Source organism: Denticeps clupeoides, chromosome 14, assembly GCF_900700375.1.
Source record: "Denticeps clupeoides chromosome 14, fDenClu1.1, whole genome shotgun sequence".
Lineage (NCBI taxonomy): Eukaryota > Metazoa > Chordata > Actinopteri > Clupeiformes > Denticipitidae > Denticeps > Denticeps clupeoides.
In genome coordinates this window covers 13,366,234-13,507,899 of record NC_041720.1, presented here as the reverse complement: position 1 = coordinate 13,507,899, position 141,666 = coordinate 13,366,234, and the positions used below count along the sequence as shown (strand labels likewise).

General features: G+C 44.2%; 9 protein-coding genes, 1 long non-coding RNA gene and 1 other non-coding gene across 21 annotated transcripts in view; 6 read left to right on the top strand and 5 right to left on the bottom strand.

Annotated features, from left to right (window-relative positions):
• Positions 1-6,316, bottom strand: part of pak5 (p21 protein (Cdc42/Rac)-activated kinase 5) — a 56,067-nt gene extending 49,751 nt beyond the window's left edge. Inside the window, exon 1 of the mRNA XM_029002367.1 lies at positions 5,774-6,316. The gene's annotated coding sequence lies outside the window, so the exon portion shown is untranslated. The remainder of the gene's footprint in view (positions 1-5,773) is intronic.
• Positions 6,317-12,780: 6,464 nt separating this feature from the next.
• On the top strand, positions 12,781-15,855 carry LOC114803355 (galectin-3). The gene is made up of 6 exons (XM_029002869.1): positions 12,781-12,836; positions 13,432-13,466; positions 13,702-14,382; positions 14,506-14,594; positions 14,917-15,088; positions 15,383-15,855. Exons 2-6 carry the CDS (start codon positions 13,461-13,463, stop codon positions 15,539-15,541), a joined length of 1,107 nt encoding a protein of 368 aa, XP_028858702.1. The 5' UTR covers positions 12,781-12,836; positions 13,432-13,460; the 3' UTR covers positions 15,542-15,855.
• Positions 15,845-29,406, bottom strand: LOC114803354 (mitogen-activated protein kinase-binding protein 1-like). Of its 2 annotated transcripts, none has more exons than XM_029002868.1 (29): positions 29,252-29,406; positions 28,574-28,665; positions 28,062-28,124; positions 27,842-27,899; positions 26,794-26,964; positions 26,365-26,502; positions 26,021-26,203; positions 25,134-25,294; positions 24,738-24,927; positions 24,528-24,662; positions 24,006-24,190; positions 23,575-23,666; positions 23,200-23,325; positions 22,608-22,678; positions 22,379-22,500; positions 22,217-22,292; positions 21,958-22,069; positions 21,735-21,798; positions 21,548-21,652; positions 21,281-21,450; positions 21,158-21,195; positions 20,843-21,052; positions 20,371-20,629; positions 19,785-19,934; positions 19,149-19,230; positions 18,669-18,952; positions 17,223-17,885; positions 16,702-16,787; positions 15,845-16,382 (listed from the first exon to the last, which is right to left on the bottom strand). In XM_029002868.1, the coding sequence occupies exons 1-29, from the start codon at positions 29,354-29,356 to the stop codon at positions 16,176-16,178; spliced, it is 4,398 nt and encodes a 1,465-aa protein (XP_028858701.1). In that variant the 5' UTR covers positions 29,357-29,406; the 3' UTR covers positions 15,845-16,175. The 2 variants fall into 2 exon arrangements, with proteins under 2 accessions (XP_028858701.1, XP_028858700.1); XM_029002867.1 differs by having other exon boundaries at positions 15,846-16,382; positions 17,064-17,885.
• Positions 29,407-30,526: 1,120 nt separating this feature from the next.
• mgab (MAX dimerization protein MGA b) lies at positions 30,527-45,555 on the bottom strand. Its single transcript, XM_028953560.1, has 24 exons — positions 45,452-45,555; positions 43,323-44,232; positions 42,589-43,165; positions 42,404-42,488; positions 41,495-41,602; positions 41,279-41,401; positions 41,060-41,173; positions 39,958-40,538; positions 39,238-39,505; positions 38,925-39,097; positions 38,490-38,624; positions 38,216-38,285; positions 37,227-37,615; positions 36,864-37,131; positions 35,592-35,873; positions 34,175-34,809; positions 33,996-34,093; positions 33,886-33,922; positions 33,442-33,558; positions 33,197-33,308; positions 32,307-32,537; positions 31,885-31,962; positions 31,648-31,776; positions 30,527-31,562 (listed from the first exon to the last, which is right to left on the bottom strand). Exons 2-24 carry the CDS (start codon positions 44,168-44,170, stop codon positions 31,087-31,089), a joined length of 5,934 nt encoding a protein of 1,977 aa, XP_028809393.1. The 5' UTR covers positions 44,171-44,232; positions 45,452-45,555; the 3' UTR covers positions 30,527-31,086.
• Positions 45,556-53,000: 7,445 nt separating this feature from the next.
• On the top strand, positions 53,001-56,385 carry ora6 (olfactory receptor class A related 6). The gene is made up of 2 exons (XM_028953459.1): positions 53,001-53,861; positions 56,368-56,385. The coding sequence occupies exons 1-2, from the start codon at positions 53,001-53,003 to the stop codon at positions 56,383-56,385; spliced, it is 879 nt and encodes a 292-aa protein (XP_028809292.1).
• Positions 56,386-61,288: 4,903 nt separating this feature from the next.
• LOC114763588 (bromo adjacent homology domain-containing 1 protein) lies at positions 61,289-76,271 on the top strand. Of its 3 annotated transcripts, none has more exons than XM_028953353.1 (7): positions 61,289-61,853; positions 66,149-67,729; positions 70,074-70,408; positions 70,496-70,655; positions 72,195-72,274; positions 72,354-72,445; positions 72,686-76,271. In XM_028953353.1, the coding sequence occupies exons 2-7, from the start codon at positions 66,169-66,171 to the stop codon at positions 72,870-72,872; spliced, it is 2,415 nt and encodes an 804-aa protein (XP_028809186.1). In that variant the 5' UTR covers positions 61,289-61,853; positions 66,149-66,168; the 3' UTR covers positions 72,873-76,271. The 3 variants fall into 3 exon arrangements, with proteins under 3 accessions (XP_028809186.1, XP_028809188.1, XP_028809187.1); XM_028953354.1 differs by lacking the exon at positions 61,289-61,853 and adding an exon at positions 64,491-64,574; XM_028953355.1 differs by lacking the exons at positions 72,195-72,274; positions 72,354-72,445; positions 72,686-76,271 and having other exon boundaries at positions 70,496-71,651.
• Positions 65,285-65,358, bottom strand: trnai-aau (transfer RNA isoleucine (anticodon AAU)). Its single transcript has one exon. It is a non-coding gene; the product is annotated as a tRNA-Ile (tRNA).
• Positions 69,756-72,456, bottom strand: LOC114763589 (uncharacterized). The gene is made up of 3 exons (XR_003742354.1): positions 72,329-72,456; positions 70,971-71,117; positions 69,756-70,883 (listed from the first exon to the last, which is right to left on the bottom strand). It is a non-coding gene; the product is annotated as an uncharacterized LOC114763589 (long non-coding RNA).
• Positions 76,272-77,351: 1,080 nt separating the features above from the next.
• LOC114803423 (A-agglutinin anchorage subunit) lies at positions 77,352-81,747 on the top strand. Its single transcript, XM_029002956.1, has 8 exons — positions 77,352-77,579; positions 77,649-78,220; positions 79,189-79,371; positions 79,592-79,724; positions 79,809-79,925; positions 80,066-80,097; positions 80,528-80,554; positions 80,800-81,747. Exons 2-8 carry the CDS (start codon positions 78,088-78,090, stop codon positions 81,078-81,080), a joined length of 906 nt encoding a protein of 301 aa, XP_028858789.1. The 5' UTR covers positions 77,352-77,579; positions 77,649-78,087; the 3' UTR covers positions 81,081-81,747.
• A 2,410-nt stretch (positions 81,748-84,157) lies between these two features.
• evlb (Enah/Vasp-like b) lies at positions 84,158-118,937 on the top strand. 6 transcript variants are annotated; one of them, XM_029002196.1, is made up of 14 exons: positions 88,925-88,940; positions 93,175-93,316; positions 106,170-106,298; positions 108,222-108,346; positions 112,711-112,774; positions 113,793-113,860; positions 114,362-114,633; positions 115,651-115,745; positions 116,189-116,228; positions 116,314-116,374; positions 116,482-116,542; positions 117,459-117,519; positions 117,626-117,683; positions 118,212-118,937. In XM_029002196.1, the coding sequence occupies exons 2-14, from the start codon at positions 93,231-93,233 to the stop codon at positions 118,247-118,249; spliced, it is 1,158 nt and encodes a 385-aa protein (XP_028858029.1). In that variant the 5' UTR covers positions 88,925-88,940; positions 93,175-93,230; the 3' UTR covers positions 118,250-118,937. The 6 variants fall into 6 exon arrangements, with proteins under 6 accessions (XP_028858028.1, XP_028858027.1, XP_028858029.1 ...); XM_029002193.1 differs by having other exon boundaries at positions 106,170-106,338; positions 108,169-108,346; XM_029002195.1 differs by lacking the exons at positions 88,925-88,940; positions 93,175-93,316 and adding an exon at positions 84,158-84,611 and having other exon boundaries at positions 106,170-106,338; positions 108,169-108,346.
• On the top strand, positions 100,625-133,787 carry yy1b (YY1 transcription factor b). 3 transcript variants are annotated; one of them, XM_029002200.1, is made up of 8 exons: positions 100,625-100,636; positions 102,924-102,928; positions 119,943-120,566; positions 121,634-121,796; positions 122,176-122,220; positions 122,976-123,036; positions 123,127-123,285; positions 132,580-133,787. In XM_029002200.1, exons 3-8 carry the CDS (start codon positions 120,041-120,043, stop codon positions 132,760-132,762), a joined length of 1,137 nt encoding a protein of 378 aa, XP_028858033.1. In that variant the 5' UTR covers positions 100,625-100,636; positions 102,924-102,928; positions 119,943-120,040; the 3' UTR covers positions 132,763-133,787. The 3 variants fall into 3 exon arrangements, with proteins under 3 accessions (XP_028858033.1, XP_028858032.1, XP_028858034.1); XM_029002199.1 differs by lacking the exons at positions 100,625-100,636; positions 102,924-102,928 and having other exon boundaries at positions 119,810-120,566; XM_029002201.1 differs by lacking the exons at positions 100,625-100,636; positions 102,924-102,928; positions 122,176-122,220 and having other exon boundaries at positions 119,811-120,566.
• The last annotated feature ends 7,879 nt before the right edge of the window (positions 133,788-141,666 follow it).

Below are 141,666 nucleotides of genomic sequence, written 5' to 3'. Positions count from 1 at the left end.
TTTTAAACATTGTCCATTTGGCCTGTTTAAAGGTTCTGGCTATTAACTGTTATTAATGTCCCACAAGCTCACTTGCCCTGCTCAGTTTTGTTAGCAAAGAATAAACGCAAAACCAAAATATTACATATAAAACAAAATCACATGATCCGCAGATTTTTTTTTATGTTTTATGCAATTTCATTTCATATGTACTACCAATGATCAATGAACCAATAATAGGTCATCTTCATTACTTCTCCTTCATTTATTATTATTAAATAGTTAAATAGTTAATAGCAATTATCAACAGCTAAAATGTCATGATTGACAGCTCTGCATATATTCCCCAAAGGTAAACAGTGCTGTCACATGTATCAAGTGATGCTACTCGTGTATAGCTACCTAATGCCTTGCTATATTTTGAGACTGAGGATGCAAAATGACCAAAAGCTATTGTGCTTCCACGCAAACATGCATGCAATATGAGTGCCGTAAATCTGGTAATTAAATCAATTAGTCGCAAAGGCCAAAGGCAAACAGCCGAGCGAAAGAAAATGACACTTATGAGCCATGACATCAATGGCCCCAGAGAACTACGAGCCCAAAATTCTCCCAACATTCACATTCTGCTGTTAAAACCTGCCTCCCAACCTGCCTCCATTATTTTGTTACGATACAGGGCACACAGAATTTGGCCCAAAGTGAACCCATTTCCAGGCCATGTCCAGGTTCAAGCTCTGGATGTGATGGTAAAACCAACAGGTATGGAGCTGCAGTCATTCTAAATGAACATGCTAGCGTCAAGCTAGCAAAACAGACTGCTTAGCCCCGTTCATTCTGCCAATGTCAACAAAAAAAAGAGAAAAAGAAAGAGACTGCACTGCTTTTGGCAAGCAACCGTGGTATAAGCTTCACGCCATGTGGTCTTTTGACTCTCCGCGTTGTGTCCCGTCCAAGACTACGTTTTCATCCATTTGAGAATATGCTGAGCGTGACACGTAGCACATTGAGCTAGGGCTAACATTACCACGTTTGTTCACTTAGCACGGAGGACAGCCAAGACGTGCACGATCTCTGTACGAACAAAGCCTTACCGGAGAAATAATTATGCTCTAGAAGGATCTGGCCTTTTCAATTAAGGGGTTAACCATGAGCTCTACGCTGCAGCGCTGAATAAAGGGAGCTTAATTACAGAATGAAAATTGCCGCGTACTTTTTCCTGCTGAGGTACCTGGTAGAGGGGTTTAGCACATGCCCATGGTCTTCCAGGGCAGAGGAATTGTACGTCACGTTCAGTTCAAAAATGCAATTATATCAGCTTGGCTGAGGGTGGAGCGTATAGCTCTTCACATTGTGATCAAATCAAAAAATTAGGTTTCAGGTTCTATAAATAGTGCCAGAGTGAGAGCCTGGCAGTGAAATCACTTTATTGGGCTGCTGAATATTTAAAGAACACTCATAATGAAAAGAAAAGAAATGACATATATTCACACAGGAATTTATTAAAATTCATAAAAAGCATGAGAGCTGGAACTCAGCCGCTGGGACAGAGGTGGCCTAGCGGGTAAGGAGGCGGCCCCGTAATCAGAAGGTTGCCGTTTCGAATCCCAAGCCGCCAAGGTGCCACTGAGGTGCCACTGAAAAGTACCGTCCCCACACACTGCTCCCCGGGCGCCTGCCATGGCTGCCCACTGCTCACCAAGGGTGATGGTTAAAAGCAGAGGACACGTTTCGTTGTGTGCTGTGCTGTTTCACAATGATAATAAATTCACTTTCACTTCACTTTAATATACCCTGCTTGTCTCACATGTAAATCAAATTAATTTATTGTACTTGTGGTGTAATGCCTACAGAAAGACAGAGCCAATGTAAATCAGCACAAAGTATCCATGTCAACTTAAACGTAATCTAATGCTTGCAATTTCCTTGAAAACCTTGTTAATTTTTTCACATCGCAATAATCTGACAACAGCAGACACTAACAATGCTACCAACCAGCTACCAACCCAAAATGCATTCATGTAAATAAATGTATTTGTATCTGTATATAATGTATCCGTATTTGCTTTGATTTTCAATAATAGCCAGGGTAAAACTGGAATAATGGAAGGATGTTGGGATCAGCATATATGATTCATTTATGTAACGAATCAGAATAAATAAATTACGGTATACGTAAAGTGAGGCTTCCAGATAAACCACAGAATCCAGATTAATTATCGTCCATATGTTAATGTTGACGTCACTACTGCAAAGTGATTGTGAGAGACCACAATCCTCTCCTTCCTGATAAGAGCCTTTTGGGATGATTATGAAAGTGATTTATCAGCAGAGTACAGCACACGATGCACACAGCAAAAAGTTTCCTCTGCATTTAACCCATCATTTAACCTTAGAGAGCAGTGGGCAGCCATGACAGCCAAATGATGTCCACCACCATAATTAAAACCCTAGAATCTAACACAATCACATGATCTGGTGTCAATTAACACAAAGACTGCACTTGAGCACGAGGTAAAAACACTAACGTCACGTTAAAAGTGCTGTCAATCAAACACAATTTACAAATCTTTACATGGTTTTTACATTGTTAACTATAGGGAAATCTGAGTGGAAGGATTCAAAACAGAGTCTCAGCACTGGCATGACCTACATTTGTGGCAGGGATGCTAAACTGCTGCTTCAATTTCATAGCAGGAGCTTAAATGAAAGGCCTAACTCAGGAGGTTTGATCTTTGCTCAGGATTGACCCCGGAGAACCAAAATGTGAGCACCATGCGGCTGCGGTGGTGACAATGAAAAGACAGAGAGGAGGACTGTCTCCAGGGTGACCCGTGAAAAAACCGAACATCACAACAGCGGTCCAGTGTGGAAGAGATGCCAGGAGACAAGGCCAACGTGACAGAGTCCACTCAGAGCGGCGAGGCTGCAGACATGGCCTGGTACCCCTGACATTTTATCACGTTTCACCGCGGCGGTCCACGGCATGCGCCGGCTATTTTAATCACAGAACAAACACGTTGCGAGCAATGCAGCGGCCGCGCCGAGATTCTCCTGCCTCTCTGCGCTCACACTGCCCTGAATTCGAGGCCTGTGAACATAAATACAGGTGTAATAATTAATAAAAAACAAAACAACAAAAATTCGAATGATCCGTCACTGCAGCACATTATTTACCCTCAACTGATTCATTTCTTAAACATAATCAATCATATCATAATGACGTTGTTTGGTGATTTTCTGGCGGTGGCATAAAAATTCCAGTTGCTGCCTGATCTGAGTACAGCGCCGCTTTGGGTGGGAATAACTCTCATCTCACTCGCGTGTTTGAAAACGTAACGTGAAGTAACGTAGAAAAATTGATGGGATGCATTGTGATATTGAATCAAATTGAATCGCTGACATGATAATCGCAATTGAATCGAATCATGAATCACAATCACCTGATCTGGTGTCTATTAACACAAAGAGTGCACTTGAGCACGAGGTGAAAACACTAACACTACATTAAAAGTTCTGTCAATCAAACACAATTTACAAATATGCATAGAATCTTGACATGGTTTTTACATTGTTAACTCTAGGGTGGAGTGGAAGGATTCAAAACTTCCATCAATGAACCTTTTTGACATGATGTGACGAGATGTAAATGCTGGTCATGTTACGAGAACTATAATGAAATATGTCATCGAATATTTTTGATGAATAAAAACGAGACTAAATGTCTCTTAATTTTTGTTGCTGAAAATGAGACATTAATTCCTCTCGTTTAATCGTGTTATTATATTTCTGTGTCTGTATCTTTTATCCGGTTGCACAGATGACGTCACTTCCGCAACACGCAATGACAGCAACATTAATTATATTTCTAGATACTTCTGATGGTCGAGTAGATGGCGGGGATGGCGGGGAATAATATAATAACAAGAAAATGGGTTTTGAAATGGGTTTTATTTAAAGATCTTGTTTTTGTCTGTTCTACTAGGTACTTGAACTATATTGACTTGGTTAAATAGAATTGCATTACTTAAAAGAGAGACTAAAATACAATTTTGAGTAAAATTAGACTAAAATGTCATCAGCTCTTGTTGACTAAAACTAGTCTAAAATATTCAGATTAATTCTGACTAAAATAAGTTCATTTAGACTAAAATAATTCTGGAAGACTAATGAAGACTAAAATGACAGCTGGACGCAAAGACTAGACTAAAACTAAAATTAATACAAATTAATACAACAAAAACAACTATAGTTCAAACCCCACTTACTGCCATTGTGTTCCTGACACATAAGTGTCTCCAGGGGGACTGTCCCTGTTACTACTGATTGTAAGTCACTCTGGATAAGGGCGTCTGATAAATGCCCTAAATGTAAATGTTGATGTGATTCAGCAGGGTCAAATAATTGACCTGCACCAAGCAGGAGGTCACTGAAGGCCTCAAATTTGGTTTAGAAGGGTAGTGGATTTTTATCATCTCAGTAGAATAAATGTGGTTAGAACGATAAGGCTGTAAGAAAGCCACTTGTAAGTGAGGCTTCAATTTTCTAAAAAGCACAAATGCTGGACTCAGGATCGATGGGTGAAGGTCATGTGGTCTGATGAGTCCAGGCTGACCCTTTTCCAGAGTGATGGGAGCCCATCATGCATATTCCATACTGTACGAGCCTGTGGAGGCAGTGTTATTATCTGGGGCTGCTTTGGTTGGTCACGTCTGGGTTCTTTTTTGTTCCATGGGAGCCGAGGTGACGTTTCAAGACAACAATGCCAGGATTCATCCGGCTCTTGTAAAAGAATGACACGTCATATTGGCCCACCACCAAGTCCTAAGGTAGGGAGGTAGTAGCCTAGTGGGTAACACACTCGTCTATGAACCAGAAGACCCAGGTTCAAACCCCACTTTCTACCAATGTGTCCCTGAGCAACCCTGAACGTGTCCAGGGGGGGACTGTCCCTGAAACTACTGGTTGTAAGTCGCTCTGATAAATGCATTAAATGTAATGTCCTGATGTTAAACCCAATGAGAATCTTGGGTTCCGCCCACCCATCTTCAACACAAAACCTCATTAATTAATTAACGCTATTTTCCTACGAAGCGTAAGCTTATTAAAACAGCGGGGTCGCTGTAATGAAATGTCTCACCAGAGGCCGCCAGAGTAACCAGCACCCTCGGGTACCCCGCACATCCGTGGGGTTTAAAAACTTCGCCCGGTCAAGGCCTCGCCGGGAAACCGCGCGCACGCGCACGCGGGCGCGCGCCTCGTTAAAATAAATCTCCGCGCCCGCGCAGCGCGTGACCTTTGCTTACCAGACGTAAATAATAGTAATAATAATTTAGAAAAAAACACACACACACAGCATGAAAAAAGGCCGGCTGTGCGCGTCGCAGCGGGAGCGCGGCGTGGGGAAACTACACAGCCATTTTCCCCCCGCTAATCTCGTCCGCGGCGAACTTGATAACTTGACGTCCGCCGCTCGGAACTGCAGACGAAGGCGTCGACGCGACGCGACGCGCAGCGCGGATCCGACTCGGGCATATTAATAATAATCATAATAATCATAATAATAATAATAGCGACGGTGACAGTAGTGAGAATAATAAAGGGAGAGGTGGCAGGAGGATGCGGAGGTGAGACCGGTCTTCAACACCAAGGACAGCGGTCGTCTCCCGAACGACATGTTTGTTTATGTCCCTCGCCGTCTTGGGAGGAAGAACCGACGGCGTTTACAAGATATATATATATATATATCTGAAAATATGACTAATGATAAATAATAATAACCACCAGCACCTACCTGCGCCCTCGGATCACGTCCTCACATGTCCCGTTGGCTAGACCTCCCGGGCCGCGGCGGTTTTTGGTGGTGGTGATGATGATGATGGTGGTGGTGGTGGGCACCGTTACGTGGTCGCCAGCGCCATGTTATCGGTCTCCAGTCGGCTTTATTATTTTTTTTAATACAATCCCGGTATCGACGAGAAGACAGCGCGCTACATCCGGGCTCGTGGCGGAGCGCGGCTCCACGGGAAAAAAAAACCCACGGGAGACACCTGAGCCGGGCGCGCGCCGCGTGGAGAGGGGCGCGCGGTGACGCGGTGACGCGCACCGGGAAATAAAGAAAGAAATAAACCAACACGCCAACACCGCGAATAAAACAGAGCGCAGAGTTATTCCACCGGAATTGCGGGAATAGTAGAACTCTCAAATTAAACGACGTGTCGGCTTCTTTAGAGAACCTGAAAAATTCTGCCTTTTGAACGTCTGTAATAAACGTTAATAATAAAACGAACCTCAACTGTGAACGTTTATACGCCGCACTACACACTGCAATGCTCGCCATGCGACGTGGGTGCTAGTAGCCGAGTGGGTAACACACTCGCCTAATGAACCACAAGACCCAGGTTCAAACCCCGCTTACTACAGTCGTGTCCCTGAGCAAGACACTTAACCCTGAGTGTCTCCAGGGGGGACTGTCCCTGTAACTACTGATGATAAGGGCGTCTGATAAATGCCGTAAAACGTAAATGTGGGTCTGTTTACAGACAATAACAAGACGTGGTAATTCGTGCATTTTAGGCATTTATTGCCAGATAGACCGATATGAGATCAAGTTCGACATCAGCTCAGTACATGTAGGCCTTTTAAGGTTTTGGGGGTCAGCAGGGGGAAGGGGTCACGACACCACGAGCCGGAGAAGGAGGCAGCGTGACAGAATGAGGTCCAAGCCCCGCAGGCCGTGAAGGCGAGTGGACGAGCTTGGTCACGTGGTCCGGGGAGGGGAGGGTGGGGTTGAAGGCTGGCTGCTGCCACCTCGTGGCGGGAATCCTTGATGTGCCACTTTCGCCCCCCAAGTCGCACTGTTCCACAAAATAGTTCGACGAATGCAGCGTGAGGTAGAATCGGGAAATAAATGTTTAGTTGACTAGTGCGGACATCCATCCAATCACTGGTAAAGGGAACTAATCCTGAATCAGAAATGTAAAAAGCCACAAGAGGATGTTCATAAATGTGATTTAAAACGATTATATACACACACACACACACACACACACATATATATATACATATGTGTGTGTGTGTGTGTGTATATATATATATATATATATAAAGCATTATGTGTAAGCATTATACATATGTGTGTGTGTGTGCGTGTGTGTGTGTGTGTGTGTATATATATATATATATATATATATATATTGCTTACACATAATGCTTTAGATAGCAGCCCATGGTGATATTGTGAGGATCCTGGTGAATAGGACGCAGCTTTGATTTTCATTACGATTGTTGCCACGATTGGTCATCGCATCGATGAAGGGAAGCAGACTGGGGAGCTTGTGCGACATAACTGCTTGTTGTGCTTGTAAATAAACAGCTTTTGTACCCAGCCACTGCAAAAGTTGTCCTGCAAACTTTGAGGATTAATTTAATTTAAAATTCATACAGTGTGTGAATATGTAAGGGGTCATCCAGTCATCCAGTCTCATGCTGCCAAGTCATATGGCTCTGTTTTGCTCAAGTCCGGGTCTTCAGTCGATCACAGTATTGCATCATCTAGAGTGTTTTACTGCAATAGCAGACTTTATTTCATATGTTGATAATCAAGATTAAATCGAGATTTATCTTCGGTCCCACATCTCATCCACCTGTTCCTAAGCAATGGGCAGTGGGCAGCAATGTGGAATCTGCCACAGGGTATGCCCCTATTCTACTTCTTTTTTTTTTTTTAAATTGACAGCCACTGAATTTGCAACTTGTCCCACTTAAAAAGATGAGAAAGGTCTATAATTGTCATCACAGAATGAGATAGAATGAAAAAAATCCAGGACATCACATTGTATGATTTTAAAAGAATTTATTTGTATAATGGTGCAGAAAATAAGTATTTGGTCAATAGCAAAAGTTACCCTCAATACTTTGTAATGTAACCATAGTTTGGCTGGCAATGACAGAGGTCAAACGTTTCCTGTAGGTCTTCACCAGGTTTACAGTGACTGTAGCTAATATTTTGGCCCATTCTTCCATGCAGATCTTCTCAAGAGCTTGAGACTGGCTAGGCCACTTCAGATCCTTGTAATGCCTTTTATGTAGCCACTCCTTTTTTGCCCAGGCAGAGATTTTGGGGTCATTGTCATGCTGGAAGATCCAGCCATGTTTTATTTTCAATACTCTCACTGATGGAAGCCCCATTCATCCTTTCCTTAATACATATTTCCTTAATAATGTTTCCACCCCATGCTTCATAGTGGGTATGGTGTTCTTGGGATGCAACTCAGCATCGTTCCCCCTCCAAAAACAAGTTCTATTTTGGTCTCCCCTGACCACATGACATTCACTCAGTCCTCCTCTGGATCATCCAGATGGTCTGTGGCAAACTTTAGACCGGCCTGGACATGTGCTGTTTTAAGCAGGGGGACCTTTCGAGCAATGCAGGACAGAGTGTGTGTTACTAATAGTAACCTTTGTAAAGGCTGTGGTCTCAGCTTTCTTCAGGTCATTGATCAGATCCACTCATGTAGTTCTGGGCTGTTTCTCACCATTCTCAAGATCATTTGTACCCCACAAGGTGAGATCCTGGAGCCCCGACCATGACACAAGGTGAGATCCTGCAGCCCCTACCATGACACAGCTTTGCTCTTCTGTAAGGCCAGTTACTTACATTTACATTTACGGCATTTATCAGACGGAGAGGAAACAACATTGAACCCTTCTGTCCATCCCGATATCTTGGATACACTCAAAAAATGTGAATTGTGAGTCCTGCTATATCTATGGCATGCAGACACTGCCAAGCAGGTCCAGGTCAAAGCAGGTTGTAAGGGCAGAAATCATGGCTGCCATGCCATGCTGTAGGCAAAACTGAAATATTGAAGAATTATTAAGCCGGAACCTCAGTGCAAAACAGTGACAGTTTCAGTGCTAAATGCATATTACTCACAAACACGGCGACCACATAGACAATACAGCATGGGTAAAGACCATAACAAAGACCATAAACAGTGGGGGGAATAATTATTTGATCCCCTGCTGATTTTGTAAAATAAATGACCAGTCTCTAAATTCAGTGGTAGGTTTATTTGAATGGTGAGGCATTTAGCAGACAACCTTATCGAGAGCGACTTACAATGTGCTTCCATCGATTAAGTGATCAATTCTGGTTCACTAGGACCCCCAACTATGAATACAATGTTTTTTACATTTACAGCATTTATCAGACGCCCTTATCCAGAGCGACTTACAATCAGCTCATTTGCGGTCAAGTGAACTCTGCAGGCCACTGCTGCCCCGCTGCTCTCTTCCTGTGGCGAGCCTTTGTGAACTCCCTGAACCACGAGGTCCAGGGAGTCACACGTCAGCCACAGTGAGGACGGGGGCTTTCACCTAAAACGCACAGTTAGCAAAGCGTTGTGCCGAGGAGTGAACAATGATCCGCGTTTCTGCTGCGGGATGGTTACTGCTGTTTTTACTGAACCAACAGGCCTTCTTCAAATACTGGGAGGAGCAACATATCATGTCACATTAAGCCCCAAGTTGAATACATACCAGTGGAGCAAGCTGAATTGAATATGATATATAAATGTAAATAAGTCTATGGCATAAATTATATAACATTATATAATGTATATAACATAACAATAGCTTTTGTTATACTGTAAATGGAAAACCTACATACATACATACACACAGCCCTTTATCAAAACTTACAGTAAGACTATATTATGCACAATGTGAGAGGTTCCTTTAATTTAGCCAAACAAGCAAAGGAACAAAAAAGGAACAAATGATGGGAAACATGTGAACAGGAGTGTGGTAAAAAGTTGACATGAAATGGGGAAGTGAATATCGAGAAAACCAGATTTATTTTAGTTTATTAGATGATTCTAGTTTTCTAGAATGTCTGGGAGAAAGAGTGCTCTATTCATTTTGCTCTGTTTGTTTCTAGGTTGTTACCATGGATACTCGGATACTCGAGCATCATGGCCAGGACTGAGAGACTCAGGAGGACTTTCTATCCTCAGGAATGCTGAACCAGGACATGCCACCACACTTCACACCTCACCCCTCACACCCCGACCATCCGAATATTCACTATTTCAGTTCATTATGCTGTAATCTGCTGCACAATCAATGCACAATGCACTTTAACTCACTATTGTACTTTATCTGATTTTGCCCAACCTAACATCCTGATTCATACTGTGACAGTGCAGTATCCATAGCCACTGGCCAGTATTATGTTCTCCTTGAACATGAATGTTCATGTTCTTCAAACTACCATTGTCGGTCAACTGTAAAGAGCTGGTGGTAGACTTCCGCAGGCACAAACATCCTCCACTGCAACCACTGGACATCCAGGGTATGGCCATTGAGGCAGTGGAGAGCTACAAGTACCTTGGTGTTCACCTGAACAATAAACTGGACTGGACTCATAACACTAATGCACTTTATAAAAAAGGGCAGAGCAGGCTGTACCTGCTGCGGAGGCTCCGGTCTTTTGGAGTACAGGTGCCACTCCTAAAGACTTTTTATGACTCTGTAGTGGCATCAGCCATCTTTCACGGTGTGGTCTGCTGGGGTAGCAGCATCTCCGCTGGGGACAGGAAGAGGCTGAACAGGCTGATCCGGTGGGCCAGCTCTGTTCTAGGATGCCCTCTGGACCCAGTGGAGGTGGTGAGTGACAGGAGAATGGTGGCTAAGCTGTCATCCCTGTTGGACAACATCTCCCACCCCATGCAAGAAACTCTGACAGCACTGAGCAGCTCCTTCAGTGGCAGGCTACTGCACCCAAGATGTGGGAAGGAGAGGTTCAGAAGGTTCAGAAGATTTAATTGCATCTCTTTAGAATTATAAACTAAATTAAAACTTGAATTTCACAAATTGAACTTTCATGGAAACATGTTACTTTATACAAAGTTTTCACATTTGAAATTATGTATTTGAGGCATATTTTGCAAAAGTGCTGAGCTTATCACTATTTCCACATTTACAGGCCACATAATGACAGAGTAGATAGAGAACGAATTACTTTTATTGTTGCAGAACAAAAATGTAATCCAGAAATATTTCTTTAGTGCAACATCCATCATAGAAACCAAGCTGACGATCCAGAGAAGCTCATCAAAGACAAAGGTGGAAAAATCCCAGTGAAAAGAATTCACGACCATCAACAGCTAGCTGTGACATCGACTCCTCTGATTGGCTGCCCCCTGCTGGGCCTTGCCTCACTGTGAATCCCACAGTCCCTTGCACCAGTCGGCAGTGTGGTTCCCCTTAGAACGAATGAGTATGCTGAACCGCTAATCTGAGTCAGAGAACGTAGTCCCTGTTTGTCAGTGATTTGCATTTAGTGTGAAGAGCTGCTTTGTGACGCCGTCTGATCTAATTTGGTTTTTAGCACACAGCACATAGCAACAGCTCATCTGTAAATGGCTGCTGGCTGGGACGCCATGCTGTAGCATTTTGAACAGAGGGCTCCACAGAAGACCGGGATGTCGGTGTAATTGCATTAGATGCCCTCAGAGATGCCAGGCCAATTTGTGTTTGCGTGAGCTGTAGGTCTCATGATCACCAAACTCACGAGTGGAGATGCTGCTTGTCTCTGTAACTTGATATGTAACTAGTACCAGTTCTACCAAGACTGCGATACCTTATGATTCCCTAGCTAGCAAACACACACACAATTACTCAGCACACACACAAATGGCTTCAGACCAGGGGAACAAATGCTAAAAGTGGATCCTGATTTCTCGCCAAAAATACACTGGACCTAATTGTGCCTTGGACAATTCAGAACATGCTTACAGTTTATCTCCCACCAACCCCCCCACACACAGTTCTGTTTATCCTGATTCGTTTTGTGCTTGTTTGTCCAGAAACAGACCATCTTTGTGTGACCCTTGACAAAGCAGTGTGTTCCTGAGAATACCAAACTTTCTGGCTGCTATGGCAACCCCCATCTGCTGATGTCTGCAGCAGCTGGTCAGTTTGGGCTCCTGGAGACGAGTGGACCGATGAACAACACAGAGACATTCTAGCCACACCCTGTCAGACATTTATAGGGATTTTTTTTTTAAATGTTGTAAAGTTATTCATTATATTGGTAGTAAACAGAGTTGTGTGTGAAGCAGAGAAATGTATGAATTTCTTATATTATGACACTTTTGGCTCTTTTCAAAAATTTGAGATGGATATACTGTGATCAGTGTGGAAATCTATTTTTACTCTGATTATAAATGGAGATCTATGCATGCTCAAAAAAAGATTATGTATATTAGAATATGTGAAAATAAATATGCAAATAAATAGAATAAAACCAACACCAACTGTACAGTAGAAAAGTACATACAATCTGGACATCTAAATAGGGAATGTATATGTTTATGTAAATGTAGCTCAATGTATGTATGTACACAGATGCATGTTTAAATGCACGGAGTGGATATATACACATAATGCACATAAAAACCTAGTCTGTAAGAAGTGTGTAAGAAGTCTGTAAGGCTGCAAGAAGAAAAAATGCATAATGAGAAGTTGTCACAGTTGTAACAGCTCTCCAAAACATGACAACAAAATGGCAATACAGAACCTCAAGAGTCCTTTGGTTATGTTAACACAAGAATCTACATAATATTTAGTTTGATTCATTCTGGTGACAAAATTATTTTCCGGAACTGATCACCACTGTCTACATTAACATATCTACTGTAAATCTATAAATTTATTACCACCGTAATAAACATTCTGCATAGAGGGCGTGGTCTTTATAGAGGGAGGGAGCAGATGAAGGAAGTCCATATAAGCTGTGCATCCCTGTGGACCCAAAAGATACCCTGGACATCTGAGTGTTCTGTGTACAGGTAGTGTCAGATTTTCTCTTCGGTTTGATGCTAATTTTGTTCATAATATTTTATTTGGATTAGATATCAAACAATAACCATGTATGTATGTTCATTTGGCTTTCAACAAAAAACTATTTTACCATAGGATAAACAGTGTTACTTGCAAGGAGGAAATGTCAGTTTGTGGATATTTTTTCTATATTACCTGGATTAGGCAAAGAAAAATGCAGTTTAATTGTTTAAGCCACTAGGGCATATTGAGCATTTTTATTATTAATGTTATTATATTATCAAAAGGCGCACATACAAGCACATGAACTATTGTCAACACATTAGGCAAGTAAATGCATAATTGTGCTGAGAAGAGGCAAACCTTTCATTCCTGTAATCTGAGGAGAGAACAGTTCTGTGCCTGTGTTAGTTTTTTTTAATGGCTAAGATGAAAAATCCAAGATCTTAGCACAGATAAACAATGTCACAAATGTCAAATGCATTATAAAATCCTTAAAAATTTCATGTATGTTTCTTACTTCTCATTTCTGAAAAGTTTGAAGGGTGTCCATGACAAAATGCTTAAGATTTCACTCCGTTGTATTTCGCTTGTATTTTACAGGCAGACCATTTTTTCACGTCACAGACAAAATGGATGTAAGTATTTTCTATGTAGTTTAAGGCATTTTTTTAATGCATGGATATTTTATTTTTCAGATAGAAGTAAATAGGTGTAAATAAACAGAAAATGGCTAACTGAGCAGTATTTAATATCATGTAACACCACTGGACACAAAATGAGGGCTCCAGGTTAATCAAGACCATTTAGGTCAGAAGGGGACACGTTTTGTTTTGTTTTACAATGACAATCACTTCACTTTCACTTTCCTAGTTGGCCCATACTGGCTGCTCATCTGCTGGTCAGCAGTGTAATAGCATCTGGCCTGGACAGGCAGGACAGCAATATCAGCCTTGTTATCCCTGTCCTCCAACCAGCACAACAAACTGGCCTGGAAACCAACCAGTTCCAGCTACACAACCAAGCTGGCCTTCAACTCAACTGCAGCCAAGTCAGTCGTTTCCACCAAACTGGCCCACAACTCAGCTGCAACCAGGTCAACTAATACCAGCAAACTGGCCTGCAACTCAACCTCAACCAGGTCAGCCAATACCACCAAACTGGCCCTTAACCCAGCCTCTGCAAGCTCAACCCACACAGCCAAGCTGGCCTGCACCTCAGCTTCAACCAGGTCAACCAACTCAGCCAAGCTGGCCGATGCAGCAACCTGGTCAACCAGCTGATCTACCCTGTCCTGGAACAAACCCCTGCCAACCAAACCAGCCTGGCGTTCCTGTTGTGCCCCCTAACCCAAACCAGCCTGGAGTACCTGTAATACCACCTAACCCCAACCAGCCTGGGGTACCTGTAATGCCCACTAACCCCACCCAGCCTGCAGTACCTGTTAAACCCCCTAACTCAGGCTGGCCTTTTAACCCTGGACAGTCGGGATGGCCAGGTCAAGCCGTTCCTCTACCAGGACAGTGGCCTGGGTCAACACCAGAAGGGCCTGTGGTGAGGATGTGTTCTACAAAAATTATAACTCTTAGCCTCATCATAATAATCTCTGGTCTGGAATTAAGTACGATTTATAACATGACTGACAATCTAATGTTAATTTTTATCTTTTTTTGTCAGGCTGTGCCATACAATCTGAATATCCCAAGAGGCATCTACGATAAAATGATGCTTATCATTGCGGGGCAGGCCAAGCCTTTAGCTAAAATGTAAACACAACAAACACACCTAGGGCACTATTTTCAAACCGGTCACTAAACATAGCACCATGTACTTGTAAAACATAGATATTTAATGATGTTTGTGCATGTGATGTATTAACATCATTAAATATCATCTAAAAAAAGAACATTGTTTCCTGGGTGACATTTATGCACCCAAAAAAAAGTGTGGTCAATTTCTTCAAAACTACCATGTGCTTTTCTTACACTAGCAAACAATCCCCATGCCAATTTGAAAAAAGTGCCCCAAATCTTTATTAACCCATATACACACACATGACAAAATTTTACTATTGCAAACCCTCACCAGGTTTACCATCAACTTCCTGCGAGGAAACGACATTGCCTTTCACATCAACCCTCGCTTCAACGAGGGCGGGAAACAGGTGCTTGTGAGAAACCACAGAGAGGGAGAACGATGGGGTAAAGAAGAACGGACCATCCATGGACCATTCCCTTTTACTCCAGGCCAACCGTTTGAGGTGAGAAGGAAAATTAGCATTTGAGATTCTCAAAACATTCAAAAGAAAAAGGTGACCAGCTCACAATTACAGTATGTCCCACACTGCTCCACTAAAGACCTCTGGCACATAGTTTGATCTTGTTCCAGGATCCCTGGGCAGATCTTTCCCTAAACCTTTCACTGAGCATTAAATGAAATGAGGTGATGAGGAAATTATATGTTATGATGAAAGGTAAACATTGAAAGACATTAAAATGTACAGTATAATCGGATGTCTCACACAAGATACAACCATCTTCTCTTTTTATTTCAGATGAAGATCCTGTGCACGTATAATGAGTTTAAGGTCGCCGTCAATGGCGCCCAAGTGTTTGAGTTCAAGCATCGTATAAGAGAACTCAACCAGATCGACCGCATCAACATCCTCCAGGACGTCAACCTGTCCTCTGTGAAAGTAGAAAATGTGCAGTGAGACAACCGGGCATTAGGTCGATGTTGCAGGGTCGTTCAACACAATTACATGTGACAATACACCCAATGAGAGCAAGGGCCATTTTTAATGCCGCTCAATAGTTAAAACATACACATCTGAGTAATAAACCTTATTGAGGTTTTTCCGTACTATACATATATATTACAACATAGGTCACACATTTCTGCATATATTTTCTTGCGTTCTGTAATCATAAATACTAACACTGATTATTCTAGCTTTGGTGTTATATTGTAAAACAATAGAACAAAAGTTGTAAGTTTAAAAAAAAAAAAAAAAAAAAAAAAAAAAATTAGCAAATAGAAAGCAATCATATACACCAGAACAATATAGAAATAAAATATAGCTGAACTATTTTCTTATTGGATCAGTTCTATTTATTTCACAACATGCTGGACAACAGGAAATTAAAACCAACAAAATACAATTCTTTCAGTCATACATTTAAAACATTAAAAAGAGCAAAGACAAGTAAAAACAGAGACAACAATAGTCAACAATGCCTGGTATTAAAATGTACATTATAGTTAAAAAAAAAAAAAAAAAAAAATCTGAAGTGCATCTTAACACAATCCAAAGCTTTAATTTGCAGTAAAACTAGCATGAGTTTGGGTCAGACTTTGTGGTCCAGCCTCTGCTCCACCGATTTCAGTAGCATCTGGGAGTACTGCTCCAGCAGTGCCATGGTAAGTGGCCCGCCCTCGCCGTCAACGATCTTGGGCGAGGTTGTCGGCAACGAGTCCATCTCAGAGCGGGCCAGAGCCATAGCATCGGACAACACGCGCATCATTTCCTGCCGCTCAGCACTGCCGTTGTTCACCTGCGGAGTTTCCATTCGATTTTAAGTGTTCTGTTCATACATGTAAAATCTATTTCATAAAATAATGTTCATGTACATTAATACCATTTTGCAGAAGTCCTCAAATAGAATGGTTTACATAAGTCTCAATTAACTAAATCCAGGCTATATCTAGCAGTTGGCATGTAATAGAGTAAGAATGCATGCAGTTTTTTTTTGTTTTTTTTTATATATATAAAAACAAATACTGAATACGTTCAAGTAAATATAAATCAGACTGACACTAACAATAACACACAATTTCCTCTTAATGATGAAAGACCAACTCATCCTAACTCACCATTCTGTAGAGCTGCATGGTCTTCTGCACAGTGCTGTGGAGCTCTTTGGCCATCTCTCTGCAGGTCTCCATGGTAATGGGTGGCTCTGAGGGGATAAACATATGAAAGAACACTTATTGTTACTCATCTGTGATTATTTTAAGACATGCCATGTAGATGTTAAAATAAAATAGATTTCAGCACCACTACAAGGCAAATAATAATTAATCTATTACAAAACAGTAAATTAAATATTATCAGGCAAACACATCCGAAGCGTTTGGGCAAAGGCTGGTTTTCAGAGTATGTACTGTACACAGAGTACAGAGTATGTCTGTTCCCACCCCTCAAAGATACTAGAAGAAATTTCAATAGAACTCACCGTTTACACAGTGAGGATTTACACAGGAAGAGACAGAATGAGAAGGGACGAAGCAGAAAGGCCAGAAGAAGCCATTAGCACAGTGATGATGAGGAGGAAGAGGAAGCTGGAGCGGCAAAGAGGCCAGGATGATGGAGGAGGAACGGCGTTGACGCAAACCTGAAGCTGGTGAGGGGTTTTCAGAAACCACAGAGAAAGCCTGAACGGCCACCATGGGCACAGATGACCGCTCTGGGCTACTGGGGAACTTCTCGGTATCCATCCTCTCTGATGGTGGCCCAGGAAGGGTCATCATAACATCATCATTACAGATTCCTGGGAGGTCTGTGTGGGTAAGATCTTCTGTTGGGGAGCCGAAGAGTTCCCTCCTTGGGGCGATTCTGTGGCTGCCTGAGAATGTTTGTCTTTCATGCCAATCTGAACAAGAGGCAGTTCCTTCAAGAGAAAAGCAGGGTCTTAATGTGGTCTTTGAAGGAGGGCTGATAGGAGCAGAAAACCTCGGGAAGGCAGAGGATGTGGGCGGAGAGGACGATAAAGGTATAGGAGAAGCAGGCGTCCGGCCTGTGTCAGGGAAGCCCAGGTGAAGGTCGTCTCCAAGGGATGAAGAGTGACTCATCTTGGCCATGGAGCTGGTGGTGGGGCTCATATAGGACCGGGTTTTCAGGGACCGAGTGGCACTGGGGCTCTCCCAGGGCTGTAGGGAGGGGGCACAAGTTGTTGTGGGCGATGGCCGATTCCAATCTCCCCTGTCCTGGTTAAGGTTCTGGGACAGAGGAAGGGAGGGGTCCCTCCTCAGACGAGATGGTGTGTTGGGTCGCCGTGCTGAGAGGACAGTAAAGAACAGCTTTTGTGAACATCAGCAAAATTAAACAGCATAGCATTTATGCTTATTTTCGTACATTCAAGAGAAGAGAAAGTGGCGTGATTGTCACATGTGATACACAGCAGCACAGCACACAGTGAAATTTGTCCTCTGCATTTAACCAATCAGCCTGAGTGAGCAGTGGGCAGCCATGACCAGCGCCGGGGGGCAGTGTGTGGGGACAGTGCTTTGCTCAGTGGCACCTCAGTGGCACCTTGGTGGATCGGGATTCCAACCGGCAACCTTCTGATTACGAGGCCGTTTCCTTAACCACTAGGTCACCACTGCCCACAGTCTGACATTCAAAACTTTTAAACAATGTTCACCAGTGTAATTTACTATGCATTAGCATTAGCCTACTAGTCTGCATGTTTCTGGTGGATGAATATGTAATTCAGTTTTGAAGAATGATTCATTTTAAGTTTGATCTGGGATCTTGGTCGACAAGCTCAAACCAAAGGGAAATGTGATCTGTTTTTAAAATTCCCTTTTTAACAAGAAAGTTGAATAATTTCCTGCCATTTCTCATGTGTATGTTTTTAAAACACAATCAATGGATCAATGAGTGGCGAAATACTGTGGAATTATTGTGATCAGTCATGAACCATCATGAATCAGAGAGTTTGAACTTGGCTTCACAGAAGGTCAGTAAAAGTAATTAAATTGACTGGAACCATCCAATTCATGAATTATAAAATTCATTTTTTTAGTGTTTGGGCCAAGAAATCAACCAAGAGACTCACTGTCTGCATCAAAAATCTGTGAGGACAATGATTTCTGGAGGACGGGCGGAACTCTGGCACTGGGGCTGGCCACTCTAGCCGAACCGGCCCCAGGAAGCCTCTTCCTGACGGGTGTGGAACGCACTGCAGATCCTCTCTCTGGAGGTTGTGTGTTGAGCCTCTCCTCTGAGCCTCTCCTCTGGCATTCCCCAATCAGGGGTCGCACGGTAGAAACCAGGGGCTTCACTGCAACACTAGGGCTCTCCTCCCTCTGTCTGCCCACTTTAGAGAAAGGGGAGTGATTCCTACACAAGGGAAGTTTGCTTTAAAACAAAGACTCCCAGAGTGCATCACTATGTGGTGATAAAATTATGACCTCTGGTCCAGAAAGGCAAGTACTAGTTTTAAAAAAAAATTGTGAAGAATCAAGTAATTAAAACGGTCATCCAGTCATATGAGTGAACACATAATATGTAGAGGGCATTAAAAGTGTCTGTGTACCTCATTCGGTGTTCCTGGGCTAGGAAGCGAGCAGATATCGTGGACCTCGACACAGATTTGTCTGGAGTTCTGCTCAGGTTTCCTGGGTGTAAAAGAACATGAGTATAACCAAAAATGACAAACCAATATACATATCTAGTCAAATCTGCATCCCAAAAAAGTAAAGTGAAGTGATTGTCACATGTGATACACAGCAGCACAGCGCATGGTGCACACAGTGAAATTTGTCCTCTGCAATTAACCCATCACCCTGAGTGAGCAGTGGGCAGCCATGCCCGGGGAGCAGTGTGTGGGGACTGTGCTTTGCTCAGTGGCCACTCAGTGGCACCTTGGCAGATCGGGATTCGAAACGGCAACCTTCGGATTACGGGGCCGCTCATTAACCGCTAGGCCACCACTGGGTCATTGAATTAAGTGCATCTACTCTGTAAGGTTCTTGAAGGTCCAGGTACTGTTCATTTTCAGGCCTTCTTCTAACTGTCAATCAGAATCAGTGACTAAGATAGAATTCAAGGTCCAGAGCAGAAGGACCCTGGCGTAGGCTCTAGTTTCGGCCCAAAAAAACAGTGGTGGCCAGATTTCAAGTGTGGCAGTATGCAGTGGAGGATCAGTACCCAGCGATAAGTTGACACCCACCTATAATGCAGGAGTCTGAAAGGGTCTCAAAGTGTTTCTTAAGGAAGGCTTCTCCCATCTGCATCTTCTCTTTTGCCTCTTCATCCTCAGCATCTTCCTCCATATCAGAGTTGTCTGCATCTGTGCTAAGTCCTTCTGCACTTTCAGACTCTGTTTAAAAGAAAGATGCAAGACTATCTGTGGTCATAAATTAAATACTACCGCCTCCTACTGGTTAAAAGCATAAACATCATAAAGGAAAAGACCAGATGGTAAATATATCTGGTATTTGGGCAATTTGAGGTAAATCCCTTGAGACATTTGATGGTTGTTTTACATACAGCCACTAGCTAAATATAATGCATTCAACACAAAAAAATGGGTCTTGCTGCCAAATCCATGTCTTGTGTATTCAAACAGAAATTACATTTGAATCACAAAGTTGTTTACAGCTTTATATGCATATGTTATTATAATGACTGTTTTTAGCATTAAAAATGGAGGGCATATGTTTTCTACTAGAAGAAAAATAAAAGTTCATTATAGAAAGAAAAAAAGCAGCAGATGCATTTGTCTGTATGCAATTTAGCATGTTTTTCCCCCTCACCAGCCTGGCCTTGGTCTGGACTGGAGACGCCACTGCAGTAGCCCATGGAGCCGGTGCTGTCGGGGCTCTGGCTCTTCTTGCGCTGCTCGCCCATGCCAGCCTGGTGGGCCCTCACCTGGTAATCTGGGTCTTGTGAATGGGTACCGCCAGGGCAATGCTGTGGGTACAGCACCACACCATCAGGCTCTGGGGTTACAGCAGGGGCCAACCAGGCTGAGCGGGGGCGAGAACGGTGCTTCTTCACCCGATTCTCTAGTTCCTGAGGAACAAGGAATAGAGGTAAAGGAGGAGTATTCATTTTAATATTTTACTTGAATGATTCATTAACCAGATAACTGCCACTGAAATTCTGCTCAATTAGTCTAGAATAATATCGCATAATAAAAATACAAATCCCTAGCATTTCTGACAAAGACTCGTCTGGTCCAGGATCAGTTAGTCAGTGGTCTGTTGAGAGGAGTTCTGAATTCACCTTGGTGTCCTGCAGGCTGGAGGTGCTCCCTCTCTCCAGTGCGGTGACCAGAGTGGCAGAGCGCCTCGCAGGGGAGCTGCTCTTGCAGGCGTCCAGCTGCCTGAGGTCCAGCATAGACTTCACCACCAGCTCCAGGGAGCCAATCCTGTGGGACCAGCGCCTTCGAGGCCGAGCAGGGGGTTCCAGCAGTGAAGTCTCTTCTGCCTGGACCTGCACCAACAGCAAGGCATTCAAATGTTAACACCACACCTTTACTGCATTATTTGTCTTTTCTTTAATATATAACTGGAATATTGAAATTTTTGTGCCACCGACCTTAACCGCGTCCCATTCAGTGCTATCATCTGAAACGCCTGGTCAAGAAAAAGTGCACATCAGGTTGTCAGATCCAGATTTAGACTGGGCAATATTGTATATGAGTGCACCGGTGTTTGCTACCTATGTCCTCCCCAGTGCTGCTTTGTGAAGACGTGTGCTGATCACAATCAGTTGCTGGCTGCTTATCTTCAGTCCGACAAACGTTTGTGGCATCAACGTCGTCGTCATAATCTTTTTCACTCTCAGAGGACACGTGGGTAAACGATGAGGGGGCACAGTGCAACTCTTGCCTGTTTTCACAAATTAACAAGAAAAGCTAAAACGTCTCTTACTGTATTATAGGCAAAGGCAAAAGCAGTGTGGGAGCACAATAGAGCACAATTCTACCTTAAGTCTTTGCACCCTTGCACATGCTGGGCTTGTTTCAGTTTGAAAAGACGTTCCCTCATGTTTCTTGTTAGCTCTGCGGCCAAACGCCACACAAAGATGCAGCTAGAAGATGGAAAAAAAAAAAAAGTGATATATAAATCCACAGTTCAAAAATAAATAAATAAAATAAGGTCAAACACTGTACCTGTCTCCAGACACAGAGATTAGGTACTTGCAGTCATTGGTGAACTTGATTCCAGTGACTATCTCTATAACAGACGAGAGAGAAGCGGGAAGAATTGACATTTCTGACACTAAATAAAGACATCTATGCACTGGGTTGCATTTTGACCGCTGTTTGGCTTATGATATTTAAATGAAAATTCTACTCACAACCCAAATTTGCATTTGATAATAATGATTATTACCGGAGTGACCAAACATGGTAGCGACACACTCTCCAGAGTGGAAGTCGAACAGGCTGATGTTTTTGTCAGAACAGCTGGTGGCCACATAAAGCCCAGAGGGATCAGTCTGGACCTGTACAGAGGGCCGTTTTAAAAGACGTTTATTATTAGGCACACCTTAATGAGCAAGTTACATTTTATGGATTAAATACCTGCATTAAAATGTATGAGCAGTTAAAATATATATATATGAAATACAAGTAAAAATCTTTAAATGGACCTTGAGCAGGCAACCATCTTCGCCCTGAGAGCCTTTGTAGGACCTCTTCTGTTTGCCACTGCTAATATTAAAAATCCTAAAAGAAAACAGAGTAAACACCAGGTATGTTCAGCAGCTTGTTGTACAGGGAAGAATATAATCAGCACACAAACCCACACACACCTGACATTGCGGTCCTGGCAACCAACCACAGCATACTTGCAAGTGGGGTCTACATCCATATCATAAAGGGTGGTCTTCCTCACTATGTGGTGCGTGCGACTGAACTCTGTTCTTCTGAGTGTCTAAGAAGGTAAATAAGTGGATATCTCAGTCTTGTCAGCACCCAACACTCAAAAAGCTTTCAAAATCTTAGAAAATATTGTTTGATAGAAGCACTAATTAGCTGTACCCTGTGGGCGGTTCTGAAGTAGATGCTTTTGTCAGCTCCACAACTGATCATCTTCACCTTCCCATCGATAGCTGTATGGGGAAGGGAAGGATAGAAAAAAAGGGGGGGGGATAAGAAAAATAAAATTTATCAGGTCTTCACACACAATGTGATAATCACAAAGGCCCTTCCCTGCAAATAATCCCAACACAACTGATGTCATTGCAGCATGATCAGCATGAATGAATTTGAGGTTAATCCAGGGCGTCCCAGCAAGGGGGCGTCACCAAAGCGACTGCTTTCAAACATTAAAATTGTTGAATCACAGTTATACACTCATAGTATACTACATTTTATAGAGCATTTTTAAAATGAGCTGGATTATGTATAAAAACTGAGATGGTGTCGCCCTGTCTGGATATATATGGAGAGTATATTCCATTGGCATAATAGCGCATAACGACTGTACACGCATCTTGGTGTCCCTCTATCCCATCCGCTAATCCTCAAGCACTGATAATGCCCGGCAGCTGAGGTTCGGATGTATTTGTGTCGACGCGGTGGCGGCGCCAACCACGCTGCACTAATCCTGATGACCTAGAGAGCATCCTACCAGCAAAGCGGACAGCAGTGATGGAAGAGGAGTGCTCGTCCAGAGTCTGCAGCAGGGCATAGTCTTCCTCGACATCCAGAACATGGATGAGACGGTCACGGCTGGAAGTGGCCAAAAGCTGAAGACCTGGAAGAAATCATTTCATTATCATTAATCATTTTAACAATATTTTTCTTGCCACGATTAATGCACTTTCTATTCAGACTGGAACACTTCTAGGAATGTCTTCATTGTGGTGTTTAAACATACCCGTAGCAGGGTAGCAATCTACATGAACACGGGTCAATCTAGAAAGTGACTACTAGTGACAAGAAAAGTAACTTAGTAGTTACATGTAAGTGCACATGCATTTACACTCATTGCAACCTCACAGACCTGTCTCAGGTTTGGAGTACTCCAGGCATAAGATCTCAGAGTCATGAGCCTCCACCTTCAGAATTTCCTCCATACTTCTGAGATCATGGACCCTGGACAAAATGACAAACCGGCATCAAACTAAGCCTGATACTGTAAAACCACAGCCGACAGTTCTACACATTTACATAATTGTGTAGAACTGTCGGCTGGGCGTCTGATCATTTACATTTACAGCATTTATCAGACGCCCTTATCCAGAGCGACTTAAAATCAGTATTTAAAGGGACAGTCCCCCCCTGGAGCAACTTGCTCAGGGACACAATGGTAGTAAGTGGGATTTGAACCTGGGTCTTCTGGTTCATAGGCGAGTGTGTTACACACTACCACCCTCATAACACATTACAGGTCAGTGGAGAAGACCGTAGGTTTGGACCAGGGCTCATGTATACCTCAGGGTGCCGAGACGATCGCCCGAGGCCAGGTGCGTCCCATCAGGGCTCACGCAGATGGTGCGTACGCCACTCTTACTGTCTGCAGACTGCCCGTCAGCTTTATCTGTGCCGGCAGGTGTAGATCCTTCAGCGTCCAGCAGAGGGACTGTGTTGTCGTCCATGTAGATGATCTTTGTGAGGTCCTGAAACGTGTGTGAGAGACAGATCCTCGAAGTGAATTCCATACCTTATGGTGCTTATGGCAGAAAATTTAAATAAAGAAACAGTAAAGTAAAAGAAGAGCCAGCCAATCAAATTCATTCATTCAATAGTCTCAAATGTGAATGTGTTAGTCAATAAGGGATGAGTTGGCTTTGTGTTTGCCGATAATGTGGTCCCTTAGTGTTGATGTGAACTTACATTAACACAACTGTGTTAATGCTAACATTTTAGCATGCTAAATCATTTTAGCATTTTACATTGGAAGGGGGGAAAAGGCTTGTGCCTGATTAACTAAAGCAGAGTTGGTAACAGACTCACGTTGCTCAGGACATTCCCATTGGAGAAATCATGATGTCCACTGGAGCTCCACAAGCGAACTGTGTTGTCAGCAGAGCAAGTGAGGAACATGGAAGAACATGAAGAATCTAGCATCTCAGTGACCTCAGGGTACACCTAGAGAAAGTGATAGTTCATTAAATATGTGTATTAAAAATATAATATAAATATTCTGTCCTGGCCCCCACATACTTGCAGGTCCCACACACAGGAGGCGTGGTAGAGGGCAGAGTGCACCTTGCCCACTCTATGCAGGTCATGCACATCCCACACATACAAGCTGTGGTCGTTATACACACAGGACAGCCAGCAGTTCCCAGGGTCATAGGTCACAGCCACAGAGTCTGGGTAATGAACATCTGCCTTGCTGGAGAAGAGGTGGCTAATGGGAGTTTAAAAGGAGGATCAGCAAAATAAACAAAAAACAGACAATTTCTGAACATTAGAAATTTTGCACAGTTTCTTGGTTATTAACCTACTGCAAAGTGGGGAATTTTTAAATAAGTAAATAATTGACAAGCAGACTCCAGATAGAAGAGTTATATTAATACTAGAGTGAAAATACGGAGCATTGGGTCGTAGACCAACCTAGCCTGAGTTATGGTGGATACGTCAGTGCCGAGGTGATGGGGTCGTGGCAGTGTGCAGACATAGTGCAGGTCCACGGGGCTGAAGACTCGCACCATTCCATCCGCACAAGCGCAGAAGATTAGCTCCTCGGTCACCCACAGAGACTTTGCTGCAGGTGTCTGTAGGAGACAATAAGAAAGAAAAAGAAAAAACATTTTTTGTACATCTTTACTTTAACAGGTTTTTATAGTAAACACTCAATGGATGCTTCAGATTTATTATTACTAAAACAATTGTGCTTGTCATAAGCTGAAATAAGGTTATTATACAATTTTACTAGACACATAGAGCAACTATATGGTCTAGAAAAAAATATTACTGAAATATAGTAACTATACTCAAGTAATGGAGTTCAGCTTTGGCAGCTATGGCCACAAAAAGACATATAATCAAGAGTTATGATCAAGTCAAGGGACCGAACATAGATAGTTAGTGTTTAAATTTTTGATTTTACCTTTTTGATGTTTAAAAGCTATGTAATGCTTTAATTAGACAACAGGGCCTTTAAAAGGTTACAGACAGTTAATTGGGCAAATATGTTGGCACAGGATAAAATAAGGGCCTAAATTGTCCTGACTGTGACCCTAATCTCCTAATGACACCCATCTAGCTGCACTCCAACGGAACAGGTTCTGAGACACAGAACGTGGACTCAGGCCAGAGTCGGGACAATCTGATGGTTTTAAATACAGTAGATTTGTGCTGAGGACACAGCTGAGGACACTGCCGAGGACTGGCGGACATCATGGACATCTACTATCGCTCTCCACAGCTCTTTTTGAAATTCTGACAATTTTGGGCCAATCCATATTTTCGAAACTGAGAGATTTTCCAATGTCACTCACCCGAAGGTCCACCCACTTGTCCAGCATTCTCTTCCCATTGAACTCACAGAGAAGACCGGAGGAAGTGACGCAGAAGGTGCTCTCTGCTTTCTCTCCCTGTCCACAGGCAACGTCGCAGAAGAAGTTATTCCGCAACTCCCCAAGCAGGCCGGACCGGCCCAGCAGGGGGACAGGGCCGTCAACCTGCAAGGAACAGAGGACAGCAACGGCCTTTAGTTACTGCACATCCTTACCTTGGTGCAGCGGTTTTCGGTTTGGGATGAATGCGGTTTCAGGGTTTGGCAACACAATAATCCACTCACGCTGGGCTGTGGCATAGCTTTGCATATCTGTGATGAGACTACCTTAGCATGGCTGGATGCTTCCAGGTACCAGAAACGGACGTGTCTGTTCCCTGCGGTGACAAAGTAAGAGCTGTCTTCAGAGAAAGACACCGCGGTCACTTTATTGGACACCTTGTTTGCAGCTACCACGGTGTTTCTCTGCAAAAGAGAGTGAGGAAAAAGGAAGTCTGAGCTGTGAAACGCTTAACACATACAAAGAGAGATAAATCTAGTTAATAAAGACAGATGTTCTTCCTCGTACAACATCTTTCCATTAACGGCCTACAGCAGACTGTGTAGCATTTCTGGATTAAAGTCATAGTAAAAGGTACAGCGTTTAGGAATGTACCAACACACACTGGTGACACATGTTTTGGTGAAAGGACCAGTGGGTGGACAGATTATCGACTGAGGGTGTTGACCAGGCTGATGGGAGTGTTGGCAAGGTACCTTCCAGGCCCAGACATTGACGCTCATGTCGTGTTGGTAGCCCACGCTGACGATGTACTTGCTGTTTGGGGAGAAGGCCACGCAGGAAATGCCGTACTTGTGTTCCTGAAGCTCAGCCACCTGAGACCTCTCGGCCACGTCCCACACCCGCACGGCAGGCAAGTGTCCGCACTGAGAAACACGATCATAAAAGAGTTGGAAACAGTCCCTCGCTCATGCAAATCCACTACATTGTGCCAGAGTGCAGATTCAAACCTGCAAACAGCAAGAATTGAAAATTTGCAGTCACAGCAAAGGTTTTATAACAGTTCCTTGTTATTGGTCTTAGACACAAATACAGCCATAAGAGAAAAAAAGGTCTCTACAGCAGTGGGAGTTGTGTAATCTGCCCCATTCTGCTAAACAGAACCCCACCCCCTACACATTAGGCAGTGATTAGGCTTTCACATTTGATCAGATCTCTCCTCCTCATCACCGCTCCCCATTCATCACTAATGCTTGTGACACTTCGTCACTTGTCTGAGATAATCTGTCTTTCCTGCCTGCTGCGCGACACGTTGACCGCGCGGTAGCGCTGACAGTACACAGGAGGAGGAGGGGAAAAAAATGGACAGAAAGACCACGCGTTCGCTGTGGAGCGCTTTTAATCGGATGCTGGTGGATGTGGAGGGATTAGTCTAATGTGCTTCTGAGATCAGGGCACAGCGTGGTCCACTTCAGCCGAGGGAAGGAGCCCTGAGCAAAACAAAGGTTCCTCCAGTTCTGGGAGCGCGGGGACGTTTCATATTAGTGACATAACAGAACATTGTAGGGCAAGAGGGGAACAGTGGCCATTACTTACTGAGAGATTTTAGACTAGGCAAACATGCCATAGTGTTTTAACAAATATATTAGGATCAAAAGCAAACATATTTATTTTCATCTAAATAAATTAAATATGAGAAAAATATATTAGCGACGGTTTGTTCACTGTGACTTAAGCAACCTCTCCTAATACATGTATTTGAAATGTATTATTGAAATTTGCCTACAGAAAGAAAAACCTCACCTCGCCAGTGACCAGATACTTTCCATCTGAGGAAAACGCTAACGTGGTGACTGTTTTCCTGTCAAAATAATAATAATTGGAAAAAAAAAAAAAAAATCATGATTAAAAATTCACCACATTATTAGACTGTGCCAAAACAACAAATACTGTCAAGTCAAAATAGGTCAAAGGTCAACAATAAAGGCCAAGGCAGAAGTGATTTAATGGAAAGGCTTCATACCTGGAAGTGTTGATAATGTGCTGCTGTCGGTTCTTCCGGGGACTTAGCAGGACCACCACACACCTAGAAGAACATAAAGGAGAATCGTACAGCAGAAGTATCCATTTATACTACTGTAAAGCATAGCTGCTGGGGGTAATATAGCATTTACAGACCTAAAAACATATATAAGAAGCGTGATAAACCTAAACATAGTGTGACGTTTTATCAGATCAGAGACTGAAAGGAGAAGCGAGCGTGATGCCCACGGTACTATCCTTTCTCACGAAAGAGTTGCTGCGACTTATGATTCTCAAAAAGCTGTGGGTTTGGATATTACAGCAGAGCAGAGGAACCGGGCAGTACGCTGTACAGCAAGATCTGGCTTCAGGCAGTGACAAAAACAAGGCGCTCGGCAAAATAAGAATTTACAGCTGCTACAGCAAAAAAATAAACAAAGCATTTATTAAAGCTAAAGTAAAGTATTGCATGTAATATATATATATATATCTCACACGTTTAACAACACTTACCCGGCTGGGTACGCCACGAGTCCAGACTGCGGGTCACAGGCGAGGCCACTGTTCCCGCATGAAGTGATGCCCAGCACCCGCTCTAGTGTCACCTAGGACACACCGCAGAGAACAAAATTAACATTAAACTTATGCCATTCATATTTTAAAAATGCATCTCTCTTCACAAAACAGATGCAATTTTTTTTTTTTTTTAAAGATCAAATGTTCTAGCAAATATTAATATATGCTACAAAAAAATACCAACATGGTAAAATGTTTGATTGCGTGGTGGTGGTGGGTGATTCTGGGGGTCCGGGGACCGCAATCACTGCGGCCAACCCCCCCAGAACTAATATGATTTAAAAATAAAAAAAAAAAATAATAATAATAATATATATATATATATATATACACACACTTTTCACCTTTTTATGAAAACAACGTAAAACTTCTGTATTTTACAAACACAAATAAGTTAAAAGAAATACTGTTTTGTGACTTAATATTATTTCCTACTTAACGGAAAAATACACACACACGGAGATATTATTGTGGATGCCTGAAATTGTTATTAACATTTTATGGATCTTATCGCCCAATCTGGCAAACTTTTCGTGACCAAACTCTGCGCTCCAGCCCAGTTTCGGTGAAACGATCAGAATGGATGTGAAATAAACTCGCACCCTCCCCACTCACCTGGCCGGACGGGCCGCGCGTCGCTCGACTCTTCTTCAGTCTGCTGGACGGCGACCGCAGCAGGTGCCTGATTCGGCTTCTGATGGTCGACCCGTCCCCGGCCATGCTCTGCGAGACCGGAGGCTCCGTGGAAGTGGACCCGAGCGGCGACTCGCTCGGCTGGTCCCGTTCTGGCGGCGTCGGGGGCGCGCTGCGCAGGTGCGTTGCCTCGTGGCCACGCCCCCCCCGGCGGAAGCGGACCAGACGGCCAGAAATGAGGCCTTCGGGCTAATCCGCGCTCTTAATTGGCCGCTCCACTTATTTATTTATAAATCAAGTCGACCACGATTACACGCTAACGCAATCAAGATTATTTTAAACTCGTTTAAACGCATCAGATCAATAGGGCCGTGAACGAGCCACCGATAAATCAATATAATCTTAATCTAATCACAGCCCGCGTCCGATTTCCACTGACGTCTGGGAGAGCAAAACAGGCCTGAATGAGAACGAGACTCTTATAGAAATCAGATAAAACCAAAGAAATTCATTCGGTTACATTCCCACTCCTAGCCAACACGTCTCATAAGAATTATTTTTTATTACTTCTGGTTGCCTGCATAGATTATTAAAATAATAATCCCCATGTGATGTCATGTTATAACACAATATTAATTTTCCTTTATGCAGACCAGAGTCCTGTTTCATGGGTCATTAATAACTATTTTAATCAACATTAACATAAAAAAACAAATACCTGAAATGTACTTTTTTTTTGTTTTTTTAAATAGTCAAAAACTGATTAGGAGATGAACCTGAGGACCAAAAATCTTTCTTTGACATTGGACTGATAAACCGGGGAATAATCAGCACAAAAAAAAAAGTTATTGAACAAAACAAACAACTGAATCGTAACAGATCTGGAGTAGGAAACACATCTGTGTTATCAAGTAGAGGCCTGCACTACTGCATCTGCGCACATTTCAACTGAAGGTTTAGGCAGCAACCAAAGTAGTTTACAAGATCTTATGAAACAATTACAGCAAGAATATTAACCAGAATGATCTGGCAACAAACCGTCCATCCTTGAAATGAGCCCTTACAGAGACGCTTTAAAAAAAAAAAAAAAAAAAAGGTTTTTGAATAATAATTATAAAAAGTTCACTTTTGGATCAGACCAGCCAGTACAGCAGCTTTGTCATGAAGACATATAGTCATTCCTCATAACAATGTAAGATTAGAATATCAATTTCTACACCGTAAATTGAATTAACCAATTTAGTGGTCAAAAACCAATTCAGTTTCTGGGTTTATTAATTGATCTCAATCCCACAACACACACATAATGGTCAAATAGTGACTTCTGCATACTAGATCCTACCTTAACTCAATGTACACGCTGAAACAAATACATAAACAGCTTATTTCACAACATCTATGATGTGCTCTGTAATTTGTTGTATTATTGTACACAGTATTCATGCACAAATTGAACTCAGAAACTGAATTTTTCATTAAGCTTCATTCCACTGTGCTCCTCCAAAAAAAACCTTGCTTTTTGGGAGATGTATATATATATATAAAAAAAAAATCTGGAAAAGCTTTAGCATGTAAAGTGGTAGAGGCACTGTAAAATAGAGTTTCTTTATATGTACATAAGTAGACAACTCCCAATATGGGGTAAGCATACAGATTACTAAACAATAAATCGAGGTATAAAATACTACATTAATTTAATGCTTTTAAAGAGGGCCAAAACTGCATCTGTGTGAATTCTGTATTGAAACTGCATACAGTGATAGACATAATGTTCTGAGGTCAGCTTCTAGTTCATAGTTCTCTTTTCCCCCGTTATGTTATTTTTTTCTCCGAGTTCGTGCGCCCATGCGAGCTCGTGGCCGCTTTCGCAGTTGACGTTCTGGTTGCTCTGACGCTTTGGCCTTTCTCGACTTTAACGGGACGTCCATTGGGTCAGAGATTTTGGTGGTGGCGGGTGACGAAGCTCCACCTGAGTTCTCCTTACAGGAGTCCTGAGAGCCTGCAGTAGACTCGGTATCGGCGTTGGACAGCTCCACTTTGAGATCCTGACCATTACCACCCAGCGGCTCATCTTTCTTCAGCCTTTTGGTTGACCGTCTCTGTCGCTCAGGCTGGACTTCTGAGTCTGTAGTTGGTGACTGGTGCAGAGCAGCGATGCTCTTGCTGTCCTCTGGAGGATCTGAAGCCAGAGGGACATCTGAGGGCTTCAACAGCTCCGACCCCTGGGCCTTTTTTCCGATTTTCTTCAAAACAGATCCATTGTGTTCGAGCCTCTTACCATTTTTCATAGCTGCTGATAAGACAGAAAGCCCAGAGGTGTTACTATGTAAAACAATAATTACATTTCACCAGCAAACATTTTCTAAACAAGCAGATACCTGGCTGTTGGATATCTGTAGCTGGTAGTTTTTCAGGTTGGTCTGAAGTAGAGATGTTTTCCTGAGAGTCTTGCCTTCTGGACTTAAGCTTCCTCTTCACACCTGTGTCAAAAGCTGCCTCTTCAGGAACTAAAAGGCAATAAGCATTTTGTTTATTTATTAAAACAAACAAACAAATAAAAACTCATCATAGGCTCATTACAAAATGAAAAAAAATTACAACCATCTCAAAGTTACCATTTTTTTCTGGTTCTACTGCCGATGTGCTGGCCTCAGGGGTTTTTTGGGGTGGGATTGTGGACGTCATGTTTTCATCTAAAATGAATAATGAAACGTGTCACACAGTGATCAAAACGGCAAAAAAGAAGCTGGGGTGACATCCTCTACAGTTGAAATTTAATGAAGACCTGACTCAATCTGCATATTGAAAAAAATATATATAGTACAGATGTTTTTCTGTACTATAATTAGTCAATATCTTAAAACTGGAACGGGCCTATCCTGTGTAACACCTCTGAATTAGAATTACTTCTGTGTTAAAGACCAGACATACTGTTGCATTTCACTTTTGTGTAGTTTATTGCCATGATATTTAGCAACATTAAATTAGAAATACATTTAAATAAACTATTATAAATGAATATTATTACGCTACTGACCTGAGGTGGACGGGTTGGGCGTTGCGGCCTCTGATGATGGCGAGGTGTCGGGCATTCTCCTCAGGAGAACATTGGGCCTCCAGACGCCAAATCGCTGAGAGAACAAACCACGGACAGTCATGTTGAGTCTCTGCGGTTTCAGGTCAGTCATCATTTTCCTGTGCCGCTCCAAGCGTCTCTGTCGCTCGCTGATGTCACAAAGCTTCTTTCTGATCATTTCCTCGGACTTCCCTGTTGTGATGAGCAGTGTTACTTCAGTTACTACATGAAAATCTGGACAGTCTTTATAAATACATTTAAGAATGATTTCATGCACACACTGGAAAAACTGTAGAAATTCCTAGAAACAAAGGAATTTATTCACATTTGTTTACAGTTTGTCTATGAATGCGTTCGATGATGTTATATAACTGTTGTTCTTTTACACTGTGTGACCATTTAAAGCACCTCTGCTTTTCACATTGTGTCACATGCCAGGATAACCTTTCATTACTGTAACAGTCTTGCATCTCCTGGAGACTATTAGCTGAAATGTTATGCTTTTCTGAATTTTGCCATTAACTTGAAGGCCTTTACACCAAGTCTGCAGCAACTTCTTGCAGTGGGCTTCATATGCATAGTTTTCAGTCCCGTATGTAGTTTTATTGCAGCGTGATACATCTGGGCTGTTTAAAGAATAAACTACAACACAAAACAAACCTACACCATGCCAGAGACCCGTGCTGTCCCAAAATGTTTGTAATAATTTTAAGCCTCAATTTTTGGTTGTAAAATTAGCTTTCTTTCCTTTGTGATAACTGACATTAAACACAGCGATCATATATAATATATATATATATATAAAAACAACATACACACACTGGCAAAAATAAGCAGCACAGGAATCGTACCAGATATCTGAGAAACTTTCTTAATGTAGACAGACTGAGTGTGGCTGAGGACAGCTTTCCTCGCTTCCAAAGTTGCACACTCATTCAGCAGATCAGCAATCTGATGTTGAGCCTTCAACAAGAGACAGAAATAAGAATGTGGAAAGACGCAATTACCCTTGAAGCCCCTCCTTGTATATAAAAACCCACTTTTGAAACAAACTTAAGACACCAAACAGCAGTTGCAGTTGATCAGAATGACTGACCTGGCTGAGGATCCTGAGTTTGGACACACTGCGCCCCATCTCCTGCAGGGTGTCCTTCAGCCTAACAAAGCTGTCCTGCAGCTTGGAGCGTTGATCCCTTGTAGCCATGGCCTTGAACTGAACGCAACATAACACAGCTCACATTAACATGGATGATTAAATTCAGTTTTCCCCTGGTGCACTATGGGTACACAACTAGACATGTATAGAGTCAGTAGTTGATATTTTCGTCAATGAAATTTATGATTAAGCATATTTGTCAATGATCCTTTATGACATGACTGAAATGAGACAAGATGGAATGTAAATACTGAAACTTGACTAGGCTAAAATGTCATCTGGATGTGACTAAGACTAATAAAGACTAAAATGACAACTGGAGCCGAAGACTAAACTAAAACCAAAATTAAGACAGGCGGGCTAAAACAACTAGTTAAAACATACCGATTTACGGATGGCTCTTTTCTTTACAGTAGTACACCTGTAAAGTGTAGAAGAAGTATTAATTTTACCACACAGAACTAACTACTACACTATTTACTAGATTGATTTACGTTTTCTTCAACACTTTGGCCCTCATTCTGCTAGCAGCCGGTGGCTCTTTATGGTCTTCAGAATCCTCAACATCGACCTCCTCACATAACATATCTTCCTGAAAGTGGACAAAATCTATCAATCCATGTCAAATACGAGTCATTACTTTGAAGCATTTTGGGAATTCCTGAAAACGTACGCTGCTCTCGCTCGAATCCATGTCACTCCATTCCTCCACATTGTCTGCTGGTGCTGAAGGGTCTCTGTTTTGCTGTGGAGGAGCTTCTGAAATCCCACCATGTCCAGGACTTTTCCGAGGCCAGTCAACTGTAGCAATGGGGCTAAAGCTGGGACTCCCTGCTTCAGCCAGGTCCTCAGGTGGACTCTTTTGGACAGAGCCTGGGAAGGACTTCTTGGAGGTCTGGCTCTCTTCAGCTGGAGCGTCCACCTTCAGGATGTGCGCAGGGACTGCGGAGGCAGCTGCTACCTTCACAGCCGCCGATGGGCTCTTCAGTCCCCCAGGAGACTTGGGGAGCTTTATCAGAGTGAACCCGCCCGGGAGGGCAAGGGTCGGAGATTTTTTGGCAACCTGACTGATGAGATGTTGCCCTGGTTCTAAGACCACTGCTTTGCCCTCACCTGTAGGTGGGCAAATTCGGAAGGAGTATGTGCCGCCCTTGCCCATGAAGCCCTGAGGCAACATCTTCATTGCAGGGGTGCCTTTGGAAATACAAATGCTGTTTTTTCCTGAGAGCGAGACGGGTCTGTTTGCTGCATCCTGGCACGCCGGAGGGGAAGAGGAACTCTCTGGTGTGGGTGGGACAACAGGCATACCTAAAAGAACATAAGGAGGCCATTGGCTGAAGTGAAATGGATCTTGCCATACAAATACACACAAACACACAACAAAAGCACAAACCACTATTAGCATGCTACACGTTCAGAGCTGCCTTCCTGTTGCGGATATGTTGGAATTAAAACATGACCAACTTATAAAACACTGCTACAATCAACCTCTTCTCCATCTTGGTTGGAGTGGCCACTTTAAAGGTCCCATGACATGAAAACATTAATACAAGTTCCCCGAGCCTGTCTATGGCTCTGCAGAGGCTAGAAATGGCGACGGGTGTAAAGAGTGATTTGGTCATCCTGCTTCGCCGTTCAGAGAGCGGCAGCTCAGATCAGGAATCTATCCCCTTATGTCGCCATACGAGGAAAGGTACCTCCCGTTTCTCGTGCTTTGCCCGTCCAGAGAATTTCCCACCCCTCCCCTAGAGAATAATCTTCGCCGACCATCATGGCTTGCGAACGTTCGAAGCATTGCAGCTGCTCGGTGATTGGATGTCAAAATGTTTATTTTTTTTTAGTTCAGTCACGCAAGACTCTGAAGAACCAATGGGTTAATTTAATTTTTGCTGAAAAAGTGGCAACACGACTTGGCAAACACCGTGGTTGGTGAATGGTGTTGACGACAGACACCGAAACGGTGCGTCCTGGGAAAATCTCATTGTGGGACTGTAATTCTGCACCAAGGCTGATTTTCGAAACGATACGTCAGATACGGTATTCGGGCCAATCGGAGTTATTCTGTATTAACCAGTCAATGGCTGGCTCACCTTGAGAATGGACAACTGGTCCGGGCTTGATGGGTCGCAGTTTTTTGACGGACACCAGTTTGACCAGTTGGCCGTTGGACTGGCGGTACAGGGTCTCTCCAGAAGCCCTGCTTACAGGCTGCAGCATGACTTTGTGACCTGCAGGTACTGAGGTAGTGGCAGGGTGAGGGATATCAGGCGGCAGCATATCCGTAGGTGTGACTGGGATGAGGAGGAGGTGAGAGCCAACTTGGTCCGAAGGATTTGCAGGCCTGGTGGTGTGAAGTGGTTGTTCTTCTGGTTCTAAAAAAAAAAAAAAAAAAAAAAAAAAAAAAATTATATATATATATGTGTGTGTGTGTGTATATATATATATTTTTTTTTTGCAGGGTTTTTCTTATTGAATAAGAAGGTTGTTTTGAAGTTTGTATTACTGAATAAGAAAAACTAAAAGAATCTTGGGGGGGTTTGCACTATGTATGCATGAAAGCGAAAGTGAAGTGATTGTCATTGTGAAACACTGCAGCACAGCACACTTTGCTTTGAACTAACCACCCTCATTGAGCAGTGGGCAGCCATGACAGGCACCCGGGGAGCAGTGTGTTGGGATGGAGCTTTGCTCAGTGGCACCTCAGTGGCTTCAGTCTATGTACTCATAATATAAATCACATCATTTTGCATTCCTGTAAAAGCATCATCGTGATTGTGCGGCGCTACACTTGTGAACCCGGAGGTGCTCAGCACGCCATGACTAGTGGATTACTGACAGATTGAAGGCTTGTTTCATTTGGTTTAGAAAAAAAAATTAAGTGGATTACTTTTCCCTCCTTGCTAGGCTAGTCATGGTTCAGTAATATCAGAAGTCTTTAATATAAGGAGAACTCCCAGTCTCAGAACACATCCGCCAGCAAGTGCAAAAATTATCTTAGCTCCAAGGGCCGCCCCTTCCCTATATCTGATTGGCTTTTGGGCCTGTAGGCCTATTGTTGGTGTGGTTGAGAATGAAAGCTGCATCTCTCGGTTGTAGTGTCAGGCCGCTGGGAGAAAACGGTTTATCAATTTATTTTGCAGCCATGTCAGTACCTCGGAAATCCGGTATGGTGCCTGAATTCAATCAGCCATGCAATTAACCCTGAGTGTGTCCAGTGGGTACCGTCCCTGTAACTACTGCCTGCAAGTCGCTCTGGATAAGGCCGTCTGATAAATGGCACAAATGTGAATGTCTTTTTAATATTGCTCTTTTATTGATCTGTTGATGCAACGATGGGCAATTCCAGTTGCCAGGAGACTCACCTATGACTTTTGAGGCAGCAGCCTTCTCTGCACACACGGGTGATGGTGGCTTTTTGGTAGAAGTGCCAGGTGCAATAGACGCCCCAGAGGGTCTGTTCTGGAGAGATGGCTCTTTGGTGGTAATGATGGATGAAGGTTTGCTGCTGCTCTGCTTCTGAGAGAGAGGAGTCAGTCTTCCAGTGACAAAAGCTGCAAGGCGGCTGGCTGGATGCAATGCTCCAATCTGTCCCAGGAGGAGCTTGGCTTGAGTGTAGTACTTTCCATTGACCTGCAGAATAAATAAAAAGCAACTGGTTAAAGTACTGGCCATAAAAAGTCATACCAAGTTATCAATAATATTTGTAAAAATCAGAAGAACAATACCTGAATTAGTCTCTGGGGACGAGAACCTGGTGGCTTTGTAGTAGCCTTCAGATAACCTGTGAGGGGATGCCTGGAGCTTAAGGGTACAACCTCAGACTTGAATGCCATGGTTTTAAGGTCAGCCCTCTTGTTTACATCCTTCTGCCTAGCGATGGACACTTTGTATGTAATGGTGGAGCTACGGCCATCTTTGACCTGCTTGGTGGAGATGAGCCGGATGCAGTAGAAGCCGAGTTTGAACTCCGGGGTGAGGAGGTTCAGGCTGACCCGCCTGCACAGAGCGCTCAGCACCAGGCTGCGGTGTGGCTCCCAGTTGCACTCGGACACGATCTCCAGCAGCTTGGTGGCTGAAGGTTCTGTATTCTTAGTGGGCGTGTTTCTTCCCTCATCTGAAATGTCAGGATGTTAAATGGTCAAAAATGCAACTTGCATTAATATGATTCATCATATATATATATTTAAGTACTTAAAACTTGGCTTCATACATTAATCTTTAGCTTCTATAATGATATATGATCCAGCTGTCGAATTGGTGCCAAAATCATACTTCTTTCAGGTCAGTTAGTTTTATTATTTCATCGTGACACATAAAACAAGGTAAATAAGGCAGAATGATTATTCACACCGAACTAACAGTGATCAGATCAGACAACAGGATTTTAGTCCAATGGTCAATGAATTTCTGGTATCAGGTCTGACAACTGGGAATGAGGAAAGGGTCTTAAATCATAGAATTTTGATATTAACAATATGGAGACACCCTCCATTTTCTGGTCAGTTTTTTCAGTTATTATCCAACATGCTTATGTGCAGATAGGTGCAATACTGGAATAAAGGAGAAAAAAAAACATGACATAAAAGCACAATTAAATTTTAGTTGGTTATTGGAGCAAATTTAAATGATATAGTTTTGGATGAAAAATTATGACAGGTTATTGTTCAATCTGAAAGGGTGATTGAAGGAAAAATAGTAGTGATAAATCCCTTACCTGGTCCAATTGGCTTGAGAAGTAATTTAGCCAGGTTGCTTGATGGGTCATGCCTTTTGAGGGTCTTTGTCTGTAATGAAAATACAAAGAAACATAAGAAAAAAAAACAACAAAAAACTGAACCAGGGCTCCAAACGTGCTCATTTATTTCTTTGCTTATAAATCAGCTGATGCAGGGCTGACTACTTCTGACTGAGAAACGCCGGTTTGTAGTAGATAAGGTAGGTAGTAATCAAAGACATATGGAAAAATATTAATAGAATAATTGACATACCTGTTTTTTGACAGTAGGGTTGTTGGGGAAAATGTGTATCTGCGGTGGCGGCTCGCTATTGAATTCCCTCACGCGTGCGCACGTCATCTTACTTTCGAAGTACAGGTACACCGGATCCTTTTCCTTCTCCCTGGTCTGAGAGCAGCCAACACACAAGCTTTATGATCTCACATAGATTTAACCTCTGTAAGACGCACACAATGACAGTTCAGAACACTGATGTGAATTTTTTTGCACATTATTGAGTAAAACTCCATTTACACCAAGAAGCAAATTGCATAGAAGTCAAAATATGAACACTATTAAAAAAAAAAAATCGAAATTATTATTGTTGTTTAATCCTTACTATTAAAAATAATAAATATGATGCAATATTTTGGTTTAATTTCATAACATAGGGAATTTGGTGATAATACGAATCGCTTTTCTTCTCACCATAGTCTTGGTTCCTGTGTCACATCTTCGAGGTTCTGAAAGCGGAGTGGGCAATAAGGGCATATTTGGGATGACCAGCGGTTCCGGGTCTGGGTCCTCTGCTTTTCTATTCCACAGCCTGGAAATCCGAGGCACCAGCTTGGGGTGGACTTCCTGGTTTGGGTCAGTAAGCGCTGAAGAAGAATTGCAATGTTTAAGCATCAAAACAGGAGCAGAAAACAGCAGATGTTTCATGAACTGTGAAATGATGGCTGTACGAAATTTGCAAGAAGTAGCAAGAAGACCAATTGGGTTTTGGTATGTTCACACCTACCAAAAGCCATCAGCTTTGGCTTCTTTTTAAGATTGCTCGCACAGTCCTCCTTATAGTCCAGGGCTTCTTCGGATTTGCTCCTGATGAGCCGCACCTTCTGCTTGAAGCAACTGCAGCCGAACATGCACTGCGGCCGCTGGCAGTGGGTGGGTCCCCTGCGGTCTCTGTGCAGGCTGCTGCACACACAGCCCAGGCGGCAGAAGTCTTCCGAGCAGGTGGGCTTCTTGTGGGTGAAGAGTTTGGAGTCTTGACCAGTTTTAGAGAAGCCCTGATAGATAAATACATAAATAAATACATAAATAAATACATACATACATAAATAAATAAATTCAGATGCTTTCAGAAAACAAAATACAGGCCAATGTGTTTATCTGTTTTTGTTTGATTTATTTAACTTAGTGATGTCACTAAAGTAACGTTACATGGTATGACACCTTTTTCTTTAAAAGGTACTAAAAATGAACCCAGTAAAAGCAGTAATGTTTGGAAATATATCTCAATTTTACATTTTGTGATGATTTAATCATGAGAAATCCTGGTTAATTCCTAAGACTAAAGGTCGCTATGAGGAATATTTAAACAGACAATCGTCGGAAAGATAAAATAAGTAAATCCGTAAAACTTTAAATACCAGACAAGTGTTTTACATATTTGACAGGACACCTGAAGACATGCAAATTTTTGGATGTGTAATGCACACAGGTCCTGTGCGATTTTTACCTGCGCAGTGAGGAGCATGTGAAGAGCCATGGTCGCCCGCTCTGTGGTGACGTAGGTGCGGTCGTGTCCCTGCCAGAAAGCCTCCACCTCCTTTTCCAGGAGCCTTCGCTGTGGTTTGTTGAGGGCGGGGATGTGTTGGGAGCCGGCACACGGGCTACATTTCTGGCCGGAGTCTCGCCTCTTTTGAGAACTGGGTCTTTGGCTCTCCGGAGAAGACCTAGGGCAAGCTGTGGCACCGGGAAGTGTCGTCACACTGGTGGATTTGGCCGTGGCGGCCGCTGGAGGGGGTGGCTGGAGCTTGATGGAAGTCATCTTGTGTTTAGAAGTGGATTTCGGTCTGGCGGCAGGCTTGTGGGAGAGGGTGAGGATGGAGGTAGGGGCTGTTGGAGACGGACCGGGCTTTAGGACGCTGTGGAGGGTTCGGATGTAGCTGGAACCCATTGGGGGCGTCCGGTATGCGACGGGGGACACCGCGCTGTGTGAGAATGCTGCAGCGCGGTCGCTGATCTGCTTGGCCTCGTTCTCCAGGTACTCATCCAGCATGTCACTGGAAAATGCAGAATGGATCTTTGCAGCGCCATCTGTAAGAAAAACAAAAGTAAAACTAAACAAGACATGAATGTACAAATGTACATTGCAGAAAAAAAACTTTTACACTATATAAAAAAAAATGCAATTTGCTTTTTAAAATGTGAGTTTGTACTTTAAGGCATGTGTTCCTTCTTCAGTTATACAGATATCATGGTTGCAAACTTTGCAGCTGAGTGTTTTCTCTGAGGATTTTACATCCTTGGTTCTCGAACAGCCAGCTATCTATGTACAGTGCCGCACTTGGGCATTACCCATTTTACAGCGTTTACCAGACGCCCTTATCCAGAGTGAGTCACAATCAGTAGTTACAGGGACAGTCCCCCCCTGGAGACGCTCAGGGTTAGGTGTGTTGCTCAGAGGCACGATGGTAGTAAGTGGGATTTGAACCTGGGTCTTCTGGTTCATAGGCGAGTGTGTTACCCACTAGGCTACTACCACCCGGATATGACCCCCTCCCAAAAGTCCCCTCAGTAAGGCGGCTCTAAGTGAACATTGTGGTGAGCAGACTTACCCTCAGCCACATGGTGCGGTGTCTCGGAGAGGCTGTTGAACTTCTCTCTCCAGCCCTTTATTTTGGTGAGGTCATTCGTCTTCCCAGTCCGCGAGACAAATGGAATCGTTCCATCTGCGCACAGAGACAAGTCCACCTTAAAACGCACGGTCCCCTACCCAGAACACATCAGCCAAGCACCTCAAGTCTAAAATGAGTTGATCCCGAATGCTGACTCACAAGAGGATGTGCAACGAGTGACAGCAGTGACTTTGCTCTTGATTACAGGAAATGGCAAAGTCACTCCGAGGTACTGTAGATCAATACCCATGGCAGGATCTAGCAGATGCAGCTTCAGGCCGACTGCAGCAAAAAAAATAAAGGATCGGTCGTTACCTGGTCGCTGCGAAACAGCCGCAATGGACACGTGGACGGCATCACTTCGCCCCTACTCACCGTCTTGCAGGGCCGGGTGGACGACCTGTCTGTACTTCAGATGGCTGAGCTCTGACAGCAATATGCTCTCCATGTACAGGACCTTCTCCCGGATGGTCTCAGGATTTTCTGCACACACACACACACACATTTTGAAATCCAATGAATCCACATAAAACAGAGTCTCTATTTTCATTTACACAACAGGGTGACTCTCAGCTGTGAGGAATGTTCAGTATTACTATGTACTGTGAGGACATCACCAGTTGGTGATCTGAACATGTAAACTGAGGTGCTCTTAATGGGGGAGCTCCCCGTCTTTGAGGAGACCACAGATTATATCGTTTAAATGCAAGCCTACGGAACAAGTGGCTCCTTTTTGGGAGGAAGAATCAGTAACGTCTTATCCATGGATAATAATTATGAAAAATGTAGCAGTTCAAGTAACGCGGCACTTTTCTATTAACACCAGAGAATGGACACCATTGGTTGATAAGGAAACGTGTGAAAGTCACGTCAGGTCTCTGCTTTTATTTATCGCTTACATCTGTGCCCGGCTTGATCAGTCGGTAGAGTATGAGACTCTTAATCTCAGGGTCGTGGGGTCGAGCAGTGGTGGCCTAGTGGTTAAGGAAGCGGCCCCATAATCAGAAGGTTCAAATCCCGAGCCGCCAAAGGGGCCACTGAGCAAAGCACCGTCCCCACACACTGCTCCCCGGGCGCCTGTCATGGCTGCCCACTTCTCACCAAGGGTGATGGTTAAAAGCAGAGGACACGTTTCATGTCACTGTGTGCTGTGTATCACAATGACAATCTTCTCTGCCTTTGTAGTCTTTAGTTTAGCTCTTTTTAATGCTGAATAAATCGGGAAAAGCCGCAGGTCGCGTTTACGACCTCCACAGATGACGTAGTACTGAACAGTCAAGTTACCTTCATCTTTGACTGCATGTTCCAGCATTTGCAAAGGTGATGGTGGTGCCTCTGGATCCTGAGGGACATGGGCATCATGGGCTTCCTATGAGCACAGAAAAAAAAAAAAAAAAAAAAAGATGATAAATTAAAATAAAAAGGGTCGATTAATAATGGGAGCAATGTGGAGGAAATGTCCATCATACCTTGGAAGTGAAGGACACAAACAGTAGGCCCTCCACATCATCAAGGGCCGGCTGCATCTCCACATCCAGGGGCCTTGCGCTCATGTCGTTGGGTGTCGCTGGACCCTTGGTGCTCCTCCAGTGCGACCAGCATTTCTGCTTTGGTTTCTTGCCTCTTCTGGAGCCTTTTGGGGTGAATTTTTTATGAGAAGATGCCAGAACTTTGGGAACCACTGAGATTTTGGGCATGGCGATGGCAGCCGCCTTCTTTTGATGTTTCGCTTGCTTCGATTTTTGCAAAGGCGTTTTTTGGCGAGCTGCAGAGACAGCGGCCCCGCGTCCTTCGTTGGACGAACCAGAGACACTGTCGTCAACATGTAATAAACCGTCCGTCTCCTCTTCCTGTCCTGCTGAAGCGGCCTGCGCGGGTTGTTTGTGGAGGACCTTCTCCCCGCCGTCCTGCCCGGGAGTGGAGCGCTGGTCAGATGTGCGGGGCGCCTGGCCGCGTTCCGCCGTGATCGCTTTCTCGTCCTCTGGGGGGCCGTCTCGTCCCCCTCCGGCGCGCTCCAGTGCTTCTGGATGCCGACGTTTTCCACCTCTGGCCAGGGGAGAGGGGACACGTTTAGTAAACCAGCAATGCAATCATCTTAATGACACTTAAACTCTCAATTCCTTCCTCATAAATAAATGACTTTCATTACATTGCATTATACTTCAAGTTGCTTGAGGAGGGACGAGAAAATGTCTAAAATCACCTCAGGTGGCCGTTCGACTCGGCCGTCACCGAATGGCCGTTCTCGCGGTCAGCAGCTGCAGGAGGACGCTTGGGATTGGGCTTCGCAAGGTGGCCGTTTTCTCGGAAACACTTGGCATTGGGATTGTTGCACAGCTTCAGCATTGTGATCTTGTGGTTCTGGTAGCTGGTGACCGCGAAAAACTCCGTCTGGGGGAAAGTAAACACGTCCACGCCCGGGCCGTCCAGGCGAATGGCGTCCTCGCCGACGACGGGAACCACGTACAGGTGCGGCAGGTAGCAGTGCATAGAGCGCAGGACCACGTGACCCTCCCGGTCCTGAAGGTTGTTGGTCAGTTTCAGCTTGGAGAAGGTCACCGGGCCGCCCATCCAGTGTCCGCCCGTCGCCGGGGACTCCGGGTGGACCACCGCCCGGCCGAACATGTGCGGGTCCCCTTTCCCGCTCACCTGCCAGCCGCCCTTGGTCCAGCGGTAGCGGTGGTTGTCCGCCGGCCTGAAGTCGATGGCCAGGAGGTACATGCGGTCGGGGTCCAGGCCCTCCAGCCTGTACGAGCAGTACGGGAACATGAGGCGGCCCGGCCTGGTGAGGAGCATCTCGGTCCTGCAGCCGCAGAACTTCTTCCACAGAGCGCTGTTGTCCAGGGCGACCGTGACTCTGCCCTTCGCCCGACTCGGCGGAGCGCCGCCGGCCGGACGCTTCACTTCAGCCTTGGTCATGGCAACCGCGGCCCAACCGCGCCCTCCTCCGGTCGTCTGTTTGGGTTTTAACACCACCACGACTCCCAGCGGATCGGCCGCGTCCTCTTCTTCCTCCTCCTTAACGGCCACCTCGACCGGGCTGCTCGCCATCGTAAACGCCGGCGGCGGACCAGAACAGTACTCTCTGGGTTCTTCGGTTTTTACATCAAACGCTGGAAAACAACGTGAATAAAGAGACTTTAACCACAAATAAAACAAACAAACAGAAAAAAAACACCACAAGCCCAACCAGTAACCAACGCCGACAAACAGGGGACAACGGGGGACTGTCAATGCCAGACATAAAAAAAAAACAGTGACGATAACCCAAATTCTCCAACATGCACTCAACAAAAATAAAATTGGTAAAATGATCATAATCAATACAGGCACACCGTCCACCACACTGGGTTCTAAATCCAATATAAGCTTGACATTGCCGACGTAGCTAGAACAAAACTACCGTCACCGTGGCCCCAAAACACGAGAGGACGGACGACAAACGCGGAGAAGTGGCTTCAAGTGGCTCCACGACAAGATGGTGGCGGTCGCGACCCAACTGCGCTCCCCTCGGGCGGCCCGCCAGTCTGTCGGCCTTCCGGACGCGGGGAAACGCGCACGGAGCGACGCCAACTGTTACTCGGCGACGCGAAAAGTTTGGCGCGCGCGCAACTTCCACGCGGAAAATCGCACGCGAGACGCGACGCGGCGCGTCGGGGCGTCGCGTCGCCCTCCGAGCGCCGGGCGTCGCCGTCGACGCCGCCTCTCCAACGCGCTGGCGGAGGCCGCCCCGTTCCACGCACCGCGCCCGCGGGCCCTCAATGGCCGCGCCGGGAGCGCGGGGGTCCGTCCCGGCGTGGCCCGCTCCGCCCGAACTCCACTTCCACGCGTCCGCGCCGCCGCCGCTGCTGCTGTTTACCCGCGACGGGTCCGCGGCGGGCCGAGTTGCGGGAGTCGGCCGGCAGCCGGACGCCGTGCGCTGCTCCTCGCCCCTCGACCGATCATCTAGCCGCGTTTCTCCCCACACATCACACACACACACACACACACACACACACACACACACACACACACACATCCGTACTCCAAGGGAGTGACGTAAGAGTCGCCATGGCGGCATAGTGGAGCTCGGCGCTAATGCGCAGGCTCCCTCCAGAGGTGAAGCGGCCGGGTCCGGCGGCCACCGCGTCGTCATAATGTCACCTGCCGCGTCGGGCGTTCGCGGACACGCGTCTCCCCGTCCGACGTGAACACACGCGCGCACACGCACAGCGGCGTCAAAAACGCGTGGACACAAAGGGGGACTCCGCGAATCCCGTTTTTATTCCGTGTACAATATAAGTGGGCGTCGCGGCCCCGCCACGTATTACACCCTCCGCGTGGAGAAATGACCTTTCGAGCGCCGGGTCCGGTCTGCCCGTTCCCGGGACGGCGACGCGTTTTTTTGGGCCTTGGCTGACGCGACGCTCAGGCAGGCCCGGCGAGACACGGAGACACGACGCCCGTCCCTGCGCGACGACAAAAAAAAAAAAAAAAAAAACGCCCTTCCGCCGTGGACAGTCGCGACCAACGTGGGGTGCAATACGAGACGGAGGGACAGACACCGACATGGTGCAAAAGCTGCGTGCATTCGGTTAATAAGCGTTTATTAACAGCAATAATGCAAACGACTCCTCCGCCGAATAATGTAGTTCGTGTAGGCTGCTTAACGAAAAGCATTAATCTATAGAATAATCCGAGCGATAATCTTCCACAGTTTTAACCTCAGCTTCAATTGGTGCCCTACCGCCTGTATTTGCAAGTGTGTGTGTGTGTTACTTCACTATTGGGTGTATGGGTGGTAGTAGCCTAGAAGACCCAGGTTCAAACCCCACTAATTACCATTGTGTCCCGGAGCAAGACATTTAACCCTGAGTGTCTCCAGGGGGGGACTGTCCCTTTAACTACTGATTGTAAGTCGCTCTGGATAAGGGCGTCTGATAAACGCTGTAAATTAATTTGCTATTGAGAAATTGTATCCTACAGTATTTGTATACATTGTAAGACATAGTAGACATTGTAAGTCTACATGCAAACTTTAACTTTAACTATTCTACTAATGTACTGCTAGTTTTAAAAAACATTTTTTTTAATAATTGGTTAGCCTAGCCTTTAGCCTAGCCGTTATGCATATCTGTTCAATTTGTACTAATCAATTTGATGATAAACACTTTGTTCTTTTTAATATGAAGTGAAAGTGAAATGATTGTCATTGTGATACACTGCAGCACAGCACACAGTGACACAACAAAATATGTCCTCTGCTTTTAACCATCACCCTTGGTGAGCAGTGGGCAGCCATGACAGGAGCCCGGGGAGCATTGTGTGGGGACGGTGCTTTACTAGGTAGCACCTTGGCGGTTCAGCATTCGAACCGGCAACCTTCTGATTACGGGTTCTTCTGCAGAAGAACGGGGCATGGTAGATCGCAGCGAGTGCAGTTGCCAGCATGGAGCGTTGGAGGGCTGGTCCAGGAAGTGGGTCGAGTCGCACTGTGGATAGTGGGCGGCCATAATGAAGAACATGTGATCCACGAAACCCAGAAGTGAGCCAGGGAAGTGGTTGGGAAGCAAGAGCAGGTTTGCACCCCCCATCATGCACACGCTGACAAGCCAGGAACCCTGTGCCATCCTCAATCCTCAGGTTGACTGGAGTGACGCCGAAGGTGATGTCAGCGATGACAACGATGAGTGGTGGTGGAGTGGCGCAGGGCATGCGCTCCCCGCCATGCATGTGCTGGCACATCTAGTGCTCTGCATCATTTTCAACGCTCCCTGCTGCGTGAAGACAGAGAGAGAGAGGCTGACAGCAAGGAGGAAGAAGATGGCTGGGTGGGGGTAAGATGGGCGACTGCCAGAAAGCCCTGACTCCTCATCTACTGACCCCGTCTCTGACCTGACTGTGCCAGTCCTTTATTCCAGTCAGGGGGCACTCCCTGCAAGTTTTATTTTGGGGGGCAGAACAGGCGCGGGCCTGGGTCAACCTCCAGGTGAAGCCAGCTGGTACGTGCAGGGTGAGGGCCTGCTCATCCTAACGGGCACAAAACCCTCAGGCCTCCAGTGGAGACATGCATTACCAGGAGCTTCTGGACCTGATTTAAGGGGCCCTGATCAATAATGCCAAATTGGCTTCAGCTTGGATTGACCAGGGCCCCTTAAACAGTAGCAAGCAGCGCCCACTTGGTGCTACAAAATTAATGTGGACACTGACCCTTCCCTTTGTGTTTGTTAGTTTTGGTTCCTGTTGACTGTCTCTTGTTTGTTTTGTGTTGCCTTTTTCGTCCAATTAGTAATTAAGATGTTATCATGTGAAGTGTTATCATTGCGCCAAATATAACTCTTCAAATTGTGTCCAAAAAGGTTCAACCTTGGCTTCATCACACAATAACACATTTTCCCACAAGGTTTTGGGAGATTTGATGTATTTTTTGTTGCATTTAGTCAGGCCTGGGTGTTTTTTCTTTCATCTTACAACCCTACACCATAGCATAGACATATGGAGAATATGGGACATTATTTGGCAGCCTCCCTGACCAAATTTTGTCTTGACTTTTCATCAGTATTGCAGGCAACTGAGTAAATGTCAGGAAAATCCTACTAGGACAGTTGAACTTTATTTGGGGTTAATGGTCACATAATTTGTTAGCAGGTGTACCCAGAATTACTGAATGCTAAAATTATATTTAGTGCTTCACTGAAGAATTAGTTTGAGGCTGTGCAAACTTATGCAACCATTTTAATGAAAGTTTATTTCGTTTTTTCTGCCTTAAAAGATTAGTTTTTTCAATTGAATTATTTGTGAGTTTTCGCCCTGTAGCTAGTGTCTTGGGACAGGTGGTAAGGAAAGTAAGTAAATGAAAGAGATGTTATATGTCATATTAAAGGTGGGAGAAGTTTTGAAATGATTTATTATGCTCTCATTTTTTACATCACAAAGACTTGATATTTAAATGGGACGTATACCTTTTACATCTGCTGTAAATGACTGAAATTCTGCCCGAAAATAAAATATATCAGATAATTATGCTGGAACACTAAAAAAAAAACAACTATTTCCTTAACCACTGATCCAAACGTACATGTTTCATTCTGTATGACCACCCGGAAATTAGAATGTAAATGGCGTTGAAGTAAATTAAACGTATTCCGAATAGCTTGGAAGGACAGCCTACTTAACTTTAAGAAGGCTCTTAGCGCAGCTTGATCAACGTATCTGTCCTCATTAACAGACAAAAACAAAAATAATCCCGGATTCCTGTTTAACACTATAGCCAAACTAACCAGGAATAAAACAGAAACGGATACTACCACTCAATATAATCATAGTAGCGATGATTTTATGAATTTCTTTAATACTAAAATAGTCACAAATAGAGATAAGATTAAAAGCACAACATATAGCTCTGCCGATATTTCTATGGAAAATAATCTTCAAATAGCTGACCACCAATTAGAACGCTTCAACCTTATTAAATAGCATGAACTAATTAAATTAATCTCGTCATCAAATCAATGTATTTTCGCTTTGGATCCGCTTCCTACAAGGTTCCTTAAACAAGTAGCACCTGATATTATAAATTCTATCCTCAAAATTGTTAACTCGTCGCTTAGCAATGGCCACGTACCAAGTTCGTTCATGGTAGCAGTCATTAGACCCCTGATTAAAAAGCCTGATCTTGATCGCAGTCAGCTTTCAAATTATAGACCGATATCCAACCTTCCGTTTATATCAAAAAGTCGTAGCCCAGCAGCTGAGCGCATACCTAGACTGTAACAATATCCATGAAGTATATCAATCGGGATTTAGACCTCATCTTATCACTGAGACAGCGCTGGTTAAAGTGGTTAATGACCTACTGTTGGCCTCTGATCAGGGACGCATCTCGCTGCTTGTCCTGCTTGATCTGAGTGCAGCATTTGACACTATTGATCACGCTATTCTCCTTGCCAGGTTAGAGAATGTTATTGGGATTAAGGGAACAGCCCTTGAATGGTTCAGCTCATATCTGACCAAACAATGTCAGTTTTTGAACATCAATGGTGTTTTGTCTTCACATAGTAAAGTAGGGTTTGGTGTTCCACAAGGTTCTGTCCTAGGTCCGTTACTATTTTCCCTATACATGTTACCTTTTATGTGACGTCATCCGCAAACACGGTATTAGCTTTCATTGCTACGCTGACGACACACAGCTGTATCTGTCAGCAATGCCAGATCAGAGGCAGCAGCTGAACAGAATAGAGAATTGTCTGAAGGACATTAGACAGTGGATGCTCACCAACTTTCTCCTGTTAAACCCTGACAAGACAGAAGCTCTTGTACTTGGGTCTCAAGCAGCCAGACATAAGCTGGCTGACTACATCATAACCCTGGATAGCCTTTCTATTTTACCAAGTATTGAAGTAAAGGATCTAGGTGTCATCATTGATGCAGGTCTCTCATTCAATTTGCACGTAGATAATTCTTTCAGTGAAAATAAGAAATATCAAATTGGTCCATGCATTTATTACATCAAGGTTAGATTACAGCAATGCATTACTGTCTGGATACTCTAGTAGGTGCATGAGTAAACTAAAGCTAGTACAGAATGCTGAAGCCAGAGTTCTAACTAGAACTAGGAAATTTGACCACATCACCCCTATCTTAAAATCACTGCACTGGTTACCCATCAAATTTAGGATTGACTACAAAATCCTACTTTTGACCTATAAAGCTCTAAATGGTCTCGCACCGCAATACCTGAGTGAACTTTTAGTTCTTTACAACCCGCCACGCCCCCTTCGATCAATGGGTGCGGGGTCACTACTGGTACCCAAAGTACAGAAGGACACAGCTGGGTTCCTTCTCCTATAGAGCTCCGCAGTTGTGGAACGGCTTGCCTGTCAGTGTCCGGGACTCAGACACAGTCTCAGTGTTTAAATCCAATCTGTTTTCTCTGGCTTTTTGTTAAAGTCCTAGACACTCATTTCACTTCACTTTGACACAGTGTTAATTATAAAGTCCAGTTTATCACAGAGTCCCCCTGTTAGACACAGACATGTTAAATTCACTCTAGTTAGGCTGTCCTAGTTTGGGTACCGGGCCACTGTAGCACCAATATACCACTATAACCACATATTTCAGTATCGGTCGTACAGTGCCACCGTCTGCCGCTGCTTCTGTTTGTTTTCTCAGAGACACGGAATCAAGCACCCAGACTACTGGCAGACCCCAGTGATCAGACCAGCAAATAAATCCTGGTTCCTGACAAATGCTAAACGAGGACATAGCATGAAACGAACCAGAGGGTCACCATAGCCACCACCACCGTAACAACTAAAGCTTCAGGGATCTTCAAGTGGACCAGTAACATCATTATGGACACGTAATCTAGACCATGACACTGGACTACATCCTGGACTTCTCCAACCCTACAACTGTAGGACTTATTATTATATCATCCCCAACCCTGCACTGACACCATTTGCAGGCTTACTCTACCCTGGACGGGGGTCCCTCTCTGTTTCACTCCTTCCCAACGTTTCTTCCTTTCTTATTTTCTCTCTCCTAGAGTTTTTTTGTGTGGAGTTTTTCCTTGAGTGCAGAAGGGTCAAGTGTGGGGGGTGTCAACTGTAGGGCCTGCCAAAGCCCATTGAGACATACTGTATGTGATTTTGGGCTATATAAGAAATAAATGCTGTTAATGTTCTGCCAAAAAGTGCAATATCACTCTTGACCACTGGTGTTACACACCTCCCATACTTTGTTAACTGCTGTTGGGCAAGGGGTCACCTGGGACTGGGTGCCAGCACACACACCACTCACCCACACCTAGTCCGAGTCGCCAATCCACCCAGCACGCACGTCTTTTGGGCACCAAGAGCCGACTGCGACCATTTTCTCAGCCGCGTGTCTACGTATTCTAAATCAGTCCGAGATCGTGAAGGGTGGGGCCAACCTCTGATTGTCCAGGTATTCCTGTACATTTGAGAGAGGTGAGTAGCCTGGACCAGTCAGGTAGGCCTGAACTTCAGTCAGGCCTTAAAAGTCAGACCCGGGCCCGACAAGAACAGCTTTTTAAAAGCCTGAGCACAACATTATTGTAGCGTTGAATGCAACATGCAGTCAACATGACTCTACCAAAGTCTTTAATTAATTTTTTAACCCTCCTACTGTAGAATGTAATCAGCAGAAGCTAGTGTCCGTTTCACGTCCTCAGCATCCATATTTGCACTAGTAGAAAATGCTCACCTGACCACTCATTTACCACGCAAGCTCAAAAACACAATTCACCTACAAAACACATTACATACAGCGATAAATGTACTGGCCCAGTGTTCCATCTCCCAAACAGATCAAGCACTTAAAACACTTTTAATTTTGATTTTTAAATTAGTAAAGTAAAGTGAAGTAAAGTGAAGTGATTGTCACTTGTGATGCACAGCACACAGTGCACACAGTGAAATTTGTCTTCTGCATTTAACCCATCATCCTAAGTGAGCAGTGGGCAGCCATGACACGCACCCAGGGAGCAGTGTGTGGGGATGGTGCTTTGCTCAGTGACACCGCAGTGGCACCTTGGCAGATCGGGATTTGTGGGCTTAAACCACCAACCTTTCGGTTAACAGCCGAAATGTGGCATAAATTAAATTAAATTAATTAATTTCAACTCAGTGAAGCACTTTAAGCACCAACACAGTAAGTTACCTTACTTGTAGAATTGAACTTCAAATAAAGAACTATATGTAAACCAGTTAATCATTTGATATTTTTATATGGACAACTTGGTGCACCTAACTTTTGTGCATTTAAGAAAAGAAGTTAGGCTAGAGCCCCAAAGAGAAAACCAGATTGGAGCTCTACCTCAGTGGCATGGGACCATGACACTATCACCCACGCCACAGTGTGGCACCCTTAAACCAAAGTATTATGAAAGACAGATAACTATTGTAATCGCTTTCACATTCAGTTTTAAGATTTACTTTCCAGGCTTGGATGAGATTCCCAATGTAAGGGGCAGTGGTGGCCTAGCTGTTAAGGAAGCGGCCCCGTAATCAGAAGGTTCGAATCCCGATCTGCCTAGGTGCCATTGAGGTGCCACTGAGCAAAGCACCGTCCCCACACACTGCTCCCCGGGCGCCTGTCGTGGCTGCCCACTGCTCACTCAGGGTGATGGGTTAAATGCAGAGGACAAATTTCACTGTGTGCACTGTGTGCTGTGCTGCTGTGTATCACGTGTGACAATCACTTCACTTTCACACACTGCTCCCCGGGCGCCTGTCATGGCTGCCCACTGCTCACCAAGCATGATGGTTAAAAGCAGAGGACACATTTTGTTGTGTGCTGTGCTGCAGTGTATCACAACGACAATCACTTCACTTTCATATGAGGGGTGGTATTAGCCTAGCGGGTAACACACTCGCCTATGAACCAGAAGTCCCAGGTTCAAACCCCACTTAATACCATTGTGTCCCTGAGCAAGACCCTTAACCCTAAGTTGCTCCAGGGGGGGGACTGTCCCTATAACTACTGATTGTAAGTCACTTGGATAAGGCCGTCTGATAAATGCTGTAAATGTAAATATCCACAACAGTGATACAAAAAGTTTGTAGTGAAATATCCTCTATCAATTATGCAGAGTTCCCGGCACATAAACTCTTTTATGTCCTTTTCCAGGAGAGTTTGACGCATTGGTCTGTACTGTATATGCTGCAAAATGAACTTCATTGGTGTTGTCCATCCATGCAGATCTGCTCTTGTTTACATGTAGGGCTTAACAAAGCTCTGAGGCATCAATTAAGCGGCGCGCATCTCTGCTCCCTGTGCTTTCCGGGTTTCATAATGAACCGGTGGGCAGGTGAGAGGTTTCTCGTAAGGTTCCTAATCAGATCTCAACCTCTCACTGTCGAGCAGGGCTTGCAGAGAGATGGGAGTGTTAGTGGAGGAGGTTCTCGCATTCAGGACACTTGTCTCCATCGCTGGCATCGTAGGCAACGCTGTGTTGATCTTGAGTATTTTCCAGATGCCTCGGAAAAGGACCTTCGACCTTTTCCTGATTGGACTAGCCTTCGCCAACCTGGAGGAGATCATCACAGTTGACGTGTACGACATTTTTGTGTTCCGTGCCTCGGTCGCCCTCAGCCCCATGGCTTGTCGGACGCTGAAATTTTTCAGCGCCAGCGGCGAGTTCGCCAGCATCCTGTTCACCGTGCTCATCAGCATCTACCGCTACCAGAAGCTCCGGGACGCGCAGACGCGGGTGAACCTGCCCGTCCTCATGGACAAGAGGCGGCCCGCCCTGCTGCTCAGCGGAGGCAGCGTGGTCCTGGCCGCCATACTGAGCGCCCCCTGTTACATCATGAACCTGGACGGCCACGTCAGGAACTTCACCAGCCAGACCAACTGCCCGCCGGACTTCTTCCAGTGTGCCAAGAACAACTGCCCTTTCCGGAACAAGCTCTACAAGTACGTCTTCATGTGCACGTGCATCCTGGCGCCCCTGCTCTGCGTCACAGGCACCAGCTGCCTCATTTTGAGGATCCTGCTGATCCGGCAGTGCACCGTGGCGGCACAGCAGCGGGCCCAGTCCAGTCAGGGAGGCCAGCATCAGGCAAAGAGCTCAGGCCTCAACCGGAGCACCATCGCCGTTCTGGCGGCGATGTGGATTTTTCAGATCGACTGGATGATGTACCTGGTGCTCCAGTTTGCCCTCAGCCCGTACGACTTCCCAGCTTGGACTGAAATGGAGTTCTTCATCACCACCTCTTATTCATCCCTCAGTCCATATGTATATGGCACTGGGCTGAATCTCTTTACTTTGCAACATTTAAAGAAGTGCATTACTTTCTGGAAATAATAAAGTAGCCTAAAAAAAGGTTCAGGTTTAGCTACCTGTGTAGATTGCAACGGCAAATGCAATTGCATAAAAAACAATCCATTAAATATAGTTATTTTATAAAACACAATTGTAAAATTCATTAAATGGCAGAAAGAAATCACCTGTTTTGAAAATAATTGTTGTGTTAATTGATAATGGTGCTTTTAATCAAACTTTATCCTGTACAAGGAGGACACGAGGCAAAGGCATCATTAATTTTTCAAATATCAAATAATCAGGTGGTGTTGTTTCTTATTAATTAGTTAAATTACTGGAGTACTTAGATTCTGCTTATAGTCAGTGGTTCTCCTTTTTCATTTGCCCGTTTTTTTTTTCTCACTTCGCTTTACTGACTGCCTTATGTGATTTGTGTTTGAACTCTGCTTCTTGGGGGCCCATGAATTGTTGGCAGGGGTTCCAGTGCAGTGCAGCCCAGAGCTGGTTTGAAGAATGGATGTACTGATATCCATCTGGACAATGACTGAAACTCGTTTGAATTAGAATTCAGTTTGGTGATCTTTCATTATTTTTTCCCGTGTGATTGATCATGTCAGCCATTCGTCTGAAATGTTTCATGGTAGTAATTCATAATTGTGATTTCAAGGGTCATTTTGATAATATTGGATGTATTTAATTAAAATGTGTGTCAGCTTGAACAAGTACATATTTCCAAATCTGTGAATAAGACAAATCAAAATCCTTGAGGGTTTCGGGTATCATAATAGTAAACACATCTGGATGGAAGCATTGGGTATTTTTTTCTTGGCTGGAGCATTTGGTAGGAGCATTTTTAGCTTTGATTAGGGTTATCATTCACTGTGGCATTGTATCAATTAGCTTAGGCAATGTCACAACATTTATTTCTGTCCAGAGTTGTCTTGAATACAGTGCACCCGGAAAGTATTCACTTTTTCCACATTTTGTTAAAGGTATAGCCTTATTCTAAAATGGATTAAATATTTTTTTCATCAGAATTGTACACCAGAATTTACAGTATAAATGTATAAATGTAATGTATAAATAGATCATTTTGATTAGAATTAGGATATTGGGTAAAGACAATGAGGGATAATGGCAAATATATAAAGGAAGTACATTTATTCAATATAAGATTCTACATCAATAGAATATTGGATCCCGTGAACACTTTATAAGATTTGTTCGAAATATAGCAATACATTAGAAATGTAAAAAGGAGGTGGCCACATTCTTACATTATATGGTAATGTACCACGGTTAACCCCTTCTGGCAAAAAATATTGGGGTCCTTGGAGACATTGTTGGGGGGAGACCCTGCCTGTGTCCCCACGTTTATGCCTTTTGGGGGGATAGAACAGAAATACTGAATTCCAAAGGAATATAGTGAAGAATTCTGTTTCTTACTCTTATTCATACAATGTTGTAACATTAGGTTTGTTTTGTGTCTTACATTATATTTTTACAGGGAACAGGATATGTAATTGTAATGTATGACTTTGCTTTTTGTTATACCCTTGCTTTATACTGTACTACATGAACTATGCATCTCAGGTAATAAATAAAAACTTTCATTATAAACATTTTCATAAGTTTTCACAGCTTTGCTCAATACTTTTTGCTGCCAAAACCTTTGGCAGCAATTACAGTCTCAAGTCTTTTTGAATATGATGCCACAAGCTTGGTACACATATCCTTGACCAGTTTTGTTCATTCCTCATTGCAGCACCTTTCAAGCTCCATCAGGTTGGATGGGAAGTGTTGGTGCTCAGCCATTTTAAAATCTCTCCAGAGATGTTCAATCGGATTCAAGTCTGGGCTCTGGCCGGGCCACTCAAGGACATTCACACAGTTATCCTGAGTTCAAGAGGGCTCTGAAGCGGGTTTTCATCCAGGATGTCTCTGCACATTGCTGCAGTCACCTTTCCCTCCATCCTGACTAGTCTCCCAGTTCCTGCAGCTGAAAACCCTCCCAACAGCATGATGCTACCACCACCATGCTTCACTGTAGAGATGGTATTGGCCTGGTGATGAGCGTGATGAGCTGTGTTCCCTTTACTAAGGAGTGGCTTCCATTTGGCCTGATTACTGGATTGCTGCAGAGATGGTTGTCCTTCTAGAAGGTTCTCCTCTGTCCACAGAGATGACAGTGGCCCTCTTGGTGACCTCCCTGACTTAATTTAGTTAGCCGGCCAGCTCTAGGAAGAGTCCTGGTGGTTTTGAACTTCTTTCACTTATGGGTGATGGAGGCCACTGTGCTCATTGGGACCTTCAAAGCAGCAGACATTTTTCTGTGACCTTCCCCAGATTTATGCCTCGAGACAATCGTGTCTCGTAGGTCTACATACAATTCCTTTGAATTCATGCTTGTTTTGGGCTCTGACATGAACTGTCAACTCTGGGACCGTAGATAGACAGGTGTGTGTCTTTTTTTTCACAGGTGGACTCCACAGGGTAAACAGGAGGCACTTGAGTTCAATTGTGAGCTTCATGGAAAAGGCTGTGAATACTTTATTTTAATAAATTTCCCAAAACCTCAAGTAAACTTATTTCACATTGTTATTATAGTGTGTTGTGTGTAGAATTTTGAGGGGGAAATTGTTTAATCCATTTTGGAATTATGCTGTAACATAACAAAATGTGGAAAAAGTGATGCACTGTGAATACTTTCTGGACGCATGGTATAGCCAGGATTTTGCATCAAGGATGAGGGAGTTAAACCAGACTTCCCCCACACATCTCAAATACGTTCAATGCGGATGTGTGAAAATTATGTCTCATACTTCCCAAACCATTCTATCAAAATTACAGCCTGAGGAAACCTGTCACTGTCTTCCTGAAATATGCCCGTGCCATCAGGAGGAATTTTATTCAAATCTTTCATCTCCTTAGTTGTTGCTCTTTGCTTAATGCAGGCCATTAATTTGCCCCTTCTGCAACACTTTGACTTTCATGATCACAGTTGTTTAAGAAATGATCATTTAAGACTGCATCATTCAAGACTAAAGAACTTAATTAGAAATGTTCTATATTAATTACTGTAATTAACCAATCAAAAGTTCAAATGTATTTTCTTTTTTATTTATAAAGTTTTATTGTGAATTGTGTACCCCAAAATAGTCATGAAACGTTAATTCCCCCAAGTCTTTCGTCCTCACAATTGTGCTTGTGTGTAGAAAGATTCCTGAAGATTTTATTAGGCACTTTGTCCAGTTATTGTCTGTCATGCATTAATAACATCCCTTCCTCTTGCACAGCGTCTGATCATATTTTTGTTGTCAGAACAGCAGGGGGTACAATAACCTGTAAATGAAATATTGTGACCATTTTGGCTCGATCACACAGGCTTACGAAAGTAAGACTTGATTTAACAAGTTGAAAGATTTGCATAAGATTTACAATACGAGAAAAAAAAAACAGGGTTTGCATATGTGACTTATTGACAGGCATCGGATTAAATCAACCATAAAGAGGAAGTAGCTTACTGTCAATCATTGGGCTCCTCCTATTTTAAATTCTGTCACAAAAAACATTGCTAAAGAGCACAGAAACGAAAAACGAAATTTGTTGCAGAACAGATGTATCTTTAAGATACATCCAAGTACAAAGCGGTTCTTTCCTGTTTTATTTATTTATGTAAATCCTGAGGATGCCTGACCTCACGCTACTGAACAAGCCTCAAGCAGGCAACACGGTCAAATGGAAGATAGGCCAGATGGGTTCATGATGAAGGTCTGGAGACTTTCTGCCCTGAACACAACTGGGTTACAGTTTCTCCGGTGGAGCGTGATAAAGAAGTGCTGATACCTTGGGGGGGCACACCCATGAGATCTTGTTTGTTGTCAGCCTTTCGTCATCCCCTTGCCTGTTGTCTTGTTAGATGAGGTCCCATCTTCATCTGTTGTGCCTCTTGCGTCACCTTAATTGGCAGTGAAAGGTCCTATGAACCTTTATAATTTATGATTGTTATTCTTCCTTTCAATGTTTTGCAGGACTTTTGGAGGATTGCTGTAGCAGCTGTTCTAAAAAAAGAGCAAAATTCGAAGACCCCACTCATGTTAGTCACAACTTGTTGAAACTGCTATTATCAGGCAGACGGTAGACCAGCAGACTGCGGGACAGTTTCGTCCACCGGACCATCAGACTGTTGACCATAAACCAGCACACCGGCTCATAACCTCTTTTCGCACAATACAGTTAGTTGAATTAAAATAGTGCAAGTATCTTTCTGTATATAGCTTTACTGTTCATTGTTTCTACATATGCACATGCAATTTCTTTATTTACATGTTTATTGTCTTTGGTCACACCACTGCTGCGTGAGAAGCTGTGCGCACAGGAATATCACTCACATGCACTGTACCAGTTTATTGGTTAATTTAGTTTTCATTGCGCACGTGGCTGCCTGCTCTGCATAGAATGCTGTTCCAATTACGGCACTGTGAAATTTTGTATACTGACATCCGGTGGATACAGGCATACGTGCACACAACCATGCGAACTGAATTTTAACTTTTATTTTCAATATGAGCAGAAATCGCAGAACAACTCCCTTCCTCGCATTGACGTCAGAGGCCACGACCCAGATGTGGGTTAGTGAGTGAGAAGCTGGCCAATCTGTGGCCGATTTATGGGGGCAGTGGTGGCCTAGCAGGTAAAGTGAAAGTGATTAGTTGTCACATGTGACACCACAGCACTGCACCCAGTGAAATGTGTCCTCTGCTTTTAACCATCACCCTTGGTGAGCAGTGGGCAGCCATGACAGGCACCCGGGGAGCAGCGTGTGGGGACGGTGGTGGCTCGGAATTCGAACCGGCAATTTCTGCTTCCTTAACTGCTAGGCCCCCACTGCCCCAATAAACTAAATGGATTTAAACTAGGGCTGCAACAACGAATCGATTGAATAGATAAAAATCAATTACTGAAAGAGTTGGCAACGAATTTCCTAATCGATTCGTTATGACGCGCGACGCGGAGACGTTTGATTATTTAAAAAAAAAAAACTTTATTTGAGCGCGGAGCGGAGTGAACACACTCGGTCTCTCTCGCACAGATGCTAGCAGTTTGGCGCCTCGTAGACAGCGCGGAGGTAGAGGACAGATACATGGCGGAGGCAGAGAAATCTGCGCGAAAATATGCAAAAGCGACATGGCACGACACGGGAGCACCACGGCAATGATCCAGCACCTGAAACGCGTGTTTGATGAGGAAGAAGGGGGTTCAGCAGCAGGGGAAGTCACTACAGAATCCTACTTTAGTTCCGCTGTGAAGGGAGGAACGTAATGTCCCTGGTGCTGGTGTTTAACTCGCCGTGGAGGAGAACTAGATGGGGACTTACAGCGCCCCCTACAGGTGTGGAGGGGGGATGAAACAGCGTTCGGACTGTTCTCTGCGTCTCCGCGTGGACGACTCGCCTATTGTGTCCCTGAGCAAGACACTTAAGTTGCTCCAGGGGGACTGTCCCTGTAACTACTGATTGATAAGGGCGTCTGATAAATGCTGTAAATGTAAATGTTTACATCCAGCTTGACAGGCATGACAAGTTAGCGTTAGCGCGTTAATAACAGTAGTAAAGCAGGGGTGCTATAGTGACTTTGCATTGAAAGACTAAAGACATGTTTTTATTCACTAGCCTTTTTTGGACCATTCATTTTTCAATCTGTTGTCGTGTATAGCTACACTGCAAAAAAAGCATTTCTTACCTAGTCATTTTGTCCCGTTTCCAGTTCAAATATCTAAAAAATCTTAAATCAAGATTACTAGACAAGAAAAATGGCATGAGGAAATTAAGTGATGCTTAAAACTTCTGTTTGAGATTATATCTCATTAAGATTAGTTTTCTTACCCCATTGGCAGATAATTTTGCTTGTTTTAAACAAACAATCACTTAATTTTGAGATGTTTTATCAGAAAACAAGACATCATTTCTTATGCTATTTCATGTGTCTAGTAAATGTATCTTGATTTAAGATTTTTTAGAGATTTGGACTGAAATCAGGACAAAACCACTAAGTTAGAAAAGCATTTTGGGCAGTGTGTGTGTGTGTGTGTATCAGTGTGAGAGTTTGTGAGTGTGTGCGTCTGCGAGTGTGTGCATCTGCAGAGTAGTGTAGAGAACATGTTCTGACATTCAAACAAATCCTGTTAAACTTTCTGATTTGAATTGTTCTTTATTTTTTTATAAATTATTTATCGTTCTGGCAGCTCAGGTGGCACTTTATTTTAAAAAAGAAAGTCTATTTTTGTCAGATGTAAAGCATAAATGTGTATGTTTTTTGTGTTAGTCAATTTTTATTTTATTATTATTATAACAGCTCAAGGAGCAACATGTTTGTGCACTTTCTAAAGATTTTGGTTCTGTTTTTGAATAAAGGGTTGGAAATGAATGCTTTTCTTGTTTTTTTTTATCCGATTCTACGATTAATTAAAAAATAATCGACAGATTAATCGATTATTAAAATAATCGTTAGTTACAGCCCTAATTTAAACCATCCTGGGTATTTAAAATTGTCCTGGGTATGGATCACAAGTTGTGTCCTGTCAGTCACCGCCATAGAGCAGTGTGTGTATCACACTGCTTCTGTGTAAACTTCTGTGTATCACATATGACAAATATTCACTTTCACTTAATTTTAAACGTGCAAACCCAAAGCACTGGGCATTTTGGCATTGGCTTATTTACTCGTTTGTTTCTAGATTTGCTTTGACAAATGTACATGTTTTTGTGTGGACATTTGAATCCCTTTTGTCGCAACAGATTGGAAAATCGTAATTATGTATGGACAAAAGCCCTACTTTTTAATTGTTACTTTAATTGTTGTTTTAATTGTTATTTTTATCATTTATCTCGGTGGTATAGCCTAGTGGGTAACACACTCGCCTGTGAACCAGAAGACCCAGGTTCAAATCCCACTTACTACCATTGTGTCCCAGAGCAAGACACTTAACCCTGAGTGTCTCCAGGGGGGACTGTCCCTGTAACTACTGATTGTAAGTCGCTCTGGATAAGGGCGTCTGATAAATGCTCTAAATGTAAATTAATCTTACGTAAAACAGTCTAATCTGCTTTAAAAAAAAAAACCTCGACCTCGGAGGAGATTTATTTGCGGCAAAGTCGTCCGTAATGATGATGTTTCCACGAGCAGAAAGTAAACGCGCGAGTTCGGTGACAGCCGCGGGCGTCGTCGCCGGTGTCGGGAGAAGGGTCGCGGACCGTCGCGATTCGCGGTGGAAGCGTCGCAGGAAGGTTTTTTTTTTTTTTTTGGGGGGGGGTTTCTCACCCGGACCCCCAGCCAGCAGCGCCAGCAGCACCAGCACCGACAGCCACACGCACATGTGTGCAGGGGCAGGGTGGCCCTTTAAGAAACTCCATGTTTTTCCACACATGTGATCGGACCGAGAGAAGGAGATGATGCTGTTATGTAAAATGCGCTCTTAACTACGGCGCCTGGAGCTCCGGGAGGGGCGTTTTGGAGGAAGAGAGAAGAAGAAAAAAACGTCAACAGCGACTCGGATCCGAGCGACATTAACGCGTCGCCGGTCGCCGGTGGGGGCTCATCGTCGTCGTCGTCGTCGTCGACCGCCGTCAAGCCGACGTGCGCAGTCCGGAAAGGCTCCCGCGGTGTCGCCCGGCTCCCGGCTCCGATCCCGCGGCTCCCCGCCGACGGGCGTCCGGAGGACCGATTTGCGCAGCTCGACCGCAGCCGACGGGGCATCACCGCCCGAGGAGCGGGGGACGTCGGCGGGGTCCCCGACGTCGACGTCTCGCTGAAGACCAGGTCGGAGCTGCCGGATTAAAAAAATAAAAGACTTTTTTTTTTTCTCTCTCTCTTTTTAACTTCATGGCGAGGAGTCGCGCTTCTGTTTCCGACCCATGAGGCGACGCGCAGGTCCGCACGGCGCCACGCAGGACGCGGAGCCCCACGGGTGAGTAGCTCCGCCGGCCGTGGTGTCGCCGCGGGGCGGGGAGCGGTACCGGGTCCGGCTGCTTGTTGCTTGTCGCTGTTTTAGCGACACGTCGTGAATGTGTAGCTTGTTAGCCTGGCTGACGTCGCCGAGGAAGGAGTTGTGCGCGTCAGAAAAGTTCCAGTCGGCGTCGTAATTGTCACTTCTTTCCTCTTTTTTTTATCCCGGCGTGGCGACATTTGACGCCGGGGAGCGCGACGAAGCGAGAGACCGGGAAAATTCGGGACAGAACCGCGGGACTCTTCGCAGGTGCACGAAGTGGCGACCGCGACAATGACGTCACCGGCCAGGCCGCTCGGGCAGCGGTGGCACATGTCGGGTGGACGGGACGCGCGCGCTGATTGTCCGACAGTGTCACTATTTCAGGTCGTCTATTAATTTGTGTTCGGGTGGATTTTCCGGGCGACCCTATTCCTGGCGTGAAATGAATGAACACACGTAATCCGTCTGATCTGGGTGTAAAATACATTTTACATTTACAGCATTTACCAGACGCCCTTATCAAGAGCGACTTACAATCAGTAGTTACAGGGACAGTCCCCCCCCGGAGACACTCAGGGTTAAGTGTAGTACACGATGGTAGTAAGTGGGATTTGAACCTGGGTCTTCTGGTTCATAGACGAGTGTGTTACCCACGTACAGCCCCCTCAGGCTTATAAATGTGTCATTAGTGCTTTAGACCTTTTAATTCTTCCGGTAATTATTATGAAGCTGTTCGTGTAAAATGTGGGTTCGATCAGAGACCCTCCAGAAGTGCACCGGGGATGTTGCTGGGAGGAGAAATCATTGTTACTAGACCACCACGCATCATTGTGTAAATGAAGCGCTGTATGATGCACACCTCCTGCACACGGTTTTCTGTCACGTGACACGGGTTTGAGTAGAAAAAGACGCAAGTAAGAATAATGAATGCAGTCGAACCCGCGTCTGCTGATGTTGCGAGATTTACATTTGCAGCATTTATCAGACGCCCTTATCCAGAGCGACTTACAATCAGTAGTTACAGGGACAGTCCCCCCCTGGAGACACTCAGGGTTAAGTGTCTTGCTCAGGGACACGATGGTAGTAAGTGGGATTTGAACCTGGGTCTTCTGGTCCATAGGCGAGTGTGTTACCCACTAAGCTACTACCACCCCTACCAAGATGCTGTAGTATTTGTGAATTTGGCCAGTTCTGTCTCTCCTTCAATCAGTGCAACTGTTTTCAGCTCCACTACGATCTTCATTATTCATCACGAACGCGTCTTTTAAAGCGCGTGCAGACAGTCCATCATTGACGCGGAGTTTTGCAGCCTCCATCTGATCACGTCGTACAAAAAATTTACAGTTTTGTGTAAAGTTTTCTAACAAAAAACTAGGGACAGATGTTCGTGCCGAGCATCCGTCTAACGCTGCGTGTGAGGATGTTACTTCAAAAAGAAACAACCCGAGACACCTTACACCCTCCTTCCTGGACGAAGGAAGCGCTGTCACCCACCCAAATGTGGACCTTGCCGCTCCACGTTGAGTGTTTTATTCCACACTCCACAGTTGTGGGGCTTCAGCGGGGCGGCGTGTCTGAAATGAAATGTCACTGTGGCAAACAGTACAGCGCTGTCCCTCGTTCAACCGCAAAAAAGGATGAGCGTCGAACAGACAATGTTAAGAAACTAAAGAAAACCGCGTAATTACGGAAACCATACAGCAGTGAGGTAAGACGTAAAGAAAACCTTGTCCTGGACAGCTGCAAAATGCAGAATATTAGAAAGTTTATATTCCGGACAAGGATTTGGATCCTCATATAATATATATATACACACACACACACACACACACACACAGTACAGGCCAAAATTTGGACGCATCTTCTCATTTAATGAGTTTTCTTTATTTTCATGAACATTTACATTGGTGGATTCTCATTGAAGGCATCAAAACTATGAATGAACACGTGAAATAAGTGAAAACATGTTTTATATTCTAGTTTCTTTGCTCTGATTACTGCTTTACACACTCTTGGCATTCTCTCGATGAGCTTCAAGAGGTCGTCACCTGAAATGGTTCTCCAACAGTCTTGAAGGAGTTCCCAGAGGTGTTTAGCACTTGTTGGGGTCCAGCTCACCCCAAACCGTCCGGTGACTGTGGAGGTCAGTCTCCACTTTTTGTACAGAACTCCATATATATATATATAAAGTACAATTTCATATTTAATTGGGAGCTCGCTAAATGCGTTTAAATTGGATTGAGTCGGGAATGCGACCACCATCACCACCGGTGGCCCACGCGTGTGGGGAATGTCGGACGTTCCTGGCGGATCGCTTCAAGGAGGCGCCACACGCCGATTCCACGACGATGTTGTGCAGATCTTTCCGTCACGTCACGGCGCGACGCGTGCATGGTAATGGCTTTTTAATCGCTGGGTAAACAAGCGGTTTGTCGCCTCCGTGCGAAAAGCAAGACACCGAACACCCGTCACCGGCGTAATTACCGGTGAATGCGTGCGCGGTTTCGCCCAGCAGCCTGGTGCTCATTGGGCGGCGGCGCGGCGGCCTCCAGTATGAAAAGCGCCAATTGGCTCGGGTCGCAGCCGACTCAGGAAGCGGCCCGTGGTCCCGTGGAATCGAGCGGCGGCCTTTAGGAGCATCTCGTCGCCGTAGACGTCCACGGCGGGGTTCGCCAATTAACCAACAAACCCACAACAGAGGTCGGGAACTGCGTTGTGGCACGTGACAGGTTTTTTTGTTTTGGCGTCCCTCTAAATCTGGCAACACGCATCGAGACTGAGGAACCGCTGGAGACCAGATCTGGCAACCTCACTCCTGCTTCCATCCGCCGCCTTAATCAGCCAGTTTTTACAGTCGTGGGCGTGTTACGTACTTACATTTAAAACCAGACGCCAGGGGTGCGTTGATGTTGATATTTGGCGTTAAACTGTGACCTTATTTTGCCATAATTTTGGACTGGCCAGCAACTGTAAGGATTTATCAGCAACGTCCAGACCAATGAGGCTGGTTGTGGAGCTGTGCCGGGGTGGTGGAGTTCCACCGGTGGGCTTTCAGATACCAGAGCAAGCGCTGCTGCGTGCGGCTGAGATAATATTACACGTCACAGCGGCTGTGCTGGGAGGTTTCTGTCTCTTTTCGTGAGCCGGCGGCGACAGATCGCTCATCTCAGCCTGCAGCCGTGCGAATATGGAAATTTACATTTACATTTACAGCATTTATCAGACGCCCTTATCCAGAGCGACTTACAATCAGTAGTTACAGGGACAGTCCCCCCCTGGAGCAACTTGGAGTTAAGTGTCTTGCTCAGGGACACAATGGTTGTCAGTGGGATTCGAACCCGGGTCTTCTGGTTCACAGGCGAGTGTGTTACCCACTAGGCCACTACCACCCAAACACATTAAATAAGTTGTGGCCAGTACGGGGGTCGAACCCGCGACCTTGGCGTTATTAGCACCACGCTCTAACCAGCTGAGCTAACCGGCCTAATATATCCATAGTCATAAAAAAGGACGCTGGACGCTGTGGACGCTGCTTTGCATTCAGTTTATGAAATCAGTTTTGGATCAGTTTCGTCCTTCATAATTGTGTGTTTATTTCAGAAACTGTGAATCCCAGAAAAACAATTCAATTTTGTCACCTGTCGACATTGCAGTTGTGCACAAACTATTTCTAACAATTTCAGCCCTGAGAACCTCGGTTATGTTGTCTTGGATATGCAAGACGAAAGGTTTGGTCAAAAAAACGTTCTGGAGGGCATGACTCTTCAGAAAGCATTTAGGAATACTCTGAATTATCACTAACCACTGCCTCAAACTGTAATTAACTGGATTCTTGGGCACAATTTATAACATATATGTATATAAATATATATAGATATAGTGAAGATTTATGACAATCATAACCAAGTTATGATTATTGTTTTGTTATGGTTCCTTTTCCTTAACTTACCTTATTTATGAATTATAAACGCTGAAAACAACATAACATAACAAAACAACCATAATTCCAGCTCATTTTATTTTCCTTTAGTTGCTAAAAAGTGAGGCAAATTAAATGACCTTCATCATATGAGGATTCAGATCAAAAATTAAAATATGTAATGTTCAAAACATCTTTGATTCCCATGACTAATCACTGCCTATTTTTTTATGAATTGGATTCTTATCTATTGATTTAACACCATTGATAAAATATACGGATGTAGTGAAGTGTAAGGTTTCATTCCGCTGCAGATGAATAATTGACGCATAATTTTCCTCTCTGTTTCTGACAGGCTTTGTGAGAAAGCATGTGATGACCCACGCAAGGTACAAGGGTTCTCTCAGCCACAGTCGGTGTGAAGGGTGGGACCACATTGGTGGCTGGCTGCATGGTGACACCATGGGCGGAGGCTGGCCTGAGTACTTAATAAAAGAGAGAAGAGTTAAAAGGGGCGGGGCCAAGAAATCGGCAAAGCCGAAGAGTGTCCGAGGCGTGCATGACAGGAAGCTGTATCCGTTGAGGGGACGAGTCGGACCTGCGGACTCAGAAGCCCTCAGCTGCCATGTGCTGCTTACGCGGCTTGATGCGGACAACAACATGTGCGTAGCGGCCCAAAGACGCAGAGCGGCCAGAACGCAGCCCACCAAGCAGGTGACGGGCTGCAAGAGCTTGGGCAAAGCCGCCAAAAGCACCGCGAGAGCGGACCAGCCGCAAGCACCGGAGCCGCGCAAGCGCAGGCTCGCCTCGCTCAATGCCGAGGCTGTTAACAGTTTGCTGCTGGAGAAATCTGAAGCTCCCACAGCTGCCAAACTTGCCAGGAAGCACCAGCACGAAGCCGCCGCCGGTGGCGAGCTCACTCTCGCTAAAGAGCCCGCCCAGGCCCCGCCCAGCAGACCCGCTTTAGTGAACCGCGTCTCTTCCGCCCGGAAGCCCCAAACGTGCCAAAGTCACAGACATGTAAAGAAAGCAAAGTCGGACGAGGGGTTCAACTCTGGGGTTCTCCTGGACACGCCTACTCCCAGGCGTCTGGCCGGACTCAATGCCGCAGCGCTGCTGAAGCTCACGAGCTCCTCTGCTGCCGCCAAACAGCGAGCGAAGACCGACGGCAAGGGCGCAGGCACCGCGGCGAAAAGGGTTCCTCACGCGAAGCCGCGTGTCAAAGCGACAAAGCATCAGGGGCAGAAGGTGCTTCCGGCACGAGTGAGCTGTGCAACCTGCAAGAAGGCCACTCTCCGGTCCAGACTGGGTTGGGAGGGGTCCCTTGAGAGCCACCACTTGACCAAGCCAGGGTACCAGTCCCGCAGCGTGCTGGGATACCCCGGGATGCTCAAGAAGGTGAAAGAGGAGCAGGTGGACACAGAGCTGAGTCCCTGCTACTGTTGTCCGGCCGAAGGCTCGGTAGAGTACTGTCATAGACTGGGGTTGTTCCTTCGGCAGCAGGCCTATGCCGAAACTGAGGCAGGACCCGTGACCTCAGTCAAGCAGGAATGTATAGTTCCCTCGCCGTCACTAGGGCCACCAACCCTAGCGCTGAGCACCCACCCTTGCCTATGCACTGACCCTTGCTTCTCCAGCTACTATTACCATGTTGCCCACCCTGGGCCACCTTCAGGAGCCCTGGGTGCCCGATCCTTGACCTACCCAGCTGCCTCTCTTTGCCCTGGAGCCGTCTCCAGCTCCAAGCTGTTGGCCCCGTCCATTTCGCACACCTCAGGGATCCCTCACCCGACCTTCTGCAGCTCGGTCAGGTCTCCTTGCTACGGCGAGGCCTGCAGGGTCTCCACCTACGCCTACAGATCCATGCAGCCAGTAGCCGGAAAGGGCTGCTCGTACACCACTGGCTGCTCCAGCTGTGGCCAGGAGATCAAAACAGGTAACAAAGATGTCTGCCTGACTTTTTACAGTGTGTTCACTTGACTTGGGTCTAATGTTGTAAAAAAAAAAAAATAATTGATTCTCAGATATTATTCAACACTAAAATGTATTATTGAGTTCGATATCAATAAGTGCTGGTATTGATGCTTCAATTCCAGTTTTGCATCTGCTGGTTCATGGAAATCACCAGCAGATTACAGGTGTGAACCTTCACTGGTCTCACGATTCCATTTGAATACGATTATCAGTGCCTCAATATCGATGCATCACGATGGATCCTATAAATTTTCTACATTGTCACATGATTTTTATAAATACAAGAGTTAAGGTCTCTTACCTTTTATTTGCTACAATGAGCAGAAAGACTGTCGGCGTTCAGTCCGCTCTCATCTTGTAACAGTCGTATATACTGGTAGTTTTCCTTTAAATGCACGCATCACTATGCTGTGGGCGGAGTTAGGCGTCTGCCCCGGTCCTGATGCAGATCGACTCTCCACCAAGCAGAGGAAACGAGCTCCTGTGGTCCCTTTATTATTTCATTTTGAGTGGTTACCGACATTTGCCCGAGCGTGGCGGAACTGGGGTGCTGTAAGCATAATAAATAGAGAGCGTGATGGAAACCCCAGCAGCGGCGTGAGATTCTCTTTCTTCCCGATGGGACTCCTTTCTCTGCATGCTTCACCAGAGTTTCCTCCACAACACATCGACCCAAACCCGTTACAACCTGAAGCCACAAACTGCAGAAAAACGCCTGGTTCAGACGTCCGTGGCATCAGGCAGCCACAGTCACAACCAGCACTACTTTTTAACAAGAATCAATGCAATGCCTCGATTATATGATTAATTGTAACATCCCTACAGCAGACTACAACAGTTTTCAACAGGTATTGCAGTGAGCAGCCCCTCCCACCACAAATTTTTCACAAAGTGTGCTGCTTCCGTTTTTATTATATTGCATATACTCCAGAATGTTACGGAGAGTGATCAGATGAACTAAAAAACTCATTTCCACCGCATTCAGCCATGCCACAAAAGGACCTGCTGAGACCATTTCAGTGATCTTCTCATTAACACGAGTGAGAGTGTTGAGGAGCACAAGGCTGGAGATCATTCTCTCATGCTGATTGAGTTAGAATAGCAGACTGGATGCTAAAAGGAGGGTGATGTTTGAAATGATTGTTCATCCTCTGTTAACCATGGTTACCTGCAAGGAAACACGTGCAGTCATCATTGTGTTGCATTTTACAGCATTTACCAGATGCCCTTATCCAGAGCGACTTACAATCAGTAGTTACAGGGACAGTCCCCCCCTGGAGACGCTCGGGGTTAAGTGTCTTGCTCAGGGACACAATGGTAGTAAGTAGGATTCAAACCTGGGTCTTCTGGTTCACAGGCAAGTGTGTTACCCACTAAGCTAATACCACCCTACTAAGATTGCACCTCAATCACCCATTTATCAGACCATCAAAACTTCAAGGAAAGAGGTTCAAGTGTTGTGAAGAAGGCTTCAGGGTGCCCAAGAAGGAGGCCCAGGGCCGTCTCCTAAAGGTGATTCAGCTGCGGGATCGGGGTGCCACCAGTGCAGAGCTGGCTCAGGAATGGCAGCAGGCAGGTGTGAAGGCATCTGAACACACAGTGAGGCGAAGACTTTTGGACGATGGCCTGGTGCCAAGAAGGGCAGCAAAGAAGCCACTTCTCTCCAAGAAAAACATCAAGGACACACTGATATTCTGCTAAAAGTACAGGGATTGGACTGCTGAGGACTGGGGTACAGTTTTTTTTTTTTTGATGATTGTGCCCCTTTCCACATGTTTGGGGCATCTGGAAAAATGATTGTCTGGAGAATAAAAGGTGAGCGCCACCATCGGTCCTGTCTCGTGCCAACAGTTAAGCATCCTGAGACCAAATACTGCAAATATTGACTCTTTGCATAAACCTGATGTAATTAAACTTTAATACACCAGAGAAACCACTGACAAAAAGATCTAAAAACACTGAAGCAGCAAACTTTGTGAAAACCAGTATTTCTGTCACTCAAAACTTTTGGCCATGACTGTAATTGCACAGCGCACATATATTTTCACTTCTGTGGCATGCGAAGCTCAAAAACATTAAAATACATTTCTTTCGTTTTTTTATATCTATTTATCAATTCATTTATTCTTTTCTTCATGTATTATTTTAAAAAATGATGAAAAAGTTCCTGTGTTTTTTTTGTTCGTTTTTTTTTTCCCCTCCACCTGTAGTATTAAAATAGTATAGACTATCAAGTACCATCCTTGGTGTTGGTATCGAGTTTGAAACTTCAGCGTTGTGACGTGCCACCTTTGTTCTCGTTTCAGAAGGCTACTCTTCACCACAGGGCCAGCATAGTCCTTCGCTTTTGGTTCCGCCGGCAGTGTCCCTAGCAGTGAGCCCTTCCACGCCTTCTGTGCCCCGTCTTTTGACGAGCCTGGCGGACAGAAGGCGGAATGAAGTGAAGCTTGGGGTGGGCCGAGTGTGCCCTCAAGGTAGCAGGTCCTCAAACAGGTCCCTTCCTATTGGGGGAACAAGGCTCTTAGTGAAGCAGCCTGCTCCCAGTCCTGCAAGTGCCAAGCAGAAGAAGGTCAGTCGGCGGCGTGCCACGAACGGCTGGCGGCCGGTCGGAGTGCCGACAGAGAAGGAGGTCTTTGTTGTGGTATGCATTGTTTTGTGGCATGTTTGAGAATTTTTATTTTTTATTTTTTTGTCCTAACTGACAATTATCCCTACTATTGCATTTTAGGGCGAGGAGGAAACCGTGATTAGACGTTGTTTTGAAGGCGTGGAACGTGATGGTGAGGTAATCCATGTTAGAGACACTGTACTGCTTCGCTCTGGGCCCAGGAAAAAATCCCTGCCGTATGTGGCCAAGATTTCAGCGCTGTGGGAAGACCCCAAAACCGGTGAGAATCTTAAATGTGTTACCTTTCCCACGTGTCTAGGCAGTTTCAGCCACTGGGACTGTAATATTAGATTCCACTCCCTGCTCGGGTGTTCCCGGTTCTTTCCTTGCGGTTAAGGTGAGTTACGCTCTCGGCTGCAGCTCGTCCAAAGCGCCACTGCTTGCTTCATCTCTGGTACTCAGAAATGTGAGCCTATCAGCCCAGTTTTGGCCTCGCTCCCCTGACTTTCTGTAGAATACAGAAAAAAAAGTTTTTAAATCCTTAAATGGTGTTGCACCACCCTACCTGGCTGAGCTGCTGGTCTCACACACACACCGTCACGTTCACTCCGTTCTTCAGAACAGAAATGGTTGGTGGTAGAGGTGTGAACCTTCACTGGTCTCACGATTTGATTACGATGATCAGTGGCTCGATATCGATGCATCACGATGGATCCCAGAAATTTTGGGATCCCATAAACACCTGGTTGAGACAAAAATAGAAAGCCGTTTTCAGATCGAATGCGCATGCGTTGTGCTCGTTGCGGGTCAAATATGTTTGGTTTTCTAAACTCCCATTAAGACGATAATGTTGTGTTGTGGATCTCTGGACACTCCGAGACTGTTAACATCAGCTTTTCCACCATTCCCGCTTCATGTGGATGTTTCAACGTGTCAGCACTAGCCAGCTTTGATTCTATTGGACGCGTGAAAATACGTCGCAGCGCGCATCCCAGTACTTCTATCAGGCAGCCAAAGTCACTACCAGCATCCACGTCTGCAATATTAATTTGAACACCCCTAGTAGGTAGTGCCAAAATCAAACTGGAAAACCAATGGTGGTCGTGCTTAAGCAGTTTTAGGATGCTTTTCCCTGCAGAAATTTGGCCGTCACCATCAAAGTTCCTCATCATAGGCTTGGTCTGTACATACAGTACAGGCCAAACGTTTGGACACACCTTCTCATTCAATGTGTTTTCTTTATTTTCATGGCCATTTACGTTGGTAGATTCTCACTGAAGGCATCAAAACTATGAATGAACACATGTGGAGTTATGTACTTAACAAAAAAAGGTGAAATAACTGAAAACATGTTTTATATTCTAGTTTCTTTGCTCTGATTACTGCTTTGCACACTCTTGGCATTCTCTCGATGAGCTTCAAGAGGTCGTCACCTGAAATGCTTTTCCAACAGTCTTGAAGGAGTTCCCAGAGGTGTTTAGCACTTGTTGGCCCCTTTGCCTTCCCTCTGCGGTCCAGCTCACCCCAAACCATCTTGATTGGGTTCAGGTCCGGTGACTGTGGAGGTCAGGTCTCCACTTTTTGTTGTACATAACTCCACATGTGTTCATTCATAGTTTTGATGCCTTTAGTGAGAATCTACCAATGTAAATGGTCATGAAAATAAAGAAAACACATTAAATAAGAAGGTGTGTCCAAACTTTTTGCCTGTCCTGTACATACGTGTAAACAACTTTACCTGCTAAAGATTGTTTCCCAGATTAGTTTCTTTAGTGCTGCTGTGATTCTCCATTGCTCAAATCAAACTTTCTCTCCACAGGGGAGCTTATGCTGAGCCTATTCTGGTACTACAGACCTGAACATACGCAGGGAGGCCGAGATGCCAGCATGCACTGTGAGGTAAGTGATGTAAATTATATTAACGTGTTTGTGTGCTTGGTCTGTGGCTCTTACCATGCAAATTTTTCAAATCTTTCAGAATGAGATATTTGCCTCTCGACATCAAGACCAAAACAGCGTGGCCTGCATTGAAGACAGATGTTATGTCCTACCACTAGCACAGTACTGTAGGTAAGGTTCGAGACCTGGAATCACAAATGGACATTCACATTGAGGGATTATATTCCAATGCTTATTACTGTTATATCTTTATTAGTACTAGTAGTTATAGTGGTAGTAAAAATTAAGGTAGATTAGTAATAATCTAGTATTTTAGGAAAATGTATATAAATTATGAGGTTTCTGCAAAGTGTAGTCTAAAAAGTTCTATTTTAATTAAATTGTAACATATGTCTTAATATACGGTCGTAGATTTTGTGCCTTGGTTAAGCGCCGTGCGGAGGGCGTACCTGACAGCACCTCCGTGGTGCCTTGCCCGACTGACGGCACAGTCCCCCCGCACCGCTGTGTGCCAGAAGACGTTGACCCAGACCTTGTGTATCTCTGTCGCCATGTCTATGACTTCCGCTATGGACGCATCCTCAAGAACCTGCAGTAGAGACTTTGGCGTGCAGAAGACCGGCTTTCTGAGAATTTGGGATGCCAACAGAGCATTTAAAAAAAAAAAAAAACACACAGGGAGGTGCAGTCACCATGTTTTGGTCTATTTAGAATACCTGATACCAGCCATTATCAACATTGCGTGTCTACAGGACTCTGACATGGTCATCTCAAGTTTTTTTTGTGTGTGTCAGAAAAACACAACTCGAAAGAGGTAAAGGGACCACAGGCTAGTGTATTTTACTGTGCATCTAGTGCATTTTTGTGTGTACAAAGTGTCTAGGTGAATATACCAACTTAAGGATCTGACCTGTATGTAAATTTGAGAATCATTATGAGGGCGAAGTAGAAATATACTAGCTTTCACACTAAATGCTTAAAAGAACCTAAACCTGTTATTTGCATTAAAAAACTGGTCAGATACATCAACCCCTAGTCCAGTGAGGGACTGAGAAGAATTGAACGAAGGTGCTTAAACTCAATTTAAGCATCTCACAAACACACGCCCCACTTTGTCTTTACTTGCCTTACTAAATGCAGGTAGTGCTGTAGGCAGCTAGCCCCCATTCTTCCGCAGAATAGAAGACGCCAAAGGACGACCAGTACCAGACCACAGCTGCTGCAAACTTAGCCTTCCCTCCAACAAATGAACCCAAGTTTGGGATGCAGAGCATTTAAAGTGCTTTTTTTTTTTTGTGTGTGGGTAATTTTTGTGAAATAGAGATACATACAGCCATGGGTGCTGCTGAATTCATAAAATGAGACAAGTGGACTAGAATTACTACAGTTCTGAAATAATGGCCCAAATGAAGATGCTTGTACATAATTGTGGTGAAATATGCAATTTTACCTATAATTTTATTCCATGATGTTAAATTATTTGATCAAATTGTAAATATATAACTTTTAGATCATTTTTATGTATTTATTCTTTTTTTGTTGTTATTGAGTGAAGTTTATGATAAAATGTAAAGAGTTTCTGTCTTTACTGCTTGGATTTGAAGTTGGATAGCTGGGACATAGCTGGGAGTTCCTCTGTCTTATCAAAAGCTCAAATAGCCAAAGACTTGCAATTGCATCTGAAGCATACAGGTCTGGCTGCCGCATTCCACCCTTTAATTGTATTAATCCATTCCGTAGGCCACTGAAAGAGCTCTGGCTTATTAGCCATGTGTATTGAAGATGCACAGCTCCAGCATTCAGCACAAAAGTCATTCCATATACAATAAATCGAAAATGGAAGTAGCTTGAGAAAGCCATCAAAATGTCTGAAGTTTTAAACACACCAATGCATTTTGCCCCCTCTTGCATACATTAAGGTGACTGAAATTTGATAGGATGTTCTAACATGATAACTATGCGACACTTTGCTTTCCTCCATTCTAATTACATATTAAAGATTTTGCCATTTGATGGCTACATTTTTAAGGGTTTTTACAGGTTTTTTTTATATTAAGACTGTTTTTATGTCCTTTGGCACATCTAAATACACGGAAGCCATCTCAGTCTGTAGTGCACTAGAATTTCATTCACTTTGGAGTTTAAATTATCAATGCTTTGGAGCACATATCCTTAAACAATTAAGAATCTGTTTTTTTTTTTTTTTATTATTTCTCCTCTACAGTGAAAAGCGTATTTTATGTGTGTTTTATTTTGTTTGAAAATGCAGTATATTTTTTGAAGGTGTATTTTTGGTACAGAACAAAAATATGTCTATTTAAATTTGAGAATTTCAGAGATCAATTAAAAAATATATATAAATAAAAAATAAACATTTGACCAAAAAAAATTTTTTTTTATTATTTGCTCAGCTTAAGGGTCAGACCAAAAGGTGTGGAGAAAATTTTGAGCCATCAGTAATATTTCTCATGTGGTGTACATGGAATGAGCATCCAGCACTGCTTAGGAAAACCCAAACCACTTTTCAGCCATTACACAGTGCATCTGCACTGCTTAAAGGTACAATATGTAGGATTTGCTCTTTTTAACAGCAATTCAAATCATTACATGACAGTATTTGCAACCCTATTTTTAAAATGCAGAAAAATGTAGTCCTTCATATTATACCTAAATACATAAGAAAACCTCTAATTTGATTTCTAATGTTATTTAACACAGTTTGTATTTTTCATATTGCTTCAAATAAGTGGTTTGAAGTTACATCATATTGAGGTTAATGGAAGTGACTTGTTTGTTTGTTTATTTATTTATTTATTAACTTTAACTTTTTTTTTAATTAAGTTATGAGGACTTGATTGTGTTCTACTTCAAAAATATGACTTGCAGTTGAGTACCAAGACTGGGCAAAGACCAAAGCACTTAAACTACAGAGCCTGTGATGTTGAGTCTTAACCATGGAGGGACACCTGGTGAATGTGGGTGGGTGTTTATTCTGACTGCATTTCCCAGGTTTTAAACTTACATCTGTACCCCATTTTGCTAATTAAAGTAACAGATTGTGTTTGAGATTCCAAGACACGTTTGGCTTCCCCATGTTTACATGGCTTACGTCCTGCCCCAGCATGGGTGAGACTCTCCATATCTGGGCATTTGGTTTCTTTTGGGTCGCTGTTACATGGCGTTGGGCGCCCCCGATTGTTGATCATCTCCGTGCCTCATCACTGTTCTTATTTCTTATTAATCAGTACTGTAGTTTTTATATATATCTAAACTTGTTGTATCTTTATTAATTGCTCAGTCAAGCATGAATGGCCTCTTCCAAACTATTCCCCGCACCCTGTGTGGCCTAAGAGCAGCCCCATACATATATGTATGCACACTGGCCACTAGATGGAGCCACCTGGTCTAATGCTTGACAGATCCGGCCTCTAAAAGCTTGAATCCCGGGCTGCAGTGACGCTAGCCAGCAACTGTTCGGACCACCACGCTCTCCGAATGCCCTTAAACAGCATCATGTTGAGCATATTCACCTGGGGATAACTAATATTCATGTTATTTACTGTCTGATAATAGTTTGGGAGCTTCAGGGTACACATAATTTGGGGACCGGAAAATGGCAAAGAAGGGCCACCATTTGGGGGACAGGAATTGTGTAAAACCTGACTAACGTTCAGTTAACGTTCGTTTTCTGTTGTACATTAGGCTTAATGTGGGCATATACAGTATATATTTTGATATATTTAAGAATGGGATTATTCAAATGTTATTTTTTTGGGTAGAGATATGTTTTTAATAGACACGTGTCGCTTTGTCATGCACTCTTTTTTTAATGAAGCAACGAATCCCTGCTGATGATGATGTTGTTTGAATGAAAATATATTTGTAAAGTTGAAGTCTTTTTGTGAAATCCTAGTTGACTTTGTTCCCTTTACTGGTGGCTGCCTGTTTTTTTAAGCTTTTGGCATTTAAGGGAATAAAATCAATACTTTAAAATCCTTCATGTCTTATGGAATTATTACATTCATTACATCACATACATTGAAATGGTAAATATAAAAAAGGGATGTAAGAATTTTAGATAAATAAACGATCAAACGAAGCGGCGTTCTCTAGCCTCCAGCGCTCTGCTTCAGGAATAGACGCTATTCTTCCTCAGTTAGTGTTTTAATGATGATGAAGATGGGAACTTTAGTTCAGTTGGGATGGGAGTTAAGGAAGTGGAATCATAGATGTATCATTTATGTAACTGTGACATTACTTACTTATGCTTGTGTCCTTGTACTGTCAGAAAAGGTGCACACTCACTCATCAATTCTTATTGGTCTGCTACAACTCTTCAATCCATTAAAATTATGACACCTCTATTCATTTTGCACTGTAGAACAAAAACTCCATAACAATTGTAAGGTAAATAGCAAATAAGGTCATCAAATGTTTCACATTTGAGATTCTTTAGCGGTGTGATCCATCTTAATTTAGACAATGGTTCTGGTTTTCCAACGGTCCTGAAAAGTTGTCTGCTTTTCCTTCACTCGTGTTATGAGACATCTCATGAAGCTGCTTATGATGATAGCAATAGTGTGCAGAGTCATAAAGTCTACTTTGCTTTTTTCTGTTAAAGAAACACCTAAATATTCCTCATAGTGCTCAAAGCAGAAAGTAAATTGTGTGGTGGACACATACATGTATTGTAAATCAATTGTTCAATTGAATCCTGTCGGGTTTAATGGATGTTGACAGTATTGCTGATTTATCATTGGTTATACCTAGAGTCAGACGTATTGCTTGGATCTTTTTAGTACTCCTCGACTCATGGCCCTCATAATTCAAATTTTGATTATTTTCTCAGAGCCAGCAAGGCTGTGCTGATGATGCATTAGTAGACCTGTGTGCTTTGACTCTGCACTCACATTCCAACACTGAGTCTTTACCGGCTGGCAGCTCTTGCCTCTTGCTTACGAGACTCTGCCAGTGTCCGGCTCAGCTCGAGCCTCTGCTAATCTCTTTAAGAACATTAGGAGTCTGTGGTCTCTGTGCTGAGACCCTGTCAGTGTGCCCAGTGCTAATGGACGCTTCTAGATCCTCAGGTCGCAGAAGCCCTCGGTGCTGGTGAGGCCTTTAAAAGTGAACAGTTTCTTGCTTCTGCACAATCCTGTTAAATTGGAAGTTAACATCAACAAGTCTTCACATGCTGACGCATGTTATGTGGCTAAAGATTTAGATTTGTACCTCGAGCCAGTGTCTGCAGAATAGACAGAATGACGGCTTATCGAGGGAAGGCTTCATCCACGTACCCAGACTTGAGGTAATTACTGGCCAGCGCCTATTGGGCTGATAAATTACTCTGCTAATTAAGTTTTTCCTTCTAATCCAGATGGGGGTCATTAATCCGCAGACTTGTCCTACCAGACAGCTGCTGCTTTTCATGGCTGTGTGTGTGTGTGTGTGTGTGTGTGTGTGCGCAGACCTGTTGATGCCTGGATAAGTGTCGAGCGGCATGTCGTTACGATGCTACTAAAAGTGCCATTTAATTGGTCAACTTATCGGAACATAAGTGGTCTCTCACAACCTGCCCAGGACAAGGTTGTGGACCTCCCTTCCCCGAAGTGCCTCAGCCGGGGAGTTGAGATGGCTTACCGAGGGCCCTTAATCTGGCCCGCTAATGACATCACCCTCCTGGAGATCTCCGAGTGTGTAAGTACGCGTGTGTGAGGAGCGTGAAGGTCATCCTGAAGGCAGGGAGGAGTGTCCACTTCTGTCTCGTAAACTCTCACACGTGCACGCGTACTGACGGCGATCGCGGACGGTTGTGGATGGAGCAGGACGTTGCTGTGGCCGAGGTGCATATGGAGGAGTTCGTGGAGGAGAACGCAGGGATGGCCGGAGTCCCACGCATCAGGGAGAACCTCCATGGCGACGTTCTTCTGGCCCCCGACTCAGACATAGGTCAGTGACACTCCAAGAGGACCTAACCAACAACCTGTAGGCAATTCCATTCTGAAGCTGTAATAGAACATGAGGTCAATTAGTGTTCAATACCTTTGCGGTTCAAAAAATGCACAATATGCAGCATTGTGCCATGTACTTTTTGTTTTGCCATTTAAATTAAACAGTTAATGCACAATTGCATATGCTGGATGTATATTTGCCACATAAATATAAATTTAACTTAGTTAAGGATTTGTCTAATTGCATATTTCTTTACGTTGCACAGTGAAACGCAGTCAACAAAACCTTATTAAAAAAAAAAACTGTTAAAAATGAAATTTTCTGCACACACACATTAAAGCAAAATAAGATCAGGAATCATGAAAACCTAAAAAAAAAAAAACAACACCATGAGTCTCAGCATAAGGACCGTGACATCCACTGTCATGCATGTGACTGGACTGGATTGTGTATATTTATGGTTCTAACAGGATCCACTGCAGCTAATTCCCTTTTACATCCTTGGGATTAAGTGCTTAGCAGATCTCTGTCTCTATGAGTTGTGTCAGAGGTCTGTTTTCAAAACTGTACAATAAGAGCTAAGAACATTGTTCATAAAGGAAGTGCTTTGCATTATTTAGTGTTACTATAGCATGTTCCATCTACAATAACTGCAGGAGAAATTGTTCAATTGAATTGCTTAACCATTGTCAAACTGGACTTTATTTAATATGAGAAATAACGTCATTCAGTCCAAAATTGAATTCGGAATAAATGTTAATAAACACATCCATGCCAGTGCGGTCAGGCGTGGCTTTTTCTTTGTTCTGCTTTTAAGATTAGTTAGAAGCACATTGAGTAATAAAAGTCCATTCCTTTGCGGCCTGTAGTACATACTATGACATGCTCCCACGTGAGGGTTAATCAGTACTGCGATGTTAGCTGGCAGAGAGCGGGTCAAGTGCGAACACTTGTGCACTATGCAGATGGGCGGAGCTCTGCTGCCAGCGGCATCGATGTGCTGGACCGGCTGACATACCTCGAGCAGCGCGTCCAGATGCAGGAGGACGAGCTCCAGCTGCTGAAAATGACACTGGCCAACGTCTTGAAGAGGCTCAACATCTCAGAGGAGCACCAGGCCGCCCTCAGCAGGAAACCTTCAGCCAGGGGTACGGTGTCAACACACCCGCATGTAGATCATAATCCTGCTCACACTCACCCGCCAACACATTCTTTCCAAATGTGTCAGCTATGTCCTAGTTGGTCACCTTTTCCTAAACGCTCGTCTGCTCACTATTCCATGCTCCTGGAATACAACATGATAGCACACTGCCACTACTTCTGGTTAGTAGCAAATTTTTCAGTAACAAAAGCCCATTCTTGTAACAGCTGCCAGACCAGTATCGCTTGCTCTGCCAGTGCGACCCACCACCACGTCCAGCACAGCCACTCTCAAAAAAAGCAACACACTGCCCTCTACCATGGGCAGCAGGAACTACAGCTCGTCGCCATCTAGCAAGAGGTACGTCCAGAATGAATGTGTCAGTCACTTTATTGAGCGTTTGACAGGTTCTTACCTAATTACACTATACGACTCCTCAATAAGTACCGCAAGAAGCCCAGTTTCAAGTGTCAAGGACAGTCCTGGGTCCTCTGGGAGCACGAGCCGATCTCGGACCGCCGCTGCCTCCACCACATCCACCTGTAGGAGACTGCCAGAAAAGTAATCCTGCACTACAAACTGTAAACACTGCCTTCGTTCAGTGAAATATATTAACTTATTTTAATTACTCTAAAGTTCACAAACCTTTGGACCACATTACAGTCATGCAACTTCTAATCAATTATTTGACCGCACTCTAGAAAACCAAAGGAGACTGGGGCCACTTTAGCAGGTAAGGAAAAGTGTGTGATGAATGTTTTTTTGCCAGATTAAGGACAGTTTGTCCATAATCAAACCAAGCTCCTACAGTGGGAAGTGGTGGCCTAGCGGTTAAGGAAGCAGCCCCGTAATCAGAAGGTTGCCGGTTTGGATCCCGATCCGCTGAGGTGCCACTGAGCAAAGCACCGTCCCCACACACTGCTCCCCGGGCGCCTGTCATGGCTGCCCACTGCTCACCAAGGGTGATGGGTTAAATGCAGAGGACAAATTTCACTGTGTGCACCGTGTGCTGTGTTACAGTGTTTTTTGTTTTGTTTTTACATTACAAATGTGTATTTCTGAGAGAAACATTCTATACAGATCTTAAACATTCAGTTACATTTATGTTATATGATCGCTAAATTGTTTCTATTACAAATTAATATCATTTGTTTCTGTTGAAGGAACCAGACGAGTGACTCACTGCAAAGGTAGGCCTCACACCATCCTCCATCACATTAATTCATTGCTGTAGGCTTCATGATTTTACCAAACGTTCTTACAGTTAAAAAACAAAACAATTACATCCAGGAAGGAAAGAAAATTGTTGCGATGTTCAGTGTGTGGAAATGCTGTCTCACAATGTACTTTTTCACAATGTACTTTTCTGTTATCCCATCAACCTCCCTGCCGCTCCCTCCCCAAACCCCAAACCCCACTTCAACACTTCACTTAGTGACTATGCAGATCTTTCTGAGCCCCCAGTCAAAAAGGACTGGATCTTCTGAGCTTGAAGTGTCTACACCGGTTGTGATCACTGAAGCAGACCACACGTCACCACCCCCAACCAAACCCATGAGTCTGTCTGACAGGAGCAGGCCCATCGTCCACAAAATCTCCACCTTCGCACTTCCTCTGCAGAAGATCCCCCGTCAAAACTCGTATGCATCCTTAGTCACACCAAGTTACAAGAGTCCTATCAAATCACCTAGTCAGTACTTTCAGATCTGTTACTAATGAGCTGGTAAAGGGAGCTGCATTGTTCCTACTGAATTACTACATGAAGTAGTTCATCAGCCCTTCTAAAAGTCCAACCAAACCTGGAAAACAAAGCTAGCTGTAGTCAATCGCATCCCAGAGTAGTGCAACTGGTTTGAGTGATTTGGTCATTTGGTGTCTTGATGGTCGTTCATAATTGCTGATCCAACTGCAGACTTTCATACCAAACGTAAATAGGGTGAAAGTTTTACAAACGTACTGTTAACTAGCCTGTACGAACTAGCGATTTTTTTTTTGGTTTGTTAATGTCTTCTAGACTCTAGATGGACACAGAACAAATTAGGTCAACAAAAATGAATGTTGTTTTCAGTATTATGGCATGATCTTGTTTACTGCGTATTCCAGCTTAATCTGGTCACTGTGCAAAGTGTGGAACAGCATGGAGAACGTTCTTCAGGCTAATACTGGTTCTGGTGCCATTTACAGTAACTTGTGTCAGTGGCTGAGATGTTTCTTTCTGGGACTAGGCCTAGAGGTATATTATGGCATCCTTGCCACAGTTTCTTGTCCTTTACAATGCTTTTGTCTCTGTTTTATCATGGTTTTGTTTACTACCTGACTTATGAACATTTGCTCTGTCTTTGTTTGTCTACATATTTTTTATTAAAGGAATCATTTTGCTGTCTTATGCTCATCCTTTTACATTTGTTCTCTCACATTATACATTTTTTTGAAAAACCTCTACATTCTATTGTGTTGTTGAACCATTTTCATTATGGTTATAATGAATATACAAATGACATAACAAATGACATTTATAGGTGCATTTGGGTTCAGACTAGTTGGCCTGTTAAAGTACCCAAAGCATTATTGTCTTCCTTATGCTCACTGGTTAATGCAGCATTTAGACATATTGTTTTCACTTTTCCCTTAAATGTTATGCTGTCAGATAATTTAGCATCTAAATTCTCTCTCACACACATACACACACACACACACACACACACACATACACGCTCTAGTTTTCAATATTAATAAATCGTCACTGGCAGTTACTGATTTGTCCTGACCTCTTACATGATATATCACTTATTAAATGGAAACTGAAACTGCTGCAGTACCACATAATGAATAGTTATGTTTTATTATACAACCTAATCTTATGTGCTAATAAAATAAGAGCAAAACTATATGTATAACTGCATAATATAATATAGAATTTTTAGCAAAAATTGAGGAGGCACTATGTAATATTCAGCACAGAGATCTTGATAAAGTATACATGTATATGTTTTTTTATTAGAATACAATCAAGGCTAGAATGACAACTGATTTCCTTTTGATTTGTAGAAGTTGGGTTAGATACTAGCTAGGTCAGAACATTTAATGTTAGGTCAGTCAAATGTCATTGCTTTAAGTGTTAAGTGTTAAGTTCATGTGCCTTTGATTTAAGGATTTATACATAACCAGGGGGATAATAATGTTACATAATAAGAGGATGCTTGACATTAGGCTATTGACTTTAGTAACTACCTGGTTATTCGCTTATATGATGGTAAAAGTAAAAAATGTGAAGCCATTCCTCTGCATTTCTTAGGCTTAATTGTGCTATCTGGGTGCTCCTGGCCCACCAGATGGCACACATTCACATGTCTCTATCGTGCTTTGTTGATCCCTGTATGCCACATGCTTTGTGGTTTCAGGTTTGTATGTTTCTAACCTTAATGCCTTGTTAATATTCTCTTCATTAAAACTCACACTGTCAAGATGTCATGTGGCTGCGTTGCATTCACCCAAAGTGACATGACAATAATGTCTAATTAAATCAGACCATTAAAACATTTTACGTTGTACCTGTTTGCAAATGGTTTGTACAGCTGATGGGCATGGTTTCATTCCGCTCATCCACCCCTCACAGCGATGTTAACCATTTAAACTCAGTTGCGTTAAATCCCCAAACCTGTAGAAGTTTTAATCATTTGTAAACTTAATAAACCTTATAAACAGTTTATGAATGACTTTCTGTTTTCAACCCCTAAAATAAATAAACGACTTCGAACAATAGTGTTATTATTCATTGACCCATTCTGCCCAATGCTGCTCATTTCTGTTTTTGAAATTTGTGGGCTTTTTGTCCATGGAAGATTGGGCCAGACACTGGTGCGACGGTTAGCAACGTACCACCACCGCCACCACCCTGCTTTTGACCCCTGACAATGTGGTGGTGGTGGTGGTGTTTAGTGGAATGTCACTCTTACCTGTCTTCAAAACTTAGGAGCCTTACATCTAATTAGCCTTTTTCGGCTACTCGTGGGGGGTGGCCTTTTTTTGATGTGTCAAGAAGCCTAAGTTCATATTTTTTGTATTTCAAATTTGGTTTAATTAAATAAAATAATGTCTACGACAAAGATATTCAGTTTCTTGTGGGTAAAGTCTACACTATCAGTGGAATTTACTGAGATGCAAAGTGGCCCCTCCAAAAATCTTACCTTGGGCTCCAAATTTGTTAGGTTGAGTATGAGTAAAAAGTGTAAAACTCGAATGAGTAAAAAGTGTAAAAAATAAAGTGGTGTAAACTTATTTTTTAAAAGTTCGTTCGGTTGTGCCCGAATGAACACGCCCGATGTTTGAAGTCCGGCATGCTTCTTTTCGGGCAACAGCACCACCTTGCGGCGGCGGTAAGAACTACACTCTTTGTGTTGAACTACAGTCACGTCGCTTTTATCGACCTAAATCCCACCTGCGTGTGCGGGAATACAGCCAACGCATCTTGTGAATAAAACAAAAATATATATATGGAAGAAAGCACGCATACACCAAATCACGATTTGAAGGGTGGACACAGGTTCAGGGCATCATTTTATATTTATATATATAAATACCTGTTGCCAGGTATTTGACCGGTGATTATTTATCACCGAAGGGAGTGTTGTATAAATGTTTTACCGTAAATGTACGACTCTGTGTTGTGTTTTAGAACCTGTAGACAGGTTAAAAGGGTTTTTTTTTTTTTTTTTTTTTGCTGAGGGCAGCGGAGCGGGGGCGCGGTGACTCGGCACTGAATATTCCAGCAGACGCCGCTCTGCTCCCAGCGGCGGAGGCTGGAAAAGATGGCAACCCAGAAGGCGCACGGAGCCACGACGTCCGGTGTTTGCAGGGGGACAGCGGTGGAAGCCTGCCTGAAATGGGACTGAGGAGACCGCGGGCTGCGCGCACAAGAGGCCGGAGAGAGATTCGGTTGTGAAAAAAAAAGCCAAAAAAAAAAAAAAAAAAAAGCAACAACAAAAAAGCAAAAAAAAAAAACGATAAGGAGGAATCTGTTTCGTCGCATCCTCCTGATTCTTCCAGCATCCGCACGTCCCCGGCGGCCTTTCATACTGTAGCGCAGGCGTACGGCGCCACTGCAAATTCATATTTATACAGCACCTTGTTTTTTTTTGGGTTTTTTTTGGTGTTGTGTCGTTTAATAAGTCGGAAGGGGACACGCCGGACACGCCGTCGCCGTAATTCTTCGTTTTGTCGCCGCGGTGGAGCGAGGGGAAAGATGAGGTAAGCAAAAGCATGCGCTGTGTGAATGCGGCGTGCGATTTACACCCTTTTATTGGATTTCGGAGGATGCTGTCAGATAAGCCGACCGCATCCCATTAACGCTGTCGAGTGAAAAAGGAAGAAAAAAATAGTAATAATAATAAAGCCCCACTAAAGTCGGCTTTGTAATTAAATGCGTGTTTTTTTTTTGTGGAAACACGCGGCTGGATATATGCGAAGCGGTAAAAAAAAGTATATATATATATATATATACAAAATAATGCGCTTATAATGCCAGACGATGAGGGCAAGGGCATGGTAGTGGGGGCAAAAGGAAGAAGGGGGCATAAAGGACGCGTCACCGAGGGCGTGGCCAGCGCGGAGAGGAGCGGTTGTCATGGAAACGAGACTACACGTGTGGGGCGTGTGTGGCCGCTCTCGATTCGCTCGTACCCGTGGCCGTAGCCCCCCGCTAATTAATACCGCAATTAAACCAAGACGGACGGTATATACATCAAAAACAATTTAGGACAAACAATATTAAAATACCATTAATATAACTTTAAAATGAAAGATTTCTCCCCTTTGCCCTTTTCAGTTGTCCATGTTTTCATTTTATGGATTACATGTTCTTCGGCATTTAAATTTGATTATTATTAACCACATGACTAAAATGGCTCGATGTGTCCTGTTTTAAAATTTTTACATTCATTTAGTTACATTGAATTTCAGGCTTTATCATCCAGCCCAGTATGACTTGGAATGAGCCAAGCAGCACATTTAGCATGCACTGTTAGACGTGCTACATATGGCACAAAAGTTTAACATATTTAAAAGTGAAAGTGATCATTTTGGTCATTGTGATACATACACAGCACACTGGTGCACACAACAAAACGTGTCCTCTGCATTTAAGCATCACCCTTGGTGAGCAGTGGGCAGCCATGACAGGCGCCCGGGAGCAGTGCGTGGGGACGGTGCTTTGCTCAGTGGCACCTTGGCGGTTTGAGATACGAGTCCGCTTCCTTAGCTGCTAAGCCACCACTGCCCCGCATGCTGCATTATTATTATTACACGCATAGCATATATACATGATATAAGATAATTGATAAAATGTCCTTACAGCATGTCGCAGCAGTTTATGAAAGTCACGCTGCACTGACAGTATACGGTCGGTGTGCAAAGCCCAGCGCCGTTGTTCCAGCACCGCAACCAGGCCCAGCAGTGAACTAACGTGACCCAGAATGAATAATCTGATCTGTTTCTTTTAATATCCCTAACAGTAGATCTTTTTTAAGGTTTGCTGTTAATTCCCAGTTAACGTCAGATTACATTCAACCAGTGTCTTTAGTGCCAGTGTCATGTGCCAGTGGGAAAGATAGACTCTTCCATGCCTTTGATAGGACATGTTGCCTTCTGTCTTTGGAGAACCAATTATAGGGTGGTGTCTAGTGGGCAAGACACTCGCATATGAACCAGACCACCACAAAGTCCCAGGTTCAAACCCCACTTACTACCATTGCATGCCTGAGCAAGATTCTTAACTCCAGGGGGACTGTCCCCTTAACTACTGATTGTAAATCACTCTGGATAAGAGCATCTGATAAAATGCCGTAATGTTTGAGAAAACGTTTGTTATGTTTTATCTACTTCATCCTAAATGCTTTGGCCGCTGGTGGTGAAACTGTTTCCTGGGTGCAAGGTCATGATGAATGAAACCGGCAGGGATGACCTGATGAAACTGGGGTCCCAATCACTGATCCACTTTAATAATAACATGATTTGAGGAAGGACAGGAAAATGGACAAATTTCTCCACCTATTATCTGCAAACGCAGTCTGCCAGTTCTTTGTAAATATTATAAAGCATCTCTTCCATGCTGCAGAGCTCAGGAGTGTTCTGGTGTATTGTATTTGAATGCTGTGGTTAATCTGGGATTAAGATTAATCTGGAATGCCTTTTCTACCCATTGTCGATTGTGTGTTGGCATGTACATGTGATGGCACGAGAGCTGTCGAGGGAGTGCTGCAAGATGGCCTCCTTCGATTGGCTGATTTTTTTGGCAGACAAAGCTGTAGTGCTTCTCATTTTACCAGGATGTTTTAGCTCTGACCTTCGGTTTACCCATGCTTGGCTTCTGTGATGACCCAGTTCACTGATGTAGACCATATCTCACGTGTCTGTGATGAAAGGCATGTCAGAAAAGATGGCCAAGAACTTTTTTTTTTTAATTTTTTTATTTGGTGCTTGCAGATTGCGAACTGGACATTATAATTGGCCTTTTGAGAATCCGAGTCACATGTACACATCAAAGGAATGCTTATAAACAAATATTTTGTCTTAATGAATTATTAATTATGCATGTAACGTTTGTATGAAACCTTGATGAACACCTCACTGATGTTAAGGTACAATTCTCCCAACAGTTTCATGTAGAACGTTTTATTCGAGACACGAGGACACAAAAGGCATTATATTGATCCTAGTGAACTTCAGTTCATCTGTTGGGAAGTGTATTGATATTTGTCGGCTATACAGTTCACGTCCATGACCCACATGTTTCCTGTATGTGGCCACAGAGTGAATGGAACTAGATGGGCACCTCCCACGTCCATATGTATTGTTGAAATCCTTCACAGATTATGTTGAGCAAGAAATCAGGGCGGCTCATTTTTTTTTGCATTTTTTCCACAGTGTTGGTTGTCCTGTAACTAGTTCTGTCTGAATCCTGTGCAAAGGGAAAGCACAAAAAATATAATGTACAGTGAACAATTGCTTTGCATTCATTTTGTTAGATGCTTTTCAGTGCTGCGAGCACATCCCTCACATACTCTGTGCAAATACATACTCTATGTTGGATAGAGTAAAGTCAATAAAAGTTATTACTGAGAGCATGGATTGTTTTGCTTTGCGACAATAGGGTTCTGGGATGAGCTGCTGCCTCATTATGACCTTGAACTAGACAAGAATGGGTTTAGGCAGGCATGTGTACAGTTTTTTTGATCCCCTATTTTATCTTTTTATTTCTGAATTTTAAATGAAGCTAATGGCACCAGTTCCCAATATAAACTACAGACAATTGCAATTTATAGTTCGCCCTTGTCCATTTTTGTCACTGTTGTGCAATTAAAATAGTATTAACATGTTAGACCATGTTTAGGGCAGGTTCCGTTGTATGATCATTATCCCATGCAGACATATTCGGAAGTCCGAAGAATTAGATCACTTGTGTGTCTTGAGGAAATGTGCCAATATATTGTTTTTGCACTCTGATTAGCAAAAGCTTTATAATATAGCTGTCCGTGCAGCCAAGGTCCTCCATCTGTAGGAGGTGCCAGAGAGGCCCATCACAGCTCTATGGGTGAAAGTCAACCTGCTGTTTGAAGACCTTACCTTCGCACCTCAGGCTATCTGGATATGGAATAAAATACATTTATGGTACTCCGTAGCCGCTTGGTTCCATTGCTCGTCTCTGCCATAGGAACCCTGCGTTCAAATTGTGCGCCTAGTGGGTAAGGAAGCGGACACGTAATCAGAAGGTTGCCAGTTTGAATCCCGAACCGCCGAGGTGCAACTGAGGTGCTACTGATCAAGGTACTGTCCCCACACACTGCTCCCCGGGCGCCTGTCATGGCTGCCCACTCACAGCCCACTCGGTGATGGGTTAAAAGCAGAAGACAAATTTCACTGTGAGCACTGTGTACTGTGCTGCTGTGAATCACAAGTGACAATCACTTCACTTCATGAGGTGCTACTGATCAAGGTACTGATCCCACACACAGCGTTTTTCATGGATGCCAACTGCTCACTGAAGGCGATGGCTTAAATACAGAGGACACATTTCATTGTGTCACTATGTGCCGTGTTTCACAGTGACATCTGCTTCACTTCAAATGCGGACTGATAAATGAGAACCGAACTCCCATCAGTAGGACTCCGACCTCAAAAGCCTTGTTTAAATTTTTACGAATTTGGAAGCTACAGTCACCTCACAAGGAGTTGTGTGTGTACATATGAGACGTTTGAGGAGTGTGTGCATGCCGTGCTGCTGTCATATGTCATGGCCGTCCAATCCCTTTAGCGGATGAGCTTGATCGACCAAAGCAATGCGACTTGGGGAGTCATGTGACCTTTCCCTTACACACTCTCTCTCCCTCTCTCTCTCTCTCTCTGTCCCCGGGAGCGACCGGATGTGTTTGGAACTCGAGATCCCCTAGATCCTCTCAATTCTCCTCAACCCCTTCCAACTCCCGTCATCACCCGACTCTCGCCTCCTCCTCCACTTCCTCCCTTTCCTCCCTTTTACCCCCACAGTAACCACCAGGCCATGTTCTCGTTTGACGAGTATGGGTAAGTCTTCTCTTCTCGTTCTTAGGGTCATTAGCGCTGCCTAATGACACGTTGACTCAGAGGAGCTGGATATAGTCACACCACATGCCACATGAAGTGTGTTCCAATCAGTCTGAGTGTGTGTGTGTGTGTGTGTGTGTGTGTGTGTGTGTTAATAGCCTTTATTAAGCTTTGCACTTGATGGTGAGTTCTTGTCTCCATTTGAGTTGAGGAGGAAGCATCTCACTGGAGTTTCTGCCCAATCCTGGTTCATTAAAGCCTAATCCCAGCGTAACCCCTTTGTGAGCCACTGTCTTTCAGAGGTTCCTGCTGGTGCTGAGGATGGGTGTGTTCAGGCCGTGTCGATGCAGTTGGTCTGTTGCACTAATGAGCCGTGTCTCTATTACACTCTTCTCCGTATGTGTGTGTGTGTGTGTGTGTGTGTGTGTGCTCCACTGGCTTTTGAACTAATCCTGCCTGACATGACAGCCCCACCCCCGTGACTGTTGATACAGGTCTGACGGTGGCAGCGGCCTGATTCAGGGGGCGGTCTCCGGGTTTGCTGATTGGCCGATGCCGCTGTCAGTCACCGGGTCCTCTGGGGCCTGGCTGGTGTCTGACCTTGGAGTGGACTGCTGAACCTGGCCAGGGATCCACTTCCACTCCCATCATTCTCTCCTTCACCTTTACTGGCTCCATCCATCTTGTTTCATTTACGCAAATCCGTCCGTACTGACGCATGTTAACGCCGCTTCCATTCCAGAAGTCTTCTGGCTGCCCTCCATGTAAATGGAGGTGTTTCCCTTTAAGGATTAGGATGCAACCTGCTGGAGAGCCGTTGGGCTGCCGGTGGGGGGAAGGGCTCCCCGCTCCCTCGTCCGCGTTCTCTGCTTCTCATCGTCTCCATACCCCGTCCTCCGTCTGTCCGCCTGCCTGCATCTGGCCCTTCGCTCTCACTGCCTCTGACGTGTCTTGTTGTTTGCTCGTCGGCTCAAGGCGAGCATTTCTGGGCGTGCGCCACCGAACGCCGCGACTCCTGCGCCGGCTTTTGTTGTCTGCTGCAGCCTCGTCATCCCCCTCACTATCGCGTCCGCGTTTACGCTTATGGCCTCAGACAGTCTGCAGCCTCCATTTATCCTCTGCGCTAAAAATAGAAGGAGAAAGTATAATTAGTCTTCACCTGCACGCCTCGCTCTCTCCTGTTCCCAGCATGCCCCTCTCCACGACGACACGGAATGTCGCATCAGCAGTGACTGTACAACGGATGCTATGGGAGGTGTCCCCTTCCAATAGGAAGGAGCCCTCCATTTTCCAATAGGTGCAGCTGGAACCTGGGGCTCTACGATACGGCCTAAAATCCATATTACAATATGAATTTAGCCATAGACAACAACAACAACAAACAACAACAAAGTGAAGTGATTGTCACATGTGATACACAGCAGCACAGCACACGGTGCACACAGTGAAATTTGTCCTCTGCATTTAACCCATCACCCTGAGTGAGCAGTGGGCAGCCATGACAGGCGCCCGGGGAGCAGTGTGTGGGGACGGTGCTTTGCTCAGTGGCACCTCAGTGGCACCTTGGCGGCTCGGGATTCGAACCGGCAACCTTCTGATTACGGGGCCGCTTCCTTAACCGCTAGGCCACCACTGCCCCGGGGTATATTGTGGTTCGTGAAGTAAATTTACGACCCCGTCTAGGGGTTGGGAAACGTGACAACAAAGCAGAGGATATACACACGTACCAGGCCGGAGTGAAATACCGTGCACGTATTACAGAGAGAAGTTCCGTGCATAACATCCGACACGAGGAACACAACACGCACACAAAAGGAGAGCGTCACGAACGCGAGGCGAGACAGGGGAGCGAGCGCGTGTACACGGAGACGAAAACCCAGTTGTGGAGAGGCGCATGGAGGCAGGTCAACTTCCACGGCATTAATTGACGAACCCCCCCGAGACCTTGTCTCGTCTTTTTCGCGTCAGCATCCATGGACGTTGCAGCTGAGGCCGACTTCACGCTCGCGAAAAAGACGAGACAATGTATGGGAAGGCAGGGAAGCAGGACAGGGGAACAGGCAATGACAGGAACGCTCTAACTTGGGTTGAGGTTCAGAGCCGAGTCGTTGAGTTTTCTTTTTTTATAAGCGAAGTGATTGTCACATGTGATACACAGCAGCACAGCACACGGTGCACACAGTGAAATTTGTCCTCTGCATTTAACCCATCACCCTGAGTGAGCAGTGGGCAGCCATGACAGGCGCCCAGGGAGCAGTGTGTGGGGACGGTGCTTTGCTCAGTGGGAACCTTGGCGGATCGGGATTCGAACCGGCAACCTTCTGATTACAGGGCCGCTTCCTTAACGCTAGGCCACCACTGCCCCATGTTCACAGGCATATAAGCGTATAATCAAAATCCCTCCCGTTGGCCAGATTTATACCGCACAGCGTTATGCAGTTTAAACTGCGCAGCCCCACTGGAACCACGCATCAGCACCTCTGGGTTTGACTGGTAATGAAATCAAAAAGGACATAATACCGAAAACCAGCTCCGCTTGCCACCTGTGACATACCACAGGCCCGTGCGCCAGACCTTTGACCTCTGTAGGATACGTGTTGACTGAGCCATGTTTTATGAGCCATGTTCACATTATCCTGTGGTGGTGCATGATATAAAAAAAAGGAAAGCTGCCGACTTTATACAGATGGTCTTCTGATGATAAAATGTGCTTTGCTTTTCAGTCATTCCAAGTGATAAAAATAACACAATGACACGGGGATGCTGGTCGGATGCTTGGGTGGTAGTAGCCTGGTGGGTAACACACTCGCCTATGAACCAGAAGACCCAGGTTCAAATCCCACTTACTAACATTGTGTCTCTGAGCAAGACACTTAACCCTGAGTGTCTCCAGGGGGGGACTGTCCCTGTAACTACTGATTGTAAGTCGCTCTGGATACGGGCGTCTGGTAAATGCTGTAAATAAATAAACAAATAAATAAATAAATGCTGGTTCATGTGGGTGCTGGGCACGTTGCTGAATGCATCGCTGATTGAAAAATGTAGGTAAAAATCTGTAGTGCTTTAGGGACAGTGCTGGTGTCTGCTTCAATGTGGAATAAAAATGCACTGAATTTGGATCACCATGACTCTTAAATTGTAACATTTGTGGAGAGACAATATTTTTTTACAAATGGCAAAAAGGATTCATTGTTATTCTCATGCTACAGGCTTAGTACTGTAATATTTTTCAATCAATCAATTAATCTAACTTTGTTAATATACTGCCTTTCATGCAGAACAGCAATAAAATGAAAGTTTAAAAATGAAATATTTGTAATTTTGGTTCGTTCTTTTTAAATTGTTATAGAACCGGTTAAAACAAGATTGGACAATAAAATAAACACAATTAAGTAAAAAGAAATAAAGGTCATGCTAACCTAAACATGTCTTATATTTGGAAATTTTGGCCTCCAACCATGTGAATTTTTCCATCAAAAATTCGGTGATGCTGCCCAATTCTCCGCGCAGTTCTCCCTCCCAGCTACATTCCCCTCCATGTCAAATTACGACTGGCCTCAGATCAGTTGGGGGGGGGGCTGGAGAAGACCGTAACTGTCTACACGAATTTACAGGGCACCGCCTGCAACTGCTCCCTCCCATGGTGGGTCTTCGACACTGGCTCGCTCCATCCAATCAGGTGGCTTTTGCATTACGTGAGAGAGAGCGAGTGGGGGAGAGCGAATGGGGGGGGGTGTTGGCGGGATGCTCATCGTTCATGGCACAGCTGGGAGGGGGTGGGGGATGGAGGGAGGAATAGGACGATGGGGGAGGGGGTGTGGTAATCTACTCGGCAGTCGGAGGGTGACGCCTCACTGTCAGCATCATTTCATTCAGCGCTCTCTCTCTCTCTCTCTCTCTCTCATTCTCTCTGCCTCTCATATCTCCTCTGCAGTCAGAGAGAATCCTTAGTGACAAAAGCAACGTTTTGTTTTGTCGCAATGAAGACGAGCTCCCGCCTGGCTCCATCGTTTGTCCCTCCAAGCTCTGTCTTTTTTAGAGGGAAAGTGTAGTGTGTCGGGACAAGGCAGTGTGCGTGAGAGGGACTCTTGGGAATGTCTCGGTGTCCGGTTTGCTTTCTTGAACGGCTCGCTATCGGAGCTGACATGCCAGTAGCACTTTGGTCTTGGCACTGTTAGTTATCGCAGGCTCCGCGGTTTTGGGGGGAGACTTGAATGATTTTTTTTTTTTGAAGAGAAGGACGTACCACCAAAGAGAAGCACCTGTTCCTTCCTGCTATGACCTGGGAACATGGATATTAACCTGCAGTCACATCGGTTCTACTTCCCGCAGATCTACTGCGATGGCGGTGCCCAGGTCACCGAGTATAAACCCAGGTAGGTTCCGTTCTGCATGGGTGTCGGATGGACGCTTAGGGTCTGGCTGGAATGTTAATTGACCGTCCTTCTCTGAAATAAAGGAGATGGGCGGTCAGTTGGCGGCTTCCGCTGGTTTGTGCCAAGTGTGGGGGGATGACAGTGGTGGAGTTGTTGCCACTATGCTTCTTTTGTCCTCCTTGCTTCCATTCCGTTCTATACGTCTCGCCGGTTTCTCCGAACGACCCCATCGTTCCTGAAGCCTCACTGTCATCCTATCAAAGGACACATTCTGAGGATATTGGGCATCCAGCTTAATTTGTTTGGGTCGTCTTATAGCCAGAGATTTTTGAAGCCACCAAGATTCCACACCACTTCAGATTTCATTCTCCCCTCTAATCTCACGCCTCTGCTGGCGCTTTTTCTCCTGAACCAGGCGATTAGAGCAGATTTAAAGTCCAGCGCTGTATTTTTGGTCTTAATCAGCTTTTTAATACGGTGACGGCTAAGCGTCGATCAGACCTTTCCTCCAAGTCCCAGGCTGGACGGCTGATCCGGGGACGGATAATTATTCGGTTTCTGTTTGACTTGGACTGGACGGCCGCTGGACGGCTAGTGTTACCACCTTTAAATCTGCTCCTGTGCGCCAGGACTCCGCTGTTTTCTGGGGAAGGATGTCTTGTTATATATATATATTATAATATGCTTTTAAAAAAAAAAACATTCACTTTGAGTGGTAATGCACTGCATTGTGACCTGATCATACTTCTTTGTCCTTTACATTCTTTTTTGGTTCTTTAGCAGAACGAGGGTTTTTTCCTCGTAATGCATTTGGTAGGTATGTCTCCTTTGTAGAATTTACACATCGCTCTGCGAAAGAGAACCTAACGCAGATCAGCGGCGGAGCAGACACGCTTTCATGCGAGCGCAATCGATAATGAGGTTATTAGTACACCGGGAGGGAAAGCGAAGGGGGAACGGACGAAATCATTCTTCTGCTCGCCGCTTTCCAGCAACAAATTTGACTTGCCGAGGCATTGTATGAGTTAGTTGAACCAGCTACAGGAAATCCTTTGTGCCGCAGCATAAAGCAGTGTTGCTGGCAGGTCGCCATAGAGATATGGAGGGTCCCTGGCATCCCAGAATGCATGCAGACAGGATGCCATGACGACGATGCCAAGGGAACGCACTGGGATTGCGGGGGGGGACACACCGAGAGTAAGTATAGCCTTTAATAAAATGCCTTGTACGTAGCGCTTTGTCCATTCTCTCAAATTGCACGCATTTTCACAGTAGCATTGTTATTAACACAAGTGGCTTAGTGAAAGTAATGAAATGACGAAATGTCAGCGGCTTCGAATCAGACTGCGACCGCCCTGCTGCCCATATTTCATGCTGAAAAGCGCTGAGAGGGGGTTTTAAACAAAATACAGTTAATGAAAATGGAGGTTGTGTCCAGCAGGTGCGGGGGGCGGGGGGTTAAAAAACACTCCAGCAAATTGCTCTCGGTTGGATTTATCAGCCATGGATAGCATATGAATGTCATTATGGTGACTCTTGGTAACCCGTGGTTACAGGTAACCGATGCAAGACCCTGGGGAGAAAGCCCCATCCCATAATGACCCCCCCCTCCCATTTACTATTTGTATTAAATAGACAAAAGAGGATTTTCTGAGTATATCTTTTCCCTGAGCCAATAATCTCTTTCCCAGCATTACAGCTACACTAATTTTGTGTCACACATTGTGTGTGTAAATATTTACCCACTAGAATAGGCTTTTAAATTGCCCCAAGGCCTCCATAACTGCTGTATTTTACTGTAATATGAAACATTACTGATTATAATTACCCTGCGAGCAGGAATCACAAAGATTAAATGTTGGACACAATACTGTGATCACAATTCTGTGATTTGTGATTGAAGATTCTGTGATGTACATCTCAGGACACAAACATGACGTGTATAAAAAAGATTTCAGTGTTGCACTTCTGGATATTAGTATATCGATAAGAAGTAGGACGCAGCACACAAAGCTGTATCATCTTTTATTTGTTCCAACTGTACTGAGGAGCAGAGTAGAATAAATTTAATTTGAATGTCAGGAAAATGGTACCAACAGAAGCCATCCTCTTCTCCAGAGCAGTCACTCTGTTGCTTATGTAACCCTTCATGCAGAATGCAGATTAATTTATTTTAGATTTGATTTACTTATTATGTTTTGTTCCTTTGGGGACACGATCTTTCTGTCAAGTATTAATATATTAATCCTTGGTAAGAAGCTGGCGGTGTTCTCATCTGGTCATGCAAAGATGGCCAAACTCCCAGAAGATTTAATAAAATTGGGAAGAAGTGGTGCAGTGCAGCTCTGTCTGGGCCCCATTCGACACAGAGCTTTTCTCGCAGTACTGCGCCTTGCACTCACTTTAAAAAGAGGGAAAGTGAAGTGATTGTCATTGTGAAACCCTGCAGCACAGAAGATGGTGCCGCACAACAAAATGTGTCCTGAATTTAACCCATCACCCTTGGTGAGCAGCGGGCAGCCATGACAGGCGCCCGGGGAGCAGTGTGTGGGGACGGTGCTTTGCTCAGTGGCACCTTGGCGGTTCTGGATTTGAACCAGCAATCTCCAGTTATGGGTCTGTTATCTTACCTGCTGGGCCATCACTGCCCCACTCGCTTGCGGTCAGTATAAAGGCTCAGCAATCATGCAAGAATATATATAGGCCAGTCACAATTATTACATAATTGCCTGGTTGTGAATATTTCAGACACCCAGACGCTTTATATATAAACTACCAGGTTTGAACACAACTGCTAATTTATGGGTGATGCATTTTTTTATGTTATAGAACAAAACTGTAGACAAAGGACTGAATAACACGTGTGAGGTAATAAACCAAAAAAATTAATTGCAAACTAGTTAAATATTTTAGTCTTTTCAAAGCAGGGCAGCATTTCACACTCTTGGCTTCTGTCCACCACTTTAAATTGGACAATGGGGACAGTTTCAAACTGCTTTCATAACTGCTAAATATTAAACATTTTGGGGGTCTTAAGAATTAATCAATGCACAATACATTTTTTGCAAAATGTGTGATTAATTAATTTTTTTTATCAATTGGCAGCCCTACCAATACATAAAGATAATAATGTTAAAGGTCCCCTATTATGAAATTTTATTATGAATTTTGTTTATGAAACATAAATACAAGTTCCCCCGGCCTGTCTCTGGTGCTGCAGTGGCTAGAAATGGCAATGTGTGTATGAAGAGTGCTTTGGTCATTCCACTTCACCTTTCCTTTTTCCAAAAGGAAAGGTTACCTCCCGTTTCTCATGCTTTTTCCACCAAGAACATTTCCCACCCCTCCTCCTAAATATTATTTCCACCGACCGCCATGGCTTCCAAACATGTGATGCATTGCAGTCGCTTGGTGATTGGATGTAAAAATGTGCACAAATGTATTTTTTAATCCAGTCACATGACACGCTGAAGAACCAGTGAAGAACCACTCTGGAAAAACGCCTACATGATGCCAACTTCTATAGGCCGCTCTCCTCGTCCTGCCGCTCTCCTCCTCTTTAGCATTTAAAGCTACAGACGCTGAAACTGCTTGTCCTGGGGAAATCTCATTGTGGGATTGGATCAAAGTGGCTGTAATTCTGCACCAAGGCCGATACTGTCATAATCCGGTCCGGCAGGGGCCACTCCGGGTCCGGAGTTCGGACCGGAGTTTCATGTTAGTCTTGTGTAATGTTTCCTGATTGTTTTCACCTGTGTCTGATGTATAAAGCTGCCCTGTTTGTGTCTGTTCACCGTCGGGTCATTGTTTGGTTATGTTTCCCTTGTCCTGTCTACCATGTATTAAACCCCTGTTTCATGACATCATGCATATGCGTCCGTCTTTCTCGTTATGTCCAGCCATCGTGACAGATACAATATTAGGGCACAAGTAACACCACCATGAAAGCAAAGAAATATTTAATAATAGGGGACATTAAAATACAGATAATTGCATTTCACTGTCATATTGTTTTTATATTTGGCCAGTACTTTAATTTAATTATTTTCTTTTAGTGCCCTGCATGATTGTTAGAGTTTATTTAACAGAGCTCTTACACTTTTTAAAGATTATTTTTCCTCTGTTGCATTTTATTTTTGTATGCCAGGCACATATTCCACCCCAGTTGTCAGGCTGGCGGATTAGTGGTCTTGATGGGCTGTGCAGTGAACTGAGTGTGCACAAGGGGGCTGCTCAGGCTCTCTTGGCCCCTGAATGTGTTATATTCAAACGAAACCTCTCCCAGCCTCATCTGCGCTCCTTACGTTGCCGTATGCTGAGTGCTGCAGGGCCAATTAAGTCACTGGCATTTAGTGAGGGAACTGCCTGGAGGATTTCCCCCCTTAAGACAGGGAGAGTGTGTGTTTACTGACCTGCTGTATTACTGCAGGCTTAATGTTGGTCCAGGGGCACAAGCCTATGACAGATGTGCCGAACTTCACTGACACTGGAAGTCACAAAAATTCATTTGTAACAGACGGATTAAAAAAGGGAAGAATCACAGTCTTTGTTCCACCAGTGACAGTCACAAAATCATTATACATTTGTTAGAATTAAGCCTTTAGAGGAGGTGAAATTTTACTGAATAAAAGGTTTGTCATGAAAAAAAAAACAGTACAGGAACACATTGTGTAAGGTTTGTTAGATTGTCTCTGGGGGGACTGTCCCTGTAACTACTTTATTGTAAGGCGCTCTGGATAAGGGCGTAAATATTGTTTATTTGTTTCATTTTATTAATAATTTTAAGTGAAGTGATTGTCATTGTGAAACACTGCAGCACAGCACACGGTGACACAATGAAATGTGTCCTCTGCTTTTAACCATCACCATTGCTGAGCAGTGTGTAGGGACGGTGATTTGCTCATTGGCAAAATAAGATTTTATGTTTAGAGATCTGAAAAGCTTCTTTTAAACCTCAAACTCACAAATTTCACCTGGTAGAAATAAAACCATCAGTGTTTTCATGGAATGTTTTATGCCTGTCTTTTAATGGTCTTGCCATTATGTGTTTGATATTTTAATCTCATGCAAATAGTGACATGCAGTCTCGTAATGTCTACTAATGTATGTGCAGCATATGATGTAAAAATCACGACTCTGAATATTTAGTTGTTTGTGCTTATTCAACATAATTTAAATATAAGTTTTATATAAAAAAAAAAACGACATAAATTAAATGCCTGGCTCAGCCTCGCAGGCTGGCAGCTGTTCGCTCTCGCTTCCTTTTTTTTTTTACCGCAGCAACCCTTTGAAGACAGAATTTGGTAAAAGAAATAGATACCACAGCACCTACTTAGTGGATGAAGCGTTCCTGCATTTCCTCTGAACACGAGATGAAATTAAATGAAATGCATCAGCATACAGGAAGCCTGCATTGGATTTGCTGAGTCATTTCATGTCTTAGTGGAATCGCGTTGTCAGAAATGAGGACATTATTCTGTGCTAGTGGACGTGTCCCAGGTGCACGTGTGTGCCACTCTGACCAAAATAATCCTTCTCAACCTGTTCAGGGACATGACTTCATTCCCACTGGACCTTTCCATGTTTAGTGATTTTGTAGGTCTATGTGTACTCTTCAGTGGTCTTTGAGTGTGTGTGTGTGTGTGTGTGTGTGTGCTCTAACTCTGGACTCTAAATATAGATCTGAAGCTCTTAATTTATACAGTAGGAGCGAAGGCATGGGAAGGTTTTCACCAGCAGTTTGAAGAAAAGGCCCTTTGACTTGAAATGGAAAGTTCTGAGTTATTATAAAGTATAGATGTTCGCTTATTAAATCAAAGCAGTGAACCGGAATGCAGATGACACCTACATTTGAACGAGTCATGCTCAGTTAATTCGCATGATAAATGCACTTTCCTCTCGGCACGCTTTCTCCCAGCGGTGTCCTTGACCGAGCCGAATATCTCCGAGTGAGTGCCAGCAGTGCTGCTGGGTGCTGGCAGCTACTTCCTGATGCTATACATATCACAATACAGAACTCTCACTTCCCATAAACGCTTAGTCCTACTCAGGGTAGTGGCTGCTGGAGCCCATCCAGAGCAGGGCGGGGCCCTCCATAGGGTGCTCACACTCAAATACACCATTCACTCACACCTACGGACAAGTCGTCAAACCACCTAACGTACATGGCATTGGACAGGGCAGGAAACCGGAGAACATGGGCTAAACCGTGCCAACTCGGGGAGAGCAGAGGGCTCCACACACACAAGGTCCAAGTAGGGATTTGGGGCCGCGAGGCCAGGTCACTAACTGCCACACCACCACATAAACCCCAAAACAGAACATTGTATATTTAAGCATGTTATCGAGTGGTGTCCCTACATTTGTATGTGCTAGACCTTTGGGGTCTTGTTTGAGCTGTGCAAGGGACCCTTGAAGATATTTGGCTGGCTGTGTGAGGACTAGTGTGTGGTGTACCATGGGATGGGTACCTGTCTGCTCATGGGTACGCTTCTCAAAAGGCAGGGCCAGGTGACTGACTCAAAAATGAGGCCTTCATAGGTGAAACAAGAAAGAAACATGATCTCTAATGATTTTGGTGACCTACTGCGGAGGGGTGGGTTCAAGTCATTCAGAATGTTAGTTTAGGCTAGTTAGTTTCTCTTCTTCAAGAGACAGATCTACTACCATAAAAAGACAGGTGTTTTTATGGTAGTACCCTAGTCTGGTTCAAACCCCATTTGTGTCCCTTGTGTCTCCGTGGGGTCTGTCCCTGTAACTACTGATTGTAAATCACTCCGGAAAAAGGATGTCTGGTTAAAGGCAGTAAATGTCATATTTTTATATGAATCCTGAGGACTTTATACCAGCAAACGTTCCCATGCTTAGGGCATAGCGCTGCGCTTAATGCCAGTTTGAGAACTGTGTATATATTCACGATATATTAACTCTCTGCGAGCACAGCACTGATAAGCCGTGGAAGCTTGACTATCGCAGGGACATGTGAGTGTGACATGTTACTACTGGCAGATTACAGATCTTTTAAAATGAAACTAATCTGATGTAAGCAACCCATTCTGTTTTGACTTTGCTCTTCAGGGATTTGTGCACAACTGGTTCACGGTGAGGTTGGCTATGTGTGTCTGCTGACAAAGTAGTATGGCCACTATAAATACTATGATCATAAATGGTTATGACTGTATGCTGTCTAAAAATGGGAGACCAGGCCTCTTAATGCCTTAATCCCCAGAAGGTGGGGTTAGTATCATTATTATACGTCTGTACACGTGATGCCAAAACCTCAAGTAAACATTTTTTCACTTTCATTATGGGGTGTTGTGTGTAGAATTCTGAGGGAAAAAATGCATTTAATCCATATTGGAATAAGGCTGTAACATAACAGAATGTGGGAAAAGTGATGCGCTGTGAATACTTTCCAGATGCACTGTATAGATGTAAACAGAAATAGTTATAGTCATGACTGGACACAGAACCCTTCAATAGCTATTCTACATTGTTCCGGTTATTATAGGGTACTAGTACACAAAAAAATTATATTGATATTTATCATTATGCCAACTATTTTTGTTGAAGCGACAAACCTTTATTTCTGAATATGATGAAGAAGATTGTTTTAATTAAAGAAGAGTAAATGCAAAATTCTTGAAAATGCCTGGAATTTCACACTCTCTGTTCCCTGCAAGCTGACGGTTTACCCAGTTGTGTGTTTCTGAATCTGCCAGGACGTTACCTTAGCTCTGGCCCTAAACCATGCTCTGTCAGCTGATGCTGTGATGCAGCTTCCAGGGTGTTCTCAGACGCGTGGGTAATCTGAAGTGCCCGGGAAGCTTCTGTTTTCATTCATTCATTCATTCTGTTTTTTAGTAATGAACGGCAGAATCGGTTAATTAAAGTCATTCACAGATATACTTTTTGTACAACATGTATGGAAAGGGGTACAGGGGTTTTGCATCCAGAGATCATGTCACGGCTGCAGCTCCAACCCAGGATCCACAGGGGGGCGCACTCGCACACATCGACCCGGAAGTAATCCACCCAAAGGTCAACAACCAGGATTAAAGCACCACAAACCTTCCAAACTCATTGTCGATTTTTATTACGTGGCTGTAAGCCTCACCTGATCTGATTTCTTCCTTGCTGACGTTTGACTCTGACCTCGATTTCTGGATAATCCTCGCCTGCTGCTGTTCGAACCTGATGGCCCTTGACCCCCGCTCCATCCATGACGTTGCTTCAGCCTTCTCCTCTGATGACCCTCCTGGTACTGACCATTTCTGTTTGACTCCTCTTCAGCCTCTGGCCCCCGACACATGCTGCTTTACGGCAGAACTATCTTCTCTTCTATCCAAACCATATTTATCTCCTGCTGCGAAGAAGACATCCGGACGTTGCATCGCTCTTCGTCCATGGCTGCTCACCTCCAGTCACACCTGTCTGTTCAGCCCCTGCAAGTGCGCCCCCAGGATCTGCTGCCTGATACTGCATGGAGCCTGGCCCAGTAGTGCAGGAGCAGGAGGGATGAAGTGCCAGTGTGAATCAGGCTACAGGGAGGTAGAGAGGAAGAGTAAATGTGACAGACCGGTCCATAGCTGAAGGAAAAGTCGAGGCAAAACTAAAACCCTGAAACAAAAATGAGGGCTTACATAGGGTTTATATTTGTAGCGTCAAAGCTCCTTCACTCTTCTTTATTATCTGAAATTGAACCAAAAATGTCTTGTAAATTAACCTCTCAGTAATACAGCATGACTGCAGTTGACACACAGAGGACTGATGCTGACACACATGCTGATTTTTCATTTTTTTAGAGACGTGGCAGAACAGAGGTATGCAGGTAAAATTGGTGAAAGTGAAAGAAGACGAAGAATGAGGAAGAGGTGTATGCGTGCGCTGACATTAGCATCCGCACAGATGAATTATCCATGAGCTGCACAGGCAAGCGGCTACGCTAACGCCTACTCTGATCTTCAGAGGGACTGACAGATTGCCTGCTGGCTGCTCTCTGGCTGCTGCACACTGCAAAGCACTGTGGGACACACACACACACACACACACACACACTGGACAAACGAATCCTCAGAGTAAAATTGATTTAGATGAATGAGATGAACAAAGATTTGAACGATACCGTTACATTGTAATAATACAATGTTGTAGCAGTAGCTGTACATAATAGCAGTAATACATGTATCCAATGGTATGATGAGTGATTGTGAAAGGCAAAATCTATATAGTAATAAGAATACGATGATGCACCATAATACTTTTTTTATATGAATTAACAGTCATGCATTTCTGAAATACTAACCCAATTCCATAAATGCATGAATCCGACGATGGATTATGCTCCAGATTAACTAGTTGTGATCACCATTTTTATATAAGGCCGGTGCCACTTCTGCCCTGTTCTCCACAGATCCAATTATCATGAAATCTCCAGACATTAAAACCTATGAAGCATAAACGTCTCTTCTTTAATATGGACAAAAGTGCATAGTGTATACAGAGTAAACAGTTAAGAGTTGCCTTAAATGGGTTTGGATTCTTCAGGCTACCCTTTTAAGATCATGTTACACATTAGTTAAAAAGAAGGGAATGAACAGCTGAGAAGTGTGTGGCGGTCATGGCTGGTGATTAAAAGTTTAAGACAAATTTATGTTTCTCTCTTGAGGAAGAGGCAAACGTCATGACCACAAGGTTCTTGTGGATGGAATTCTGTGATGTGTTACAAAAATACAGGCCCCTAGGAAGCATTTTTCTTTCTGTTTCCCTTTTCTCGCTATCTGCATTTGTTCCGCAAAGGTGCATTCAGAAGTACTATTTGGTTTATTTATGTGTCCAAGAGAGTTAGTTAATTTTTTACAGTGTGACAGGCTGAAGGCTCTGGGTAGTGGAAGGAACGGTTGTCTGTAGTTGCCATTTTATGTAGTTATTTAGGGACACAATATTAGTGGAGACATTTTAGATAATGACACTGATGTACGAAGTCATCAGAACTGTCCTTGTCAGACAATTATTAAATATTTTTTAAATAGGTATATTCAATATAACTAGATGAAGCATACTTTATGGACTGTATTTTAATGACCGAACGCATCCTCCAAATATTCACAAATGAAAGAGTGTAAACAAAAATGATATGCTAACCTTATTTTGTTTTAATGCATTTATTTTCAGTGGAGCCCAGAAGACATGCTTGAGTCATGGAGTTTACTGTGTGCTTAGGGTCATTGTCATGTTGGATGGGAAACCTTCTGCCCAGTCTGAGGTCCTGAGCACTCTGGAGAAGGTTTTCGTCCAGGATATCCCTGTACTTGGCCGCATTCATCTTTCCCTCAATTGCAACCAGTTGTCCTGTCCATGAAGCTGCAAAACTCCCCACAGCATGATGCTGCCACCACTATGCTTCACTGTTGGGACTGTATTGGACAGGTGATGAGCAGTACCTGGTTTTCTCCACACATACCGCTTTGAGTTAAGGCCAAAAAGTTCTATTGACCAAACTGGTGGAGGACTGCAGTGATAGTTGACTTTCTACAATTTTTGCCCATCTCCCGACTGCATCTCTGAAGATCATCCATAGTGATCTTTCTCTCACCAAGGTCCTTCTCCCCCGATAGCTCAGTTTGCCGAACCTTGCTATTTGTCCCAAGCGTCTTGCATTTAAGGAGGCCACTGTGCTCTTAGGAACCTTAAGTGCAGCCGAATTTTTTTGTAACCTCGGCCAGATCTGTGCCTTGCCACAACTCTGTCTCTGAGCTCTGCAGGCAGTTCCTTTGACCTCATGATTCTCGCTTGCTCTGACATGCATTGTGAGCTGTAAGGTCTTATATAGACAGAGGTGTGGCTTCCCTAATAAAGTCCAATCAGTATAATAAAACAGAGCTGGACTCAAATGAAGGTGTAGAACCATCTCAAGGACGATCAGAAGAAAAGGACATCGCCTGAGTTCAATAGCAAAGGGTCTGAATACTTTCAGTTTTTCTTTTTGCTAATAAATCTGCAAAAATGTCAACAATTATGTGTTTTTCTGTCAATATGGGGTGCTGTGTGTACATTAATGAGGGAAAGATTTAAGGGGGTCTGGAAACGTACCTACTGTACATTACCATTAACAACAATCACCTACTGGACTCTTGACTTTGGACTTCACAATGTCACTTTAAACCCTCACTGCACAACTTGGAATCCATATTCTAAATACCGCACTGCATCACTTTGCACTAGAATAGTAAATTCTTTAAATCTTGAAAGTTATATGTTCAAACTGTTGAGAAAAAGCGCTAAATATATTTACGTTTCATTTACTATCAGATTGATTATTTTAAAAAGTAAATAAAATCACCGGATCATCTCCCTGTCACTCCCTGGCTGAGCCTCATTTCCACATTATGCTTGATCATAATTGCAAAATGTGTGATTAATTAATCAAATGTATTTAATTCATTAACCACCCTAGATTGTAGCTGTAAGTAATAATAATAACAATACTTTTTTACATTTTTAAGATGAAGTGAAGTGAAGTGACTGTATTAATGTTGTTTTGAGGAGTCAGCTGAGGATTTTCTTAAACCTGAGGGGAACAAAGTCAGTAAAGGGGATAGAAGTCATTATTACAGAAAGAGGTTTTCTTTAGGGTCTCAATGTTTCTTCTTAGCCCCAGGACACTTCATTTAAGGCTTACATTTCTGTATTTCTTTGAGGCACTGCGACTACCTCTTAATCCAGTCTCTCTCCTGTTTTCTTTCTGCCGCCACCTCTCGCTCTCTCCTCCACTGACACAGCTCTTTTCGGCCTCCCTCGCCCTGAGGGCTTTTGTTTTAATTTTAGCAATGTACAGATGGGTCTGTGTGTTATTATTTTTTGGGGGAGAAAAAACCCTCCCTCCCTAATTCTCTCCATTCTTCAGTTTTGGTGACAAATCCCTCTTGCTTGTACCATGTTCTTAGTTTAGATGCCTCCAGAGATAATGTGATGGGAAGCATTTTCTTTCTTCTATAATTAGCGATTACAAGATTGCATAAATGCTGGGCAGCAATTTTGTGTTTCTGGCCATGACAACAATCTATCTATCTATCTTTTCTATTTTTATTCTCTCCAGATACTGTGTTTGTGGGTAGGGTTGATGTGAAACTGATGAAATAAGTAAAAACTGCAGATTATCTTACATTTGTTTTAAATTAATTAAACATTCAAATGATGCCATTTAATATTGTTTATTTAAATAAATACACTGGTACCCTTTTTCTAACAAGGTGCTTCTGAAATGACTATATTTGTCTAGAATAATAAACATAAATGAACCTTGACTTAATAAAGTCAAGGTTCTTGTGAGAAACACTTGCAACAGACTCCTTCAGGCTGCCTAGTCTGGTCGTGCACGTCTGCAAATCTCTTTGAGTGCTTTACGGTAGAAAAATGTTTTTCAGTTGACAACTTTCATTTGTGTTCCACCACAAAGTTGCATGCGGTACAAAATATTTTTCCACCACCTTCGTGCAAGAACACTTAGAAGCTGGAAATTTTTGAGGGTACATGAGGAGCATTCCTGTTGCACATGTCTGCATCTTTGATAAGAGTGACGCAAAAGCAGGAAGCACTGCGATCAATCAAAATCGCAAAAAGGTTTCAGTGATTCACCAAAAGTGCAAAACACAAACAATTCACGCTGATTGGCTGTAATTGTAACATCACAAATTCTCATAGGGACTTTTTTTTTTTACTTCTCGGTCACTTTTGTCTGGAAGCTCTAAATCTCATGTGATGGGTTCAGAAGATAAACACAGATCAAACATTTGACAAAGGATGGATGAATGAATACTTGCTTTACTAATTAGGCTTCTTTGTGTTCCCACAGCGAGCAGAGCATTTGCCAGGCCCGTGCCTCAGTGATGATATACGATGACACCAGCAAGAAATGGGTGCCAATCAAGCCTGGGCAGCAGGGCTTTAGCCGTATCAACATCTACCACAACACTGCCAACAACACCTTCCGCGTGGTGGGCGTCAAGCTACAAGACCAACAGGTGCACAACACACACACACATTAAAGAACAAAGATCTGCATGTGTGTGTGTGTGTGTGTGTGTGTGTGTGTATACCTCCATGTATTCTCCAGGAGTGGATAAGCAGTAAAACATGGTTACATTTAAAATACTATTCATAATGGAATAAACCAAACAAAATATAAACACAACACTTTTGTTTTTGCTTCCATATTTCCCATATTTCATGAACATTTTTTACAGACCTCAAACATTGTTCACAAATCTGTCTAAATCGTTGTTTGTGAGCTAGTGAGCTCCTTTGCTGAGATAATCCATCCCAGGCGTGGCATATCAGGGTGCAGATTAGACAATATAAATATTGCCAAGGTGTGCCTTAGACCACCCACAATAAGGGGAGGAGGGATCAGAAAACTAATCATTTTGCCTCACACAGTTCAACACATCTCTGTCACATAGGGTTGATCAGGTTGTTGATTGTGTTCTGTGGAATGTTGGTCCACTCCTCTTCAATAGCTGTGCGAAGTTGCTGAACATTGGCAGGTACACTCTATTGTATATGCGACCCAAAGCACCCCAAACCTGCCCAATAAGTGACCTGTCCACTGAGTATGCTGGCCATGCAAGAACTTGGATCTTTTCACTTCCAGGAATTATGTACAGATGTTTGCAATTTGGGGCCGTGCATTATCATGCTGCAACATGAGGTGATGGCCGTGGATGAATGGGCCTCGGGATCTTGTCACAGTGTCTCTGTGCATTCAAAAAGCCATCAATAAAATGAACCTGTGTGTATTGTCCATAAAATATGCCTGACAACACCATAACCCGACTGTCACAATGGGCCACTCGGTCCACAACATTGATGTCAGGAAACCGCTCCCCCACACGATTCAACACACGTCATCTGACACATTTCTGACAGTTTGTGCGGTAATGTTGTGCAAGTAGATTGTTGCTTCAGCTGTCTGTTTGGCTGCTCTCAGACGATCATGAAGGTGAACATGCTGGATGTGGAGGTCCTGGGCTGGTGGGGTCTGTGGTTGTAAGGCCGGTTGGATGTACTGCCAGATTCTCTGAATTGCCTCTGGACATGGCTTATAGTAGAGAAATGAACATTCGTTTTACGGACAACAGCTCTGGAAGACATTCCTCCAGTCAGCATGCCAATTGCATGCTCCCTCAAAAGTTGCCACATCTATGTGATCAATCTGCGCATTTCGGAGCGGCCTTTTATCTGAGCAATATTCATGCTGTCTAATCAGCACCTTAATATGCCAGACCTGTGAGGTGGGATGGATCCTCTAACACAGATTAAGACAGATTAATGAACAATTGTGACATCCCTGGGCCATGGGGCTGTCTCGGCAGGTGCCCATCCACTGCACCTGACACCAGTTGGACTTAATGGACCGGGACTCCCTTAAAACCAGAATTCAGCCGACAGACACTGTTACTTACGTTATGTTTGTTTTCAGTTCCTGGCAATTGCCACATGACTGCAGGTTTGTATGTTCCCTTTATTTTGGCCCTTGTGCCCTTTTTACATTTTTGTTATTAATAAATCCCATTTGCACGATGTCCCGTCTCTGCGCTTCATTCCCCCATCTGCCAGCAGACATGACAAAAATGGTTCTTTTGTGTGCATAGAAAATGTTTCAGTTCAGCTAATGAAAAATGGGAGAAACAAAAGTGTTGCGTTTAGGTTTTTGTTCAGTGTATTTTAGTCATACTGTGAAGAACTTTCTTCTGAATTATTCAAAAATTCATTAATCTCTCTCTCACTTACAACGGAATCGAAAAGGTTGCTTGGACTATTGTAATGCTAACCCCTGAAATCTGTCCCCACAGGTCGTCATCAACTACTCTATTGTGAAAGGCCTGAAGTACAACCAAGCAACGCCCACCTTCCACCAGTGGCGTGATGCCAGGCAGGTCTATGGCCTGAACTTTGCCAGTAAGGAGGAGGCCACCACCTTCTCCAATGCCATGCTCTTCGCCCTCAATGTGCTCAGCACCCAAGATGGAGGTAAGAGTCCTTTCATACACCCAATCCCGACTCAACATCTTGTCTGACTGTCTGTCTAAAAGTAGACAGCTTTTTTTGATGGGACCCTGCAGACTGCCATGTAAATTATGGTTAATGAGCTAAAGCCTGAGCACAGGCGGGCAGATGGCTCAGGGTTTCCCAGGACACACAGAGGGAGATTTCGGCCCACTAATGAGGTGCTCCGGCTGGGTCAGAGTCCTCCCCTAGACTTAGAGAAATTGCTCATGCCAACTCACTGACACCTGCAGGAACCGCGAAACACTACCTGCCTAACGTTAAGTCGATTTGCCTTAACACATCTGCCTAAATGGGCTGTAGGAGTGAGTGTGTGATATGTTCACCCTGCGGCGAGCTGGCGCCCCGCCCGGGCTAAGTCCTGTGCCTGATGACCCGGGATAGGCTCAGGCACCCGCGACCCTTGTGTGGATTGAGTGGATTAAGTGAGAGTGAGGAGTATTTCTTTTCTTTGGGAGCCTGCTCCGGACAGCACTAAACAATGACTTTTATTGAGAAATAGTAAAGAACAAATTGGCGGCTTCACTATGTTTATATAATTATGTGCCGAAAATATTGCTAGACCATGCTGCATTCTACTACAAATGAATTCAACCAGCCAAATGCCAAGTGACCGCAATTTGGCAGAAAATGACGTGTTAAAAATGAAGTCTTCTTCCTGAATTGAAAAAAAAATAATAATGATCCCACGTTGCTTTGAACTGCAGTCCTGTGGCTGCAAACTGTGGTTCACAGACGGCGCAGCGGTGACAGTCGCTGTACATTGTGGGTAGTTTAGCGCCCTCTAACGTCCGGACGATGCACAAATCTCCCAAAAAAATTGCCTTGCCACTCTGTCAATTGTCCTCTGAAGTGAAGGGTTTGCAGCGTCACTCCCTGTGATACTTGCTAATTGTGCCAATTATTAATGATGCAGTCGCACTCCAGAAATGATTGAAGTGAGGACTTCATTGACAGATCTCCCAAGAGGCTGAATCATAAACACTGGAGTCTAATGATTCAGCAGAAGCTTGTTATCATACAGAGAAGAGGAGCCGCAACCATTTACCGATGACTGGCACGTCGACTACGACGTCATTCAGATGCCCTTGGTCACACAAATGCATTAATAATCAATCGCTTGGGAGACAACGGCAGCCACCAAGATTATTATCTACCAGGTTATTAACTAGAAAGTGCTTTCCCAGTACGCCGCTAATCTTAATTAAAAGCAGTCATTGAGCAGGGCTCCCCTGGGTGGGCTTTCCTCATTGGCTGAGGGACTGATACAAAGACAGTGAGAGAGAGAGAGAGAGAGAGAGAGAGAGAGAGAGACTGGAACAAAGGAGGATCAGGTGACACTGCTACATGGCCTGCTGATGCAGCCTCTGCTCCATCCCAAAATGTCATCCATTCCCAATTCCCACAAAGCTTCTATCAGACGCACTGCACCCTACGAACAGAAAGAAAGTGTCAGTGGGGCACTTAACTGTACCACATGTACCATTTAGGGTACATATTCACTAAGAATTGAATGCACTAAAGACTTGAGTTCCATTGACATTTATGGCATTTATCAGAGTGACTTGCAATCAGTAGTTACAGGGACAGTCCCCCCCTGGAGACACCTGGGATTAAGTGTCTTGCTCAGGGACACAATGGCAGTAAGTGGGGTTTGAACCTGGGTTTTCTGGTTCATAGGCGAGAGGCAATCTTTTAAAAATGGTCACCGACCCTCTTTCTGACCATGGCTTAAAACGGATAAAAAAACATTAATGTTGATATGATCCTAGTTCAGACTACAGTGTTTTAAGGCTGATTATGATGTCAACACAGTTATGTGTGAATAACTGTCTAAATATCTGGTGAAGTCTCGTACGAGATGTGGCCAGTGGCAGAGCAGGACATGGGATGACCGAGAAGGGACGAACTGCCAGTCCAATTTCTTGTTTTAGTTGGTTATTGCCAGAAAGGACATCATTTAATTTTTCCGAGACCCAGTCGGATCAGTCAGGGGTGAAAAAGTGTGCCGTGTGTGAACTGTGGCCTTCAGTAGTAGCCAGTAGTTCAGGTTGCTACTCTAAAATCATTGTCCATTCCAATTACACAATTAAAAATGTGTTTTACGAACACTACGTTGCATTTCTGGGAATAGATTCTAATATCGCCCCCTGGTGGTATGAAACTGGAGTCGTGCGGCCCGTGTTTTGCCGGCTGCCGTAGTTGGCGGTGTGAGGTTACTCTGCTGCAGAAACCTGAACCATGGGGGAGGGCAGAGGGTGGCCAGGTGAACAAGAGAGGAGGAGGAGGAGAGAGGAAGTGGCCCAGGCACACTATGATCGGCAGAGAGTGGATCTGCCAGTGCTTTTGCCTCTGCCACAGCCGCCTCTTCTACTTCAAGATGTCCTGTAGGTAACTACCCTCTCTTTCCTTCCCTTCTCTCGTCCTTTACCTGTTTTCCATCCTCTAAACGGGGGTCACCAACCCTGCACAGCTTAGATATTTCCATGTTCCACCACGCCTGGTTCAGGTCAAGAACCGGGTGTTTGAATCTGGTGTGGCCAATAAGGGTAAACCCAAAAATGCCCAACGGGGTGGGGGGCCAGCGTTGGTGACACCCGCTCTCGACCCTCTGTGGGGACGAGTGGGGACTCTAGACTGACAGCTGTCTGAGTGTGACTTCGCTGTGTGTGGATTGTGTGTTAAATGGTGATTTATTCATGTGTTGATTGACTTCTGTTGAACAACACCGTCTCTAGGCAACAGCATCCATACGCCTACATGGACGATGCTCAGTGTGTGATGTAAGACGCCTCGTCCACGTGTTGGGTTTCTTGTTTAGTTTTCCCGTTGGTTCAAGGGGACGCGTGTGTGCCGAGGTACGGCTATAGGAGTGTGTGTTTGAATTGATAAATGAGAAATGAGCCAAGGTGCATTTGTCTGGCTTGGAAAAGCGTCCGTCTCCGGTTGCAGTGTCTTTAGTTTTTTTGGAAGCTGTAACGTGATCGTTAGAGACTATCTTGGGTCTTCACAACAGCTCCTTAAAGCCACTCTGTCCGGCATCTGGCTAATTGATCACAAACACCTCATTATAGAGGCCACACGGAGGGTATATTACTTTTCATTAATAGTCTGACTCGGGCTTCCAGAGTAACTTAATGACTTAGGTTTACCACATTGTTGTTTTTATGTAATTAAGGTGGCTTGATCGATTTATGGCATCATTTTTTTTTTGTTTTACCATCACCTGTGGTTCCAAAATAGCTGTGCATTAGTGACTGCTTTCAGCCAAAGGTCCTGAGATGCCATTTATCTTCATCTCCATCTCTCCTGCTGGTCATTCAGCTCATTTAAACGGCATTATTAGGGAACGTTTCCTGTCTAGACAGCCTTTTGTCTCAAATCTGGATGCTGTGATCTCCCGCTCCTGTGTTTGTTACTATTTTCGCTTTTAGAAGCTTAAATGCTGTAGCTTTGCTTTTCTTATTTGGCTCTACCTGAATGCAGACAGGAAGCCAGTGCATGCAGACTGCATGTAGACAGGAAGCCAGTTTTTTGGCCCATTAATCACTGGAGCAGAGCTGTGTTTCTTGCATTAAATGCTCGGCACTCACAGCAGCATCCTTGCTTCAGTCAACCAAGCTGCAAATTAGCCTGGAGCTTCAAATAGCTGCACTGAGACTACGCTTTTGTACCCTATGGGAAACCAGTTTTGCCTACATATACCATCAAACTTGGTATATATAATTATTTATGAATATATATATAAACCTTTTAAAATATATCTTGAACTGGCATGTGCAGCGATAGATAAAGATCATGAACTTGAAGTTAAAAGCATGTGATGTCAATGTAATGTATTCATCTTGTTAGCAGCATCACAACTCTGCTTTATTGGTGACAGACAGGTAATGGTGATATTTGCAGAGTCTTCAAATGGTATTTTAACATGTTTGATCCCTTATGTGACAATGGGGAAAAAGTTATGTGCTTGTTTGTCCTTGTAACCATCAGATTTCAGAAATGTGCAAATTTTTAATTCATATAATAATAAAAATATTTACTATATATTGTAATAAAACATTTAATCATGCAGGGGTGTAGTGTGTGGGACACACATTGTAAGTGTCATTAAATATGCTGTATTTAATGTCACAATGTCAAATAGCACCACAATAAAATGGCATTCAAATTTGGACAAAATGTGTCCTTTTGTTTGGCTTGTGCTCCTGCCCTGCTGAACAATATGTCATGGTATATGATCATATTTATACTCAAAGAGAAGTCCTCAGGTTGTCTGACTCTCTTGTACATACGTGTAGTTTTACCTTTTACCTTTATGAATTCAGGTCCAGCTGTTCAACGCCAGGTCCAGAATGGACCCACGTCAGATGAACTGGAGGCCCAGAGAAGGTGAGAATCCACTGCCTGACGCAGTCCAGTTCTGACCACCCCTGACTGTGCGGTGTATCATTAGCAAAACAGTGTAAAAAAAACGGGAGACTTGCACCCTTAACTGTTCGTACTGTGACGTTACACCCTTTGTAACGTTAACGTTACTACTGATTCACATAATGCCACCGCTCGATATCATACAGCAGTTCATTTATTGGCCTGGATGATAAAAGCCTCCCAGGCACAGCCACATGTTTCACTCCAAGCCCTTCTGATGCCCATCAGTCTCTTTAAAGCATTTGTCAGTGTGACAAAAGGCATAAAAAAAATCTCCTTAAAAGCGAGAGAAACGCTCCCCTCCGGTGGTTTTGAGAAGCACTGCAGGTGGTGCTGCTGCTGCTGACCTGTGCAGTAAGTGTGGTGCTGAGTCGGCCGTCTAAAGCCCAACGCACCACTGGAAAGTTCCACCCAGGGCAGGAACGCGGCTGTATGCGATCAGTGTGTATTCTGAACCAGTATTCAGTATTTAGCTTACAGTTACAGGATCATGTGAAGCACTTACAAGGGCACATTTACGCTTCCCTGCTCAAGTGTGGATATGGATGAATAATATTAATGCTGGTATTTTGATCAAGTATTGAAGTATTTTACAAATGAATTTTATATGTTTTTATGTATGGTTTTAATAATATACAGTACAGGCCAAAAGTCTGAACACACCTTCTCATTCAATGTGTTTTCTTCATTTTCGTGACCATTTACATTGGTAGATTCTCACTGAAGGCATCAAAACTATGAAGGAACACATGTGGAGTTATGTACTCCACTTTTTGTTAAGTACCAATGTAAATGGTCACGAAAATAAAGAAAACACATTGAATGAGAAGGTGTGTCCAAACTTTTGGCTGGTACTTTATTACATATGCAGTGTTCACTTCTTTTATCACAGCTCTGCAATATCGGATGTAACGTGCAACCGAATTTACACTTTTCTCCATGTGACAACGGATGGCGAATGCTTTTTGTGCCTCTGCAGGCAGATGGAGATACAGCAGCAGCAGATGCAGGCCCATATAGAGCGGGAGCGACGAGCGTCCAACTCAGGTAGAGCTACCAGTTCCCTTCTGATGCAACGTTACCATCCTTCTTTCTGCCTTTCATTTGAAGTGAAAGTGATTGTTTTTGTCATTGTGAAACACTGCAGCACAGCAAATGGTTCACACAACAACATGTGTCCTCTGCATTTAACCCACCACCCTTAGTGAGCAGCCATGAAAGGCTCACAGGGAGCAGTGTGTGGGGACGGTACCTTCCTCTTCCTCAAGGGGACTTCAGTGAAACTTTGACTGCTCGGGATTTGAACCCGCAAACCGCTAGGCCACCACTGCACCAATCTGGTGTTGTTCTTTCTTTAGGCCAAAATAGTAACAACAATAAAAAGAAAAATATATTTCATATTATATATTTCAAATATATGTACAGATTACCCTTAACACCAATGATTGTCACAAATAGGAATATTTCATTTTGACTTCTGCTCAGAATTTTCATTGTGGTGCATCGCCTTGCAGCACACGATTTGTCTCTCTGTGTCCCTCTGCTCAGGTTCCCCTTTCCCAGGTCACCCTTCAGTACTCTCAGTGGCCCCTCCGACAGTCGTACCGCCCCCCATGTCTATGGGAGGACCGTGCCCCCCTCCCCCGCCCCCTCCAGGCCCACCGCCACCCTCAGCTGGAGCTCCTCCGCCGCCGCCTCCACCGCTTCCCGTTGGTGGAGGTGGGCATCACGGAGGCCACGGTGTCCATGGGGATGAGACTCCGGCGCCCACTGGCCTGGCAGCCATGATTGCTGGAGCCAAACTGCGAAGGGTGCAGAGGGTGAGTTTGGGCTTGTGGAGGGGGAGAGGGGGCAGGGTGGCTGACAATACAGCGATATTTCATAATTCATCATTCTTTAGTGATGCAATATTGATGCAACAAACACTGATTAACTCTTAATAGTGTTGAATCACGTGTCCACAGAGCTGCATGTACCTAATACAAATGTAGACAGAATGAAAGGAAGTCTGACTACCACTGGAAGTCGTGTAGTCAGTATAGCCAATACTTCAAGAGCGTCACCAAGGGGAAAAAAATGGCAGAAGAGGGGTTAAGATAGTAAAAAGACTAATGAAGACTAGTAAAAAAAACAGTCTATATCTATTTATGTGGTAGTAGCTTAGTGGGTTAGACACTCGCGTATGAACCAGAAGACAAAAAAAGTCATAGGTCCAACCCCACTTACTACCATTGTGTCCCTGAGCAAGACACTTAACCCTGAGTATCTCCAGGGGGGGACTGTCCCTGTAACTACTGATTGTAAGTCGCTCGGGAAAAGGACGTCTGATAAATGCTGTAAATGGTCTCACAGACCACCGCCATCACTGCTTCTTAATAAAAATATCCCCCCTATATAACTAATCACATTATTACACAATGCTCATTGATTTTTTACAGCATAATATTCAATCTATTATAGAAACAACCACGTTTTTACTAAGACTCATGTCCGAGAAGAGAACATTTACATTTACAGCATTTATCAAACGCCCTTATCCAAAGTAACTACAATCAGTAGTTACAGGGACAGTCCCCCCCTGGAGACACTCAGGGTTAAGTGTCTTGCTCAGGGACACAATGGTAGTAAGTGGGATTTGAACCTGGGTCTTCTGGTTTATAGGCAAGTATGTTACCCTCTAGGCTACTACCACCCGTATCATCTGGTACTACTGAGACTGTTATAATAATCTGTGGTGAAAATATTGCACTCATAAGTGAAGAACACAAAATGTTGATGCAATATGAAACTAGGGGTCACATTAAAGTAAAGCCCCATGTCTTTTATTGTGTCTCCAGCCTGAAGATAATTCTGTGGCCAAAAACGACGCCAACCGAACGAGCGGGGGCAGCGGAGGCCTGATGGAGGAGATGAATGCTCTTCTGGCACGAAGGTTTGGACGCCTCCAGGCATTTCTTAAAGTTCCAGCTCACTGGGAGAGTCTGTAATGTAAATAAATGCTGAGATTTCCCACATTCGATAAAATGATAATAATTGCGTTTAAAAATTGTGCATAATATGCCATGAACAATTAAGTAGATATGGGTCTCTTGCCCTTTCATCTTATACAACAACCCCCCCCCCCCCCCCCCCCCCCCACATTCAAAAGAACTTAAAGAACCTTGAAATATCTCTGCTCATGTTCCAATTGTCCGATTAAAGAACTCATAGACTAGACCGTTGTGTAATTCAATCTTAGAACTGATACATCTGTGGAGGGATAACCTCATTACTTTGGCAGAAGGAAATGGATATGAGGCCGCAGAGGCTTTTGGAGATTAATCCTTTTAATAATGGATAGATTAAAAAGAATCATGTGACTCTCTCTGCCTTTAGACGGAAAGCTGCATCGGAGAAACCTGAGGACGGCCAAAATGTAAGTGTGGAGGTGCGGTGGACACTAATGACATTATTCATACTCTGTAAAAATGGGATCTCATGTCTGTAATAATTTCTCTCAGGACGACCCCAATTTATCACCTTCTCCCATGTCTAAAGGTGCTGGGCAGCAGAATGCCACAGGTACAGTTGAACACATGTGCTGATCAGTAGATAGAAAGCATTTCGAAGGGAAAGGTGTTCTTTAAATTGGCCCGTGTCAATGCGCCTCTCTTCCACATGTTCTCAAGATGGTGTGAAGAAGCCATGGGATCGAGCCAATTCTGCCGAGAGGTCGGCACTGGTATCAAAGTAAGAGATCAGAAATTTGCTATTTCTAATATATGACCGGTTCAGCATTGTTCAAATATTGAGTAAAATACACACACCCGTGACTGAATATTATGGACAGTTATGGACATGATTGATTTTACAGATATGCTGCTTGGCAAGCGTAACCTGTTAATGCATTTCGGTACATATAATAATAATAACAATAATACAGTGGTAGTAGCCTAGTGAGTAACACAGTCGCCTATGATCCAGAAGATCCAGCTTACCATTACCATTGTGTCCCTGAGCAAGACACCCTAAGTCTCTCCAGGGGGGGACTGTCCCTGTAACTACTAATAGTAAGTCGCTCTGGATAAGGGCGTCTGATAAATGTAAACGTGAATGTAAATAATGTATTTTTTTCAGTAATACATTACTATACTTTAATGTATTACCTCTATAGAGAAACAAAATAACAATGATTAATTCAAATAAAGAATAAAAATTATGTTTTTTTTTAAAACTAATTAAACTATGAACAGTTTTGGGTCATGATTATTACTTGTTCAGTTAATAATGTGTATTAATGTTATTATTGATGTTTTGATGATGTTGCTGCTGCATGTTATAATGGCGCTGGTTTAACTAAATGTTGTCCTTGTAATTTTTTATTGTAATATTACAGTTTATTTTTCAGCTGGCATTTTGCACGTCTAGATCAGTAGAAATTCCAGGTTGTTGTGCATTGCCTGCAGTGAACAGAAGGTGGCGCTGAGGTATTAATGTAAAATACGTGGATCCAATCAGGAAGGGCTTGTGTGCCGCAGGTTTTCTCCTTCTTCTTTTTTATTTTATTTTATTATTTTTTTTGCACCCCTGCTCCGCAGTCTTGTCTGTTTCCGAACACGCGAGGCTTCTGTGTGGCACAAACACTGAATGCAAATGTCCTCCACAGGGTGCGGCCTGTGGGGAGCAGCAGCGACACCGACGCCTTAGATTTTGACAGAATGAAGCAGGTAAGATCAAGCTTGCACGCTAAACGAGCTCATTTTATTCAGGTAAAATAAATTTGATGTGCCAAAATGGATTTTAAAAAGCATTTCTTTGCATGCGTATCATCAGGAAATCTTGGAAGAGGTTGTTCGCGAGTTGCACAAAGTGAAGGATGAGATCATTGATGGTATGATTTTTGAGCATTTTCCACTTAAACTCAATTTGCTATCCAGTAGATTGGATGAGTGAAATCATCTGGCCTGGGAAATCTGCTTTGTCCGGTTATGGTTTTGAATGTACCTGGCATCTGGCAATTGTTTGCGTTCTGTAGCTATTAAGTTAGTTTAATTCAAGTAACTAATAGAATTATGTCATTATGGTTATGGGATGCTATTCTTTACTGATATAGGCATACTTCAGGTTATGCTGATATATGCCAACTGTAAGTAGGTTACAGACAATCATTTGTGGTGATGGCTAGAACCGTGCTCTGCATTTATATTGGGATATTTTATTAAATTCTGTGTGACACGAGCAATGTGAGCATTAATGTTTAATTTGTTGATTTACCGCCAACGCTGGGAAGCCTCTTATGCTTTGCCTACTGGTTTTGTTAGAAACATTTCAGTGTTCATTTCATGATCATAGCCATTTATGGGTTACACATGCAGTAATGAATTGTAAAGTTGACGTTTTTTTTTTCTCCATCTCGCAGCCATTAGACAAGAACTGAGTAGAATTAGCACGACATAATCCACAGACCCATGTGAATCTTCACCCCATAAAAGGACCTGCTGTAGCTCTGAAGAGGGAAGGATGCCCAGACAACGTCACTGTAATGTTAAAGCAACGCGGTACTGCTGTTCCAACATGACAGGAACGCTCTTTGGTAGAACTCATTTTGCTATATTAGATGGACGAAGGACACTTGCACTGATTTGTGTTTTCTGAATAATTTGAAATTTAGTGACTGTCTTTTCAAAGTCTTATGATGACATTTTCAAAAAGATTTTTTGTTTGCATCATTATTATTATTATTGTTATTATTATGGTTCAAGTAGTGATGTATATGTCAGTAGTGTTAGAAGTAGTTACGATAATATGAAATATAATAACTTTATTAATAATGATGATAATAATAATGATAATAATACCATTGCACATCACTCAATGTTAGCCTTTTATATTTTATATTTGGTCTATTTTTCCCTTTGTTGTGTTCAGGATACCGTTACAAGCACATAATGATTTGTTTCTCATAACCAGACCGTGAGATTTTTTAAAGAGTTTTTTATCCTTTTGCCAACACAGTCGTGTGTGGAATCACAAGATGGTGATTTTTAAAAACAAGTTTGAACCTGAATTGGAGGATGAAGATAAACCAATGTTATCTGAATACTGCAAATGTATGAAAAACTAAAAAAAAAAAAAAAAAAAAAAAGACAATACACCGGAGTATTTGTGATCATGTTGTTAATAAAATGTTTATTGGCTGCAAGGATATGGTGAAGTTTTGTTCATTTGATTCCCCTTTGACCAAGTGCTTCCTGGTTTAAGACATAAAACAAACTGAAATAAAGCTGTGAACAAAGTCTTGGATAAACGCTGTGGTCTTGGGTTACTTGTGGGATCCTGTGGGATTGTTGTGTGTCTGTGTGGCCGTTTGTATGAATGCAGGGGGGTGCACTGGGTATCTAAAGTGCTCTTGCTCGTGTTCTTGTGTTTCTCAGGTATTTGTAGGATCAATATGAATGCTACAGCAATTTTTGGGTTGGAATATACTATATTTTATTTGGACAAAAAGAAGGGGCGAGCAAGCACAACTCAGAAAACTAATATGATAATGTATATAAGATAACTAATATAAACTTACGTATGTGAAGTGAACTTGACACATTATCGTTTTTTACAAAACCAAGGTATTATTCTTCCTTCGCTTCGCAAAGTTTTATGGTATCAAATGACTTCCCCCCCCATATAATGCAGGCCATATAAAACAAAGCAAAAACTATTTCAACATAGTTTTGAATTTATGTTTATATTGCATTGCACTCGCCTCCTAAGTTTAGGCAAAAACCAACACTTTGCAGAATGATGTTGCTGCCGTGGACAGTGTGATGTTTTCCGCGACCTGGTGTGTAACTTTAAAAATGATTTCCACGATGAACATTGCTATAACATTTCAGGTCTAATGGGTCAGATGTCACTAGTCTGGTGGCGCTGGGACGGGCTTTGTGATGTTTCTTTTCGAGGAAGCGGACAGTGACTCGCTGTGCGCTGTCCCTTTAAGCAGGGGAGACGGCGGAAGTCTCGCGAGAGTGGAATTTGGAGCGTAGTGGCGACGTGAACTGTGTGTGCATGTGTGTGTGTGGGAGTGTGAGTCTGTGTGATCCGAGTGAAGTTATTTGTTTTATTGGAGAGGCGGGACGCTCAGCAGAGTCAGGGGTGTGTTGTGTTGTGTTGTGTGTATATGTGTGTGCTTGTGGCGACCCGAATAAGCTGAACGCGTGAAAGGAGGCTACAGCCAAGCTGGCGGAATTCAACATGGCATCCGGCGAGACGCTGTACATAGAGACAGACGGCTCCGAGATGCCGGCCGAGATCGTGGAGCTCCACGAGATAGAAGTGGAGACGATCGAGACCACGGTGGTCGGCGGCGACGACGACGACGACGACGACGAGCACCAGCCCATGATCGCGCTGCAGCCGCTCGACACGGACGACCCGAGCCAGGTCCATCACCACCAGGAGGTGATCCTGGTGCAGACCCGGGAGGAGGTGGTCGGGGGAGACGACTCCGACCTCCGCGCCGACGACGACGGCTTCGAGGACCAGATCCTCATCCCCGTCCCGGCCCCCGGGGCCGAGGAGGAGTATATCGGACAGACTCTGGTCACCGTCGCGGGGAAGAGCTCCATAGGGCGGATGAAGAAGGGGGGAGGCGGCAGCAAGAAAGCGGGCAAAAAGAGCTACCTGAGCGGCGCGGAGACGACGGGCAGGAAATGGGAGCAGAAGCAGGTGCAGATCAAGACGCTGGAGGGGGAATTCTCCGTCACGATGTGGGCGTCCGGTGAGTTTCCCCACGGCTTCCCCGTCCGCCTCGCTCCTGGCGCTGAGGCCTCGCTGGGCGTTGTCCGTCCGGAGCGCCGAAACGAAACGGCCGGAGGCGAGAGCGTCGCTTTCCCCGCACCGAAATGTGTTTTGTTTTGAAGGGAGGCCATGTTTTTAGGTGTTGATGGGCGCCGCCATGTTCCCCGAGTCCAGTATGGCGGCCCGAAAAAATGGCGATGCGTCGGCCGAGCGAAGATGGCGGACGGCGCCAGAGCGAGGGCGCCGCTGGGGCGGAGTGTAGGCCGCAGCCGCGGAGTCCCGGTCCGGCCTCTGCCGGGCCCCGAGCCCCGGGCCCCGGCCGCCCGCTAGCCGTTCAACTCGCTTACTGCTAATGTCGTTTACTGCGAACATGCAGGCGTTTTACATCCTTCTTCTCACACGCTCACGGTAAAAAGCCCTCTTTTTGGCGCGCGGATTATTGTGGTAAAGATGAACATGGGGGAATTTTTACGAGAATCCATGAGCATTATAATCGTGTTTTTTTTTTTTTTTTTTTTTTAACATTATTTCATTGTTTTTTAGGTATATTTAGTGCATCTACAAATTCTTCGATTATCCGGTATTCATTATAAATTCAAAAATCTTTTGCTTCATGGTTATTGGCGGATGGAAGTCCGATAATCCAGCATTTTTTTATGTACGAGCACGTGACCTCAGATCAATCAAAAGAACTTAGAAGAAGAATATTCTTTTATACAGTCAATAATTGGTTGAGGCAGAAGGTTTAATATGTTTTTTTTTTTTTTTTTTTTTAAATATAACAAATTTATAATAAAATATTAGTCACCGCATGGGCTCGTTTTAATGTTTTTTTTTAATGTTTTATTTTTTTATATCGCTTCATTGCTACGAGAGGTCAGCAGCCTTCGATGCTGTTTCCTGTATAACCGCGCATGATTTCCAGGCCCCGTAACGCACGATGAAGATGTCGACATACCTAAACTGAATGTTTTTGTTCTCCCTACAGTTTTGTGTGCGTTTTGAAGTGTTACTGATTTAATTTTTTTTTTTCCTCCCCTCTGCAAGATGACAAAAAGGACATTGACCATGAGACAGTGGTTGAGGAGCAGATCATTGGGGAGGACTCTCCCCCAGATTACTCCGAGTACATGACCGGGAAGAAGCTCCCGCCAGGAGGCATCCCAGGAATCGACCTGTCTGATCCCAAACAGCTGGCAGAGTTTGCGAGGTGAGCTGGCCACGGAGGGACTGAGGCCATCAAGTCGGCCTTAAGGGCTCCCTGCTGTGATTTAGGGGATTTCTTTTGTGTCTTCGGAGGCATAAACCATGAGCCGCACTCAAATGACTGGATTTATTCCCAAAGCCTCGTGTCATCCGAGAAGGGCTGCTGGAAATAAAGACCAGTGACCAGGGCTCGTAGCAAATTAGATTGTAACTCTTTGGACTAATATGTAAAGAAAGAACCTTACAGAGATCATAGTGTCAAATGTTTCCAGGAACACTGAGTTCCACGCCCTTTTTTTTTTTTTTTTTTTTTTGTATTGCCCATACCTGAGAACATCTCAGGGTTTGATTATAGCCACATGACCCTATTGTTTCTTCCCCAGTCCCTTTAGTAGCAGTGCTGCTTCCCACAGCTCCAATCCAGTCCGGTAAGTCACTGTCCTCGGGTACTGCTGTCACTTAAGTTGGTTGCATCTTAAGCCACTGCGGACGGGTGTCACTTAAATGTTTATCCCTAATAAGCCTGTCGGGTCCCTCCAGGGCGGTAGCGGTGTTAACGCAAACCCCGCCTGCGCCTGCACATTTGCTCCAGTCACCCAGTTGTGTCATCGCCACACAACAATATGTGACATTTCTATTTGTGTGTTAGTTGTGCTCCCTGTAAAGCAGAGTTGCACGCTTCCTCCCGTAGACGCGCACTGGGTTCGCGGGCCGCGGTGGATAAGGGGAACGGTTCCACGCGCTGCGCTGTACGGTACGGTTTGTAGTTGTGCTGTTTGATTGCAGGCTCATCAGCTCCAGTCTTGCTCTGGCAACACATTGGTAAAAAAAAAAAAAAAAAAAAGTCACGTGAGCCGAGCGGAAGTGAAAGCTGCAGTTTATTTACACCGGGCTGAATGCAGCGGACCATATAAAACACACGTTTTTTTTTATTTTTAAACCATCACTTGCCGTATTAGTTGGATGTTTCAGCAGGATTTTGCCACGGAACGTAATTTTAGAATTCCAAAAAACGGCAAGGAGGATGCTTGATGCATAAGTTTAGCTCCCTTTTCCTGTCAACACCTCACTGTGCTGGTGGTCCTCCTGAAATACACCCGCGGTCCCCTCTTAAAAACATCGTAAAATGAACCGTTTCGATGGTTGAAATGAAGCCGGTTTGATTTTTTTTTTTTTTTTTCAGAATGAAGCCACGGAAGATCAAAGAAGATGACGCGCCCAGGACGATAGCGTGCCCTCACAAGGTGTGGCCCCCTGTCGTCGCCCGGACTTAGCTCTTCCGCTTGGTTCCGCCGGGCCGCGTGAAATCCCACGTCTCTTGTCGTTTCTCCCAGGGCTGCACGAAGATGTTCAGGGACAACTCGGCAATGCGGAAACACCTGCACACCCACGGGCCGCGCGTCCACGTGTGCGCCGAGTGCGGCAAGGCGTTCGTGGAGAGCTCCAAACTCAAGCGGCACCAGCTGGTCCACACCGGAGAAAAGCCCTTCCAGGTGCGTGGAGGCTACCGCCAACTTCTAAAATCTTCGCCCGTTTAATGACGCGTGTCAAAATTTGGAGTTTTTTTTTTCGCGCCGATTGCAAATCAGACGCGTGTAGTTTTTCCCGAGCACATACGGTTTTCGGGGATTTAAGGTAGTTATATAGTGCATGATAGTTGGTAATTAGCCAAAGCGCATTAGTAGATTTAACGACAGACCCCTGCGTTTTATGTTACGGACGTCATTGATCGCTATTGACTTCGGTCGTCACCAAGCCGAGAAATTGTATTAATCCTCCAGACGGTTTCTGTTCTGTGTGTGTGTGTGTGTGTGTGTGTGGTTCGTTCGCGGCGAGGCCACGTGACCTTAAGAACGTGTACAGGTCGCGCTTCGGCTGCCCACTGGGCGACCGGGGGAAATCCCGGGTGTTCCGCCAGAAACCGGGCGGAACACATGCAGCCCACGCCTCGAGTCCCCGGCGCGGCGAGCCAATTCATCAGGACGTTCGTGCAACGGAGCGTCGCTTCCCAGGTTTCCGGAGTGAGAGGACGATGGCCGCCTGGACGGTGTACCGCGACTGTCCGGGCACAGCATACGCAAGAAAATCAGGTTCTAGTCGTTTTTTGGAGAAACAGCGATAGCGGACTGACGCTGATCATTCTATGTCTGACTTCACGCTGAAAACACAGGAAAAGTTTTTAATAAAAAAACCGAATGCAAGTCCATTGCAAACTGTTACTCATAATTCAAAAGCGTTGATGTGACTCAAAAGCAGATCTGAAATCAGCGTGAAGTTTCCCCTGATACCGTATCTGTTCTAATACCGTTCTCCAGGACGCGCCGTCTCGCCGTCCGTTCTTTTAAATGCTAATGAGGAGGACAGCGGCCTGTAGAAGCTGAGGGGGCGTTGGCGGAAATGACGTCATCGACACCGCCTCCCAACCACGACGTTTGCCGCAGACAGGAAGTCGTGTCAGCGTTTTTCCAGACAATTTGAAAGGATCCCACTGGTTCTTCAGAGTATCGCGTGACTGAACTGTGAAATATGCTTGTGCTCATTTTTCACATCCGAGCAACTGCGACGCTTCAATCGTTTGCCAGCCGTGGCGGTCGGAGGGGATGATGTTTTAGGGGAAAGGCGGGAAATTCTCTGAGAAACGGGAGGTAACCTTTCCACGTATGACGACATAAGGGGCCAAATTCCAGATCTTAAAGCATCATTTCTCCCTCCCCCCCCTGAACCATAGCCTACATTGTGGCAATCTGAATGCTGTCTTTCATAATTTAGGAGTCCACGGGGGCTGGGTGACACGGGGAGACGGTTCTGTTTGAACATCTCTGCCTGCGTCTGTCTCGGGCCTTGTTCTCAAATCAAGACTTAATGTGATTTAACACCATCCTGGCAGCCATGTATTGATTTTTACAGCCCGCTGCAGGGTGTTCACAGCCCACCAGCGCAGGAGAAACCCCGCCTGAACGCACGTTCGCTCAGCCTGCATTGCAGATGTTTCCAGTTTGAGGTGGTTGGTGTCTGTTTTTGGGAGAAAATAAACGAGTCCGTCGAAAAGAGCGGTTTTCTCTCCGTCCACGGTCACGTCAGGCTGACATTAGCATGAAGCCTGAATGGGACTTTGCTTTAGATGGCGTGATGGCCGTTGGGTCCAGCAGGGGGCACTTCTGTGATCCATGCTATTCCCAGTACCCCGGTGCCTTAATGGGGACACCTCTTCAGAAGTGGCGTTTAACTGAGACCCTCGCGTCCAAATGTGATCAGAAGATCCATGGATTTTTGTGGACATCACTGGTGTCTTTACATTTACAGCATTTATCAAACGCCCTTATCCAGAGCGACTTACGATCAGTAGTTACAGGGACAGTCCCCCCCGGAGACACACAGGGACTCAGTGTCTTGCTCAGGGACGCAATGGTAGTAAGTGGGACTTGAACCTGAGTCTTCTGGTTTATATGCGAGTGTGTTACCCACTAGGATACCTCCACCAGGACGTCCAAACGTGGCACTCTGGCACTCTTAATTATCCCTCCTCTCTCTCTGTATCCAGAGTATTTACAGGAATAATAGGAGCCGACGATTAGGCATTTAAAAAATAAAAAAAATCAAAATACAATATTTAAAATATTTCCTTTGTAATTCGTTTAGCTTTAATTCTGCAGTGTTTATGAAATGCATTTGTTCTTCTCGGTTTTATGGCCACATTATTTGTTCGTTATAGCACATGAAATTATAGATGCATTACAGTCGTGCAATGGATGTGGACGTTGGCTTCTAACGTAGGAGGGGAAATTTTATTAATCTCGGTGAAGGAAAAACGTCTGGAAATGAGATGCTAAATTCAATTATAATGAGAATCATTTATTTATTTATTTATTTATTTTACTTTATTTTCCCCCAGTATTTATGACTGAGGGTGACATTAACTTTGAAAATGTGGTTCGCTGGCTGGTGCACATGGTTCTTTGAAGAGGGCATTTGCATTTGAAAAGCATCTGTAAAACGTGCCACTCTTTTGTCATGCTTACAGCTTCAGTGGATGACAACAGAGCAGCATCCAAGGTTAATCAGCTGTCACCAGATAAGAAGGGGACCAAGATCATATGTCACTTTTATGGTGCTCGGAAAAGTCATAAATATGCAGCACGTGGTAGTTCGTTGTTCCAGCGCCAGATGAGGAGTAGTGTGACGTTTTAGTGGCTTCCAGAGATTTTCACAATAACAGGATCCATCATGATGTACAAAAGTCATATGTGGACAATATAGACTTGACGGGCGTGACTGATTCCTTTTTTTTCCAGTCAATTATGGCACCAATACATTTCTACGCAATTAGGAGTAATATGTTCATCTGACACTTTTCTTATTTGTATGACTTGTATTACCCAGCCTGACTCTATGGGGAAAATTGACGCTCCCACTGATGCTTTTTATCGCAGACGTTGAGGATTTTCTAAAACAAGATTAAGCCACGTTTGGATGCTTGGCTTCATTTCATTTCTTGCCAGATTATCCCACTAAGGGGGCAATTTAGGTTTGGATCGAGTTTTGTTAATTAGTGTTTGTGTGTGTGTGTGGTTGTAAGTGTCTGCACAGGCAGCTTTTGTATTTTAATCTTTAATAACGATTCATGGGATAAGATCACATGTTTTTATTTGTGTTTTTTTTTTTGTTTTTTTTTTGTTTTTTGTTAGTTGCATATGAGTTGCGGTCAAGGTTAGTAATTCGATATTTGTTCGGAAACCGTTTCTTCTGCGTGTATTTTCAAACAGGCCGAACGTTTTTTTTTTTTTTTTTTTTTTTTTTTGATGTCCCAACTAGGCATTCTGCCAAGTCCAGATGGACTGCAGAAGACTCTCTAAAGTGTGGGTACTGATCTGTGTTTATAGTCTTCTGGTACATCTAAGTGTTTTCCGCAGAGAAGAGACGATTAAACGTTGATATCTAACATCACTGGTTTGCTGCAATTTAATCAATGAGAATCAGAATTGAATTAGAAGAATCCAAATCAATAAGTTCAGTTGACAGCCGTCCTTTGAGTTTGAAGTAGACTACAGTGAAGTAGTCGAACCCACGGCGTTGTGTTCTTGTTGCCAGTCTATATTTGTAGCATGATCTAAAGTGTACATAGACTATTAAACTTTTTCCAAAACGTACAGTTTCCTTATGAATATTTTTATGGAAACTTCTAGTCGAGTTTTAATTAGACGCTGCATGGTTTTCCAGCCAATGGATCTTGGAATGATCTCTTTTGGAGACCAGAAGGTGGCAATATAAAGTCTTAAAGTTACTTTGATCATCCAACCACTCTTTTTCATCTTCCCAATTTCAAGCTAAAGCTTTGGAGATTGAATCCTGGTGCACCAAACGTGGGATTTTCAACGATATTCGTCTTAAAGCACTTGTGTAGGTCGCTGTGCCAAATGCTGTAAACGTAAATGCTCACAATTGCTGATTCTTCTCATATGATGCTGAGTAAGAATTGGATGATGTTGTGCAAACTTACAGGGAATGTTTGTTCATGTCGACGCGTTTATGCCTTCCGGATTTTTCGAAATGGAAAACCGATTGCGCCACATTAGCCGAACTTCAGGACCACTGAATAAATAAAATTTTTTAAAAAACGCTTACGGCCAGGGAGCTGTTAATGAGGCTCGAACCTTGCTGACTGGTATCATGTCTTCTGCAATAAAGTGGGGTTTTGCGTTTTTGTGACATCTCTGTGCTTTGTGCCTTTTCATTTTGCAGCGCCTGCTTGGGTCTGAGACCGTAAAGTCTTGCATTTCGTGAGTCGTAAACATTGACACGGCTTCCATCCACAGTGTTATAAGATGAGCCCACTGCTTTAAGTATGAGTGGCATTCGTTCGTGGGACATCGAGTTGCTCTGGGCGCGGGACATGAGTTGACGTGCATGAGGCGGGTTTCTTTCGGAATGGTGCTGGCTTTTCATAATCAAGTGTGGGTGCACAGTAAATAATGATGGTGTGAACGTTCGCCGCTCTCACGATTAGATTCGATTACGATGATCAATGCCTCGGTTTTATTTATTAATTTTGTATAGTTTTCATGGAAAACTTCTAAATGACACTTTTGTAACAGTTGGGTGTCCATGCATTGTTACCTGATTCTATTCTAACGTATTCTTACACACCAATTGTCTAACCGTAGTTTAATAATTCTGTTTGTTTTGCCCTTTAAAGTGCAACACGTTGAATATGAATTTGATTCCGATTAACTGAATGCAAAATTTCACTTGCTTGGGCATAACATTTTATACACACACAGTTGACACATGAAAGTGTGTATGTGTCTGCATCCCATACATTTTCTTCATTATTTTTTTTTTTTCCAAGCGCAAGAGTTAAGGTCCGATTCGTCACCTGACCGCAATAATGGCAGAAAAATGCCTGCTTCAGACATGAGCGTGAACGGAACGGCTCCACACGAAAGATGTGCGTTGTTTTCTAAACTCCCGGTTAGACGATGATGGTAATATCGTGTTGTAGATCTCTGTACAGCCAGAGACTGATAAGATCAGATTTTCCTCCATTTTTGCTTTGTGTGTGTGTGTGTGTGTGTGTGTGTGTGTGTGTGTGTGTGTGTGTGTGTGTGTGTGTGTGTGTGTGTGTGTGTGTCGAAGGGCCAGACTGAACGCTATGACCGCTTCGGTCCCATTATTTGCACTAAAATACGTCATCGCACACAGCGGTCAGAAATCAACACATTTCAACTTTGTGGTGCGTGCCTACCCGGAGTGGCGTGTACTCAGGCCGCCACAGTCGCTACCGGCGCTGCTTTTTAACGAAAAAACCACCACGCAATGTCATTATGATCTGATTGGTCGTGTTCTGCACTGCAGTGATTCATCGATTATGAGATTAATTTCAACACCCCATGTAAATAAATACTCCCGTTCAGGGGAAACGGAAAGGACCCCATCCTGTCTGGTGCTGGCGTAATTGCTGTTCCCCGGTCTCCATCCCACAAAACAGAGGCACCACAGGGCAGGAAAGGCAGCAACGTGATTGGTTCGTTTTCGCTGTCATTCAGCCGAGCTTACGTGAGCCGCAACCGCATGATTGGTACGACGGGGTGCGGTTCACATTATAATTGACTTCTCGTGTAATCGTAGGTGGCCTGAATGAGTGCCATCAACTTTATATCATTTACATTTTACAGCATTTATCAGACCCCCTTATCCAGAGTGACTTACAATCAGTACTTACAGGGACAGTCCCCCCCGGAGACACTCAGGGTTAAGTGTCTTGCTCAGGGACACAATGGTAGTAAGTGGGGTTTACCCACTAGGCTACTACCACCTTATATCGACCATATCTATTTATCTTTATCGTTTTTATCTCCCAGCGCTACCCGTAAGGCATGATTTACCGCCTGCTCATTCCGGACACTGTAGGCGTTCCCTTCTTCCTCTGTATTCTCCACGCTCTCTTCCTAATTCCCCCTGCAGGGATGTTCGCTCAAGAAGCACGGCTGCTATTGAACATGCATATAGATTATCGGGGCTTAGATTGAAGAATTCCTATTGGTATATGCTACCTAACGCACCATGACCGCGTCCCCCTCAGGGTTTCTTTCTGCTCGTTTATGTATATGGGAAATAGATTTATATATCCAGGTTATCAAGATTTTCTTTTCTCACAGCATGTGACCGGTTACTTGGTTTGCTTTGCTACCTCAGGGCCACCCGATTTATCTGCAGCGCAGTGTGACTGGAGCTGCCCCGGCGTTGCATGGGTTGGAATGCGGCGCTTGCATCTCGGCAGCAACCTGCTCGGAGCATAAGACGGCGAGCGACGATAAGGCACCAGGAAAGGAGACCGTGCCCGGGCTGAATACCGTAGTCTGCGGCTGTATGGGCTCCCGCGGGCACTTGAGGAGGGCAATTGATTAGCGGCCCCTGCCTTCGGTGCACTTGGATGACTCATCGGATTTATTTTTAGGCGATCTGTGCCGCTGCGCGCAACGCCGAACTGCTCGTGCTTTCTTTATTAAAACGGTTTGAAATCTTTTTAATAGGCTCCCAAGGTCAACGGTCCACTTATTGTGGTGTGCGGTGTCCATTGGAGCAATTATTTTGAGCCGTTACGTAGTTTAGGCCAACGCAGGGCGAGAGTGGCAGCCACTCAGGACTCCCCGAGTCTGCTTATATTACTGTTGGTAAAGTTTACACCCGGGTCGAAATACAGGTTCACTGAAAATGCAAAAACAGAGCTGATGTACAAGATGCTGTGTATGGTCTGAGTGGATCAGTCAAAACGACATAACTCGGAACTGAATTTTGGACCATTTTTCTACAAAAATGCAGATATTTGATGTCCCTGTATCAATACAATAGCACCACCTGAAATAAGCTGCAGGATCGATATTTTGTAACACTGGTTTCTTTCGCCAGATCTGGCAACCCAGCTGTCCGTTGCCCCTCCTGTTTCACTGGTGGGAAATACTGAACTGACTGGCCCTGCCTCGTATAAATCCCAACACCAATTCATTACAACTGTTTTTTTACTGGCGTGAAGGTGCGAGGTAGTCAGACATGTGGAAAATCGTTGTGTTGACTACAGATACCGTGGTCTGGCTGTGTAGAATTATGGTTGTACAGTTTGTAATTGCAGGATGAGCGCTTGAGGCCAGGCGCAGGGGTGTTAAGTCCCGCCGTATAAAAACGCTCAGCCTCCGAAAAGCGGTGCGATCGGGTAGTTGGCAGCTGATTCCTGAAGGCGCGTTAATAAGGTCTTTGGGAAATAAGCTCGCGCGCCGGGCCCTGTTCTTGTAGTGATTTCAGCTGCCCAGCTGTCAGGCTCAGTGACATCAGGTCTCCGAATCCCAGGTCGCCCCACGCGGTTCAGTGTTTTCCGCGCTCGAACACGCTGGATCCAGCTCATTAGCTAATTATCGCAGTTTTCATGCGCCAGTGAAGGTGTGCGTTGCAGTGAAACCACTGCGCTGTGTGAGATGGGGGGGCTCATATGGGCTGGGGAGGGAGAACCCTGCTGTTTCTGGGGGTGATGTTCTTCACACAGTAGATTTGGAATCAGATTATTTGGGTTGATGAGCTATTTATTAGGTTATGACCTTTCACCTGCTTCTCCATCCCATCTTATCATCTGCATTTCAACCTGCTCCCGCGTTTGGTGGTGATGTTTGTGCCACGTGGCTTTAGCACTGTGTTCTCAAAGCTTAATCGCAACACTTGGGTCCATTCTCTTTGCTTAGAAGATTTTTTTGGACAGATGGAGGATGGGCATTCCGGGTTCGACCGAAATTAAATACATAAAAAAAAAAACATGGCATTTCATTGAGCCTGAGGTTTCCGAGTTGATATCGTACAAGCCAAACCGTATGTGGAAATTTCTCTATTACATCACATCGATCTTGCCGCTGTTGGCTGGCAAAAATAATATTGCGTTTCATCCCGCACCCAGCAAAAATAAAACCGGTTGCCAGATTCCTTTTGGGAAAGCAGACTCAGCCCTCCAAGCACTGTCAGCTGTTAAAATGTGGTTATGTTCTACATTCTAACTGCATGGGCTATGTGACAGGAAAAAAAAAAAACCAATAATGTTACTTATATTGGGCACAAAGATGGCTGCTTCCTCTTGGATTTAATGGGGTTAAATGGCACTCAGATTGTGCTCAAAAGCGCTCAGTCAAAGTAAACTGCAAATTTCCCACTTGGACTAATAAAGGACCGTCTTATCTTATTTGCATCTCTGCAGACAGTTGAGATGACGTGGCTCCAGCATCTGCCAAAATATGCCAAAAAAACACACAATTTAGCGTAAAATTGTTCTATTTCGGCAGATGAGATTGTCCACCATCACAAGATATTGATGTTTAAAGCTCGGTGGTGCAGGACTTCGTTATTTGTTACCTCTGATGCATTTTACTGCATGTTGTACTGTAACTGCATGTGACAAATAAAAATCTTGAATGAGAGTTTACATTTACAGTTAAGGCATTTGGCAGACGCCCTTATCCAGAGCGACTTACAACGTACTTCCATGTTACCACGATGAACTGATCAGTTCTGGTTTACTAGGACGCCCAACTATTAATACAATCTTTTTATTCACTCTGTTGTAGTTTCTATACGTAAGTCAGACAATAAGAAAGGTCCAAGTTAATATAAATATTCTCTAAAGAGGAAGGTCTTGAGCTGCTGTTTGAAAGTACTCAGTGACTGAGCTGTTCTGACCTCGAGAGGAAGTTCATTCCACCACCGAGGGGCCAAGACGGAGAAGAGTCTAGATGAGCATCTTCCTTTTACCTTCAGAGATGGAGGGACCAGGCGAGCAGTACTGGAGGCTCGGAGTAAACGAGGTGCAGTGCGAGGTGTAATAAGGGCTGTGAGGTAGGATGGTGCTACTCCATGTTTGGCTTTGTAGGCCAGCATCAGTATTTTGAACCTGATGCGTGCAGCTACTGGGATCCAGTGGAGAGAACGTAGCAGAGTGTGGAGAACTTGGGAAGGTTGAAGATCAGTTTATGCTCCAGGTGTGTGGATGGGCAGTGAGTTCCAACCTCACACCCCCTCCAAATGTCCAATTCTTCAGCAATATCTCTCTCCAGAAGTAAGGAGCTTGTTCTTTGTTAACTCTGGCGCCAACTGCTGCTCCTACAGCGTCAGCAGCTAAGAGTTTGGTAGAAAGGACGAATACATGAAGATTAGCGTTGGAATTGGGATGGGTGCGCATCTCCTCCGAACCCCTGATGTTTTATATTGCCTGACTCTAACGTTTTCTCTGTCTTTCTTCCCTCCCCCCTTGTTTCCAGTGTACCTTTGAGGGCTGCGGCAAGCGTTTCTCCCTGGACTTTAACCTACGGACGCACGTGCGCATTCACACCGGGGACCGGCCCTACGTCTGCCCCTTTGACGGCTGCAATAAGAAGTTCGCCCAGTCCACCAACCTGAAATCCCACATCCTCACACACGCAAAAGCCAAAAACAACCAATGAGGCCCCTCCCACCGCGCTCCCCATGTGTTCTCACTGCGAACCTGGCCCCTTTAACACTCACCACGTGATAAAAGAATACAGTGACCTGTAGACATTTTGATAAGTTATTTAAAAAAATATAAAATAAATAAAAACAAAGAAGACTTGACAAAATAAGTCCTGCACTCTGGCCAATTCCAGCGTCCAAACTCCCCAGCTAACGTCACTGAAGAGATGTCCCCTCCCTCCTCAGCGGAGACCGCCCTCTGTCAGGAAGATGGAACTCAAGGACTCTGGACTCTTAATGCCACTAAGCTGGAAAGTGAGAACATTTGGACTGTTACTCTGTTGTTGTTGTTATAATATTATTATTATTATTATTGTTTTTGTTTTTCCACGTTGACTCCAATCTGACCGGTCTACGTAGGTGCATAGGCTTTTAATTTTGTATTTCTCCAAGTGTGCATATTGTACACTTCTTCCTTCGACATGCTTTAGTAATGCGACTTGTGATCACTCTATTCCCTGAAGATGAAAATATTTGCTCCCGGCTGTTCTTCTTGGAAGAGAGGTGGTGTTAGTTACTGTATGACGAGCTTCAAATGTATTTTTATGTAAAAAGAACAAAAGGAAAAAAAAAAAAAAAAAAAAGTTTTTTTTGGGTTTTTGTCCCACCCCCCACCCCCCTTTTCCTCTACTTGGTTGTAACCATAATCTCGTATAATTGTGTTGTACGGCTGTTATTGAGATAATCACGTAGGCGTTGACAGCAGCGCAAGTGTAAACCGCTCTTAACAAGCATATACCGTAGTCACGTTTTCTATTTTGTCCCGAATCTTTCATCTTCTGATCCACATTAGTTTGCGCATCTGTCGAATGACCCACAGACCAAATAAGTCAGCCGCCCCCCCCGCATCAGCTTTGTTAGAATGTATTGTAAATGCATCAACCATGAACTGTGTTTCTTTTCCCATTTTTATTTGTTAATACTTCAACTCTCCTGTATTTCAGTGAGCTACAATAAAAGCGGTCCCCAGCTTATTTTAGTGATGCGTCAAGAGTTCTTCTGTTGCCTCCCGGATACGGACGGTCGGTCGGGAACGTCTCGAGACGTTCTCAAGTGCCACATAAGTGTAATTCAGGCAGTGTGCGCATCAGACATGGCTGGTCAGGATGCGGTGCGCGGTTTAAACGCGTCCGCAGCTAGCAAAGGTCAGCAGTGGCACCCGTTTCAGGTAAACTCGTCACTTTTTAAATTTATTTATTTATTTATTTATTATCCTCTTCCCCCTCTTGTTTCTTTCCACGCCTCGTACCCCTGACAGGACTGACCTTTAGCTTGGTGATACGCAGCCATTTTTCGCCGGTTGGTCTCTCCGCGGTGAGAAGCTGACTGCACGCTCATTTGCATTCGGCACTGTGCGTCCCAGCCTAGCGGCTTGATTAAGCGCTTGGCTTTGCACGTGCGAAAGATTCGTTACACATGGAGCTCTTGGCCGACCTCTAGTGGGAAGGTTAAGTCCTGATGAGAAGCGGGGTTGGTCGAGGCCCAGACGTTTTTTCCCCGAACGAGGCCTGGAGGGTCTTCCACAAAGCTCGAGGTGATAATGGTCCAGTCCAAACGCACCGGAACATTAACGGTAACGTTGCCAATGCTGGGTGGTCATTTGACCACCAAATTAACCAAATGACTGTTAAAATCTCAGCTTTGAACCCCACGTCCCACCACCGTGTCCCTGAGCAGGACGCTTAACCCTGGGAAGCTCTGGGAATTCTGCTCCAGTAGCTCGCTGCTTGCTCTGGAGTGAAGTGTCAGCTAAATGTAAAATGTTGATTTGCAAATCAAAGAGTTTTTTGTGATGGCGGAATCACAGTGTGTATGTGCTTCAACTGCCAATGAACTTGGCTCTTTCACGTTTGTTACCCTGGAGCACCTGATTCAAGACTGGGCGGGGCTCCCTCTTGAGCTGTACATTCAAAACTTCTACTTTCATCAGACAAAGGTCCTGATTTATGGAAACATGAAAGGTCTTATTAATAGTTCCCTGTGGGAGAAACTACCCACCCTTTTTGTGGGAATTAATTATTAATTTTGAAACTAATGTTGATGATGTGTTATATCTGTCAATAAATCGTGTGCTCAAGCTTAGCTACGTTTTCTTGCTCGTAATGTCGTCTTGGAGCCGCGTCCACTTCCACACAAGGCATGCAGATTGTCAGCGCTTTAATGCGGGTGGATGAGGCGTGGCTCCCTGAGGCGTGGCCCTGAACTGATCTGGCCAGCTCTGCTGTTTGCCGATGCTCCAAAATATGCAGTCCCCAGCGCAGGGGATTGCCATTTTCCATGGACGTTGAATAAGACGCGTTCAATCAGACAAAGCCCGTATATGCACAGGGCACGAGTTGCAGACTGTTTCTGCTGTAACGAGGTTTTATACCCCTCTTCAGATCCAATAAGATTCCGAGATAACAAACCAATCCTTGAGCTTCTAATTTCACCATACTTAAGATCCACTCTGTAAATCCAGCCAGTTTTCATATTCATCCGTCAGACATCTTGCCATTATGCGTGATATTGAGTGTAACTATCCGTTCACTTCCCCTCACAACTCTCATATTTTAGTGTCTCATTTGTTTCGCGTTAACGGGAGCCTGCTGAAATGTCAGCTCTCCCACCGAGGTGCCATTCCAGAAACGATTCCCGAGGATCACAAAGCGTTTAAGCCGTCTTTCGCTTTCAGGGACAATTTCCTTTGAACGTCCATTGTGCCAAATGAGGCGTGTTAATTGCGCGGGTATGTATGCTGCGTTAAAGCGGCAGAAGATTTAATAATGCAGATCATCGACGGCGACACAGCCGCTAAATGCAGCGTAATGCAGCGGCCGTGTCATCAGGAATGGCGCCGAGGGCCAGAAGCTCCGTGAAGGTGGCGAGGGGCGGGGCCCAGTGCACGTTGAGTAACACGGCGGTGTCCGGTCTGTTCCTGGATACGCGCGAGTAAATGCTGGGTTGTTTGGGGTCTTCCCCCCCCCCCCCCCCCCCCCTATGGCTGTACGGCCCCATTCTGGACAATTCTACACAAGACAACGTATCTGTGAGGCTAATGCCCACTCCGCTCCTACGCAAAAACTCCTACTGTTTTTCTGTGTGTGTGTGTGTGTGTGTGTGTGTGTTTGTAGTTTTTGCAGTTTAACCCCGAGAAGACTGCATGGGTGCCCAAGCATTTGTTTGCACGTGGATCATTTATTCAGGCAATTGGATGTTTCTATTGACAGGCAGAGGAGTGCAAGTCTGGCACTTGTTAGGCGGCCAATGCCGGTCCGGCCTCTGCCACCTGCTGCATCTAATGGGTTTATTTATTAGCCGTTTTCTTTTGTCAGCTGGAGTACCAGCTGCGCCTTCTACAGCACACCGGCAGATACTGTAATAACCATGCAAGAGCTGTCCTTAAGAAACCTTACTGTTTTAGGATGTGTGGCATCTTCTCCCCTTGAACAAGGTACCGTCCCCACACACATGTGGTGTTATGTACTTAACAAAAAAAATGTGAAATACCTGAAAACATGTTTTATATTCTAGTTTCTTTGCTCTGATTACTGCTTTGCACACTCTTGGCATTCTCTCGATGAGCTTCAAGAGGTCGTCACCTGAAATGCTTTTCCAACAGTCTTGAAGGAGTTCCCAGAGGTGTTTAGCACTTGTTGGCCCCTTTGCCTTCACTCTGCGGTCCAGCTCACCCCAAACCATCTGGATTGGGTTCAGGTCCGGTGACTGTGGAGTCCAGGTCTCCACTTTTTGTTAAGTACATAACTCCACATGTGTTCATTCATAGTTTTGATTCCTTTCAGTGAGAATCTACCAATGTAAATGGTCATGAAAATTAAGAAAACACATTGAATTATAAGGTGTCTCCAAACTTTTGGCCTGTACAGTATTTAAAAATAAAAAAAGGATATATATGTATTTAAACAAAAACACCAAAAATGTAATTGAGGTGGAAGGGAAACCCTTCCTTTATCAAAGAAGGAAACTGTGTGGACCTCTATTTTGCCCGAATGAAGGCCACGTGGGCCACATTTGTCACTTTTCTAGTAAGGATTTTTTACCTTTTTTATTTTATTTTATTTTTTAGATATGATGCCTGGAAATAAAAAGACTTGGGGCCGAGTCCCAACTTGGTCGCTCTTTCTGTGGAGTTTGTGCTTCTGTGGTTTTCCTCCAGGTACTCAGGGGTTTCTGACAATGCAAGAGTCATGCGGGTTAGTTGAATTGGAGATGCTAAATTGGTTCCAGTGTGTGTGTGTGTGTGTGTGTGTGTGTGTGTTTTCTCCCTGCCGTGCTCTCTGCACCGCTTGTTTCTGCCCAGAGATTGCCTGGATAGACACCAGCCTCCTTTTGACCTTGACCTGGATAAACAGGTTTACAAAATGGATGTGTGTGAAATATCCTAATGGCCTGAAACATCATAGGACACCAATGTTTTTAAGATTTAAGATTTTTTTTTAAGAACTAATATTTCTACTTTATTATATGCAATAAACCCAGAATGTCTTAAATCACAATGCATTTATCTGTACGAATCAAGCTAGAGTAAAATAAAATAATATATTAAGAGGGTATTGGAAATGACCACAATGTAAAAATAAAAATAATAATTCATTCATTCATTTGCATTCCTCTTCCCCTTTACAACAGCAGGTGAGAATTTGTAAACCATGTCTTTATGCAGGCGAACGCTGTGAACACAGATCGCATCGCCGATGCTATTTTCATGCAGAAATATGTTGCCAAGGTAACTGAGACATGAGAGGCTCTGAGCCGATACCCTTGAATACCATGAAGGCGACTCGGGCCGAACGCGGCGTGCAGCTCGCATCAGTGATTGATTAACGGCTTGATGAGAAGATGACGGCGTGTCCTCTCGTGTGGCTCAAATGCCAGAGCTGTCGACTTTATCACTCGCATTTAAATGTGGACATTAACCACCCCGGCCTGTCATGTTTCTTATTGGTAAATATTTAAAGTAATAATGCAGGGTGGGGCCATATGGCTGGAACATGATTATCTTCCGCAAACTGCCACTATGTTATATTCTATAAAAATTAATGGAAAATCCTCTTCATATTTCCCTCTTTGAGGCCATGATGGCGCAGCCAGAAGACTAATGATGATCGTTTAATGCCTGAGCTGATGAACGAAGGGGGGGTTTGGGGGGAGAAAGTGAATAAAGTGATTATGTATCTTGCCAGTTTTTTTTTTTTTCTGCACGCTTGAGACCTCCTCAATTATTTTGAGTGAAATAGTCTTGTACCAATGTCAGGCACTTCTTTTAATTGAGTGTCCCCGTGTTCATCTGCACAGAGAGCGCCCCCAAATACAGACCTTATCGAGATGGCCGCCTCGCCAAGCATTTAATGAACAGAATCGAGCCGCTGGTTCAATATTAAATTGGGTAGTACGGGTGGAAATGTTCTAATGCTCTGCGCGTGTAATCTCCCTAATTCTTTGACAGTGATTCTTTCGTGAACCTCCCAACGGTTGGCAAAAAGCCGTAAATTCACTTTTAGTTCATTCTGGCTCAGCTCAACCACATGCTCCAAGCTCGATCATCTCAGAGTTCTCCCTAGGCCCACCAATATGAAAAAGTTTTGTTTTAGCTTCACATTTTGCTGGTTTTGGTTTCATTTATACCTGGTACGAAAGCCTGGTGGCACAGTAACCAGAGCTGCTAGAGTCCTGGTCTGGTGTCCTGGTGTATTCTTGTGGGGTTCCACCCATAGTTCAAAAAAACATTTGGTTATGATCAGCCTTCTGGTCTGTGGAGTTGTAGTTTCTCTGCTTACATGTGTTCTTGAGGGTTTATTATGTTTCCTCTGAGTCTGAACGTCTGCCAGAATATCTCACGAAGGGGGCAGCGAATTTGACAGAAAAGGTGCTGGCGACCTGCTTCATCCTGCCCTGGAGCCAGGAGACACCTGCTCTCTGATCCTGTATGATCCCAGACCAAATGGGTGAAGGTTGCGCCACGTAATATCACAACAGGGTCTAATGGATCGTAAGTCACGTTTGCGAAGGATTGGTGGAGAACTCAATTGGTCAGGAGTTGTGTTGATTTCGTCAGCAAAATTTATGACAAAATGTCTTTGTCAACGAACATTTCAGAGGTGACTGAAACAAGGCGAGATGCAACGTAAATGCTGGTCATGTGACGATAACTATAAGAAAATATATCATGTAACATTGTTAGATGGTTTACAAAATAAAAACAAGACGAGACGTTATTTCCTGTCATTTAATCACGTTAGTATTGTTATGCATCGTTTCTGTTTCCTGTATCTCCCTGGTTAATTGGATTTCAGGACACTTGTGATGGTTTAGTAGATGGCTGGAGAAATTCTTTACAATGAAGCGGAAAAGAAAACAGAAGGTGTGGTCACAAAACCTGGAACAAATCCGATTGTCTTCTGTGTCTGGAATGGATGTTATGTATTCCCGAGTCTATAAGTTGACAATAATATAATAATAAAATAACGTTGTTTTAATTATAGAACTTTAGTCAGGAGCATCCGGATCGCGGTCCGGTTTTGGTTTATGCGGGAATCTCGGCCTCGTTAACCGAGCTCATTTGATCTCATTAGTCGTACACGCTCAGTTTAACGTAAGGTAAACGCACGTGAATATGTGATTAAGTAGCGTCTCGTGGCCCGGAACCCCAGGTTCATCACATTTTTGGCGTACGCTATTCTCCATACTGCACTTTCCGCAGAAAGAGCGAGCTCATCACATTTAATATTAAAGAATTGTTGCGCGGCCATTTTGTCCCTTTAATAATGCATGGGCCTGGAATTGCTTGTGCACGCGTCAGAGCTTGCAGTTTATTGCGCCGCAGATCTGCCAGGTTTTTTTTTTTTTTTTTGCCTCATTCACAGCTGTCTGTCACATAATTTACACTGGACTCAATCACTGCGTTTCATTTGATTGTGTGTTGTGAGAAGCTGATGAGAATTTTTTTTTTTTTTTTTGCTTCATTGACAGCTGCGTGTTTATTGTTGTCATCAGACATAGTGAGCCAAAAATGAAAAGAAATTGTCAGGGGTCTTCCCCCTTCAGTCTCACTCACAATGACAGGGACAAGATGCTAGGACAAAAAAAATTTTAATTTTTTTTAGTGAATGACAGTTGACTAACAGGTGATTGGCAGATGAGGCTCTGCGATAAGCTTGTGCTTTTATTTTTTCAATGATACTTGAAATTTTGTGCTGCATATATTTGCACTGTTTTAGCTTTTGGAACAACGGCCAACAGTCAACCTCTTTTTTTTTTTTTTTCTTTCGCCTCCGAATCTACATTCAGTTCCTGGGCACCTTGTTAGACCGGAACACCCACTGCAGTGTGGCGGTTTCACTATTTACACCTTCGCCACAGTGATCTGTGAAACGCGGTTCAGCCCGGTTCTATTGTTCGTACGCAGGTCAACACCGGGCTAGTGGTGCAGTGAAAACTGTCGGTGGTGGAGTAGCCAGAAGGGAAATGCGGTGTGTCCTGGCCAACAGAGTGGCAAGTCTGTACAAGCTTGACCTCCCGAGGTCTAAAGATTAAGTGTGGGTCCTTTCTTTAACTGTGCATCTCATCCAAATGTGGATTATATCGCCAGACCCCACTGTATGGAAGAAGTCTGCATCCTTGTACATACAAGCTTCTATATTTAGCTTGTTTTGGGGGTATAAAACTCCCAATGTGATTCAATTCTGTGTAACTGAAATCCAGACATTTCATGATTTAGAACATCACTGCTGAAAATGTGTGCCAAGATTGTGAACTGTATGGTATTAAATTGAACAGTTCGTGGCTTGATGACCCAACCCGTAAAACTTTGTCCCCTTTAAAAGCTGGATCACATTAGCTCTGCTCTTACATTTTACATTTTAACATTTACAGCATTTATCAGACGCCCTTATCCAGAGCGACTTACAATCAGTAGTTACAGGGACAGTCCCGCCCCTGGAGACACTCAGGGTTAAGTGTCTTGTTCAGGGACACAATGGTAGTAAGTGGGATTTGAACCTGGGTCTTCTGGTTCATATGCGAGTGTGTTACCCACTAGGCTACTACTACCCATACAATGCTCTGTTCTGAGACATTACACCTACGCTTTTCTGGCTTGCTATGCCTTTGTCCGGCAAGTGCATCCTGCCTGCATTGCCAGGAATTACTGAACAGGTTGGTGTCCTAATTCTCCTAATTTCCCAAGCCACGCTGATGAAGAGCTGAGGACCACCAGCCCTGGCCACAGCAACAACAGTTTACTCTGGATCAAAATTAAATTTACAGGGACAGTCCCCCTGGAGACACTCAGGGTTAGGTGTCTTGCTCGGGCACACAATGGTAGTAAATGGGTTGAAACCTGTGACTTTGTGATCATCTGGTCCACAGGCGAGTGGCTACAACCACGCCCATAGTGGAGTACCACATATTGGTACTTTGCAAAATTGGGAGAGGAATGGGGTTGATTGTCTGGTCCAAAATGTATTTGCGGTTCTGTTGGATAGCTCAAACAAGATGAGGGAGGGGCATGGTCTTCAGTGGACACGCCCCCAGAATTTAATCTCTACCTCTGAGGTATAATAAACTCAGAACCCAATTTCCTTTACTGCTTTAGACCGCCTTTAAGCCTCGTAAGGAGGAATTGCCTCATTGACTGCCTGCGTCACCTTTGTGGGACGTCAGCAGGAGCCTCGGCTGCAGACACGTGCGAGGTATCGCCGTTTCTGCTTTAATCCTTATTGAAAGGCGAATCATTACAGATTGCCGTTCGTTATCCCCAAACAGGCCTGTTGAGCAGCTTACCCGAGTTGGATAGATTAATCTATTATTAATTTGTCCCTCTAGGACCATTATGTGATAAAGAAAAGCATGTTTCCCCC

Bases quoted from the DNA above. Each gene is read 5' to 3' on its own strand.
- LOC114763588 (XM_028953353.1), top strand. From the start codon at position 66,169: ATGACCCACGCAAGGTACAAGGGTTCTCTCAGCCACAGTCGGTGTGAA. The intron at 70,409-70,495 runs GTATGCATTGTT...ATTGCATTTTAG, and splicing joins AGAAGGAGGTCTTTGTTGTG to GGCGAGGAGGAAACCGTGAT. The intron at 72,275-72,353 runs GTAAGTGATGTA...CAAATCTTTCAG, and splicing joins ATGCCAGCATGCACTGTGAG to AATGAGATATTTGCCTCTCG.
- yy1b (XM_029002200.1), top strand. From the start codon at position 120,041: ATGGCATCCGGCGAGACGCTGTACATAGAGACAGACGGCTCCGAGATG. The intron at 120,567-121,633 runs GTGAGTTTCCCC...CCCCTCTGCAAG, and splicing joins CGTCACGATGTGGGCGTCCG to ATGACAAAAAGGACATTGAC. The intron at 123,037-123,126 runs GTGTGGCCCCCT...CGTTTCTCCCAG, and splicing joins CGATAGCGTGCCCTCACAAG to GGCTGCACGAAGATGTTCAG.
- LOC114803354 (XM_029002867.1), bottom strand. From the start codon at position 29,356: ATGGCCGGGGACGGGTCGACCATCAGAAGCCGAATCAGGCACCTGCTG. The intron at 26,965-27,841 runs GTGAGGTTTTTC...CGTGTTTCTCAG, and splicing joins AGTATCTGGTCACTGGCGAG to TGCGGACACTTGCCTGCCGT. The intron at 19,935-20,370 runs GTGAGGGGGAAA...TCTTTTAAACAG, and splicing joins TCCAGACCAAGGCCAGGCTG to AGTCTGAAAGTGCAGAAGGA.
- mgab (XM_028953560.1), bottom strand. From the start codon at position 44,170: ATGGCGAGCAGCCCGGTCGAGGTGGCCGTTAAGGAGGAGGAAGAAGAG. The intron at 41,402-41,494 runs GTGAGTAGGGGC...TTTTTGCTGCAG, and splicing joins CCACCCGGCCCTGCAAGACG to TCGGCCTGAAGCTGCATCTG. The intron at 32,538-33,196 runs GTACGATTCCTG...TCATCACAACAG, and splicing joins GAAAGTTTCTCAGATATCTG to GGAAGTCCGAGGAAATGATC.
- ora6 (XM_028953459.1), top strand. From the start codon at position 53,001: ATGGGAGTGTTAGTGGAGGAGGTTCTCGCATTCAGGACACTTGTCTCC.
- LOC114803423 (XM_029002956.1), top strand. From the start codon at position 78,088: ATGGAGCAGGACGTTGCTGTGGCCGAGGTGCATATGGAGGAGTTCGTG. The intron at 79,372-79,591 runs GTACGGTGTCAA...TTCTTGTAACAG, and splicing joins CAGGAAACCTTCAGCCAGGG to CTGCCAGACCAGTATCGCTT. The intron at 79,725-79,808 runs GTACGTCCAGAA...CTCCTCAATAAG, and splicing joins TCGTCGCCATCTAGCAAGAG to TACCGCAAGAAGCCCAGTTT.
- LOC114803355 (XM_029002869.1), top strand. The intron at 14,383-14,505 runs GTGAGGATGTGT...TTTTTTTGTCAG, and splicing joins CAACACCAGAAGGGCCTGTG to GCTGTGCCATACAATCTGAA. The intron at 15,089-15,382 runs GTGAGAAGGAAA...TTTTTATTTCAG, and splicing joins CTCCAGGCCAACCGTTTGAG to ATGAAGATCCTGTGCACGTA.
- evlb (XM_029002193.1), top strand. From the start codon at position 93,231: ATGGATATTAACCTGCAGTCACATCGGTTCTACTTCCCGCAGATCTAC. The intron at 106,339-108,168 runs GTGCACAACACA...CTGTCCCCACAG, and splicing joins TCAAGCTACAAGACCAACAG to GTCGTCATCAACTACTCTAT. The intron at 117,520-117,625 runs GTAAGATCAAGC...GCGTATCATCAG, and splicing joins ATTTTGACAGAATGAAGCAG to GAAATCTTGGAAGAGGTTGT.